Below are 144,179 nucleotides of genomic sequence, written 5' to 3'. Positions count from 1 at the left end.
TCCAATTCTAGAGACTTTAAATTGAAACAAATGAGGTTGTGTTTATTTTTTAGCTTGACTCCCACCATATATAAGCAGCATGCTGAAATTGATTTTTATGAAAAATTAAAGAAAAAATACAGAAAAAGTTTTTGAAAAATGTCTCCTTACTTTTCACTTGCCCCAAAAGTGAGGCAAGTGAAAAGTTTACCGTTTTGAACAATAAATTCAAAACAAACAGTTATATTCACGATTTATATTAGCTTTAACACTTGTTAAGGCTTCCCAATGAACAATAACATAAGTAACATGTAAACAAAGAAAATGTTATTCTTTTCACTTCAATTTTCTTCTGTTCAGTTATGTTAGTTGACATGATTCGACAACATTATAACTGCAACATTTCCAATGTTAGTTCTTACATTATAGGACAGCAATTGCATTTCTGCTCTGTAGAATTTCCACCGGTCGTTATTTGTTTTTGAGAAAGTCGGATATGATGTCGGATAACTCTTCGGGAGAAATCAAATGGAATCCTTCAATAACGTATTTAGGGTCTTTTTTATGTGGATAGACCAATACCCCATTTTTATGTTTTGAACTAGCTTTACATAGACATTCCACGAGATTTCCGTGTGTTCTCTAATATTGAAACTTTTCAGTCAACGTCTTCCTTTTAATTTTCTGCCCGAAGTAGACATATTGATATTGTAATATTAGGCAACATCTTTTAGAGAATTTCCATGATTTCTAATAGCTTTTAACGCTTGAATATAGTGTTTCTTGAATTATCAGCACGTTATGTTTTTCTATGATAATTGCGAACCATGTTTACTTATGGCTACTAAAAGAGAAAACACAAATTCAATCTCTAATGATAAACTTTGCACTTGCCCCACCTGATAAGAAAATTGACGGTGTTTAAATTTAGTTATTTTTAGGTCTACGTCGAATTAATTCTAAAACTATTTTTATTGCAGTTTGAAACCATCACAGAGGACAACTAAGAAGTGGTACAGTAAATTATTTTCCGCAACTTTTTTCCACTGAAAATATTAAAATAAGATTGTACGCCGCCAACTTGTTACGGAGTAACAGTTGACAGGTTAACAAATTTTCACTCTATTATGCAATAATGGCTGAAAAATCTCAGAAATCTCTTACCTATCGTAATGTTCTCAATGACCTCAAAGGTTTACGCATGAGTTTGAAACGTTAATTCACATATTCAGTAAAATATATCAATTGTTTTCACTTACCCCATTTACCCACTTGCCCCGCGGTACCATAATTATAATTTAAAATTATTTTAATTAAATTAGTTGTGTTGTCTACTATTGTACACGGCAACATGTTTCAAAATAAGTGGAGCTGCTTTTAAAACAAACTTTTACATCGATCAACCAAACCATAGAATATCCATTAGCGGAAAAATAATTATAACCGATCATTGCAAATCGAGCCGAACTGGCGTTCTTTCCGTGCGCACGCGCTTTCTGCAGAGCTGTCAAACAGACTTTTGTGCCTTCCTTCTTTCGCTCTCCTTCAACTCAACAACTCAGCACGATCCACCTCGGGGTGGATTGGTGAGCTGTCTGGTTGTTGCAGATGAACATTTCTAGCGTAACATTTGAAAAGGGCCTAACTGCAAAATGTAAACAAACTTGATTATTCATTATTCGTATCATTTTTTACGTAAATTATTCCTACATACTCTTACGGGCATGCAAAATGCATTATTAATGGTAATTTTATTCAAATTTAAAAGGGCCTATCTGAAAATGATAAAACTAAAAGGGCCTAACTGGTCATAAAAGGGCCTAACTGAAAATTTCCATCAAAATCAGATTGGCCCTTCCGTGCATTTTTAATTTTCCTCCATATTTTTCAATATTTAGCCATTGTATAGTGTTTTTGAAATATTTGAAAAGCGTCTATCAGCATAACGTAAAAATTGAGAAATGCTCGATTGAAGATTCTGTAACATATTGATTGTTACTATTTTAAACTCATTGCTATCTAATAGTTTTAAACTTTTGTTCGACACTCATAGTCTATTACTGGGCCACGTAACGTTTTAAATCTAACATAACATAAAAACTAGTAAAAAATGTTGAATTCAAACATCATCGGCAGATAGGCCCTTTTACGAGTCTTCAAACCAGTTAGGCCCTTTCAGTTAGGCCCTTTGATTGAACATGGTTTCAGTTAGGCCCCTCCAGTTAGGCCCTTTTATTAAACTTAGTTCCAGTTAGGCCCTTTTGGAATTTGTTAATTTTATTGATTATTGAATAGATTTTCAAAGTTTTAGATCAAAATCAATCGATTATGTGAGAAAATCAACATCGAATATTGAAACTTCTTTATTGAAGATCCTGTACTATATTGATTATTCATATTTCAAACCCTTTCTCCTATTTACTAGTTTTATACTTGTGTTCAACACTCATAATAGTCTACTAGGTGGCCCATAACGTTTTAAATCTTAAATAACAAAACAACTCGTGAAAATGGTTGAATTCAAACATCATCGGCAGATAGGCCCTTTCACGAGTCTGCAAACCAGTTAGGCCCTTTCAGTTAGGCCCTTTGATTGAACATGGTTTCAGTTAGGCCCCTCCAGTTAGGCCCTTTTATTAAACTTAGTTCCAGTTAGGCCCTTTTGGAATTTGTTAATTTTATTGATTATTGAAGTGATTTTCAAAGTTTTAGATCAAAATCAATCGATTAGGTATGTGAGAAAATCAACATTGATTAATAAAAATTCTTTATTGAAGATTCAGTACTATATTGACTCCTATTTCAAGCCCATTCCCTTTTTTGCTAGTTTTATCATAATCTTAATGCGAAGTTAGTTGAAAAACTGATTTTTTATCCTGAAAAAACAAATCAATTACATTAAAAATTTTGAATAATTTTTATTTGTTAATTTTTATTTATTGCCTCTAGTTGTGGATCGAGTTCCAAAAGTCGCGATTTTCACAAAAACAAATTCGTTTGTTTTTGTAACAGCCCTGCAAGAATTCTTCTTATACTTCTTCTTGGCATTACGTCCTCACTGGGACAGAGCCTGCTTTTAAGCTTTGTATTCAATGAGTACTTCCACAGTTATAAACTGAGAGCTTTCTTTGACAAGTTGCCATTTTCGCATTCGTATATCGTGTGACAAGTACGAAGGTACTCTATATTCAGGAAAGTAAAGGAAATTTCCATTACGAAATAACCTGGACCGACCGGGAATGGAACTCAGATACCTTCAGAATGGCTTTGCTTTGTAGCCGCGGACTTAAACTGCTCGGCTAAGGAAGGCCCTCAAGTATAAAACAAGTAAAAAAGTGAATGGGTTTGAAATAGATAAAATAAATAAGGTACTGAACCTTCAACCGAGAATATCCAATATTTAGCTATTACATTGTTTTTCTCTCGCTTTAATTTATTCAAAAACTATGAAAATTATTTCAATAAGCAATAAAATCAACAAATTCCAAAAGGGCCTAATTGGAACTATGTTTAATAAAAGGGCCTAACTGGAGGGGCCTAACTGAAACCATGTCCAATCGAAGGGCCTAACTGAAAGGGCCTAACTGGTTTCAAGATTCATTGAAGGGCCTAACTGCTGATGATATTTGAATGCAACCATTTTCACTAGTCGTTATGTTATTTGAGATTATTAACGTTCTGGGCCACGTAATAAACCATAATGAGTGTCTAACACAAGTATAAAACTAGTAAAAAAAAAGTGAATGGGTTTGAAATATCAATAATCAATATGTTGCTGATTTTGTATAGAATAGTTTCCAATACTTAGCTTGTATGATATTGTGTTGTTTTCTCACATAATCATTAAATGTTGTCGAAGAATTATGCAAATCACTTCAATAATCAATAAAATTAGCAAATTCAAATAGGGCCTAACTGGTTTGAAAATTCTTAAAAGGGCCTATCTGCGGATGATGTTTGAATTGAACTATTTTTACAAGTTGTTGTGCTATTTCAAATTCAAATCGTTGTGAGCCACGTAATAGACCATTATAAGTGTCGAACACAAGAGGTTATCCGAAAATGACGTCCATCAATTGGGGCCTCCTCCAATGGGGGGATGTACGAAAATGTGACAGTGCATGGATTGGGTATTAGAAAAAGCGTGACAGAGGGGGTAGAAGGGTTCTAGAAATCCCGAAAAACGATGGACGTCATTTTTGGATCTTCCCCAAGTATGAAACTAGTAAAAAGCGAATGGGTTTGAAATAGGAATAATCAATATGGTACTGAATCTTCAACCGAAAATTTCCAATATTTAGCTATTGGATAGTGTTTTTTTCACATAATCGCTAAATTTTGTTCAAGATTTATGCAAACCAATTCAAAAATCAATAAAATTAGCAAATTATAAAAGGGCCTAACTGAAACCTTGTTCAATCAAAGGGCCTAACTGAAAGGGCCTAACTGGTTTGAAGATTCATAAAAGGGCCTATCTGCCGATGATGTTTGAATTCAACAATTTTTACGAGTTGTTGTGTTATTTGAGATTTGAAACATAATGAGCCACGCAACAGACTTTAATGGGTGTCGAACACAGGTATGAAACTAGTAGAAATGCGAATGGGTTTAAAATAGGAATTATAAATATGGTACGGAATCTTCAATTGAGAATTTCTCAATGTTTACGTTTTGCAGATAGGCCCTTTTCAAATGTTACGCTAGATTTATCGTGTAGCGCGACATCATCATTGACACTAAGCTTGCAACTCACCAGACAAACGATAGGTGTAATTAACAACTGCTCTATAGGCCTTTTCATGTGACAGATCCGTCTATGCATTTGTTTACATCGGTGGAGGACCGGTGCATACACGAGGCTGTCATTTTCATAGAAGAACTGTCAAAGAGCTTCCCGATCAGCTGTTTTTGAACGTCATGTGGATAGGCCTATTAGCTGTGATGGTAAATCCACCAAAATCGCTTTGGTGAGTGATTTTGACGGATGGACTTATCCACACGGAGAAATATTTTTACCTAATTTTTGAGTTTACTTTACCCAAAATTAAGTATATCGATTATAGTTTCAACCCAAAATCTCTCGGTTTTCTCTTTCTCCCAAACGAATGTTGTCAAAAATAGAGAGAGCTGCATCTACCCAATGGGGGTACTTTGGCCCAATAAGCCAAATTTGGGTAAATGCAACTTTTCTTATGTTTGGGTCGAAAGAACTCAATTTTGCGTTAAATCAACCCAAAATTGAGTATATTTTTCTAATGGAATTAAAGCCAAACTACCTAGTGGGGATTTTGGTAATTTAGCCAAAATTGAGTTATTGGGCTCAACTACGGAATTGCGTTGAAACAACCCAAAATTGAGTTGAATTCCGTCTCCGTGCACGGTCTTCTTTAATTGTCGACTTTCTTTTTCTTTTTCGCTGTAAATGCGGGCCGTGTTTACATAAAATGACATCCGGACCAACATCCAGTGAATGAATGTTCACCGGATGAACATTGAGTGGATGAATGTGCAGCGAAATTGTTCATTTTTTGTAAACACGGCCCGCAGTAAAGGTTTTCTTCCCGCTGGAAGTTGCGGCGTGACGTCATCGTAGATTAGTTCATAGCGCCGACAATTTTTGTCGCATAGGATTCATCGAATGTAGCGCGGTTGTTGCACCATGGCCAGATTCATTTCCCGAGCGCGTGCACGGAAAGAAATAACAATTGTGATTTAAAAAAACAACTTTAAGAGCAACCGTAACGGTGCGCGACTAAACTAAATTACATAGCGCAGTATCATTACGCCGATCCGTACCGGGCGCTGCTAACCAGGGTAGCAAAATGACAGCGCTGCTTTCGGAAAGCATCGGGTGAGCAAATTTAGCAGCGCGATAGTTGCGCTGCTATTCGATTTGAATTCAAGCATACACTGAAACAAGCGTTGCAGTAATGAGAACCATGAACGTGTTTTTAAATTTACTATTCCAACCACGATTGAGCTATCATGAACGCTTTTTATTTGCGTTTTGTTCCCTCTCAATCCAACCGCATCGATAGCCGAGCGGTAAGCGTTCGCGCTTGGTAATCACCAGATCCGCGGTTCGATTCTGGTCTGCTGCAAGTTTTTAACCATGATATAGTAATTTTTACTATACAAATGGTGCCATGGTAAAATTGAATGCACAAAATATTCTAAATAAATGCGAATTTAGTCTGCACAAATCAAGTGGCGTTGTGTATTTAATTTAACCCTCTGATATAGTATTTTCAACCGCAACGCTGTTCTCAGTGTACGGTGTGGGATATGAAATTTCAAAATTTTGGGAATTCGGGTAAACCTTCAAGATTTTGATAAGAATACTAGGAATCTGATGCAATTATTGGAAATCCGATAGAAGTTTATGAAATATTCGAAAATCCTCGTAAGAATTTTTCGATTCAGGAGAATTATGGGATTTTGGAATTCCGAATCCTTGGGATTCCGCCTAGAATCCTTGGGATTCCGCCTAGAATCCTTGGGATTCCGCCTAGAATCCTTGGGATTCCGCCTAGAATCCTTGGGATTCCGCCTAGAATCCTTGGGATTCCGCCTAGAATCCTTGGGATTCCGCCTAGAATCCTTGGGATTCCGCCTAGAATCCTTGGGATTCCGCCTAGAATCCTTGAGATTCCGACTGGAATCCTTGGGATTCCGACTGGAATCCTTGGGATTCCGACTGGAATCCTTGGGATTCCGACTGGAATCCTTGGGATTCCGACTGGAATCCTTGGGATTCCGACTGGAATCCTTGGGATTCCGACTGGAATCCTTGGGATTCCGACTGGAATCCTTGGGATTCCGACTGGAATCCTTGGGATTCCGACTGGAATCCTTGGGATTCCGACTGGAATCCTTGGGATTCCGACTGCAATCCATGGGATTCCGACTGGAATCCTTGGGATTCCGACTGGAATCCTTGGGATTCCGACTGGAATCCTTGGGATTCCGATTGGAATCCTTGGGAACTGGAATCCAGTCGGAATCCCAAGGATTCCAGTCGGAATCCCAAGGATTCCAGTCGGAATCCCAAGGATTCCAGTCGGAATCCCAAGGATTCCAGTTGGAATCCCAAGGATTCCAGTTGGAATCCCAAGGATTCCAGTTGGAATCCCAAGGATTCCAGTTGGAATCCCAAGGATTCCAGTTGGAACCCCAAGGATTCCAGTTGGAATCCCAAGGATTCCAGTTGGAATCCCAAGGATTCCAGTTGGAATCCCAAGGATTCCAGTTGGAATCCCAAGGATTCCAGTCGGAATCCCAAGGATTCCAGTCGGAATCCCAAGGATTCCAGTCGGAATCCCAAGGATTCCAGTCGGAATCCCAAGGATTCCAGTCGGAATCCCGAGGATTCCAGTCGGAATCCCGAGGATTCCAGTCGGAATCCCGAGGATTCCAGTCGGAATCCCGAGGATTCCAGTCGGAATCCCGAGGATTCCAGTCGGAATCTCGAGGATTCCAGTCGGAATCCCGAGGATTCCAGTCGGAATCCCGAGGATTCCAGTCGGAATCCCGAGGATTCCAGTCGGAATCCCGAGGATTCCAGTCGGAATCCCGAGGATTCCAGTCGGAATCCCGAGGATTCCAGTCGGATTCACCATAATTAGGTCAAATTTGCAATATTTCTTGTAAGATTTACAAGGATTCCGGGAGAATTGGCAAGGGTTCCAATCAAATTAGCATCCAATCGAATTCATAAACAATCTCAAAAATTTTCGATAAAATTCTTATAATTCCGCACCAGAATATAATAGATATTCCAGCAGAGTTACAAAAATTCCGAACCTGAATTGATCACCATTATTTTCACAACTCATATGTTAACCCAAAAAGCAACGACCGGTACGGAAACGAGTTACTAAATATGGTAGTCACCGGTGTGAGAATGAGTGACTAAACTAAAATGACAACTCTGGGGGTGATCATTTTAATCACCCAAATAGTCGCCCCCGTTAAAGATGCTCTAAGGGTACATCCCTATGGGGTTGTACGAACTGGTGACGTAGGACCAAGATGGTTAATTTAACTGAATTTGATGCTCGAAACTTTCGTAAATATTTATGCATATAACGATTTGCAGCCAAGTGTACGTTTAATCATGTCCCAAATATACTTTATCTTTATTCGATGAATTCGTCATATTTATCTATGAAAATATGGTATAAAGGTTGTATAATCATTTTGTAATTATATTAGTAACCTCCTATGAAATATATGGTAGCATTGGAAAGAACAGTAGTGATTGAGGCTTGTTCAGTATGCTGAAGCAAAATATAAGTAATTCTAATTAAAGTATTTAACAGCAATGTGTATAGGATGTTATTCGAGGATTATAATGAAAGCTTCAGTCATCGCTTTGTTGATCTTATGGTTTGAGAGAAATATTATGCATTGCTTGGCAACAGCTATTAGATCACACGGCTGAAGTCTAAATCTGAAAACGTAGCCTAAGTTTGAAATCTTGAGCGATACCACAAGCCGGACGCTCGATTTGTCTAATAAAAGTAGTAATGATGTCTAACGGGCTTGATTCTTGACTGAGTTTATCACGAGCCGAAATCTCATAAACCAGATGCTGATCAACAGCTCAGCAGGCTTCTGGCTACGAGGTGCTCCTCGCTAAGCAGGTTCGGGGAGCTCTTACCAGCTCAAAAGCGAAAATGGAATGAAACCGAATCCGGCGAAGGAAGCATGCTTTAAACCCTTAGATTAGCAGATGATGCTCCTCCCATTCGTGCTCTTCTCTTCTAGTCGACCAATCTGGAAAATGGGTATGTGCCAATAATGTGTTGGGCTTAGAATTACTTTAAAATTGCGAAAAATGGTAATGCGTGAGAAATTGATCAAATATGAATAGTAGGAATGCTTGACATTTACTAAATATTCTCTAGTTAGCTATTGATAATTATTAAATTTCTTTAGTATGAAGGTGAATTTCTGATTAATGCGTGCCAAAATGATGAAAATGGTTCAATCAGAATTTCTCTTGAAAACCATTCTAAGTATGTCGCAATTTTGTTACATGTGATAATCTTCATAATCGAAATGCTCCCATAAAATATGGCAAATCAAAGACACTGTTGGAAATGCCACTCTAGTTTACAATCGTTATGAAATGTAGAGCTTCCACCCCGACGGCACAGCAGCATCGTCCAAGAATAGTCTCAAATTGTCGTGCCATCAATTATTCATGACAAATTAAATGTTGTACGAAACTGTGAGATTGATTGAGGAATAAAAGATGTAATAAGGTCGGAAATATTATTCTTTCAACTCTTTTCCACAAATTTGATGGCCCTGACAAGGGCCGATGGCTTTCTTAGCCTCGATGCGGTCACAGATAAATAGCACTGCGGGATTGATCAGTTGATTGCCATGGTCCGTGGATGGCGCACAACAGCAACGAATAGTGGATCACCGGGCACAAGGCGAAATCTGGAAACGGTGCTCACTCCTGAAATCTTGAGCGATTTCATAAGTCCGACGCTTGATTCGCTGCTCTTTTCTCTTCGGATCAGCTTCTGGAATTTAGCTCCTAACGGGCTTGCTTCTTGACCACCGATCACCAGACGCTGGAACGCTAGCTTGGAGGGCAGCAGGTGCGGACGTCGCTGCACAGGATCGGAGGAGCTCTTGCCAGCTCGGAAGTCGAAACGGAATGAAACCGAATCCGACGAAGGAAGCATGGTATATACCCTTAGATTAGCAGATTATGCTCCTCCCATTCGTGCTCTTCTCTTTCTAGTCGTCCAATCTGGAAAATGGGTATGTGCCAATAATGTGTTGGGCTAAGAATTACTTGAAAATTGCGGAAAATGTTAACGCGTGAGAAATTGATCGAACATGAATAGTTGGAAGAATTGACATTTACTTAATATTCTCTAGTTAGCTATTGATAATCAATAGTTTTCTTTAGTATGAAGGTGAATTTCTAATTAATGGGTGCCAAAATGATGTTTTCTTTAATATGAAGGTAAATTTCTGATCCATGGTGCCAAAATTATGAAAATTGTTCAATGGGAATTTCTTTTCAAAAGCATTCTAAACATGTCACAATTTTGTTACATGTGATCATTTTCGTAATCGAAGTGTTCTCATAAAATATGGCAAATCAGACACTGTCGGAAATTCCACTCTAGTTTACAATCGTTGTGAAATGTTGAGCACTCACCCCGACGGCACTGCAGCAGCATCCACGAATAGTCAATTATTCATAACAAATTAAATTTTGTATGAAGCTGCGAGATTGATTGAGAAATATAAGATCAAACGGGAAATCCTCAACGCAAACAGCAACAGCAACGGGTATTGGATCCCCGGGCACAAGTCGAATTCTGGAAACGATGCTCACTATTGGAATCTCGAGTGATTCCGACGTTCGATTAACAGCAACTCCTCGGATCAGCAACTCTGGGGGCTTCTGGTAATTGGCTCCTAACGGGCTTGCTTCTTGATCGCCGATGCTGAATTTATCACGGGTCGAAATCTGGCAGCGAAATTTGCGGCGGCGACGACGATGGCTTGGACGTTTCTCCGAGCAGCAGTAGTTTGCCGCTCGGAGAAGCGCCGCCGCAAATCAATCTTGCGTCTTCCTCTTCCGACGACACAAATTGGACTGTGACGCGGGTGCAAAAGCAAAGCGAGAATGACTCGCCCGACCGTGTTCACAGTCCGACCGCAAAAAGAAGACTGAGGGAAGAAGCAGGGACCCGTTTGCTTTTATAGTGGCAAGCGACACCGTCGAAAAGTGCTCGAACGTGATTGGTTGGATAAGAAAGGGATCAACATTTATCAAATTTTCAATAGTTTAACAACAAAATTCACTTATCAGATATATAACTAACGATGCGTAGATACATTTCTGATCGAATGATACTAAAATCGTAATAATTGGTTCATAAACAACTGAGTTATTAACGTTCAAAATCTCCCCTAATTTCGTTACATGTCTCATTTTCCGTATTTTTAAAGTGCACCCCAATATAGAAAACAAAGACGTAGTCCTACGTCAAAAAATTCTAAAGAATCACGAAGGAGTTTTCGGAAAAATTCTGGATATACAAAATTATCTCAGGCAGAAACAATAAAATCAATAGCAATAAATCTGTAAGAATATGAGAAGGATTTGTGTAAGAATATAAGGAGGATTTCCAAACAATTACAGGGGAATTTTCGGATGATTTCCATAAATAAAGATTTAAAAAAATCCCAGTCATCTGGAAGCTTCTTAGCAGGATTTTCGGAAGTATTCCACAGGGATTTCTGGGAGAATTCCATTGGGATTTACAAAAGAATTCCAGAGGAATTTCCAAAAGAATCCCAAGAATTTGCACGGAAGAAAGTGAAGTGAAATAATAGATTTGTTTAATTATAGTCTCAGGCGTCTTTCCGAGAGTATTCCAGAATAATAGGTATAATCTAAGACATTTTTCGGAAAGAATCTCAAAGGGATTTTTGGAGAACTTTCAAAGAGTTTCACGGAAGAAATACTGAAGGATTACGAGGAAAATATCAGAATTTAAATAATAATTTCGATTGGATTCCCAGAAGAAATCCCGAGAAATTTTGTGAGAATTACCGAACCCAGATTTTTAAAATAGATTCCATTACACTGGAAAGCAATCATTAAATCATTTTCGGCAGAATTCCAGAATTTTACGGCAGAATTCCAGAATTTTACAGCAGAATCCTGAAAGGATTTCCATAATAACCCAAGATGGGTTTCTGGGATAGTCCAATAGGAAGTTATTGGAAAAATCAGAGCGATCAAAGAAATAACTACATATAATAATTTCAGAAAAGTTTCTGAAAGAAGCTCAGAGGATTTTCAAGATGTCCCCTAGCACCACAACTAATATATACTAATATATACAACTCAATACTTAATTATAATTTGCGTTAAGCTGACAGTACGCCATCCAGTTTGGGGGCGGATTGACGGTATCGAAGTGGATTAAAAACAATTATAGGAGAACGTGTGGAAAATACATATGAACTGCGCAGAATACATCAGACCGATTTACCATTGCTGCGCACTTCTAAAAGCATTTTATTTTTATTAAAACGTTTGATAATAGTAGAACGACAATGATCATCAGTTGATTTTCCGTTACTGTTTTTTTTTTAAATCACAATTGTTATTTCTTTCCGTGCACGCGCTCGGGAAATGAATCTGACCATGGTGCAACAACCGCGCTACATTCGATGAATCCTATGCGACAAAAATTGTCGGCGCTATCCGTCAAAATCACTCACCAAAGCCATTTTGGTGAATTTACCATCACAGCTAATAGTCCAGTTGTTAATTACACCTATCGTTTGTCTGGTGAGTTGCAAGCTTAGTGTCAATGATGATGTCGCGCTACACGATAAGTGTTCATCTGCAACAACCAGACAGCTCACCAATCCACCCCGAGGTGGATCGTGCTGAGTTGTTGAGTTGAAGGAGAGCGAAAGAAGGAAGGCACAAAAGTCTGTTTGACAGCTCTGCAGAAAGCGCGTGCGCACGGAAAGAACGCCAGTTCGGCTCGATTTGCAATGATCGGTTATTATTATTTTTCCGCTATTGGATATTCTATGGTTTGGTTGATCGATGTTAAAGTTTGTTTTAAAAGCAGCTCCACTTATTTTGAAACATGTTGCCGTGTACAATAGTAGACAACACAACTAATTTAATTAAAATAATTTGAAATTATAATTAGTACATATACAAAAGGGGAAGAACGTTTAGGCTGGTTGTGCATTACGATAAAATCTCTTAACATAAGCAATGCTTGTTGTTGGTTCTTGTGGAAGGATCAACATGTTTGGCTTAACGAATCTTATTTTAAATATCGAATAACACCACATGCAATTGAACAAAAAGGATGTGATTACAATAGACTTTTGATATTTTCAATTCTGAACCACCGCAAAAAAAAAAAATATTGGGAATCGAAATTCTCCTGAGAGAGATGATGTGGGGGAGGCTCATTCTAATTAATATTGTCGTTCAATTATGGGGATAAATTAAAATTGTTATTGTTCTATACATACTTATTTATTATAATTACCTGTAAATATTGATACAGCACAATTCAAGTATTTAAATATCAAATAGCAAACATAGATATGGTCGGTGTTCAGACAGACTGAACCAAGTGTTTTTTTCAATCGAGTAAGAAAAACGTACCCCAAACATGTGAAACATCAAAATATTATAGATATTTACTGTAATAATGGAACTTATCTATTTGATGATACATTTGTATCAAAATAACATGGAAGATTTAAAATTGATGGAGTTCTTTACGTATCCTTAGAGCTCCAAAATTCATCTAGTCTGGTCTGTCTAAACACCGACCATATGATTCTCAAAAACTCATGAGAATGGTATTTTACTCTTCGAACTGTTATTTAATTTGGATGTGTTTAAAAGATTTATAAATTTATTTTATTATTGATGTTACGAGCTATGTCTGTAGTTAAACTTAATGCTACACAAGAAATATATTTGAATCAAAGTATTTTTATATATAAATCATATGAAAAAAAAAATGTTCCAGAAAGTACTCTAGAATTCTTTGGGAGCGTCTCCCGGGATTCTTCCTTAAATCATTCATGAATCCTTCAAATCCTCTCTGGGATTGTTCTGAAAATCTTGAGATTATTTCTGAATTTTCTTCCAGATATCGCTTTGGGATTCATCCAAAAAAAAACGTTACCATTCCGGTATTACTTCTGAGATTCTTTTGGATATCCCATTGCGATTATTCTGGACATCTTTTTGGATTTTTTTGCAGAACTCTGTATGTGATTTTGCGTGTATCTCCTTAAGGATTACTTTTGAAATCCAGGAAATTAAATTCTTTGAAATTCTTGAAAATTGTTTTCGAAATACTATGGAAGATTTTACCATAAATCCTGATGCAATCCATTTGGATATTTAAAGAGGATTTTATCAAAAAATGTACGACTCTACTAGAAATTCTTCGAGAATTCCTCCGAAAATAACTCTAGATTTTTATCCGGAAATACTTCTGGTATTCTTATGAGAATGCCTCTGGTATTCTTCCAAAAATGACTTGAGATGCTTTCGGAAATCTTTCTGAAATTCTTCAAGAAATTCCACTGAGATTTTTACGCCAATATCTTTGAAATACTCCTGGGACTCTTACAAAAATCCTGTTGGAGTTTTTTTTTTCGGATATCTTTCTATTCTAAATTTTTCAATAAATTTTGCTGGGATTGTGCTGTAAAACCTGCTAAGATTCATCCAAAAATACGACTGTCATTCTTCCGGATATCATTCAAGAATTCCACCGGAAGTTTTCGTGAGATTCAACCGTAAATCGTTCTGGTTCTTCTTCTTCTTCTTTCTGGCGTTACGTCCCAACTGGGACAAAGCCTGCTTCTCAGATTAGTGTTCTTATGAGCACTTCCACAGTTATTAACTGAGAGCTTTCTATGCCAATTGACCATTTTTGCATGTGTATATCGTGTGGCAGGTACGAAGATACTCTATGCCCTGGGAATCGAGAAAATTTCCTTTACGAAAAGATCCTCGACCGGTGGGATTCGAACCCACGACCCTCAGCTTGGTCTTGCTGAATAGCTGCGCGTTTACTGCTACGGTTATCTGGGCCCCAAATCGTTCTGGTATTTTTCAGAAATTCCATTGAGATTCTTAAAAATATCCTTCTGAAAAATTTTCTGAGAATTGTTTTGGGATTATAGAAGGATTTCCAGAAGAATTCCCAGGCGATTCACAGAAACATCACTTCTGTATGAAGGATTATCGTTAATATCTGAAATAATCCCATGAGAATTCTAAATCCAAATTACAGTGATATTCAAAAGAATCCCAGAAATTATTTCGCCAGAATCCCTGAAAGATTTAAAGATTCCAGACATCCAGAAGATTTCATGAATATTTTCCAGAATAATTCCGATGTCCAGATGAACTGCAGAAAGATTCATGGAATAATTTCAAACGGGATTTTCGGAATCATTTGAAAGTAACTTTTAGAAGATCCTCAGAAAAAGAAATCAGTAATCAAAGTAATCGAAAAAATCTCATTATTTCAAGCAATGCTCGTTGGTTCATGTCGAAGGATCAACATGTTCGGCTTAACGAATCTTATTTTAAATATTGAATGACACCACATACAATTAAACTAGTATGTGATTACAATTCTGAATTACCGCAAAAAAAATATTTAGAATCACAATCCTTCTGAGAGGGATGATGTGGTGGATGCACATTCTAATTAAAATTGTCGTTCAATTATGGCGATAAATTAAAATTGTTATTGTTCCATAAATACTTGTTCATTATAATTACTTGTAAATATTGATACAGCATATAAAAAGACATTGGTCCAGAAATTACTCCAGAATTCTATGGAATTTCCCTCCTGGGATTCTTCCTTAAATCACTTATGAACCTCTCTGGGATTGTTCTGGAAATCTAAAGATTATTTCTGATTTTTCTCTAAGTTCTTCTGGAAATCACAGAATACTTACAGATATCTCATCTAAAAACATCGTTAGCATTCCGGTACTATATCTGAGATTCTTTCGGATATCCTTTGTGATTCTTCTGGACATCTTATTGGAATATTTGCATAAATCTGTATGTGAGTTTGCGTTTATCTCCTTAAGGATTACTTTTGAAATCCTGGAGAGTGCTTCGTGAAGCCCAAGCAGGACAGTTCGGTTTTGCGTCGTCCGATTGATCTTGCTGATGGATTCGCGCGTTTTCGTTGCCGGAGATTTTTTTTTTCCCTGTTTTGGAGCGTCTTGCTGGGTAGTGCTTCGTGAAGCCCAAGCAGGACAGTTCGGTTTTGCGTCGTCCGATTGATCTTGCTGATGGATTCGCGCGTTTTCGTTGCCGGAGAATTTTTTCCCCCCTGTTTGGGAGCGTCTTGCTGGGCAGTGCTTCGTGAAGCCCAAGCAGGACAGTTCGGTTTTGCGTCGTCCGATTGATCTTGCTGATGGATTCGCGCGTTTTCGTTGCCGGAGAATTTTTTTTTCCCCCTCTTTTGGAGCGTCTTGCTGGGTAGTGCTTCGTGAAGCCCAAGCAGGACAGTTCGGTTTTGCGTCGTCCGATTGATTTTGCTGACGGATTCGCGCGTTTTCGTTGCCGGAGAATTTTTTCCCCCCTGTTTGGGAGCGTCTTGCTGGGCAGTGCTTCGTTGAAGCCCAAGCAGGACAGTTCGGTTTTGCGTCGTCCGATTGATCTTGCTGATGGATTCGCGCGTTTTCGTTGCCGGAGATTTTTTTTCCCCCTGTTTTGGAGCGTCTTGCTGGGTAGTGCTTCGTGAAGCCCAAGCAGGACAGTTCGGTTTTGCGTCGTCCGATTGATTTTGCTGACGGATTCGCGCGTTTTCGTTGCCGGAGAATTTTTTCCCCCCTGTTTGGGAGCGTCTTGCTGGGCAGTGCTTCGTGAAGCCCAAGCAGGACAGTTCGGTTTTGCGTCGTCCGATAGATTTTGCTGACGGTTTCGCGCGTGTTTTCGTCGCTAGAACTTTTTTTTTTTTTTTTTTTTTCCTCGTTTTGGAGCGTCTTGCTGGGTACGTATTTGGGAAGGCCCAAGCAAGACGGTTTATTTACGGGACGCCAAGAAGTTTTGCTGTCAGTGTCAGTTTTGTGTTCAGTCGAGAATGGATTACCAACTGGTGAGTTCGTTTCATGCTTATGATAACACATATTTTCTTGAAAGCGTAACTTTTATGTAATATTAAAACAGACTTTGTATGGTTTGTCACTATAGGTGTCGGCATTACGGAGTGCTTCGGAGAGCCCAAACAAGACGATTCGTTTTCGGGACGCCGGGAATGGTGTTTCGTTTCGCTTGTCTGCTGGGCAGTGCTTCAAAAAGCCCAAACAAGACGGTACGTTTTCGGGACGCCGGGAATTGTGTTTCGTTTCGCGTGTCTGCTGGGCAGTGCTTCGGAGAGCCCAAACAAGACGATTCGTTTTCGGGACGCCGGGAATTGTGTTTAGTTTCGCGTGTCTGCTGGGCAGTGCTTCGGAGAGCCCAAACAAGACGATTCGTTTTCGCGACGCCGGGAATTGTGTTTCGTTTCGCTTGTCTGCTGGGCAGTGCATCAGAGAGCCCAAACAAGACGATTCGTTTTTGGGACGCTGAGAAGTTCTACGGTTTGCGTTGTGTGATTGCGAAAAGATATCCGTGTTAATACGAGGATGGATTACCAACTGGTGAGCTCGTTTCATGCTTATAATGACACATTTTCTCATGACAGCGTTAATTTTATGTAATATTCAAACACACTTTGTATGGTTCGTCACTGCAAGTGTCGGCATTATGCCTGTTTTATATAATTCCAATTAACATATATTTTCTCTCTTTAACATTACTAAAAACATCTTTTGAATGGTTCGACATTATGGATGTTGACGTATATGTCAAACTCCTATCAAAAACTTTTCATCTCGAGACAAAAATGTACAGCGTTATTTTTCTGTAATTTTCAAACAAACTATGTATGGTTCGTCATTACAAGTGTCGGCATCATTCCTGTTTCATATTATTTAAAATATATACATATATTTTTCTCTTTTCGCAATTACTAAAAACATTTTTTGAATGGTTCGGCATTATGAATGCTGACGTATTTTTTTTAAATCTTCTACCTAAAACTTCTCGAGACAAAATGCAAAACTAGCTTTAAATTGTATTTTTCCTCCTTATCCATGCATCGCATCACTGACCATTGGTGACTCCCAGATCTTTTCCTCCCTCACTAATAAATACCCTTCCCGTAGTGATTGTGGAGATGCAGAGGTATTCTCGGTCTCTAGAAGCAACAATCATTACACCCTAACATTCCTTCTCCATCCCAACTGACTGTAAGGACTTGGCCGGCGCCGTTATTGATCAATAATATTAGAGCTGCTAAAATTGTACTTCGAGAATAATCGGACACTCCCATCCCTTATTCATTTGGATCGTAGTGCAATTCTTACCAGTTCCGATCAATCACGGAGTAGCAACCATTGACATGTACAGTCAGTCTATGCTATGCTATGCTATGCTATGCTTAAGGATTACTTTTGAAATCCTGGAAATCAAATTCGAATCGAAATTCTCGAAGATTCTTTCGGAAATTCAATGGAAGATTCTAACAAAAATCCTGATGCAATTCTTCTGGATATTTTTAGAGGATTTTGCCAAAAAATGTACTACGACTCTACTACAAATTCGTCGAGAATTCCTCCGAAAATAACTCTGGCCTTTTTCCGGAAATACTTCTGGGATTATTATGAGAATACCTCTGGTATTCTTCCGGAAATCACCTGAGATTCTTTCGGAATCCCTTTAGAATACTTTCGAGGATGCTTCCGAAAATCTTTCTGAAATTATTCTAGAAATGCCACTGAGATTTTTACGTCCATATTCTTAAAATTTTTCTGGGACTCTTCCAAAAATCCTGTAGGAAATCTTCCAGATATCTTTCTAGCATTCTTTCGGGAAGCCTTCTGGGATACTTTCGAAAATCTTTCTGAGGATCCTTCAAATCCTTCTATTAAGGATTCTTGCAGAAATTCTTCCCGAATTACCTCTAGACTCTGGGAGTTTCCTGAATTTTTCAAGAAAACTGTTATTATTTCGACTATCTCTCTAGGATTCTTTCGGAAATTCTTCTACAATACCCCCAGATTTCTTTCTGTTATCCTGCTGGAGGACTTCAAAACATCTTTCAAAGCTTCTTCCAGAAATTTTACTGGAATTTTTCAAGAAATTCTGCTGGGATTCTTCCGTAAAACCTGCCGAAATTCATCCGGAAATACGACTGGAATTCTGCTTGAATGATAAGCATTCAAGAATTCCACCGGAAGTTTTTGTGGGATTCAACCGTAAATTGTCCTGGTATTTTGTTTAAATACATTGAGATTCTTAGGGAAAAATATACAGGATTCTTAAAAATATCCTTCTGAAAATTCTTCTGGAAATTGCTTTGGAATTAAAGGAGGATTTCCGGAAGAATCCCAGGTCGATTTACAGAAGAACCACAGAGAAATCACTAAAATATTATCAGGGAGATTTCTAAAGGAATTGTTTTAAGGATTCTCGTAAATTCCTGAAACAATCTCAGGAGAATTTCGAATGATTGTTGAATGTTTTTTACAGTGATATCCAAAAGAATCCCAGAAGTTTTTTCGCAAGAACCCCTGAAGATTCAATGAAAAGTCACAGACATCCAGACGATTTCATGAATATTTTCCAGAATAATTACGATGTCCAGAAGAGCTCCAGAAAGATTTACGGAATAATTTCAAATGGAATTTCCAGAACCATTTAAAAGTCACTTTCAAAAGATGCTCAGAAAAAGAAATCAGTAATCAAAGAATCTCATAGGTATTTTTTTAAAGTCCCAGTGACTGTCCGGTAGTTTTCTTGGAGGATTTCCATTTGAAGTCAAGAGGGATTTTCAGAAATTTCTGCCAAGGATTTAAGAAAATTTTCAAGGAAAATCAATGATAAATCACGAAAAAAAATCAAAAACACTTCCTTATGAATTTCCAGAAGAATCACAGAGTTTTTTTTTCTCAAAAAATCTTAGAAAAAAATTCTAAAGAATCACGAAGGAATTTTCGGAATAATTCTGGATATACAAAATTATCTCAGGCAGAAACAATAAAATCAATAGCAATAAATCTGTAAGAATATAAGAAGGATTTCTGTAAGAATATAAGGAGGATTTACAAACAGTTACAGAGGAATTTTCGGATGATTTCCATAAATAAAGGTTTAAAAAAATCCCCGTCATCTGGAAAATTCTTAGCAGGATTTTCGGAAGTATTCCACAGGGATTTCTAGGAGAATTCCATTGGGATTTACAAAAGAATTCCAGAGGAATTTCCGAAAGAATCCCAAGAATTTGCACGGAAGAAAGTGAAGTGAAATAATAGATTTTTTTTGATTATAGTCTCAGGCGTCTTTCCGAGAGTATTCTAGAATAATAGGTATAATCTAAGACATTTTTCGGAAAGAATCTCTCCAGAAGAAATCCCGAGAAATTTTGTGAGAATCCCCGAACCCATATTTTTAAAATAGATCCCATTACACTGGAAAGCAATCATTAAATCATTTTCGGCAGAATTCCAGAATTTTACGGCAGAATTCCAGAATTTTACAGTAGAATCCTGAAAAGATTTCCATAATAACCCAAGATGGGTTTCTGGGATAGTCCAATAGGAAGTCCCAAGGAGGTTATTGGAAAAATCAGAGCGATCAAAGAAATAATTACATATAATAATTTCAGAAGGGTTTCTGAAAGAATCTCAGTGAATTTTCAAGATGTCCTCTATTAACACAACTAATATATAAGGTACCGTGGGGTAAGTGGATACAGAAAAATCAAAAGTCAACTTCATTGTTATGTACAGCTAACGTGAATAATGTAATTCAAACTTTTTTCTGTGGATAACGAATGAGGGACTAATATACTTCAAATCATCGATTATTTCGATTTTTCTGATTGTTATGTATTGAGTATGAGGGACTTAAAAATTTACGCCAAATAATCCATTTACTCCACCGTGGTGGGGTAAGTGGATCACCAATAGAAAAAAATCTGTTCTCAAAAGAATTGTGATGTAATTATGTATAGTAAGATTGATATTACTCTCGTTCTTATTATTAGTGCTAGTAATGATACATTTTAATACTTCAAAATTAAAAATTATCTTCATTTAATCAAAATATATTTAGAAATAAGTTTACATTAGTTTACACTAATTCGCACAACAAAAAAAACATTGTAACTAAAATAATTTGGAGAAAATTCATCCATTTATACACAAAAGTTAAATAGAAGCATTGTAGGATTATTCCTAACGATGTTTTCGATAAACACTCGTAGTTTGAAAATATTAGTTACATTTATTTTTGAATAACAAACTGAAATCTTTTTATTCTATTTATTAATATGTTTGTGTCATCTGTCTGGAATAATTTATATGGTCAAATAAGGTACGACAATATGTGTTGGAGAATTATTATATTTTGCTCTTTTGCAACTCAACTTAGATAAATCACGAAAAGTTTCGTATAGGTTTTGAAATTATTATTATTTTATATATATTTTTTTACACCAGAAAGGTTAAAAAAGCTTTTAGGTGGATTAATTCAAATTCTCTATGGTCAATTTGACAAATTTAAGCCGGGAATGAAAAAAATTAAGGAAAACAACATTTGCGAATATTAAAACTTAATACTAATAATACTTGATCCACTTACCCCACCCCATTAAAAAGTAGGGGTAAGTGTACCATGTACAATATATCTGTATTTATTTATAAAAATCTCATGTTTTTCATTGTGATTCATTCAACTAGAACTGAAATGCTCACCATGTGTCGAAAAAACTAATAGAATTCGATTTTAGACAGAGATACAATGGATTTTTGATTGATGGAAAACAATTTTATTTATTTATTTATTTATTTATTTTTTAACTTGAAATTTTGAAAGAGGCCCTTTGAGTGATTTCTAACTGAAATCTTTCTCAAAAAGGCATAAAACCTCTTTATCTTTTCAAAAAACATTACAAAATAAACAATCTTAAAATGAAAGGCTCAAACGGCATTGATCCATAGCAGAGCCAAGGTCTTGAAAGATCGAGAGGTCGTTGAAAATGTCCATATGTATCAGGATACCACACATAGTAAACTACTCTTCAAATCTGAAAAGAAGGAAAACAATTTTGAAATTAATTAATTTTTGCAGCTGATAAGTTTGCTTGTGTTAGTGTATGTGAAGTACCATTTTTGCAATAGTATCAGTGTCGACGTAAGAATATAACCTGAAACGAAGCAATGGCGCGGAAACAATGAACATATTCAAGTATTTATGCTTAATATTGACGAATGATCCACTTACCCCACTGATACACTTCCCCCACTGTACCTTACTAATATTTACAACTCAATACTTAATTATAAATCGCGTTAAGGTGATTATAGAACAAAGCCACACCTCAAATTTTCAAAAGCACAAGACTTGAGAACCAAACAGCTCTCACCGTTGAAAATTTATCCCATTAGTCACCACCAGCAAGCAAGCAGATTGATTGGTTTTCAACGCAAACTGTTGTCAGATTCTCCAGTCTTGTGCCCTTGTTTAGCTTCGTTTTATAATCACCTTAAGCTGAGTGTACGCCATCCAGTTTGGGGGCGGATTGACGGTATCGAAGTGGATTAAAAACAATTATAGGAGAACGTGTGGAAAATACATATGAACTGCGCAGAATACATCAGACCGATTTAGCATTGCTGCGCGATTCTAAAAGCATTTTATTTTTATTAAAATGTTTGATAATAGTAGAACGACAATGATCATCAGTTGATTTTCCGCTACTGTTTTTTTTAAATCACAATTGTTATTTCTTTCCGTGCACGCGATCGGGAAATGAATCTGACCATGGTGCAACAACCGCGCTACATTCGATGAATCCTATGCGACAAAAATTGTCGGCGCTATCCGTCAAATTCTTTCACCAAAGCTATGAACCGATGCACGAGTTCACTATTTGACGTTTGAGCGGTGCCGTGTTATTTACGTGACCATGACAACGAGTGAATACGGCACCGCTCAAACGTCAAATTAGTGAACTCGTGCATCAGTCCATTTTGGTGACTTTAACACAGGCAATGGACATGCCCTATATCAACTGCAGCGATTTGCAGTAGACAGGATGTCCCGGGCCCGATCTATCTGACAAGCCAATCGAGCCCTGTGTCACCATAGAAGATGGTGTCTCCATCATGTCGATAGCCTGCTTTAACATCACAGCTAATAGTCCAGTTGTTTATTACACCTATCGTTTGTCTGGTGAGTTGCAAGCTTACTGTCAATGATGATGTCACGCTACACGATAAGTGTTCATCTGCAACTACCAAACAGCTCACCAATCCACCGCGAGGTGGATCGTGCTGAGTTGTTGAGTTGAAGGAGAGCGAAAGAAGGAAGGCACAAAAGTCTGTTTGACAGCTCTGCAGAAAGCGCGTGCGCACGGAAAAAGCGCGTGCGCATAGAAAGAGCGCCAGTTCAGCTCGATTTGCAATGATCGGTTATTATTGTCGCACCGCCACCAAACCGGATCGCGCCAGTGAGACTCGCGACGCGCCTCAACTCGCGCGATTTTGAAATCAGTTTTTCAGTGTGGCGCTGCATTCTTGCGATTTTTATGAACACAGCGCACTATTCTCATATTAGCTGCGACGCACGGGGCCCGAGAAAACAATAATTATAAATAAATGTTGGTCTTGATTTCTACCGGATACATAATATTATTATTTTTTCGCTATTGGATATTCTATGGTTTGGTTGATCGATGTTAAAGTTTGTTTTAAAAGCAGCTCCACTTATTTTGAAACATATTGCCGTGTACAATAGTAGACAACACAACTAATTTAATTAAAATAATTTGAAATTATAATTAGTACATATACAAAAGGGGAAGAACGTTTAGGCTGGTTGTGCATTACGATAAAATCTCTTAACATAAGCAATGCTTGTTGTTGGTTCTTGTGGAAGGATCAACATGTTCGGCTTAACGAATCTTATTTTAAATATCGAATAACTTCACATGCAATTGAAAAAAAAGGATGTGATTACAATAGACTTTTGATATTTTCAATTCTGAACCACCGCAAAAAAAAAATATTGTGAATCGAAATTCTCCTGAGAGAGATGATGTGGGGGAGGCTCATTCTAATTAATATTGTCGTTCAATTATGGGGATAAATTAAAATTGTTATTGTTCTATACATACTTATTTATTATAATTACCTGTAAATATTGATACAGCACAATTCAAGTATTTAAATATCAAATAGCAAACATAGATATGGTCGGTGTTCAGACAGACTGAACCAAGTGTTTTTTTCAATCGAGTAAGAAAAATGTACCCCAAACATGTGAAACATCAAAATATTATAGATATTTACTGTAATAATGGAACTTATCTATTTGATGATACATTTGTATCAAAATAACATGGAAGATTTAAAATTGATGGAGTTCTTTACGTATCCTTAGAGCTCCAAAATTCATCTAGTCTGGTCTGTCTAAACACCGACCATATGATTCTCAAAAACTCATGAGAATGGTATTTTACTCTTCGAACTGTTATTTAATTTGGATGTGTTTAAAAGATTTATAAATTTATTTTATTATTGATGTTACGAGCTTTGTCTGTAGTTAAACTTAATGCTACACAAGAAATATATTTGAATCAAAGTATTTTTATATATAAATCATATGAAAAAAAAAATGTTCCAGAAAGTACTCTAGAATTCTTTGGGAGCGTCTCCCGGGATTCTTCCTTAAATCATTCATGAATCCTTCAAATCCTCTCTGGGATTGTTCTGAAAATCTTGAGATTATTTCTGAATTTTCTTCCAGATATCGCTTTGGGATTCATCCAAAAAAAACGTTACCATTCCGGTATTACTTCTGAGATTCTTTTGGATATCCCATTGCGATTATTCTGGACATCTTTTTGGATTTGTTTGCAGAACTCTGTATGTGATTTTGCGTGTATCTCCTTAAGGATTACTTTTGAAATCCAGGAAATTAAATTCTTTGAAATTCTTGAAAATTGTTTTCGAAATACTATGGAAGATTTTACCATAAATCCTGATGCAATCCATTTGGATATTTAAAGAGGATTTTATCAAAAAATGTACGACTCTACTAGAAATTCTTCGAGAATTCCTCCGAAAATAACTCTAGATTTTTATCCGGAAATACTTCTGGTATTCTTATGAGAATGCCTCTGGTATTCTTCCAAAAATGACTTGAGATGCTTTCGGAAATCTTTCTGAAATTCTTCAAGAAATTCCACTAAGATTTTTACGCCAATATCTTTGAAATACTCCTGGGACTCTTACAAAAATCCTGTTGGAGTTTTTTTTTCGGATATCTTTCTATTCTAAATTTTTCAATAAATTTTGCTGGGATTGTGCTGTAAAACATGCTAAGATTCATCCAAAAATACGACTGTCATTCTTCCGGATATCATTCAAGAATTCCACCGGAAGTTTTCGTGAGATTCAACCGTAAATCGTTCTGGTATTTTTCAGAAATTCCATTGAGATTCCTAAAAATATCCTTCTGAAAAGTTTTCTGAGAATTGTTTTGGGATTATAGAAGGATTTCCAGAAGAATTCCAAGGCGATTCACAGAAACATCAAAAAAAAATTTAGAATCACAATCCTTCTGAGAGGGATGATGTGGTGGATGCACATTCTAATTAAAATTGTCGTTCAATTATGGCGATAAATTAAAATTGTTATTGTTCCATAAATACTTGTTCATTATAATTACTTGTAAATATTGATACAGCATATAAAAAGACATTGGTCCAGAAATTACTCCAGAATTCTATGGAATTTCCCTCCTGGGATTCTTCCTTAAATCACTTATGAATCCTTCAAAACCTCTCTGGGATTGTTCTGGAAATCTAAAGATTATTTCTGATTTTTCTCTAAGTTCTTCTGGAAATCACAGAATATTTACAGATATCGCTTTTGAACTCATCTAAAAAACATCGTTAGCATTCCGGTACTATATCTGAGATTCTTTCGGATATCCTTTGTGATTCTTCTGGACATCTTATTGGAATATTTGCATAAATCTGTATGTGAGTTTGCGTTTATCTCCTTAAGGATTACTTTTGAAATCCTGGAAATCAAATTCGAATCGAAATTCTCGAAGATTCTTTCGGAAATTCAATGGAAGATTCTAACAAATATCCTGATGCAATTCTTTTGGATATTTTTAGAGGATTTTGCCAAAAAATGTACTACGACTCTACTACAAATTCGTCGAGAATTCCTCCGAAAATAACTCTGGCCTTTTTTCGGAAATACTTCTGTGATTATTATGAGAAAACCTCTGGTGTTCTTCCGAAAATCTTTCTGAAATTATTCTAGAAATGCCACTGAGATTTTTACGTCCATATTCTTGAAATTTGTCTGGGACTCTTCCAAAAATCATGTAGGAAATCTTTCAGATATCTTTCTAGCATTCTTTCGGGAAGCCTTCTGGGATACTTTCGAAAATCTTTCTGAGGATCCTTCAAATCCTTCTGTTAAGGATTCTTGCAGAAATTTTTCCCGAATTACCTCTAGACTCTGGGAGTTTCCTGAATTTTTCAAGAAAACTGTTATTATTTCGACTATCTCTCTAGGATTCTTTCGGGAATTCTTCTACAATACCCCCAGATTTCTTTCTGTTATCCCGCTGGAGGACTTCAAAACATCTTTCAAAGATTCTTCCAGAAATTTTACTGGAATTTTTCAAGAAATTCTGCTGGGATTCTTCCGTAAAACCTGCCGAAATTCATCCGGAAATACGACTGGAATTCTGCTTGAATGATAAGCATCCAAGAATTCCACCGGAAGTTTTTTTGGGATTCAACCGTAAATTGTCCTGGTATTTTGTTTAAATACATTGAGATTCTTAGGGAAAAATATACAGGATTCTTAAAAATATCCTTCTGAAAATTCTTCTGGAAATTGCTTTGGAATTAAAGGAGGATTTCCGGAAGAATCCCAGGTCGATTTACAGAAGAACCACAGAGAAATCACTAAAATATTATCAGGGAGATTTCTAAAGGAATTGTTTTAAGGATTCTCGTAAATTCCTGAAACAATCTCAGGAGAATTTCGAATGATTGTTGAATGTTTTTTACAGTGATATCCAAAAGAATCCCAGAAGTTTTTTCGCAAGAACCCCTGAAGATTCAATGAAAAGTCACAGACATCCAGACGATTTCATGAATATTTTCCAGAATAATTACGATGTCCAGAAGAGCTCCAGAAAGATTTACGGAATAATTTCAAATGGAATTTCCAGAACCATTTAAAAGTCACTTTCAAAAGATGCTCAGAAAAAGAAATCAGTAATCAAAGAATCTCATAGGTATTTTTTTAAAGTCCCAGTGACTGTCCGGTAGTTTTCTTGGAGGATTTCCATTTGAAGTCAAGAGGGATTTTCAGAAAATTCTGCCAAGGATTTAAGAAAATTTTCAAGGGAAATCAATGATAAATCACGAAAAAAAATCAAAAACACTTCCTTATGAATTTCCAGAAGAATCACAGAGTTTTTTTTTTGCTCAAAAAATCTTAGAAAAAATTCTAAAGAATCACGAAGGAATTTTCGGAATAATTCTGGATATACAAAATTATCTCAGGCAGAAACAATAAAATCAATAGCAATAAATCTGTAAGAATATAAGAAGGATTTCTGTAAGAATATAAGGAGGATTTACAAACAATTACAGAGGAATTTTCGGATGATTTCCATAAATAAAGATTTAAAAAAATCCCCGTCATCTGGAAGATTCTTAGCAGGATTTTCGGAAGTATTCCACAGGGATTTCTGGGAGAATTCCATTGGGATTTACAAAAGAATTCCAGAGGAATTTCCGAAAGAATCCCAAGAATTTGCACGGATGAAAGTGAAGTGAAATAATAGATTTTTTGGATTATAGTCTCAGGCGTCTTTCCGAGAGTATTCTAGAATAATAGGTATAATCTAAGACATTTTTCGGAAAGAATCTCAAAGGGATTTTGAAGAACTTTCGAAGAGTTTCACGGAAGAAATACTGAAGAATTACGAGGAAAATATCAGAATTTAAATAATAATTTCGATTGGATTTCCAGAAGAAATCTCGAGAAATTTTGTGAGAATCCCCAAACCCAGATTTTTAAAATAGATTCCATTACACTGGAAAGCAATCATTAAATCATTTTCGGCAGAATTCCAGAATTTTACGGCAGAATTCCAGAATTTTACAGCAGAATCCTGAAAGGATTTCCATAATAACCCAAGATGGGTTTCTGTTCTCAAAAGAATTGTGATGTAATTTTGTATAGTAAGATTGATATTACTCTCGTTCTTATTATTAGTGCTAGTAATGGTACATTTTAATACTTTAAAATTCAAAATTATCTTCATTTAATCAAAATATATTTAGAAATAAGTTTACATTAGTTTACACTAATTCGCACAACAAAAAAAAACATTGTAACTAAAATAATTTGGAGAAAATTCATCCATTTATACACAAAAGTTAAATAGAAGCATTGTAGGATTATTCCTAACGATGTTTTCGATAAACACTCGTAGTTTGAAAATATTAGTTACCGTAATCCAGGGTTACATTGATCAGCGGGGTAAAATTGATCGCAATGACCCTCTTCGTAAAGAGCTCGAATAAACATTTGTTGATGAAATATTTTCAATGCATGAATGGCGATTCTCCTTCTTCTAATCATGAGCTAATAAACAATGAGGTTTTTGCGAAAATAAAGTTGTGTTCATGCGTAAATTTTTCAACTTTTGTAAACAATCATTTTCATGATTATGGATGACACCATGAAAGAATCATGTCTCACATGAGTTCTGTAAACGATATGAGCAAGAGAAATGCGGTTGTTACTAAAAATGACATCGCCGAAAACGACTCCGTTGTCAAAATTTCCATAAATATGTTCAATAAAACATAATTCACTAATTATTATAAAACGTGAAGAATTTCCTTAGGAAATTGCATACATTTAGGCGTATTCCACAATTCAAGGTGTTTTTAATTTTAAAATAACTCAAAGAGTAAATGACTTATAAGAGTTTGACCTTCATATTCGACTTCAGGGACCATGATTTTAGTAAGTAATGATATTTTCAATATTACCGAACGATGTTTTCATGGTGTGATCAATGTTACCCCATATCAGCTAAATCAAAAACTCACTTAAAACATTTTTGACGTAGAAGTACGTCTTTCTTCTCTATACAGGAGTGAAATTGGAATTTCAAAACCAAGAGCGTTACGTTGGCATGAAATATTTTAAACGTTTATAACTTTTCGCTGGCTTAACGAAATTTCTTGATTAGCACCTCAATCGAAAGATAAGACATCAAAGCTTCATGTCGTTTACTTACTGAATCCCACATACCTGTCCAAATAGTTTAATAACTGTTTTAAAATAGAACGTTGATTTCAAGCAAATCTATAAATAGGGGTGGCTAGAGAAAATTTGACGTCATTTGCTTTTCACTCTCCGATTGGCTCGCATCTCAGCAGGCGACAGATCAGCTTACTCTGACCGGGCGTGCTTCTCAGGCACAGACATCGATAGCGAAGTACGCCCCCGTTTGTCTTGCTTCGCTCAAACCAAACTGTCGAGCGAGCGAGAGAAGATGCCGTACGAAGCTAAAGCCATCACCGCTGCCGCCGCCAAGAAGAAGAAGAGGAAGAAGCAGTCCGCAGGTGAATTTGCGATCGAACTGTGAACACGGTCGGGCGAGTCATTCTCGCTTTGTGGTTCACCGCTTGTTTGCGTTCACCCAGCCATCGTCATCGCCGCCGCAAATTTCATCGGCCGACGAGCTGTTGACCCGCGCTTCAAAATTTCGAATCGTGATGAAATCATCATTGGTGGTCAAGAAGCAATCCCGTTAGGAGCAAATACCAGAAGCCCCCTGAGTTTTGCTGGTCCGAGCAGTGTTATTTATCCGTAACAACATCGAAGCTAACAAATCCATCGGTTCTTTTCAGAGCCATCAAATTTGTGGAAAAGAGTTAAAAGATAAATATTTCCGACTTTATATATATAACTTCTAATATTCCTAAATCAATTTCACGGCTTCATACAAAATTTCATTTGTCATGAATAATTTATGACTCAACAATTTGAGATTGTACTCGCGGACGCTGCTGCAGTGCCGTCGGGGTGAGTGCTCAACATTTCACAACGATTGTAAAATAAGTGGCTTTTCCAACAGCACCTTTTATGTTCCATATTTTATGGGAACACTTTGATTAGGAAAATTATCCCATGTAACAAAATTGCGACATATTTAGAATGCTTTTGAAAAGACATTCTCATTGAACAATTGTAATAATTTTGGCACCCATGGATCAGAAATTTACCGTCATAATGAAGAAAACTATTAGTTATCAATAGCTCGTTTGAATATTTAGGGAATGCCAATCATTCCAACAATTAATGTTCGACCAATTTCTCACGTATAAGTATTCTCCGCAATTTTCAAGTAATTCCAAGCCCAACACATTATTGGCACATACCCATTTCCCAGATTGGTCGATCAGAAAGCGAAGAGCACAAAAGGGAGGAGCATCATCTGCTATTCCAAGGTTATAAGACATGCTGCCTTCGTTGGATTCAGTTTCATTCCATTTCCACCTTCGAGCTGGTAAGAGCTCCTCCGAACTTGCTTAGCGAGAAGTACCTCGCTGCTAGAAGCCTGCTGAGCTGTTAATCCAGAATCTGGTTTGTGAAATCGCTCAAGATTTCAAGATTGAGCTACGTTTCCAGATTTCAACTAAATCCCTGTGATCCGCTACCCTGTTGCTGTTGTGCACCCATGAAATATTCAGCTAGTTTGTCTAATAAACAGAGAAATTATTCACATCTTCTTCTTCTTCTTCTTCTTCTTCTTGGCATTAACGTCCTCACTGGGACAGAGCCTGCTTCTCAGCTTAGTGTTGTTATGACACTTCCACAGTTATTAACTGAGAGCTTTCTTTGCCAAAGTTTCCATTTTTGCATTCGTATATCGTGTGGCAGATACGATTATACTCTATGCCCAGGGAAGTCCAGAAAATTTCCATTACGAAAAGATCCTGGACCGACCGGGAATCGAACCCAGACACCTTCAGCATGGCTTTGCTTTGTAGCCGCGGACTCTAACCACTCGGCTAAGAAAGGCCCCAAATTATTCACATGCATTTGCAACTTTTTCGATTTTCCATACAAAATTATAAGTTTATAAGTAATAACGGTTTGACTAAACTGTAACTTTCGACGAAAAATTCAAAACTTTTTATCTCAAAATCTGATACCCTTACACAAAAACTGCCTTCAGCAAACTTATTCATCTCGTCAAAATCTGAAACTTTGCTGAAGATATCATGAAGCTATTCCTTCAATATGTTTAGTTATGTCAATTATAAAAAATCGTCAAAAAATTCACTTCAAACCGTTACTGCTTTTCAACGTGTGATTGGAAAAATCACTCAAAAATATATGTTAAAATTTAAGTTATGTCTGATATTCTGTGAAAATTTCATTCAAATCGGTCCATAAATAACTGAGATATAGTTTATCAAAGTTGGTCATTTTGCATGAAAAATCAAAAGCGAAGAATCACACCATCAACGAAAATAGCGCGAAAGCAATAACCAATCGCGTGCGAGTAGCGAACGGAGTGACGAAACAACCAAGCGAGAGCCCCACCACTCGCCATCGGTGAACGGAGCTCGAGCAAATAAAACCACTGGTTGTTCTGCTCCCAGCTCATTCCAGTCCGAGTAAGCGACACGTGCAGACGTGTTTTGACGTAGGACTACGTCTTTGTTTTCTATATTGGGGTGCACTTTAAAAGTACGGAAAATGAGACATGTAACGAAATTAGGGGAGATTTTGAACGTTAATAACTCAGTTGTTTATGAACCAATTATTACGATTTTAGTATCATTCGATCAGAAATGTATCTACGCATCGTTAGTAATATATCCGATAAGTGAATTCTGTTGTTAAACTATTGAAAATTTGATAAATGTTGACCCCTTTCTTATCCAACCAATCACGTTAGAGCACTTTTCGACGGTGTCGCTTCCCACTATAAAAGCAAATGGTCCCTGCTTCTTCCCTCAGTCTTCTTTTTGCGGTCGGACTGTGAAGACGACCGGGCGAGTCATTCTCGCTTTGCTTTTGCACCCGCGTCACAGTCCAATTTGTGTCGTTGGAAGAGGAAGACGCAAGATTGATTTGCGGCGGCGATGACGATGGCTTGGGCGCTTCTCCGAGCGGCGAACTACTGCCGCTCGGAGAAGCGTCCAAGCCATCGTCATTGCCGCCGCAAATTTATCCGCGCTCCCAGATTTCGACTCGTGATCGGTGGTCCAGAAGCAAGCCCGTTAGGAACCAGAAGCCCCCAGAGTTGCTGATCCGAGAAGATGCTGCTAATCGAGCGTCGGACTGGTGAAATCGCTCAAGCTTTCAAGAGTGAGCATCGTTTCCTGATTTCGACTTGTGCCCGGGAGTCCAATACCCGTTGCTGTTGTGCGCCATCCACGTCACGAACCATTCAGCTGGTTCGTCGTATAAGCAAATTCCCCGTTTGACCATGACAATCAACTGATAACATCCCGTAGTGCTATTTATCTGTGACCGTATCGAGGCTAAGAAAGCCATCGGCCCTTGTCAGGGCCATAATATTTGTAGAAAAGAGTTGAAGGAATAATATTTCCAACCTTATTACATCTTATATAATATCAATCAATCTCGCAGCTTCGTACAAAATTTAATTTGTCATGAATAATTGATGGCACGACAATTTGAGACTATTCGTGGACGCTGCTGCAGTGCCGTCGGGGTGAGTGCTCAACATTTCACAACGAATTTAAACTAGAGTGGCACATCCAACAGTGTCTTTGATTTGCCATATTTTATGGGAGCACTTCGATTATGAAAATTATCACATGTAACAAAATTGCGACATGTTTAGAATGGTTTTGAACAGAAATTTTGATAGAACTATTTTCATCATTTTGGCACGCATTAATCAGAAATTCACCTTCATACTAAAGAAAACTATTGATTATCAATAGCTAACTATAGAATACTTAGTAAATGTCAACCCTTTCAACAATTCATGTTTGATCAATTTCTCACGCATTATCATTTTCCGCAATTTTCAAGTAATTCTTAGCCCAACACATTATTGGCACATACCCATTTTCCAGATTGGTCGATTAGAAAGAGAAGAGCACGAAAGGGAGGAGCATAATCTGCTAATCTAAGGGTATATAGCATGCTTCCTTTGTTGGATTCATCATCATCATTTGTGTTTGTTATTATGTTATTGTTATTTGTGTAATATTCCCTAATTTGTTTACCACATACTTGCTATAATCTCTTGATTCATCTCATAGCATCATACAATAATTGATTTATTACGAATAATTGACAATACGGCAATTTGAGGATGTTTCCGAGGACGCTGCTGCAGTGCCGTCGGGATGCAATAACAGCATAATGTTCATCTTGTACATCCCTTACCCAGACATCAGTTTCATATAGCCTATTTCCCAGATAAGAAAACGAAGAATTTGAAAGGAGGAGCATCACCTGCTATTCTAAGGGTATAAAGCATCCCTCCTTCGCTGAATTCGGTTTCATTCTGTTTCCGCTTTCGAGCTGGTAAGAGCTCCTCTGAACCTGCTCAGCTCCTCGCTACCAGAGGCAAGCTGTTTGTACGAGATGGCTGAAGAAAATCGACCAAAGCCGCTTGTTGAAGCGCACATCGTCATCCGCACCGCAAATCTCATCGGGCGAGGAGGACGCAACCAGTGCGCCGTCAAAATGTGTCCGTGTTACGCAAATTCAACAATTCAATCGGCCCTTTCCAGAGCCAACAAATGTGTTTTAAAGAGTTAATTGTGTAATATTCCCTAATGTGTTTACCACATACTTGCTATAATTTCTTAATTCATCTCATAGCAGCATACAATAATTGATTTATTGCGAATAATTGACAATACGGCAATTAGAGGATGTTTCCGAGGACGCTGCTGCAGTGCCGTCGGGATGCAATAACAGAGTGGCATTTCCAACAGTGTCTTTGATTTGCCGAGCATTTCGATTATGAAAATGATCACATGTTACAAAATTGCGACATATTTAGAATGGTTTTCAAGAGAAATTCTGATTGAACAATTTTCATCATTTTGGCACCCATTTATCAGAAATTCACTTTCATACTAAAGAAAACTATTGATTATCAATAGCTAACTAGAGAATATTTAGTAAATGTCAAGCATTCCAACTATTCATGTTTGATCAATTTCTCACGCATTATCATTTTTCGCAATTTTCAAGTAATTCTAAGCCCAACACTTTATTGGCACATACCTATTTTCCAGATTGGTCGACTAGAAGAGAAGAGCACGAATGGGAGGAGCATCATCTGCTAATTTAAGGGTTTAAAGCATGCTTCCTTCGCCGGATTCGGTTTAATTCCATTTTCGCTTTGGAGCTGGTAAGAGCTCCCGAACCTGCTTAGCGAGCAGCACCTCGTAGCCAGAAGCCTGCTGAGCTGTTGATCAGCATCTGGTTTATGAGATTTCGTCTCGTGATAAACTCATCTGTGGTGCAGTCAAGAATCAAGCCCGTTAGGCATCATTACTACTATTATTAGACAAATCGAGCTTTCGGCTTGTGGTATCGCTCAAGATTTCAAACTTAAGCTACGTTTTCAGATTTCGACTTCAGCCGTGTGATCTAATACCTGTTGCTGATGTGTGCCATCCACACCACGAAACATTCACCTGGTTCGTCTTATAAGCAGAGAACTTATACAAATTTCTACACTTGCACTTCGTTTAACCATGGCAATCAACTGATAACATCCTGTAGTGCGATTCATCTATGACAGCATCCGAGCTAACAAAGCCTTTGGCTCTTTTCAGGGCCACCAAATGTGTGTAAGAGAGTTAACAGAGTAATATTTCAGACTTTATTTATCACATTGCCAAGCGATGAATATTATTTCTAAGGATATAAGGATCAACAAAGCGATGACTGAAGCTTTCATTATAATCCTCGAATAACTTCCTATAGACACATTGCTGTTAAATATTCTTTAATTATAATTACTTTGATTTTGCTTCAGCATGCTGAACAAGCCTCAATCACTACTGTTCTTTCCAATGCTACCTTATATTTCATAGGAGGTTACTAATATGATTTCAAAATGATCATACAACCTGAAGTGAAATTTCACATTTTCATAGATAAATATGACGAATTCATCGGATAAAGATAATGTATATTTGGGACATGATTAAACGTACACTTGGCTGCAAATCGTTATATGCATAAATATTTACGAAAGTTTCGAGCACTGAAAACAGTATGAAGTCAAAACGAGCAACAAGAACGACATCAAATTCAGTTAAATTAACCAACGTGGTCCTACGTCACCAGTTCGTACAACCCCATAGGGATGTACCCTTATAGTTTTTTAGCTATTTTTTAATGGCTGCTTGGGCCCGTCAGGAGTTAATCATCAATATTAACCTCCTTTTCCCGAGCAGCCTAGATAGCCGCGTAGTGTCGGTAGCGGTTGTTTCAACTGGCTAAGAATCAACACTACGGACTGCCTGTTCCGGTGGTAAAAGTCCACCTCACAGGTGACCCCTAATTTATGGTGTGATGCGTACCGTGCCTAAGAATGAATGGTTAGGGGGGTCTAAATAAAACCTAACCGCAAACGGAGCCTGTGGGGTACCAGGGCGCCCTCCACAGTATTGAGTCCTTCCTGTGCTACCCGGAGCAATGGTGCAGGTGACCTTGTGTTTCTCCGAGATAATCGGCTGCCCTTCTTCAGTCTCTATCCTGAGGCTTAATAAGGGTGGGATTATGAATATGTTGACATTTAATTTAAATTATCACCTATATGGATTCGCATTATGCGTTTTACACAGTGTATTCTGTGCTCATTCGCCTTTGGCGACTTTAAATAGATACCGATCTGGTTTTTTCGTTGCTGGTCTTTTTCGTGCTGAGATTGCAAAAAGCTTAATCCTGCCTAGTTTGGGTAGTGGCTACGGTTAGGTTAGCTCAGATCAATCTTCAGCATAAAAGAACAGCAACGATCAATCTTTGCAGACTCATGCAAAATGGTGCAGCCCAAGTGGCGCTAGTTCAAGAACCCTACTTTCGTAGAGGAAACTTCTATCTAGGTAACCTTGTGGACCCAGTTTTTGCTACTTTCAGCAAACTTGAAATGGCAAACTCGTGCTCCATGCCCCGCGCATGCGTGCTCGTAAATAAAGCAATCGTTGCTACACTCATTTCTGAGTTGACGACCAGAGATGTATGTGCTGTCACAATTGATGTTTCTGTTGGTGACCTCAACAGGAAATACGTCTACTGTTCGGTATATTTACCACATGATGAACCATCCCCAACGGATGACTTCAAACGAGTTGTCGTACACTGCGTAACAAAAGGCCTTCCGCTGATTGTGGGCAGTGATGCCAATGCTCATCACATCATCTGGGGCAGCTCGGATATCAATTTGAGAGGCTCCAGTCTGATGGAATACTTAAGTAGTAGAGACCTTGGATTACTTAACATAGGCAATCGCCCAACCTTCATGGTTTCTAATAGAGAAGAAGTGTTAGACATAACGCTCTGCTCGAATAGAATCAGTCACGAGTTGACGAACTGGCATGTATCAGATGAGGAATCATTATCTGATCATCGCTACATCTTCTTTGAACATTCAAATGTAACTGCGCAGACTTTGCGTTTTAGGAATCCCCGGTCAACAAACTGGGAACTCTACATTGAATTGGTTGCGACCAAATTTCATGGATATTCTCCGTCCATTGAAAATCCAAGTGATCTGGATGATGCCGTTGATACTACAACATCCTACATTATGGAGGCTTTTGAAGAAGCATGTCCTCTGCGGTCTGTAAAGACTACAAGAGGGACCCCATGGTGGAATTCTGATCTGACTAGACTCAGGAAACAATGTAGAAGGAGTTGGAACAGACGCCGTTCAGCTGGATCAGAGTCGTTCAAGTCAGCTCGCAAGGCTTACAAGAAGGCTCTTCGTTCTGCTGAACGATCCGGCTGGAAAAACCTTTGTACAAATGTTTCCAGTTTGAGTGAAGTCAGTCGGTTGAACAAAATTCTTGCAAAATCTAAGGATTTCCAAGTGAACGAAATTCGCTTACCTAATGGTGACTTTACTTCTTCCGATGAAGAAGTTTTAGAATGTTTATTCAATACACACTTCCCCGGATGTGTGGACATAGCATCTACGGATGAATTAAATGTCTTTTCATGTAGTTACGAGTCTCTGGCCTCGGCTCGCAGTATCGTAACTACTGAATCGATTCAATGGGCACTTAATAGTTTTGCTCCTTTCAAATCTCCAGGAGCGGATGGGATTTATCCTGTTCTGCTCCAAAAGGGATTTGAGTCTATCAAACATGTTTTGAAAAAGCTACTTGTAAGCAGTTTTGCTACCGGGTACATTCCCAAATCCTGGCGTGATATTACTGTAAAGTTTATCCCAAAAGGAGGACGTGCGTCGTATGAGGAAGCGAAGAGTTTTAGACCAATCAGTCTGACCTCTTTTCTTCTGAAATGTCTGGAACGCATTATCGATCATCACATCCGTGATGTCTATTTGGCAAACATGCCTCTTCATGTCAATCAACATGCTTACCAATCTGGAAAGTCCACTGTGACTCTTTTACACAAAGTTGTATACGATATCGAGAAAGCATTCGCTCAGAAGCAATCGTGCTTGGGTGTTTTCTTGGATATTGAGGGTGCCTTTGATAACGTGTCTTTCGATGCCATATTGGAAGCCGCACGAAACCATGGGCTACCTACAATGATTACCAATTGGATTCATCAAATGCTCAAAAACCGACATCTCTTCTCGACATTGCGTCAAGCAGCGATTCGAAAATTGAGTGTTTGCGGATGCCCCCAAGGGGGAGTCTTGTCACCACTTTTGTGGAATCTCGTAGCAGATACGCTATTGAGGCAACTCAATAATTGCGGTTTTCCAACATTTGGATTTGCCGACGACTATCTAGCTCTGATAGTTGGTATGTGCATAAGCACCCTATTCGACCTGATGCAAAGTGCTCTTCAGGTAGTCGAGAGTTGGTGTCGCCAATATGGCCTTTCGGTAAACCCGAATAAAACATCTATTGTTCTTTTTACGGAAAGACGAAACCGCGATGGAATTCGACCTTTACGTCTTTTTGGCACTGAGATTAATGTGACTGATCAAGTAAAGTATGTCGGAGTCATTCTAGATTCCAAACTTTTATGGACAGCTCACATTGATTTCAGAGTCAAAAAAGCTTGTATGGCCTTCGGTCAATGCCGGCGAACCTTTGGTAAAACTTGGGGCCTCAAACCCAAATATATCAAATGGATTTACACAACAGTTGTTCGACCAATATTAGCATATGGATGTCTTGTGTGGTGGCAAAAGGGCGAAGTGAGAACAATCCAATCAAAATTGGGCCATCTCCAAAGGATGTGCTTGATGGCGATGTCTGGTGCGTTCTCTACAACTCCCACAGCAGCGCTCGAGGCCCTTTTCGACGTTGCGCCACTACACATATATCTTAAACAAGAAGCACTTTCTTGCTCTTACCGTTTATGGGTACTGGATCTACTGGAGAAAAATCCAGTGAATCGTAGATCTACACACACTTCGTTGTTTCCACTTTTGGTGAATTGGGACAAAATTGTCCTTGCTCCAAGTGATCTCACAATTGCTTGTAACTTTCCTTACAGGACATTTACCACACAATTCCCTTCACGGGAAGAGTGGACGTCTGGCTATTTGGAAAGAAGTATATCAAACAATATAGTATGTTACACTGATGGCTCCCTTCTTGAAGGTAGAGCTGGTGCAGGAGTATATTCTCGTGAGCTAAGGCTGAATCAGTTTTACTCACTTGGTAGAAACTGCACCGTTTTTCAGGCGGAAATATTTGCTCTTATGTGTGGAGTGCAATCAGCACTTCAACAGCGCGTAATGGGTAAAGTCATATACTTCTGTTCAGATAGTCAGGCTGCTATAAAAGCTCTCGCTTCGGCCAACTCAAGGTCGAAGCTTGTTATCGCATGTCGAACTCAAATTGAGAAACTGAATTCAGTCAACTCTGTAAACCTTGTATGGGTACCTGGCCATTCTTCCATCGCTGGAAATGAATTGGCTGATGAGCTAGCTCGCGATGGAGCATCGCATGACTTCATTGGCCCTGAGCCGGCTATTCCAATTTCGAAGTGCTGGGTGAAGCTTCAGATAAACTCTTGGGCGGCAACTCAGCACAAGCAATATTGGAATAGTTTGGAGTCGTGTCGTCAAACAAAATTGTATATTACTGAGCCATCTCCAAAGGTGGCGAAGTATTTAACAAATCTGTCAAAGCAGAATTGCAGTCTCTTGGTCAGAGCGTTGACAGGCCACTGCCGACTCAACTATCACATGGCAAATATTCAGCGTGCTGACTCATTTGTGTGTGATAGTTGTGACTCCGATTATGGAACTTCGTATCACCTGATATGTAACTGTCCAGTTTTTGCGCAAATGCGATTCCAATTACTTGGTAAACACTTATTAAGTGAAACTGAATACAGAAGCCTGAATCTTCAGGACATTCTGTTATTCTTAACCCGCTGTGGTAATGAGCTATAGGCTCTCTTTACGCTCATGCGTTTTGCAGGGCCCTTTTTAGGGCGCTGTTCGAACCCATTGTGGTATGGAGCTACATGCTCTCATTTCGCTTATGCGATCTTCCCTCTTCAAGGGACCCCACTCCTATTTCCTCCCATCTTTCCCTTCCCTTTCCTCTCCCATCGGGTAGATGATGAAATAGGCTCAAATATGGCGATGGCACAAATCTCCCAACTGGTGGGGAACGTGCCTTTGGAGCCGGCCTTCTGATACCTGATACCTGATACGTCACCAGTTCGTACAACCCCATAGGGATGTACCCTTATAGTTTTTTAGCTATCCGATTAACTCGAAATACAGTTAATACCGCATCCCGGCGAGTTTATCTCGCGTCCCCAACATGGGAGACAATCCAGCTACCCTGGTTGCGCTCAAGGTGCTGAAAAGGTTGACCGAAAGTGAGAAAAGCAGAACCGATGCATTGGAGAAGCAAACCAATGCCAATATGATGCGACGCAATCCCTCCCCGCGGAGGCACGTTGCAAGGAAACCACCGATTAGTCACCCGATCGGTCCTACACTGTACGAAGCAATTGGAGGCGTGCTGGTGAACGACCGACAGCAAAATCAGGAGAAAAATCTTCTTGAAAGCAACATCTTCAATCGATTGAAGGATGGCGAAACCGGTAGTCCACCGGCCAACCAAAAACCCCTTGGTGCAAAGAGCAAGGAGAGGAAGGAGAAAACCGCACCTCAAAATGCAGTGCCACCACCAGAGCGGAAGGAGAAGTGTCCGCCAATATTCGTCAAAGGAGTCGTCGCTACGAAAGTGCATTGCCCGGGGACTAAGATGCACATTCCGGCTGTGCACAGATGGCGTGAAGATAATCACCGACGAGAAATCCCACTACCAGATGGTGCTCGGCTTTCTTGACGAGAGGAAGTATGAGTACTTTACCCACGATGATCCTACCACCAAACCAATGAAGGTGGTTCTAAGAGGCCTTGACAACATGGATGTTAAGGATCTAACCGCTGAACTTGAAGGCCGTCATCTCAAGATCAGCAACATTTTCAAAATTGTTCGTCACGATCAATCAAGAAAATACCGGGATCAGCTCTACCTGATCCATCTTGAGCGTGGATCCATCTCCGTCAAGGACCTGAAATCCATCCGAACCGTCAACGACACGATGGTCAAGTGGGAGCGGTACAGGCCGGCGCATCGCGATGTTACTCAGTGCATGAATTGCTTCAATTTCGGCCATGGTACAAAGAACTGCCACATGGCGCCTCGGTGCAAGAAGTGCGACGATAAACATCCCTCCGACATGTGCGACGCAATGGAGGAGGCTGACCCCAAGTGCGTGAACTGTGGGGATAAACACTGGGCCACCTCCAAAAACTGCCCGAAACGACATGAATTCATTGCAATCCGGAAGAAGGCTGCAGTGAATAACCAACCAAACAGAACGCGACCTCCAGGGCTCAACGAAGTGAACTTCCCGCAACTGGTGGAGGGCAATCAACCATCAACTGCTGAACTACCCAGAAGTCAGTGGCCTCCCATTCATCCTCCCGGTTTCCGGAAGAAGCAAGGAGAAGCCCTTCCAGCTGAAGATGCCCTTCCTCCCTACACCTCGGAACAGCTAGTTCCAATCTACAAGGAACTTGTAGCTCGACTACGAAGCTGCAAAACACCTATCGATCAGATTTACGCTCTGGGTCTTTTCGTAATCGAAAACGGCTTCTAGAGAGTTTCTGGTCGATATAACTACCGACACAGCATTGTCGGTTATAAGGTTAAGTTAGGTAGGTTATATTTAATAATTCTAAACCCCAACACTGAACGCTAAACAAGGGCGAAAATGTAAAACATGGCTTAGCCACACAAAATCACACCTTTTTATATACACTTAAATACCAGAGCTGAAAAACTTTTAGTTGTACCAATCGACCTGTAAAACATTGTAATGCACAAGAAAAATGTGAATAAAGAGAAATTTACTACTACTGCTCCCAGCTCATTCACAAATCGAACGGCATAACGAACGGATCAAGCAGCGGAGCAGCAAAGAAGAAAGCCACAGCAGTGTGCGAGTAGCGAACGGAACCAGAGAGCAACGAAGCGAAAGCAACAACTGAAAATCATTCAGTGGACGGATTAGTAGTCAGCGCCAACCGGCGACCTGTTGGAAAGTAACGCCAGCAAAATATACACCATCTGCCACTCCTTACCATTCATATTCTTGTACTTAATGAATTCAATGAAATGGTTTGGTTTGGCGATGGAACAGAGTTATTTAGGATGATTTTACTTAACAAAGAGTTGTTGATAAATATTCCAATCAATAAGAGTTGTTTTGAAAAAGATCACTTTTAGCAGAATTTTCTTCGGAAAATTTCTGCTTTACCAAAGAGTTGCTAATGAAATTCATGCAGCAAAGGGTCGAGTTTCTCCCCACGAATATTTCCAGCCAGGACCAGTCATGGAGGACAATCCATCCCGAGCATCACGGCCCCGCTTCCAAAATTCTCGAGTACGGAAATTGGAAAATGTATTAAAATTGTGTGGGGCCCAGATAGCCGTAGCGGTAAACGCGCAGCTATTCAGCATGACCATGCTGAGGGTCGTGGGTTCGAATCCCGCTGGTCGAGGATCTTTTCGTAAAGGAAATTTTCTCGATTCCCAGGGCATAGAGTATCTTCGTACCTGCCACACGATATACGCATGCAAAAATGGTCATTGGCACAGTAAGCTCTCAGTTAATAACTGTGGAAGTGCTCATAAGAACACTAAGCTGAGAAGCAGGCTCTGTCCCAGTTGGGACGTAACGCCAGAAAGAAGAATTAAAATTGCGACAGATTTTAAATACTGTTCAAAAATTTCAGATCAATAGTTGCTCATTACAATTGGTCAGGAAACAGTTTATTGAACAGTATTTAAAATCTGTCGCAATTTTAATACATTTTCCAATTTCCATACTCGAGAATTTAGGAAGTGTTCCTCCATTATATGATAAATCAACAATGCTGTTAGAAATACCATACAATTCTGAGTAATATGATGTTATTACGGTCCGACGGTCAACATAGAAATCTTGAGCGATTTCACATACCAGATGCTGGATTGGCAGCTTGAAGATTAACAGTCTCAAAATGTTTAGTCATAAATTATTCATGACAAATAAAATTTTGTATGAAGCTGTGAAATTGATTTAGGAATGTAAGAAGTCATATATAAAATCGGAAAAATTTTCTCTTACAACTCTTTTCCACTAATTTGATGGCCCTGAAAAGGGCCGATGGCTTTGTTAGCTTTGATGCTCTTACAGATAAATAACACTGCGGGATGTTATCAGTTGATTGCCATGGTCAAACGGCGAATCCTCAACTCAAATGTATAAATTTGAGCAAGTTATTTGCTTATGCGACGAACCGAAAGTTTCGTGGCGTGGATGGCGTACAACAGTAACAGGTAGTGGATCACCGGGCTTAAGTCGACATCTGATGATGGCGGCGATGACGATGGCTGGGTGAACGCAAACAAGCGGTGAAGCACAAAGCGAGAATGACTTGCCCGACCGTGTTCACAGTTCGACAGCAAATTTTCCTGTGGACTGCTTCCTCTTCTTCTTCTTCTTCTTCTTCTTGGCGGCGGCAGCGGTGATGACTTTGGCTTCGGACGGCATCTTCTCTCGCTCGCTCGACAGTTTGATTTGAGCGAAGCAAGACAAACGGGGAGGTCCTTCGCTATCGATGTCTGTGCCTGAGAAGCATGCCCGGTCAGAGCAAGACGATATGTTGCCTGCTGAGATGCGATCCAAGCGGAGAATGGAAAGCAAATGACGTCAAATTTTCTCTAGTCACCCCTATTTATAAATTTGCTTGAAATCAACGTTCTCTTTTGAAACAGTTATTAAACTAATTGGACAGGTATATGGAATTCAGTAAGTAAACGACATGAAGCTTTGATGTCTTGTCTTTCAATTGAGCAAACAGTTATAAGAGTTCAAAATATTTCATGCCAACGTAAGGCTCTTGGTTTTGAAATTCAAATTTCACTCCTGTATAGAGAATTTTTATTTTACTTTCAAACTGTGCGGCATAATCAAATGCAAACGCATTCAGTTCCCGATGGTTAGTGCTTGTACTTTTACTGTTCATAAGTCGCAAGGTGGAACTTTCCCCGAGGTCGTGTACGACTATGACAAAATCCAGGATCAGCAATTAGTATATGTTTGTTTGTCGCGGGTTACTTCACTGCAAGGACTATTTTTGACAAACTCTTCCAATTTTTTTAAGTTCCATCACGCCAAAGGCAGCAATTCTCCCAAGAGGGTTGACTTGAGGAATGAGCTGCAGCGCTTAGGCAATCATCGATTAGTGACGCTTTGAGATGAACTGCGTGAAATACTGGATCATAGCGGCCAAGCCTGCATATTGATGAGTATCAATGTACAGAGTCTAAATTCTCATGCAATGGATCATGCTATCGATTCTCACGATCGAAGCACCCGAGCTATCATACATCTAATCTGCTGGAGGAGTTTGGCGAACTACAGCTGGAGCCAGAAACCGATCACCCAACAAAGCAACACAAGGAAGCAACGACCAAACAAACAAATTCAATCATCTGGAATTATTCCTGGAACACCAAACACTGGTTCTCTGAACCACAGAACGACAAATGGTTCTTTTCAGGACTACCAAAATGAGTCCAAAAAGAGTTAACTTCTGAAAACTTCATCCGATCAATAACAACACAACACTAATACACTTACAAATTCATACACATGACAAATCAAATTATTAATCATCGTAGTTCTACGTCAACCCCGCGGTAATGTAATAGACATTACCCACACCAAATTTTTTAAACATGCTTTAAACTTTCAGAAAACAAAATACAGTACATAAACACGAGCAATGGGTGGCAGTACTTGTTTTAAAAATATAAAATTTGCAACACATGCATTTTCAAATCAAATGTTTAAGAAATATTCAAAAAAATGATCAATGTTACCCCGGATTACGGTACATTTATTTTTGAATAACAAACTGAAATCTTTTTATTCTATTTATTAATATGTTTGTGTCATCTGTCTAGAATAATTTATATGGTCAAATAAGGTTCGACAATATGTGTTGGAGAATTATTATATTTTGCTCTTTTGCAACTCAACTTAGATAAATCACGAAAAGTTTCGTATAGGTTTTGAAATTATTATTATTTTATATATTTTTTTTACACCAGAAATTTTAAAAAAGCTTTTAGGTGGATTAATTCAAATTCTCTATGGTCAATTTGACAAATTTAAGCCGGGAATGAAAAAAATTAAGGAAAACAACATTTGCGAATATTAAAACTTATTAAAATTCTCGTAAGCAGTCAGCCAATAAATGATAATAATACTTGATCCACTTACCCCACCCCATTAAAAAGTAGGGGTAAGTGTACCATGTACAATATATCTGTATTTATTTATAAAAATCTCATATTTTTCATTGTGATTCATTCAACTAGAACTGAAATGCTCACCATGTGTCGAAAAAACTAATAGAATTCGATTTTAGACAGAGATACAATGGATTTTTGATTGATGGAAAACAATTTTATTTATTTATTTATTTATTTATTTATTTTTTAACTTGAAATTTTGAAAGAGGGAAAAGCCCCTTTGAGTGATTTCTAACTGAAATCTTTCTCAAAAAGGCATAAAACCTCTTTATCTTTTCAAAAAACATTACAAAATAAACAATCTTAAAATAAAAGGCTCAAACGGCATTGATCCATAGCAGAACCAAGGTCTTGAAAGATCGAGAGGTCGTTGAAAATGTCCATATGTATCAGGATACCACACATAGTAAACAACTCTTCAAATCTGAAACGAAGGAAAACAATTTTGAAATTAATTAATTTTTGCAGCTGATAAGTTTGCTTGTGTTAGTGTATGTGAAGTACCATTTTTGCAATAGTATCAGTGTCGACGTAAGAATATAACCTGAAACGAAGCAATGGCGCGGAAACAATGAACATATTCAAGTATTTATGCTTAATATTGACGAATGATCCACTTACCCCACTGATACACTTCCCCCACTGTACCTTACTAATATTTACAACTCAATACTTAATTATAAATCGCGTTAAGGTGATTATAGAACAAAGCCACACCTCAAATTTTCAAAAGCACAAGACTTGAGAACCAAACAGCTCTCACCGTTGAAAATTTATCCCATTAGTCACCACCAGCAAGCAAGCAGATTGATTGGTTTTCAACGCAAACTGTTGTCAGATTCTCCAGTCTTGGCCCTTGTTTGGCTTCGTTTTATAATCACCTTAAGCTGAGTGTACGCCATCCAGTTTGGGGGCGGATTGACGGTATCGAAGTGGATTAAAAACAATTATAGGAGAACGTGTGGAAAATACATATGAACTGCGCAGAATACATCAGACCGATTTAGCATTGCTGCGCACTTCTAAAAGCATTTTATTTTTATTAAAATGTTTGATAATAGTAGAACGACAATGATCATCAGTTGATTTTCCGCTACTGTTTTTTTTAAATCACAATTGTTATTTCTTTCCGTGCACGCGCTCGGGAAATGAATCTGGCCATGGTGCAACAACCGCGCTACATTCGATGAATCCTATGCGACAAAAATTGTCGGCGCTATCCGTCAAATTCGCTCACCAAAGCTATGAACCGATGCACGATTTCACTAGTTGACGTTTGAGCGGTGCCGTGTTATTTACGTGACCATGACAACGAGTGAATACGGCACCGCTCAAACGTCAAATTAGTGAACTCGTGCATCAGTCCATTTTGGTGACTTTAACATCACAGCTAATAGCTGTGATGTTAAAGTCACCAAAATAGCTTTGGTGAGCGAATTTGACGGATAGCGCCGACAATTTTTGTCGCATAGGATTCATCGAATGTAGCGCGGTTGTTGCACCATGGCCAGATTCATTTCCCGAGCGCGTGCACGGAAAGAAATAACAATTGTGATTTAAAAAAAACAGTAGCGGAAAATCAACTGATGATCATTGTCGTTCTACTATTATCAAACATTTTAATAAAAATAAAATGCTTTTTGAAGTGCGCAGCAATGCTAAATCGGTCTGATGTATTCTGCGCAGTTCATATGTATTTTCCACACGTTCTCCTATAATTGTTTTTAATCCACTTCGATACCGTCAATCCGCCCCCAAACTGGATGGCGTACACTCAGCTTAAGGTGATTATAAAACGAAGCCAAACAAGGGCACAAGACTGGAGAATCTGACAACAGTTTGCGTTGAAAACCAATCAATCTGCTTGCTTGCTGGTGGTGACTAATGGGATAAATTTTCAACGGTGAGAGCTGTTTGGTTCTCAAGTCTTGTGCTTTTGAAAATTTGAGGTGTGGCTTTGTTCTATAATCACCTTAACGCAATTTATAATTAAGTATTGAGTTGTAAATATTAGTAAATATTAGTTGTGTTGCTAGAGGACATCTTGAAAATTCACTGAGATTCTTTCAGAAACCCTTCTGAAATTATTATATGTAGTTATTTCTTTGATCGCTCTGATTTTTCCAATAACCTCCTTGGGACTTCCTATTGGACTATCCCAGAAACCCTTCTTGGGTTATTATGGACATCCTTTCAGGATTCTGCTGTAAAATTCTGGAATTCTGCCGTAAAATTCTGGAATTCTGCCGAAAATGATTTAATGATTGCTTTCCAGTGTAATGGAATCTATTTTAAAAATCTGGGTTCGGGGATTCTCACAAAATTTCTCGGGATTTCTTCTGGAAATCCAATCGAAATTATTATTTAAATTCTGATATTTTCCTCGTAATTCTTCAGTATTTCTTCCGTGAAACTCTTTGAAAGTTCTTCAAAATCCCTTGGAGATTCTTTCCGAAAAATGTCTTAGATTATACCTATTATTCTAGAATACTCTCGGAAAGACGCCTGAGACTATAATCAAAAAACTCTATTATTTCACTTCACTTTCTTCCGTGCAAATTCTTGGGATTCTTTCGGAAATTCCTCTGGAATTCTTTTGTAAATCCCAATGGAATTCTCCCAGAAATCCCTGTGGAATACTTCCGAAAATCCTGCTAAGAATCTTCCAGATGAAGGGGATTTTTTTAAATCTTTATTTATGGAAATCATCCGAAAATTCCGCTGTAATTGTTTGTAAATCCTCCTTATATTCTTACAGAAATCCTTCTTATATTCTTACAGATTTATTGCTATTGATTTTATTGTTTCTGCCTGAGATAATTTTGTATATCCAGAATTATTCCGAAAATTCCTTCGTGATTCTTTAGATTTTTTTTCTAAGATTTTTTGAGAAAAAAAAACTCTGTGATTCTTCTGGAAATTCATAAGGAAGTGTTTTTGATTTTTTTCGTGATTTATCATTGATTTTCCTTGAAAATTTTCTTAAATCCTTGGCAGAATTTTCTGAAAATCCCTCTTGACTTCAAATGGAAATCCTCCAAGAGAACTACCGGACAGTCACTGGGACTTTAAAAAAATACCTATGAGATTCTTTGATTACTGATTTCTTTTTCTGAGCATCTTTTGAAAGTGACTTTTAAATGGTTCTGGAAATTCCATTTGAAATTATTCCGTAAATCTTTCTGGAGCTCTTCTGGACATCGTAATTATTCTGGAAAATATTCATGAAATCGTCTGGATGTCTGTGACTTTTCATTGAATCTTCAGGGGTTCTTGCGAAATAACTTCTGGGATTCTTTTGGATATCACTGTAAACAACATTCAAAATCCATTCGAAATTCTCCTGAGATTGTTTCAGGAATTTACGAGAATCCTTAAAATAATTCCTTTAGAAATCTCCCTGATAATATTTTAGTGATTTCTCTGTGGTTCTTCTGTAAATCGACCAAGGATTCTTCCGGAAATCCTCCTTTAATTCCAAAGCAATTTCCAGAAGAATTTTCAGAAGGGTATTTTTAAGAATCCTGTATATTTTTCCCTAAGAATCTCAATGTATTTAAACAAAATACCAGGACAATTTACGGTTGAATCCCACAAAAACTTCCGGTGGAATTCTTGAATGCTTATCATTCAAGCAGAATTCCAGTCGTATTTCCGGATGAATTTCGGTAGGTTTTACGGAAGAATCCCAGCAGAATTTCTTGAAAAATTCCAGTAAAATTTCTGGAAGAATCTTTGAAAGATGTTTTGAAGTCCTCCAGCAGGATAACAGAAAGAAATCTGGGGGTATTGTAGAAGAATTTCCGAAAGAATCCTAGAGAGATAGTCGAAATAAAAACAGTTTTCTTGAAAAATTCAGGAAACTCCCAGAGTCTAGAGGTAATTCGGGAAGAATTTCTGCAAGAATCCTTAACAGAAGGATTTGAAGGATCCTCAGAAAGATTTTCGAAAGTATCCCAGAAGGCTTCCCGAAAGAATGCTAGAAAGATATCTGGAAGATTTCCTACAGGATTTTTGGAAGAGTCCCAGACAAATTTCAAGAATATGGACGTAAAAATCTCAGTGGCATTTCTAGAATAATTTCAGAAAGATTTTCGGAAGCATCCTCGAAAGTATTCTAAAGGGATTCCGAAAGCATCTCAGGTGATTTCCGGCAGAATACAGTCAACTTTCGTTCGTTGCACTAAACCCGTGGCCCGATTAGTGAAAGACTTTCACTAATCGGGCTAAGATTTGAGCTGTCAAAACACCGATTACAATAGAAATTCAGGGCTACCAACATTGACAAATTTCGGTTTATGTCAGAAAGTGACGCTTGCCTTCGTTTTAGGTGGGCTATAGCCCACTTAACGGGAGCCCAATTAAAACGAAGTGCAATTAAACGTAGTGCAACGAACGAAATTCGACTGTACCAGAGGTATTCTCATAATAATCCCAGAAGTATTTCCGGAAAAAGGCCAGAGTTATTTTCGGAGGAATTCTCGACGAATTTGTAGTAGAGTCGTAGTACATTTTTTGGCAAAATCCTCTAAAAATATCCAGAAGAATTGCATCAGGATTTTTGTTAGAATCTTCCATTGAATTTCCGAAAGAATCTTCGAGAATTTCGATTCGAATTTGATTTCCAGGATTTCAAAAGTAATCCTTAAGGAAATAAACGCAAACTCACATACAGATTTATGCAAATATTCCAATAAGATGTCCAGAAGAATCACAAAGGATATCCGAAAGAATCTCAGATATAGTACCGGAATGCTAACGATGTTTTTTAGATGAGTTCAAAAGCGATATCTGTAAGTATTCTGTGATTTCCAGAAGAACTTAGAGAAAAATCAGAAATAATCTTTAGATTTCCAGAACAATCCCAGAGAGGTTTTGAAGGATTCATAAGTGATTTAAGGAAGAATCCCAGGAGGGAAATTCCATAGAATTCTGGAGTAATTTCTGGACCAATGTCTTTTTATATGCTGTATCAATATTTACAAGTAATTATAATAAACAAGTATTTATGGAACAATAACAATTTTAAATTATCGCCATAATTGAACGACAATTTTAATTAGAATGTGCATCCACCACATCATCCCTCTCAGAAGGATTATGCTTCTAAATATTTTTTTTGCGGTGATTCAGAATTGTAATCACATACTAGTTTAATTGTATGTGGTGTCATTAAATATTTAAAATAAGATTCGTTAAGCCGAACATGTTGATCCTTCGACATGAACCAATGAGCATTGCTTGAAATAATGAGATTTTTTCGATTACTTTGATTACTGATTTCTTTTTCTGAGGATCTTCTAAAAGTTACTTTCAAATGATTCCGAAAATCCCGTTTGAAATTATTCCATGAATCTTTCTGCAGTTCATCTGGACATCGGAATTATTCTGGAAAATATTCATGAAATCTTCTGGATGTCTGTGAATATCCTTTAAATCTTTCAGGGATTCTGGCGAAATAACTTCTGGGATTCTTTTGAATATCACTGTAATTTGGATTTAGAATTCTCATGGGATTATTTCAGATATTAACGATAATCCTTCATACAGAAGTGATGTTTCTGTGAATCGCCTTGGAATTCTTCTGGAAATCCTTCTATAATCCCAAAACAATTCTCAGAAAATTTTTCAGAAGGATATTTTTAAGAATCTCAATGGAATTTCTGAAAAATACCAGAACGATTTACGGTTGAATCTCACGAAAACTTCCGGTGGAATTCTTGAATGATATCCGGAAGAATGACAGTCGTATCTTTGGATGAATCTTAGCAGGTTTTACAGCACAATCCCAGCAAAATTTAGCTAGCTTAGCTTAGCTTAGACTGACTACACATATCAATGGTTGCTATTCCGTGATTGATCGAAGTCAGTGAAAATGCACAAAGAATCAACTAGAAGTTTGGCTGGGATTGGCCATAATCTTCTTCAATGTGCATAATTCAGTGCCTCTATTTATACAGGGTCAATAACGGCGCCGGCCACGTCCTTGCAGTCAGGTGGGATTGGGGGAAGGAATGTTAGTGTGTAACCTTTGCTATTTGGAGACCGTGTTTGCCTCTGCATCTCCACAAAGGTTACTGGGAGGGATGTTTGTTAATGGGAAGGATCGTTGGGTCACAGGATTCACTTTGATAAGCGATTAGACCATGATAAATAATGATTTGTGAGATACACTCCCGTGCATAAGTTTGGGTTCACCCCCTAAAAAACATGCAAAAGTGTTCTGTCCATATCTCTGTGATTACACGTCCAATTCAAACTCTCTAAGTCGCATTCGAAAGGAAAAGAGTTATTCTTACTTCGTATGTATTTCTCCAAAAACATTTTTTGAACTTTGTATACTAAATTTTTACTTGAAGTTGTGACATTTTTCAAAAAACACACTGAAAAATCATATCTAATTTCCTCAGTATTGGGTCAACCAAAACTTTAAATCAAAGTGTTATTAGAATCGTAATCTTATATTCTTTAAAGAGACCCCACGAAATTTTGGCGGAAAAATCTGGAAAGTATTCAAAAGCAATGAAACAGTCAGTCAAGTCATCGTGCAAAAGTTTGGGTTCACCCCTCAGTATGGTGTATAGTGCAAAAGTTTGGGTTCACCTGAACTTACTTAAATCTGTGAAATCTCAAACCAATCATGTACGCGCCATTATTTGCGCTCAAAAAAGCTTTAAACTATTAAAATCGGTTGAAAAATGGCAGAGATATCGACAAAAATGATGTGCGTGCGGCTCAGGTGAACCCAAACTTTTGCACGATTTGCATCATACTGAGGGGTGAACCCAAACTTTTGCACGATGACTTGACTGACTGTTTCATTGATTTTGAATACTTTCCAGATTTTTCCGCCAAAATTTCGTGGGGTCTCTTCAAAGAATATAAGATTACGATTCTAATGACACTTTGATTTAAAATTTTGGTTGACCCAATACTGAGGAAATTAGATATGATTTTTCAGTGTGTTTTTTGAAAAATGTCACAACTTCAAGTAAAAAATTAGTATACAAAGTGCATTTTTGTAAATATAATATTTTCATTTGATATGAACAATTTCTATGTAGTGGAAAATTATGCCGACACTTGAGGTGACGAACCATTCAAAGTTTGTTGAACAAATACCTAAATGTAACATTCCTACAGCTGTCAGGACGAAAGCATGTGTTATTATATTTTACTTATTTGAAAAGAAACAAAAAACTTCATTGGTTGGAACATCATAGAACACTCTTATTCTTATGCCGACACTTACAGTGGCCAACCATCCAAAGTTTGTTGAATAAAGTGAACTTTTCGCAAGTCTACACTTGTAGTGTCGAACCATTCAAAGTTTTTTTTTTTTTTAATTACAAAAATAAAGGTAAAAAGGGGTGTTCTGAAAATAAAAAAAATGTGAAACATAAATAATTCATGAATCAGAGTTTGTGTCGACACTCACAGTGACGAACAATTCATAGTTTGTTGAAAATTCATATTTACGTCCCACAATTGTAACGATTAAATGTGCAGCCATACATATTTTATAGATTAGAAATAGTAGCATGAAACGAGCTCACCAATTGATCCTTTATCCTTCACTGTGCAGCCACAATCCACTCTCAGCCTCACTCGTTTGCTCGGCTATATAAAAGCACTCAGAAAAAAAGGCGCGCGACCCGAAAAGGAAAAAAAACTTGGCTTTCTTGACGCACTGCCCAGCAGCACGCGTCAAGGTGAAAGGATCAAAAAGAACTAACCGATCACGCCATTTTTTCACTTACTAGACCGACGCGCGACACGTTTGATCCTGCCTTCGTCGCTCGCCCCCGTAGGAGCAAGCGTCAAGGTCGATAGATCAAACAGAACTAACCGATCGCGACACTTTTCACTTACTAGACCGACGCACGACATGTTTGATCCTGCCTTCGTCGCTCGCCCCCGTAAGAGCAAGCGTCAAGGTCGAAAGATCAAATAGAACTCTACAGCACAATCCCAGCAAAATTTATTGAAAAATTTAGAATAGAAAGATATCCGAAAAAAAAAAACTCCAACAGGATTTTTGTAAGAGTCCCAGGAGTATTCCAAAGATATTGGCGTAAAAATCTCAGTGGAATTTCTTGAAGAATTTCAGAAAGATTTCCGAAAGCATCTCAAGTCATTTTTGGAAGAATACCAGAGGCATTCTCATAAGAATACCAGAAGTATTTCCGGATAAAAATCTAGAGTTATTTTCGGAGGAATTCTCGAAGAATTTCTAGTAGACTCGTACATTTTTTGATAAAATCCTCTTTAAATATCCAAATGGATTGCATCAGGATTTATGGTAAAATCTTCCATAGTATTTCGAAAACAATTTTCAAGAATTTCAAAGAATTTAATTTCCTGGATTTCAAAAGTAATCCTTAAGGAGATACACGCAAAATCACATACAGAGTTCTGCAAAAAAATCCAAAAAGATGTCCAGAATAATCGCAATGGGATATCCGAAAGAATCTCAGAAGTAATACCGGAATGGTAACGTTTTTTTTGGATGAATCCCAAAGCGATATCTGGAAGAAAATTCAGAAATAGTCTCAAGATTTTCAGCAGAACAATCCCAGAGAGGATTTGAAGGATTAATTAATGATTTAAGGAAGAATCCCGGGAGACGCTCCCGAAGAATTCTAGAGTACTTTCTGAAACATTTTTTTTTCATATGATTTATATATAAAAATACTTTGATTCAAATATATTTCTTGTGTAGCATTAAGATTAACTACAGACATAGCTCGTAACATCAATAATAAATTAAATTTATAAATATTTTAAACACAGCCAAATTAAATAACAGTTCAAAGAGTAAAATACCATTCTCATGAGTTTTTGAGAATCATATGGTCGGTGTTTAGATACGTAATGTTAAGTGCTTATGTTAAGAGATTTTATCGTAATGCACAACCAGCCTAAACGTTCTTCCCCTTTTGTATATGTACTAATTATAATTTCAAATTATTTTAATTAAATTAGTTGTGTTGTCTACTATTGTACACGGCAATATGTTTCAAAATAAGTGGAGCTGCTTTTAAAACAAACTTTAACATCGATCAACCAAACCATAGAATATCCAATAGCGAAAAAATAATAATAATAACCGATCATTGCAAATCGAGCCGAACTGGCGCTCTTTCCGTGCGCACGCGCTCTGTCCGTGCGCACGCGCTTTCTGCAGAGCTGTCAAACAGACTTTTGTGCCTTCCTTCTTTCGCTCTCCTTCAACTCAACAACTCAGCACGATCCACCTCGCGGTGGATTGGTGAGCTGTCTGGTTGTTGCAGATGAACACTTATCGTGTAGAGTGACATCATCATTGACAGTAAGCGTGCAACTCACCAGACAAACGATAGGTGTAATTAACAACTGGACTAATGTGTCAGCTGACGTGACGTTTCTCGCCTCAACGCCGTTCGGTTGGCAACGCGCCCAGGTTCATCGCCGTCGTCGTGTCAGAAAGAGCCTCCCTCATACAGAAAAGAAGAAAGAGCCGTCGTCGTCCCTCCCGTCGTCATTCATCTCGAACTTCGGTCGTCGTCAATCAAGAGAAGAGAAAAAAAAGATCTCCATTGGAAAGTGCTTTTTTCGCGGAGTTTTCATAGGATTTTCTACGTAGAAATCGCAATCCTTAATTAGTGCGGTGTGTCGCGAAGTGATTTGCGGCGGTGGTTATCCAGATTTCGAGGGAAGAGTCGGTGTGTATTGCGAAGAAAGAACACGGAGCGAATACCATTACAAAGTGGAAGTGCTGTTCGGAAAATTAATCAGCCCAAAAGTCTCCTCTTTTGTGTGTTTGTGGATTATCGGAACAGGAATTCTGCCTGCAATAATCGACGTCGCATCAACCTAGAGGAAGGAAGAAGGAAATGTCCGCATCCGCGATGAGTCCCGAATAGTAAGTGTTCCGAACTGGCGCTAACTTGTCCATTTTTTCCACGTCCGTCCGTTTCTTATCCCCCGCCAACCCGCCGCCGTCCGCCGCGTCACAGTTTCCAATACGCCCTCTTCTGCAGGTGCTCCGCTTTTTTGGTTCTCCTCGCCTGCCTAGCAATAGAGTCAGTGATGATGACGATGACGAGGTTTTGTCTCTGTGTTACGTCGAATCTAATCGCAGCAAAGAAGATAAAGGAGAAATTCTGGGGAACTTCGAATGAGCAATCCGGATGAGTCGGAAGGGCACTACTAGGTGTTCAAATTGCTTTCGATTTCCCTTTGAAGCCACAAATCGATTTTGATTATTCGCATTACACTGTACTATTGAGCTGTTGATAATGATGATGACGACGATGATGGTGTGCCAAAGCGAGACGGCAGAAGAGCGGAGCGCCACCAGGAAGAGGATAGTGATACCCGATCCGTCGCAAAACACCCCCTGGAACTCTTCGCCACGGTGCTCTAGGTGCTAATCTCTAGCCAATCTAGGTGATAAGCCGTGTTCTTCTTCTGGAACTGTGCAGGACGGCAACAAAGGAAATTCCGTAACGTCGTCTCGTCATTTTTGCGACTCTCTTGTTGGCCACGGGGAGACATCATCGTATCGTCATTGTCGATGGCTGGTTGTCGTCATCATCATTTGTTATGTGTGAGTGTGACTGAAATGAGTCATTCCACTACCCTGGGCTCACTGGCTGCCTGTGAGCTTTGTTGTGAATCCATAATAATCGCTGATTATTCCGAAAATCAACAGTGCAGAGAGTTTCAGGGCATGGCCGACGTAACGATAGAGACAGGAGAACTCCTAAATACTACGTCTAGAAATTCTTGCTTCCCAATGCAAAAACGAAGTCGATAATGTTGTTTTTACCAAAATGGTCTCCAAAGTCCTGTTTTTTTTCTTTTCTGCCTTGTAAATAAATCCTGCTGCAAAATACTACAGGCCCCAGAGATATCTTTAGAGATTCTTAAGCGACTAGTCTACAGGTTCTTCAAAAATGTCTTCACGAATTCTTTGAAAAAAAAAATGCTTTTAATAATTTCTGCAGTTTTGTTTTCAATATAGAGGATTATCCCTCTTAGGCCCCAGAGATATCTTTAGAGATTCTTAAGCGACTAGTCTACAGGTTCTTCAAAGATGTCTTCACGAATTCTTTGAAAAAAAAAATGCTTTTAATAATTTCTGCAGTTTTGTTTTCAATATAGAGGATTATCCCTCCTATCATTATCACAGGCACAGGGTTGTTACGACTACACGGATTTGGCGCGATTTTAAAATTGAATTTTGACCTTTTCGCGCGGATTTGTCTATTAAAATCATAGACATTCTCTACATTCTTCAGCCATAGTATCGATATGTTAAAGAGTTTTTTAACCCATTCCATCTGGATGTCATTGTCAGATAAGAATTACAGAATGAAATTTCCAAAAATTGGTTTATCTCTAATTGTATAGAATAAAATTTGTGTACCCTCCATCCAACTTAACGATTTCACTAGGTATGGTTCAATGAATTCTTCCAGAAGCCTTCTGCTGAACAATGCTGACATTATACCTCCAGTAATTTCCACAGTGATTGTTCTGAAAGTTCTTACAGGATTTTTCGAATAATTTTTATTGTAATTTCTCCAGCTTTAAAAGTAGTTGTTACAGGAAATCTTTCAGAGATTCATCAAGTACTTCCACTAGGAGAATCCACAAATCAGAAGGCCGCCTGCAAAGGCAAGTTCCCAGTTTTTAAAGAAAGTTGTTCAGGGATTTTTCTAAAGAATTCCTACAAGAGTTTCTACGCTGACTTTTCTGCATTTTTTCCAACTATCATTGTTTAGTCAAAATCCGGACGGTACCAATATCCGGACCAGGGCCGTACAATTTATTCACTGGACATGGTTGCAACCACTAACAAAAGGAAGGGTGGATTTTAAACTGTCACTAAACGAGACAAAAATGGAGGCAATGACATTTCTCCGGAATGAAAACATTCTTCCAAGGGTGAAATGGATAATGTTGATAATTTTTTTTTTTTTTTTTGGTATTCAGTTGGAGCTGCCTGACAGCTTAACTTGTCAAGGCTGAACCCTTTTACGTTAGATTAGAGTCTTAAATGTCAATTGTCGTCAAGTTTTAACAAAATTAGGCTGTTTAGTAGTAGTTCTAGTTAATTTAATTTGTTGATGTTAAAAGTATTTATTGGTCATTACGTTCATATATCCTTGAAGAAAAAAGTCGCTTTCCTTGTCTGTTCAACAATTTTTCGAAACTAGCAAGTGTACCCTAATGATCGATCTCAGCGTCTTACTTTCCACAGTCATTTTATAGTGAATATTGAAAAGTAAAGTTACCTTAGGCTTCTATTACAGTCTCCTACATGATTCACTTTTCGGTGGCAAATGCAATGCTTCACAACGCCTACTTTCTACTTGTAAATTTTGCGAAAATGAAGCTGGAATTAGATTATTTATACCGCTGTTACAAAAGAGGTATTTCTTATTATGGCTATGTAAAAACCATATTAAAATAAGATTGTCGCCACTTATTTCTACTCAGTGAATCTACTAGTCATTTTCCTAAGAGTTCCTATGTATTCCCTACGTCGTATATGATAACGATGTATCTAGCTAGCTAATAGTAAGAGTGGCTACGGATCATTCTGGTTAGCAAAAGGCAAACTGAACGTCACCAATAGTATTAATGTCCACTTCGAATAGATTAATTATTTGAAATGGGCATCAATTCTATCAATGACGCAGAATGTCCGTTGGATCACATCCGAGATATTATTGCGTCTATGCCATATGAATTATGACGCGGCTTTAAGCAAAAAATGCCAAAATGTGATACCACCACTACAGGTTACGCCTTTGGTTTCCATCATATGGGCTAATGGATTATGCCCTCCCATCGCGGCAAGGTCGCATAACCAAGGGGAGGGAAATGGATAATGTTGATAATTGCATCGAGTTCGACGCTTTAGACAAATTTTTCAAACATCGAAGCAGTCTCTAGCCAAGGCTCTTCGATTCTATTGAGCAAACAAGGATCTTGAACTCCATTAGGGGAATCAAGGTTTCCTTCCAAATCACAAAGAAAGCAGACTGTCGCGTTTTGCCGGAAACTCTTAAAATCGCGAATTCCTTCTAAAATATCTTGCAGAGAAAAAGCACAGTTTTTGACGTTGGATAACGTCTTACGGCAACATACTGGGGTACAATTTCGAAAAACGAAAAATCGCTCGCGTCACGAAAAGTGGTTAGATTTTGACTGTTAATAACTTACAAACGCCCGGATATAATTTCAAGATTCTTGCACCAATCGATTGGAAATCTTTCTACGAATCTACTCTTACAATGAAAACTATTGATTTTTATGACTAAACTATTGAAATATTGGGAAATATCGAGGTATGTCTTATTTCCATAGAAAAGCACATTTCTCTTGTGTATTTCTGACACAGACATCATTGAGCGATATCTTAGCAAGTTTCGTCATTCAAAGGGAAACGCCCCTTTCGGTCTGCTTCTTGCTCCTCTTTATTCTATCGTGTTCAGTCGAAGCCAGCCAAACTCCAATCCAGTGATGCCACATACACAGATTTATCTGTAATTACACAGATTTTTTCCTGCTTCTTCTTCTTCTTTTCTGGCGTTACGTCCCCACTGGGACAGAGCCTGCTTCTCAGCTTAGTGTTCTCATGAGCACTTCCACAGTTATTAACTGAGAGCTTACTATGCCAATGACCATTTTTGCATGCGTATATCGTGTGGCAGGTACGAAGATACTCTATGCCCTGGGAAGTCGAGAAAATTTCCAACCCGAAAAGATCCTCGACCGGTGGGATTCGAACCCACGACCCTCAGCTTGGTCTTGCTGAATAGCTGCGCGTTTACCGCTACGGCTATTTGGCCCCCTAATTTTTCCTGCTCTTGCCTACAGATATCTGTGATCACAGATCACAGAATTTTGGGATAAGAAAGATTTTAAAGATTTTAGGATATTTCACAAGTCTATGACACGGTTTTGGAAGATATAAATCAGAAATGCCATTACTCTGTTTAGTTTTTCTCAAAAACTTAAGAATTTTTATATTTTAGAAGCTATTAGCACTTTTGTACTTCAAATTAAAAATTGTTGACACGCCGAAAACAGTCATAATACGCCTGCAAACATTATTTTTAGACCTAAAAAATAAAAATTTTGGATATTTTTGCGACACAGATTCTAACCAAGATTTTTGGAGGTTGACTTAAGATAAAAAAGATTTTTTCAGCCGAAAACACAGATGAGAGTCGGAAAAAATGTGGCATCACTGCTCCAATCAGCGACGCGCGCATCAGTCAATCGTCGACCAGCAACCGGAGAAGGACTCCTATTGGAATAATTTTTACATATTCGTCACAATCTAGCTAGCCTATCGAATGAGCAAACCATAGACACGAAGGATGGACAAGGAAGCATACAATTACCGACCGCATTTTAATTGAATCGTCTTCGGTAATCTTTTGGTGTGTTTCTGTTTCACAATGGAATGAAAACCCAGTTCGATCTAAGGTGACTACCGTAAAATGGGGTGTTAAGGACTCGTGGGGTTTTAAGGGATTGAACTTCTCAATCAAGTTCGACAAATCACAGAAACCTCAAAAATTGATATATAAGTCATCTGAAATGCTCGATTTGTTCAGAGGATTGTGGACTGCATTCTGTAATATGAACTGTCTATTAATATGAAGTATTGTGGTTTCTACAATTTGAAAACCTTTCAAAACATTTTTGAACGAATTTTATGGGCTAAATACATTTATCTACAAAACCATGAAATATATTTGAGAAAAATTCGCGAGTAAGGTAGAAGATAAGGAAATTTAATTGAGATCATAGTACAGACAAAAACTTCACAAAATTATGTCTGGGTTTCAATTTTCAGAAACTTTTATGAAAAAAGTCTCGTTTTGAAAATAAGTGGGGTGTTAAGGAATCATCTATTCTAACTTTTCTAAGTAACTAAACTCATTATATTTATGCCGTAATATGTTTCAATATAGTTTTGAGTTGTTCCGTCAAGTTGAACTACAATGTTAAGTTAAGGGATCTATTTAGTAAGTCACTAAATATCTCCAAAAATGACTTATTTCAAAATTTGGTAAAATTGGTAGGAAAATCTAAATAAAAACTGATTAATGTGAATATGGTTTTTTATGATAATGTTTTCATAAGTTGTTCCATCACATTGGAGAAAAGTTTGCATATAAGAATGATTATCTTATTTGAAATGGTTTTGGAGCTATTAATTTTTTTAAGTTTTGAGATTTATTGGTGTAATTTCGGTCCACGGGTTACATTAATAAACAATCGTTTTGATTAAAGCCGACTTTTCGAGCATTTATTTGCTCATATTCAGGGCAAACTACAATTTTCAAAAATATATACTATTTGTCTGGTCAAGTCCGAAACATTAATTAATACTACTTACATCATTGGTTTGTTTTTAAGTCAAGTGGGTTTGGACAAACATTGATTGAACGGCTAACAACATTACACTGCAATTACAAATACATTTCGGACATAATAACTTAACTCACATAATTTTGATTTAAACGGAGTACAAACTTACACAGCTTTCACCCGAGCACATCTAAACAGGTTTGACCTAAATTACGCCAATTAATCTCAAAATCAGTCTAGACGGTCGATATTCCATCAAATTCTTTTAAGTATTACCTAGGTCCTAGATAAACAATTATAGTATAAGGTTATTTCCGAGCTATTTTTGGAAAATATGTAGTGTGCGGTATAGTGTGAGCGATTCCACTCTGTATTGGAAACTTTTCGTTAGGATTTTTCCCGATCATGCCACTGGGTGTTACATGCAAATCCGTTATTTGGTGTGGTGCTTTATTTAAAAGGCAAATTTGACACCTACCCTTAAAGCTTGTTGAAATTATCCATCTTTTGACAAGTCATGACAAGATTGCTCTGCACTGTTCTAGAAAACGAATACTGCATAGAAGTATAAACATCTTTACAAGACAATTGTGCGATGCACTGATAGCTTGCTTGAAAATAGAATCAATAGGTATGAGAGATTTAGCAGTTAAAATAAAATGATTAGCGTTTTCAGGAGTTCCAACTTGAATTATATTGAAGTAATATCATCTTTAGATTTAACAAGACCTTTAGAGTTGAAGTCAACGATGTTGACCAAAATAATATTTTTTTGCTGTTGGCAAAATATAGTTTTATATACAAAGCTCAAATTCCTTAACACCCCATTTTGCATTTTCGTCAAAAATCACACATTTTCATGATTATCTCAGAAATCTGCCATAGAATCGTCTTCATTGTAATTGGCTTTTGATATACACGCCGGGAGAATGGTAGGAGTGTATTTCATTCAATTATTGGCATACTAGAAGTTGCTCAAATTTTAAGTGGAATTTTTTTATCATCCCTTAACACCCCATTTTACGGTACCCCTAACCGTCCTTTTCAGGACGACAATTTCATTTTGAAAGAGTTATGAGAATTTTCCATAGTGACGAGCGACATTACTGGTGATTGGTGATCAGGGCCAAATAATGCTTTTCGAGAATCACAGTGCCAAGAAATAAATTCCCCTGTGGGCATGAGTCGGATAAATTGCGGAAGACACTAGAATGTAGAATCCATCCCGGTTTGCCTCGCATTTAGCGATGATTAAATAATTCCGTTATAATTATAACGATTATATTCGTCGATTTTTACATGCATGCTAGAGCGATCAGTATCAACTTTTCGAACAAAGAGCTAAAACTAATCAGCAACAGATTTGTTGATGTTTTGATTTGGTATGAAAGTGTCGATCGAATCGAAATACGCACACAGAGAAGACTACAAAAATGCTACCGCCGCCCGACTCGAGCGACGGGAACCTAGGTAAAACTTTGTTTGCCTTTTCTCTCCATTGAAAACAATTCAACCGAAATTATAATTTATAATTAAATGAAATGTCTCTTGTTGTAACTCTTTTACGTGGAATGCATTGTTGTAGTACTAAAAAGGGTCGTTTTGTTTGAAATCGTGCTGTAATTCAATTTAAGCGCCACGAATACGACGAGCCTGCTGGCTGTCCTTCGGCACGCTTGGCGTGGATTGCGCACAGGTTGGTATCCACAAACAGACCGACCAGATATGCCTCGCTCGCTTCCTGCAGAGCCGTGACGGCCGAGCTCTGGAATCGCAGATCCGTCTTGAAGTCCTGAATTACAAACCAGGCACTTGCGGATCAGCAACTCCGTCGATATCTGGTAACGACGAATCTCACGCAGAGCAACCATTCCCGGCAGATAGCAATGCGGCTTCTCGCCTCCTCCGGTGGTTGTGGTGCTCTTGCGAGCGGCTTTCGTAGTCAGCTGCTTGCGAGGGGCCTTTCCTCCAGTGGACTTATGGGCAGTCTGATTGATACGAGCCATCGTCGTAGTAATGGTTTTGCTTTAGTGGGATCCGAAGTCAGTTTGAGGTTGGGGTACTTTTCCTTTAAGTCCGCGAACTCCATGTTCTCCTCTTTGCTCAAATCGATGATGAAGTTGCCGTCCGTCCCCAAATACCACTACGAAGCAGACGAAGTTCTTCATGGCGCGGAAATTCTTCGAGTATCAAAAGGAGACCATGCCAATAGGCACTGGAGAAGTACCTCAAACTGGCTTCGGAACCCACTAGAGCAACCAATCTAAGTGGGTCATGTGAGGACCTAACGTTCAACCGCTCATGTTTCTTCTTCCATCGATCAGTTCTATCGGTGTTGAACTGTTAAACCAAATAGTATATGACCAAATAGTAACACACAATGTCCATAATAAGTGAGAATTGACATGCAACAAATAGTGTGACAATTGATTAGATTTTTAGCAGTAGAATTCTTTCATAATTTCGTGACGGTCTCAAGCTATGAAATAGAAGAAGCTAACGTTATCCAACGTCAACTTGGCGGTCGTATCTCGGAAACAACCTCTTACTTTTTTTTTCAAATTATTTGTTACAATCTTCCTGGCGATATTCTTATATTGGCGGGATTTAAGAAATTCGAAATTAATCATTTCTCCACTTAAAAAATTGGTTGAATCACGTGCAATATTTGTGGTGAGATTTTCGACAGATATCTGTATTTGTGATTCTTTGGAGAAGATTCTGGACGAATATCTCACAGGGAAATCGAAATTTATAATGGTCGATAGTTTGCTCCTAAGACAACATGCAAGTTTTTCAAAATATGCACAGCTTCCAGTGGCGATTTGAACTTAATTGACTCAGTGCTAATAATATAGACAAATATAGTTTACGAAAATTAATTTTCGTAAACTTCAGTTTCAAGAATATCTGTTTTTGGGGATCCGTGAAATGTTTGTAGAACTGCGAAGATGGTCGTAGGTTCAAAAAGGTTGAGAACCACTGATATAAACCATAAGCTATTTCTCGATAATTTTTTCAAATCAACGTAAGTAACTTCCATACGGGTTTGAGAAAATTAATTCAGAAGAATCACAACCTGTCTTCTAAAACTGTTTTGAAATGAATCACCTTTTTAACATTTTTTCGCCGAGTGCAATGTGCTTAAATTTTGCATACAATAAGCTCGCGTTCAAAAACTATGGAGTTCCGTCATTTTCCACAAAAAAATCTATTACAAAATGATAAGCCGATTTATTCAGTTACTTGCGACGTTTTTGTACCAGTGTAAATTCGACTCAAGTAGTGTTTTGTTTTAATTCGTGGTTAAGTCACTTTGTCTCTCCATACAGCGGAGCGGCAAAGTTGTGGTTAGGTTGCGAATGTTGAAAATCTTACTTTCGTCCTTTTGTAAATCCGGAAATTAAATGTTCTAAAGGTGAAAAATCGAGTTGGTTCTGAGCGAAATGTGTAAAAATTCGTCTGCGAAACACGTAGAATCGATAAAGTAAGTTTGTATACTTTTTTGACTTGTGTCTATTTGAATAAGTTTTCGAGATTTATTTGAAACATTCAAGTAGACAACTTGTCATGTTGAGAGGGGTTTCAATAAATTGATCAGACGGAGTTCTAGATACTTAGGTCCATGCTAGATACAAATTTACATTTCAAAAATCACATTGAGGACATTCAACCTAATAATGTAACAATAAATATGCCACATTTAACAAATATATAAAATGTCTGCATTAACCTATTAACAGAAAATCAAAACTTGGTCTTAAGAACAACAGGGTGTCTACTACCTGGAAAAACCTGGAAAACCTGGAATTATCAGGGAATTTTATTCAACCTGGAAAAAACCTGGGATTCTCATGGAATTTTGATCACGATCAGGGAAATTATTTTGAGGCAGAGATTCATGATGTTCACGACAAAGGATTTATGGGTCATAACCCAGAGCTACCATTATAACTATAATTATGGAAAATTCTCTTCATTCAAAAAAAATTCGGCTGCGCCGCTCTCAACACTATATGAGCTGTTTTGATCCTGAGTAAGGATCCTTTCGAGTATGAAATTGTATCAGCTTACCAACACATGATTGATGTTTTCAATGTCTCTATATTTATTCAGTAAAGAACTAACAAACATATCTAGGTCTGGTAGCAGGTTTCTTTTTAGATACCATTTTTATGCAAGTCTCTAAAAAGTCTCTATTTTTTGAAAAGGTAAAGTTTCTATTTAAACCAAAATAGTCTCTAAAGTCTATTTTTTCCCTTATCTTGCTTGCAGGTAATTGAGATACAAAATTTCTACTCTTATTTCTCGAGAACAGCTTCAGGAATTATGCTTGTGGTTTCTCCAGAGATTTTATCAGAAATTCTGCAAGAAATTCCTCTAAGCTTGCTTCAAGAAATCCTTGACCATTTCAACGTTATCACCTCTAGTTATTTTCTCAGGGAGTACTTTGAACAAAGACTATCCTAGGGCTTCTACTAACATTTCAACCGAATTCTACAGTTGTCAATCTAAGAGATATCCAAAGTTTCCCACAAAATTTCTTACAAGAACCGACAAGAATTTCAAAGCTGTTTTATCTACGATTTTTCCAAAGAATAGCTCCAAAAGTACGTCGAGAGGTTACTTGAGTGAATCTATTAAGAACATTTCAAATAATTCCTGAAATTCGACCTGCGTTTTATTATTAAGTTTCTTTAGATGTTTTTATAGGAATTTGTCCAGCATTTCGTCCAAGGATTACTGGAGCTCATCCAAACATTTTTCAATGAATTTCTCAAAAAATCCCAAGTGGATATTGAAAAGTTCGTTTAAGATTCGACACCAGTTAGCACTACAGCTTTTTTATGAATTCCTTCGATTGTAGGAATAATTATTCCTACACATTTTTTCAATGAATTCCAAGAGTCCCTGTATATGGTATTCATTGACTACGAAAAAGCTTTCGACCGACTCAATCACGAAAATATGTGGGGTGCCCTGAGACGCAAGGGTGTTTCTGAGAAAATTATCGGCCTCATCGAAGCGCAGTACGAGGCCTTTACGTGCAGAGTATTGCACAACGGGGTCTTGTCTGAACCCATCCGGGTTGTAGCTGGAGTGAGGCAAGGATGTATACTATCACCACTACTGTTCCTCATCGTAATTGACGAGATCCTAATAGGCGCCATTGACCGTGAACAAAACCGTGGGCTGCTGTGGCAGCCTATTACTATGGAGCACTTAAATGATCTCGATTTGGCTGATGATATTGCTATACTAGCTCAACGGCGCTCTGATATGCAGAGTAAGCTAGACGATCTTGCCGAACGCTCCTCAGCGGCAGGTCTCAACATCAATGTCAACAAGACCAAATCGTTGGATGTAAACACGGCCGGCCCTTCCAGCTTCACAGTAGCCGGGCAAACAGTGGAGAACGTCGAAAACTTCCAATATCTTGGTAGCCAACTGGCGTCTGACGGCGGTACCAAGATCGACATAGGTGCACGGATCAAGAAGGCGAGGGCTGCTTTTGCGAGCTTAAGAAATATTTGGAAGAACAGTCAGATTAGTCAACGCACCAAAATTCGAATATTCAATTCCAATTTCAAATCTGTGCTGTTATACGCCAGTGAAACGTGGTGTGTATCAGCGGAGAACACTCAACGGCTGCAGGTATTCATCAACAGATGCCTGCGGTATATAATTCGGGCATGGTGGCCACACAACTGGATTTCTAATGTTGACCTCCATCGTCGGTGCCACCAGCAACCGATACAAACCGAAATTCGACAACGAAAGTGGGGGTGGGTCGGCCACACTCTACGTCGGGGCGGAAACGAAATCTGCAAACAAGCGCTGGAATGGAATCAAGCAGGACATCGCAGCAGAGGCAGACTCAGAGGATCATGGCGGCGCAGCCTCAACAAAGAAATAAAAGAAGTCGACGGCAATTTGACCTGGCCGCAGGTCAAGGCGATAGCTGGTAATCACCCAGGATGGAAATTTTTCACGTCGGCCCTATGCACCAGAATGGGTGCCCAGGACCCATAAGTAAGTAAGTAAGTAAAACACATTTTTTCAGGAGTTTCGTCCTGTTTTTCCAGGAATTCCTTCACAATATTCTGCGAGATCTTATGATTTTTTTTTCTCGATTATTTTAGCAATAATCTTGGAAATCTTCTAGAAGTTCTTCAAGAGAGAGTCTTCCTGAAAATCCTCTTTCGTCAAGGGTGCCCTAAGAAATTACATAAGTAACTGTAACAGAAGGTAGCCTAAAATTTGCTTTAGGAATACGTCACGAATTTTTCTCAGCAATTTCTCAGCTTTCTGGAAAATTCCATTTAAATTTCCTTAGAGAAAACTCCTGGAAGAATGCTTGAAAAAATGTTTTGAAAACCCTGGCCACGATCACAGGGTTTGACGGTGCCAAAGTAGAAGGTGCACCATAATAATACCCGTCTGTGAAACATATCACCTTCCCAATACTTTGGCACACCTCTAACGGTTCATGATTTATCATGAAACGGCTGCATTCAGACGGAGGATCTGTTAATATGTTTCGGCATATTATCAGGTCCTTTTCGAACGGAGGGACCGCCAGGGCTCATTAGTTACTTATAAACCAGTGCTGGTTGTTGATGATTCAGTTCGTTTACCACGAGCTGTAGCATCCTTTGTACTAATCAGTAATGGTTGTTATGTTTCGAAGCTAACGTGTGATCAATCGTTTTATAATGCAACATAAGAATGGGTGTTTTGTGGAACTGCGCGTAACACTTATTGTTATGAAATTTAGTGATTGTGTTGGTGCTAATAGTCTAATCTGCTAATCATCTAAATCTAGGGTGATGAAAATTTGAAAATGAAATTGGAAGTGATTCTGATAGTTTTGTTAGAAATATAATAATGATGATGTATAATTATGAACTCTACTAATTTAATAAAGGCCATAAAACATTTTGCAATCATTTCTCTGAATATAAACATTATTGCCTAGTTCTTCAAACATGCATGATAAAAGTGTTAATAATGACAGCGAGTGCAGAAAAATGGATCGAAGTGATTTTGTTTTACTGTAACTTTGTTGATAGTGCTAAATGGTAGTTTGAATAGTAATGACTCTACAGCAACAAAAATAATGAAACATTTAAATTGAATATCTTTTAATTATTTAGTAATGCTAACAGATGGTAAATGCTAATAACAATGAATTTATATGAAAATGATGTGATGTGAAAAATGATATAATGGAAAGTATATCTGAAGTGTATTACGAAAGTTGATGAGTGATAATCGGTGATAAACGTGATAGTGTCGAAAATAAAAGTGACGATAGTGAGTGATGAAATGAAATGGGGAATGAGGACCTTTTAATAAAACTAGAAATCCTTTATAAGAGAGATTCGCAGAAGCTGACATTTCTGTCAAAGTGTGAGCCAAACGAGCAGCGAGAGCTGTCAAAGTGTGAGCCAAACGAACATGCGTTATGTTTGTTTTGAACTTTTCTTGAGGAGTAATGTTATCCACTTGAAATTATTTCGGTAAAAGTAATTTTGCATGAAAAAAAAAAAAAAAAGAAATATTTTTCTTTATTATTTTTTTTTTCAATGCGATTTTTAGTTGTTGATTTTTTGGGCAGTTTATTAGTTTGAATGTGTAGCTCAAAGATCTATAACGAAACAAAATAATATTTTTAGCGATGAGGAAGTCATGTCAGTGTTACAATATTGTTCTCGACGCCGAGCAAAATCAGCACTGCTGGTCTGTTGCCAAATATTTCCATTTTACTTCCGCGTATCTCTCTATATAGGATCACTAAATAAAACTATTTCGTTCTTCACTTTAACCACTCTAGTAGCATTTCAGGCCTTATCATAGTTTGATAGTAGTCTAATGTACTAGACTGCAAAACTACGGTAAGGGCTGATTGCTGCTAGGGTACACAGTGACCATTTGAGCAACATTGCTTAGGAACGTCTGTGTGATGAACGCAATAGAGGCTTATAAAAGCAAATGCTGGGAAGGAGCTTAGGGCAGATTAAGAGTGCCAGTACTACCCCTATCGCTACCGACAAAAAAAAAAAAAGAAAACTGAAAAGAAAGAATGCTTGAAAAAATGTTTTGAAAACATTCTTGAAAAATCTCTTAGAATTAATGGAAGAATTTCTTAAGAAATCTTAGAAGCAATCTCTGGAGTAATTCCTGAAGGTATCCTCAGAAAAAAATGTAGTCAAGATCTTAAAAAATTCCTTGGGGGCATCTGGCGAAGTTTCTGGTTGAATATTACAACATGTTTTAAACGGGAGTCTTGGAAGATGTTCTACAAAAACTGAGTGGAGAATCACCAGATAAAATCCTAGAGGACTATTCTATTCTATTCTATTCTAAGTGCTTGCACAGCCAATATTGAAAAGCTTCCTGGAAATACCTGAGTATTTTTTTGTCAGAATTAATATTTGCAGAATATCAACGATATGATACAAATTTTAAAATGGCCAGGCCTACTATGCAGACTTTGGGGTTGAAGGTAATCGAAAAAAAAAATCACGATCAGGTTATTCACGAATGAATAACATGATAGGCGAAATATTTTCAATTTTTAGAAGGCAGAAGCGGGGACAACCGTACCAACCGTTTCGATTCAGGGATATAGGTAGGTAATCGTTGGGGGTGGCGTAGCTAAGAAAGTTAATGCACACTCCATCGTTGCTAGCTTTAGTTCTCCTGTGATGGGACACAGGCATTTCTTCCTCATGTATTGGCTCTAGAGCCATGGCTTAAGCACCTTTGCTCGCTCTCTGAACAGTCGTAATACATCGATGAATGTTTGTCCTGTACTGAAATATACCAGATTTGCTGATATGTCGTCATAATGTCACAATAAATAAAAAAAAAATCTTAAAAATATTTTCAGAGAAATGCTTGTCTCTTCAAACTATTTCATACTGGTTCCTGTAAGGTTTCGTTTTGTGTTGTGATTACTGTTTTTCCTCTTTTCGGTCTCTTTTTAATTACTTTTTAGTCTCTTTTTTTCTGGAGAGAGGTTTCTTAATTGAACGATTTTCGAAAATCAAGCTGGAGTTCAAATTCAACTTCAAATTCAAAATTTCGTAACAATCATGATTAATTTAGAAGTTTTTCGAATGAAATGCAAAAGTTCATCATTTATTTAAATTACCCTCAGTTAAATGTTATGCGGTCGAACGCGATTACCCAGGGGCTTGATAATCCGTGTTGCTATTATCCGAAAAAAATGGATCCAAAAGTTTTATGGATTATTTGTATTACTTTAGATGGGTATATATCTACTTAAATATGTAGTATTGTGATTTTTTTTTACTACTTAGACTTTGATGATCTGAATTTCGTCTTTCTCAGATTTCGCCTTCGATTTCGCTGCCCCTTTTCGATCACCGCCGCCCATGCAATTATCCTGATGTTCATGACAGTTTACTCCGGCCGGCTCAGTGTTTATCATTTTCTCTTTGTTTTCGACTCACCAGCTGGTCTAGTTTACATAACAAAACCAGCTGATCTTCCAATGTTTACAGTCATCGTCATTGTTCTAACCTCCAGCTGGTGTATCGAAACCAGATGGTAGTGACAGAAATCAAGGATGAATGGTTAATGGTGTTTGAAATTGTACCATCAGGACATTATTGGCAGCTTCTCAATTTCGTCATGAAAGTCTAATCATTCGTGAAAATTACAATAGATAATCACTAACAATTAATTCAATTTGAGATATTTTAAAGAATTTGGCTTTTTTTGCAGGTCAGAACTGTATGATTACTTGGTAATAAATCGGTTACCATAGTCTATATTGCCACAAATCTAAATAAATTTTTACTTTAGCGACCATGAAGCTGTCTTAGTTATTTAAACGACCAATGGAAATGAATGGCAAATAATATGTACTAAAAATACTTTGAAGAAGAAGCATACTGATGTACTTGAAAGTTCACAGAGCTCTTATAAACAAAATAAAAGACATCATCATTGAAAAAATACAATTCATTTGAATAAAACTTAAGCTTTGGTATTGTTAGCATCTTCATATTAAAATATAGGATATTGGAATAGCTTCAGCATGCTTTAAATAATGTTTAGAAGTTTATAAATAGCTATTATATGGAAACCACTTTAAAATTTGTCTTTAGTTGGTTTTAAACGTATAAAATTTGAGTATATCTTGAACCTGGATTTTTTTTTGTAAAACCTGGAGAAACCTGGAAATATCAGGGAATTTCATTACGGTAAACGGGTAGACACCCTGAACAAGTTTTTGATCTTCATACAAATTTTCAGGTCAGCCTTATTGTATACTTTACCAATATGGACTAGCTGTTGTAATACAAGGAAGAAAACTCTGCAGAGGTTTCAAAATAAAACTTTGAAACCTTTTCGTGGTGCGTTAAGGGGTAAGATCTACCAATTTGAACCTTAGTCTAATCTTGTTTGTCAGGCAAGGGTAATATTGCACATTTCTTTCACCACTGGACTATGTTTTAACAAGTGCGGAAATGCTAATAGAAGTGCGCGATTGCTTCAAATCGAGTCGGTGTCTTCAGCGGGGTTATTCCTCGAAGTCCAAACAACAACTCCGCTGAAGACACCGAAATGATTCGATGCAATCCCGCACTTTTATTCGCATTTTCGCACTTATGAAGCCGCACTTCGCAGTCCAGTAGTGAAAGAAACACACAATCTGTTCTAGTAATTCCAGGATCCTTGTTACTACCAACAGTTTCTGAAAATGAATCTATTTTATCTGCTTGGTTAAAGACTAGGAGTTTGTTCGTCCCGAGACTACACTTGAAGCCTGGGCAAAAATTGTGAGTATTAACTCAACAAGCACTGTTAAGTACTAGTAATTCAAGGACTGATTACAAAATACATTTCCTAGTTTGATTCGGTTTTGCTGCTAGTACAAAGCCCCTTTTTGCTAGTATTTTTCTGGGATTAAACTAAAAGCGAAACAAGGATGGGATTAGAGTTCCGTCGCATGGACAAATATGAATAGTACCGATGTGATTCCTGGGGATTTTTTTTTATTACCGTACGGGTTTGGGCCGAAGGGTCTCAGATTTTCATGAAACTTTTTCCACAGGCAGGGCTCATGGATATATGAATAAAAGAAAATTGAGAAAAATTCATTGTCGCCTGTTTTTCCGGAATATTCAGGTGGAAATTTTTTGTTTTTCCTTTACACTACTTACTTTGAAAAATCATAACTCAAGAACAAAGCATCGTAGAAACAAAGTTTTTCCATGAAAATTTTAGCAAATTTTCTCAAAAATCCAAAAAAAAATTGAACTGGAAAAAGTTTTCTACAAAATTTTCCACCGTTGGGAAAATTCGTAAAGAAAAGCCGGAAAAACTATGCCCGAACTCGTGGAAAATTTTCAAAAAAATATTTTCGAGAAGGTAATTTTATAAGCTTTAATCACTGAAATTTTTGGAATGCACTTTTTTTCGTTTTTGAGTTATGGCCAATTTTGTGAAAAATGTCCAGATGTGCCATATAAGACTTTTTTTGAAAAATCATAACTCAAGAACGAAACATTGTAGAAACAAAGTTTTTATATGAAAATTTAAGCAAATTTTCTCAGATATCCAAAAAAAATATGAACTGGAAAAAGTTTTCCACAAACTTTTTCATCGTTGGGGAAATTCATAAAGAAAAGCTGGAAAATCTATGCCCGAACTCGCGGAAATTTTTTAATAAAATATTTTTAAGAAAGAAACTTTATAAACTTCAATTCTGGTAACTTTTAGGATGTACTTTTCTTTAGTTCCTGATCTATGGTCAATTTTGTAAAAAATGCAAAGATTTGCCATACATGCCTTTTCGTTTAAAAATCATGACTCAAGACTCATCATGACTTGTCGAACCGAATTCAAATTATCTCAAAAATATGAAATTTTTGAAATGGAATCAGTTTCCCAGAACATTTTTCACTGTTTATGAAAACAAATAATGAAAACCCGATTAGCTATTCCAGCTTTCAAACAAAGTATATTTGAAAAGAGCGATCAATAAGATCCAATCCTACAATATTTTTCAATACGCTTATTTTTCGTTCCTAAAACATGATCAAATATTGCTAGGATGAGCTGTTTGAACCATATATTTACAAATTTATAAGTTCATAAACAAAATTTCTTAAGAACGAAACTACATAGAAACAAAGTTTTCGTCAATCAGAATGTAGGCAATTTTTTTCCTGTTAGGTAACTACAAAATTGACAGTTAAATAAATGGGTAGACAATATGACAAATAGGTATTTACCAATTCAAGTTTAAAGCGTAGAAATGGCTTGAGAATCATAAGTTTACCAAAAACTAACAAAGAGCAGTGAGAAAGTGCAAGTGTTGTCTATCAGCTGTATATTCCTCGTTATTAATTTTTGGAAAGTGAAAAAAGTTTTCCCGAAGCTGTTGAAATGGACAAAGTTCAATATTACGAATACAATTCTTTATGCTGTAACCCCTTCGGACTGGACGGCCACAAATCAGTAAGGACAAATCTATGATCGATCAGCCAAGGCCTCATCAGTAAGCTTCATTCGAATGGAGTTCGGTGGATTACGGAAAAGATGAAAATTTGCGTGAAGTGCTCCATTACCGGTGACCAGAAGGCTCTCGTAACGGATCTTCTAGAAGCAATGGCGTTTGAGGAACAAGTTTCACCACTATCTTCGTTGGCGTCGCCAAAGGAAACTCCTTCCTCGGGTGAGTCAGTTGGTTCTATAAATAATGTACAAAAAATACAAGAGCTTGCTAAATTCTTGGAAATTTCTTTTCAAGTAAAATCTTCACGTTTGGATGCTTCTAGTAGTAACTATCGCAATGCTTCTATGGACGAAATGTTCAATCAAATTTTGAGTAAAATAAAGACTTGGTTTCCGCCTAATATTGTCGATGTTACAGAGGATTTTAATTCCGTTTTATTAAATTTGAACTCAGCTGTTACAAAAGCCGAACCTGACAAGCAAATTGAACTTCTAAAATTACTTCCTAGGAATTGGTCATATGCCAAAGTTAAAGCTCATTTTGACGTGTCTCAACACGTTATAACTGAATCAAAAAAATACAATTTAGGGATTCAACCACTTTCAAAAGTAGGACGACCCTCGCATGGATCAGATGTCCAAGACATAGTTTCAAATTTTTACCTAAGGGATGATATCAGTCGGCCATTTCCTGGCTTGAAAGATACCATATCTATTAAGTTACCCAATGGAGTGCGCCAAAATGTTCAAAAACGCCTTTTGCTTGACCCTTTGGATACTTTATATAAACAATATTTGGAAACCTGTAAGAGTGAACAGGAATCTGTCTCATTCACATCGTTCTGGAAACTTAACCAAAACAATGTGTTTTTTTTTTCGCTTAGATGAGAACAACGTTGAAGAAGTTAAGTATTGTTATTTCTCCTCGTTATCAACAAAGAGGAAAATGTAAATGATTTTATAGAAACCTTGAAAAATCTCACAGAGAAGTTTCTTGTGCATCAATTCAAAGTAGATAAACAAAATAAATTTATAAGAGCTAAAAAGGAATCACTAGTTGAAAACAAAGAAATAATGTGCCAGATGGATTTCGCGGAAAATTATTCGTGCGTGATACAAGATTCCATTCAAAGCCAGTTTTGCTGCTAGTACAAAGCCCCTTTTTGCTAGTATTTTTCTGAAATTAAACTAAAAGCGAAACAAGGATGGGACTAGAGTTCCGTCGCATGGACAAATATGAATAGTACCGATGTGATTCCTGGGGATTTTTTTTATTACCGTACGGGTTTGGGCCGAAGGGTCTCAGATTTTCATGAAACTTTTTCCACAGCAGAGCTCATGGATATATGAATAAAAAAAATTGAGAAAAATTCAGGGTCGCCTGTTTTTCCGGAATACTCAGGTGGAAATTTTTTGTTTTCCCTTTACACTACTTACTTTGAAAAATCATAACTCAAGAACGAAGCATCGTAGAAACAAAGTTTTTCTATGAAAATTTAAGCAAATTTTCTCAAAAATCCAAAAAAAATATGAACTGGAAAAAGTTTTCTACAAAATTTTCCACCGTTGGGAAAATTCGTAAAGAAAAGCCGGAAAAACTATGCCCGAACTCGTGGAAAATTTTCAAAAAAATATTTTCGAGAAGGTAATTTTATAAGCTTTAATCACTGAAATTTTTGGAATGCACTTTTTTTTTCGTTTCTGAGTTATGGCCAATTTTGTGAAAAATGTCCAGATGTGCCATATAAGACTTTTTTTTGAAAAACGAAACATTGTAGAAACAAAGTTTTTATATGAAAATTTAAGCAAAGGAGATTGGGCAAATCTGGGCCCGGAATGTACACAGATGACTCATATGTCATTTGAAAGATCTGAATGATACAAGAAAAAGTTGGTATGGGGTCAAAAATATCCGTCGTGGGAGAAAAAAGTTATTCCGCATGGTTTGAGATGGATTTTTTATGTATTTTATTATATTTTTGCTATATTTTTTATCAATTAAAAATGAAAACATATATTTTTCTGCACCTATATGATGATTAGATGTTCTATGTTTTAAAGAAGTGAATTAGGACTTTGATTCAAAGATGAAAAACATTACATGTTAGACCGTAATAACATTAAAAATCATTTTAAAATACATATGTTTAATCAGTAAAGTTTTCTGCCAGACCCTGCTATCCACATTATACTAATCACAATTCCTAACTGTTTTTTAACCGACCTATACGATACTTTTTATTAGTAATAAGGTAATATTACAACTTGTATTCTAAAAAAAGTCAGCCTCGTTCGATGAAAAGCAATTGAGAAACAGTGGTGAAAGAAAAGTGTGTGGTGTCTTATAAAAGAACTGACTGTTTTGTTTTTGCTGAAGTAAATATTTCTCCAGGACGAATTTTACGAAGAAATCAATAAAACCATCAGCTCAACCCACTCAACCTCAATGAACAACATCATCAGCATCAAAAAACGTTTAATGTGAGTTGAAATGCTTATTGCTAAATGCTACGCAGTAACATATGCGTAGTTTTAGGATTTCATGTTTAAACACAATGGCAATCTAGCTCACTAGTATAAACCATCTCGCGTTGTATACCTCATACGTGGATGTTTAGTATCACCTGAGCTCCTACATTATTCAACCAGTCTTTAGTTAAAGTGTCAATCATTATCGTTTTACGAATTAGTATACGAATGCCGTGGAGTCCAATGAACTTATTTTTTTTCTAATGAGTGCATATCTTATATTATCTCCTATCTCTCTCCGTCTGTTACCCTCCAGTAACTTGTGTACAAGCCCTTGACAATTTTATGCAAGTTTTACAGATAGAAGAAAAGACAGATAAATAAGCACTACCGTTTTCTGTAGGCAGAGTATTTAACCCCTTGGCTCTACTCTTCTTGCAGATGTTTTAACTGCGAGGTTCTTAAGAATAGTAATTAATATCAGCCGATGCAGACAAGCGGTCAACTTTTTTGGGATAATCTTGATGAGTTCCACTCATATACCATCCTCAACAATTGCTGTGTTATTCTTGAGCTGTTGAACATTATCCTTAACTTCACTCAAAGTGGGATCAGGTTGGCTGCTTTTGTCCAACATTCGAACGTTGAAATGCTCTCCTTTGCCTTGAACCTCCGGTCCTGTGTCATCAACACTAGTCTGCTGCTTCCGCTTCTGTGTATGGTGCTTCACGTTTTTTTCCTCTAGAATAATTCTAAACTCTTCAGCAAACCAATCGTACCATAGACTACGTTCAACGCACAATGACTCCACCTGTGAGTTGATGGCTATTTTTACTGTAGTACAATAGCCAAGAAGGGTTTCAGCAAGCAAAACCTATTCCGGTTACACTTGCTAGAGATGTAGAACGATGCTGTGGCGACATCCGTGTAATTCAGACGCTGAAGGTCATGCTGAGGTGGGCGTCGGTACCGTTAATTGTTAACGACAGGAAGTTTGAAGCGCATTTTTATAATTATCAGGTAGTGGGTAGAATATTAGCATCACGATAGATTTTGACGTTAATTACGTCGGAGATGTGCAATCTATCAAGCAATACCTGACTGATTCAAGATTTCATTTGCTGTGGATAACTAGCGATCACCATTGGTACGGAAGGTTATCTTGGAAGTAGGTGCTACACCATAATGACCATATTCTTAGAGGCGGCAAAACAGTCAAGCATTGGACATTCATGTTTGCCAGTCCGACAGCACTGATCTCCCCAATCGTCCATCTCAATTCCTTATCTTGACGTTTTAATCTCCTACAATGATCTTAACGTGGAAACATGGGTGGCGGTCCTACTTGCGTTCCAGCTGCGTCATTGTCATCCGTTGATCGACCGTTGATCCTCAACATGCACACTCTTTTGTTGATTGACCACCATCCGATCTCATGTTTTTGCATGTCGTTCATCACGATGAAAGCTGTTCCCAGCTCAAGTGTGTCGCGCAGCTCTGAAAGATGGTATGATTACTTCTAAACATTCACATTATTGACATCCTCATGAGTATTTAGCGTTCTTAACGAAGCATTTGTGGAGCCACATGTGCTCAGGCGTCGCCAATGGAGCTGACGTTGATAGCAAACCGAAATGGTTTTGCTCGAATTATTGGCAGTTTGTTCACAGCAAACAGTCAAACACTACAGTTACTACTAGTGCAAATGATCTCCTTCTCTGAGAAACAATAGCATGCTAGTATAATGTTATTGATATCAAAGATATTAGTGAGGTAACTTTGTTGTTGCGCGGATTTCCAGCACGCTGAAGCTGTGTACGAGAAGCGAGGTATTTCTTCCAGTGTAGTACAGAATACAACAACATAACCACTGTAATGATAAAACGGATATAGTCTGGAAAATCCTTCCTTAGTAAACTGCCGTTTTCTACAAACATATTGCTAGAACACTGAAATAGGATAATACGATTTGATATTTGTGTCCAACTGTTACCTAAAGTGACGTGTTTGTGAAACGCTCATACCTATATCTTTATGTATTATTTATCACCGTATGTTTTAAGTATTCACATTTCAGCAACTCAAAACGTTCTGAAATCTGTGTCAAATCACAACATTTTTAAAATATTTACATTAAAGATAAAAACATACCTAAGCACATACATAGGCACGAATTCAAAACATTTGCGCAAGTAAATATTATTCAATAGGAACTGTCCAAAACATACCTCTTCTTACACCATTCCAGCACACATAACTTTTTTTTCCCACGACGAATATTTTTGGCCCCATATCAACTTTTTTTTGTCTCATTTAGATCTTTCAAATGATATATAAGTCATCCGTGTACATTCCGGGACCAAACTCCATACATTTTTGCCCAATCTCCTTTTCTCAGAAATCCAAAAAAAATATGAACTGGAAATAGTTTTCCACAAAATTTTTCATCGTTGGGGAAATTTATAAAGAAAAGCTGGAAAATCTATGCCCGAACTCGCGGAAATTTTTTAATAAAATATTTTTAAGAAAGAAACTTTATAAACTTCAATTCTGGTAACTTTTAGTATGTACTTTTCTTTAGTTCCTGATCTATGGTCAATTTTGTAAAAAATGCAAAGATTTGCCATACATGCCTTTTCGTTCAAAAATCATGACTCAAGACTTATCATGACTTGTCGAACCGGATTCAAATTATCTCAAAAATATGAAATTTTTGAAATGGAATCAGTTTCCCAGGACATTTTTCACTGTTTATGAAAACAAATAATGAAAACCCGATTAGCTATTCCAGCTTTCAAACAAAGTATATTTGAAAAGAGCGATCAATAAGATCCAATCCTACAATATTTTTCAATACGCTCATTTTTCGTTCCTAAAACATGATCAAATATTGCTAGGATGAGCTGTTTGAACCATATATTTACAAATTTATAAGTTCATAAACAAAATTTCTTAAGAACTAAACTACATAGAAACAAAGTTTTCTTCAATCAGAATGTAGGCAATTTTTTTCCTGTTAGGTAACTACAAAATTGACAGTTAAATAAATGGGTAGACAATATGACAAATAGGTATTTACCAATTCAAGTTTAAAGCGTTGAAATAGCTTGAGAATCATAAGTTTACCAAAAACTAACAAAGAGCAGTGAGAAAGTGCAAGTGTTGTCTATCAGCTGTATATTCCTCGTTATTAATTTTTGGAAAGTGAAAAAAGTTTTCCCGAAGCTGTTGAAATGGACAAAGTTCAATATTACGAATACTATTCTTTATGCTGTAACCCAGTGATTCCCAAAGTGGGCGAATTCGTCCCCCTGGGGGCGATTTTCGGGTCCAGGGGGGCGAAAATTTGTAAAACTGAATTTGGGGGGCGAAAATGCATAGAAAGGGGGCGAAAGTACTGAAAAATCATGCAAATTATAGGAGACTTAACTATCTTAACTCTTCTTGTTTGTACTGTTAAATATACTCATGTTTGAATTCTATTACAAAAAACTTTATGAATGTTAAAAGCAAAATGTTTGTATTTTTGAAACTTGAATGAGACATTGAAATTTTATCAAAAGATAACGTAAATTTGAATAGTTTTTAGTCACAGATATCATTGGAAGTATTTTTAAAGTGAGACATTTGTTGGAGCTGTTAGATTTTTTGGAACTTATTTCAACATCAGAACAAATATTTAGTAACTTTTTTGTATGAATACTTAAGATTAGGCAGCTTAAGTTTTTATTGGTAGAATCGGGCTTTTCACCAAAACAATGAACATTATGCATTTTGGAATTGTGGTTACACGTGGTCTTATCAATTTTGATGATACCATTTTTTTTAAAAACTTGTGTCAAATATGACTGACAAAAATCGGGTGCTAGGGATATAATCACTAATTGTCAAAAACAGAAAACTCCAAAATTAGGCAGATAGAAATTTCGATTTTCTTTTATGCTACACACCAACCAACTCCTATTTATGACATTAATCATGAAAATGAGAAAAACAATTCATTATGTTACGCATAACGTTATTTAAAGTTTTTAAGTCACCAAGCCCGGTAAAACAACGATTAAAAATGGTGCAAAAACACTATTTGTTCATGACTTTCTTCCATAGAATTTAAAATAAAATCTCGTTGAATTAGTTTTTCCTTTAATTTTTAGTTCCTTATTTCTTTTTAACACGTTGCGGGAATCTGTAATGTGATTGATATGCGCATACGATTCGTTACGGGACAATTTGATTTAGTGATTTTCCTAATCTTACTGAACAAATATCGTGGTATTGTGAGTGCAGCTGAAAGATCAATGGACAATACGTTGATAAATAACATCAATTTCATTTTGACAAAAATGCATCGGATTGATTTGCGTTTCACGGCCAAATTACTACACTAGTAAACTTAATAAATTGACCAACTTCAAAAATTCAACTCAGGATAGTATTTTATACATATATTCATTTAGGGGGGCGATTTTGAAATTTGTTGGCCTCGATTGGGCGAAAGTCAAAAAAGTTTGGGAAACACTGGTCAAAAACGAAAAAAAAGTGCATTCCAAAAATTTCAGTGATTAAAGTTTATAAAATTACCTTCTCGAAAATATTTTTTTGAAAATTTTCCACGAGTTCGGGCATAGTTTTTCCGGCTTTTCTTTACGAATTTTCCCAACGGTGGAAAATTTTGTGGAAAACTTTTTCCAGTTCATATTTTTTTTTTATTTTTGAGAAAATTTGCTTAAATTTTCATATAAAAACTTTGTTTCTACGATGCTTCGTTCTTGAGTTATGATTTTTCAAAGTAAGTAGTGTCAAGGGAAAACAAAAAATTTCCACCTGAGTTTTCCGAAAAAATAGGCGACCCTGAATTTTTCTCAATTTTTTTTTATTCATCTATCCATGAGCCCTGCCTGTGGAAAAAGTTTCATGAAAATCTGAGACCCTTCGGCCCAATTTGTACGATAATAAAAAAAAATCTCCTCCTCAGAAATGAAATCGATTATGTTTGCTATGGGGCGCGCCTTCGCTGATATGTAAGTCTCTATGAAGGGTATAAATAGCGGGACCTTTTCATCATATTCGGTTTTCATCAATTTCTGAGGAATCAAAACAAGAACTGTACGGAAATCGATGCTTCATTACATATCAATGGAAATGGAGTAATGCGACATGCACTATACACTAACGACATGGGTAATGTCACAATAGATCTAAATAATGGTCGCAGCGGAACATTCGAATAGAAAAAAAAGTATATTCATAAATAAATTTGTTAGTGAAAGCTTAAAGAAACAATTCTCGATTACTTTTTCAAATCGACGTAAATAACTTTCATACGGTTTTGAGAAAGTTAATTAAGAAGAATCACAACCTTTCTTCTAAAACTCAAGCAAACCGCACAATAATCAATAAGTGAACTTCTGAAGAAATCTTCAGAATAATACCAGAAGAAAGCTTTGAGAAAACACTTGAATTAATTTCTGGTTGAATTGGAGAAAGTAATGAAAAATACGAGCAGTAATACTTGTCGTATTGTCATAAGAAATTAAAAAAAAAACTAGGAATATGTCTGGTCAAATTGTCTGTTTGGTCTCATTTTTCAGGCATGAGGTCTTCAAAATTTCTATTTTTAAAACAATTAGTCGCTACCAGTCCTGGAATCCAAATCGCTGATGGTTCCTAAAATCAACAGTGCAAAGAGGGTTTCAGGATATGTTCGGCGAAAAAACTGGAAAAGCCATAATGGCTAGGCTATTGATGATTTGTCCAATACAAAAACGAACTCAATATTGAATCCAGGGCTAGTAACAGGTCACTTTTCAGAAATGGAGTTACTATTTCAATGCACTCTCTAGAAAATCTTCATTTTTTACAGAAAGCCTCATAAGTCCCTTCTTGCTTGCAAATAATCCTAGTGCAAAATTGTGGAGTCTTACGTGACTTTCACACAGGTTCTTGCAGAATTTCTCCATAGTTTCCTCAAAAAAAAGCTTCAGGAATTCTTCTGGAAACACATTCAGGGACTCCTCCAGGCATCCTTCCAGAAATTTATCTGGAAAGTCCTTTACTGACAAGAAATTCCTCCACTAATTTTTGAAGTATAATAAGAGAAATTTCTCCAGAATTCTATTTAGGAAATCTTTAGGCACTCCAACAAATTGCTTTAAAAATGTTCCTAGAGACTAACCCACACATATCCTCTAAAGATTTTTCAACAAATTATTCCCTTATTATATTATTCTACTAGGAGAAATGCCAATGATTCCATGCTTCCAAGAAAATCCATAAATAATGAAAAAAAATTCTTTAGAATGTATGCCTTGTTATTTCCAGGCGTTGTTTCGAACGTTTCCCTAAGCATAATGATAATCTTTCAGGGACTCTTGAATTGTATTGCTTTCTTTTGAAAGGATTTTTTCAAAAAAAAAAAAATCTATGTGTTTTAGAAAGAGGCCCAGAAAGCTGTAGCGGTAAACGCGCAGCTTTTTAGCAAGACCAAGCTGAGGGTTGTGGGTTCGAATACCACCGGTCGAGAGTATCTTTGTTCTAGCTACGCGATATACACATGCAAAAACGTCAATTAGCAAAAAAAGCTCGAAGTTTATAACTGAAAAGTGCTTATAAAAACATTTAACTGAGAAGCACACTGTGTCCCAGTTGGGACGTAACCCCAGACAGAAGAAGCTTTTAGAAAGTCAAGGAATGTCTTCCGCCAAAAGAAACAAACAGTGTAAAATGTTCAAATCAGCATTCAGTAAAGTTCCCATGCGCTCCGTCTTAGAAAGGCTAGTAAACCTCTATCCCGATAGGTATAGCCCACACTGATCCAACTATTCTTGTCATAGTTATATGAGAGACATATACTTTTGCACTATTGGAAAATCCTATGAATCTTATCATAGGGTGGAAATGAAAGTCTTGACCTATATGCAATGCATATGTAACTTGCACTTCAGTCAAACATGGCATTATTATTTGAAATGCATGTTCTGTTTACAAGTGGTGTGCGCATATCTTCTTCATATGCCTGTAAAATAAAAATCAATGGACATAAGTAACTTGTTTTATATGCGATCTAGATGCATTTCATTATTATTTCCATAGTGATTATAATTATTAAAATAAAATGCAGAAAAAAATAAACATTTCATTAAAACTTTTTATTTTCATTTAGGTTTAATATTTATGAAAAACAGATTGCTCTACCGGAAATAGGTGATCATCTTAAGTTGTTGGATTTTTCGGGATGGTCTGCTATGTAACCGGTGGTTCCAAATTCGGGCTTCGGGCCATCACAAGAAATGATTTTGTTTACCTGAATGCGGCCCTGTATATTATGCTCACGGGAAAGGGCTCATCTCTCACTCTCCCACTTCCAATATCTCCCTGCGATATCACACACTCTCGCCTCGAGAGATTTGTTCACAGCGGTTTGAACATCGGCGTGCACTCAGCCCCGAGTTCCTTAGCACTATCCATAGGCAAGGCAAGGAGTGGCGTAACTCATAAGGCACGAATATGAAAAATATCCGACAAACTCGGGTTTGTTTGGATTCTTATGAAAACTGAAAAAAAGGTAGATGCTCGGCATGCTAGCACTACAAAATTTAGTCCGTTCCGAACAAGCTAGAGAGCAGCAAGTGCGCGACGTGTTAATAGCTCAAGGTTCGCAAAAGTGCGATAGTGAACATATAGTGATTTTTTTAACATCTCTGTTTTGTACTTTTTATTAGGTCTAGTGTCCAAAAGTAATCAAAAATCATTATTAGTACTGTTAGTAGTGGTTAAAAAAAACTATGTACAAGTGGTTAGTAATGTTAAATGTGAATACTTCATGCAAAATATCTAAAATGTATTGTCTGCTTAAAACTAGGGTAGTGTGACACATAATCGCCTATACTAAAAGTGTTACTATCAATTTTCGATACGATCACAGAGAAAAAGGTAAATTATCCATGCAAAAATCTTAAAATCTGTGAAAACTATTGTATATTAGTTATGTACATGTAAAATTACGGTTTTTCATGGGAGTTCATATATATTACGTGGCAATATCCTAATATGGTGTGTAGGTCCATATCAGGGCCTTTTTCTTTTGTATTTTGGACAAGCCATTGTCTGCGCCGCCATCTCGCTTGGACAAAGGACGGAACAGGACAATACTGAACAAAAGGATCGAGCTTGAAAAGCGGGCAACAGTGTTGTGAAAAACTCAATTTCTCAAAACTCACGCTTGAGATTTTTCATGCGTGAGTTGTCAATCACGCAACTCCGCAGTCAAAAAATCATGGATGAGTTGGCTCACCTTTTTGACTCATTGTCTCGTATTTCCACCGTTTACTCACACACGGCAATAATTTCTTGTTAGTCTGGTAAAATTATAGGAATCCTTTCTAACGTAAACAACAATATTCGGGTCTCACAAGTTATGGCCAGGTTTTGCGACTGAATCATTTTTTACGGTTTGAGTTGATTGAGTTGATTTTGCATCAAAATCTCAAGCGTGAGATTTGCGAAGCAGATCTCTAATGAGTTTGCTCTGTCGGGAGAGCGTATTGATTGACATTTGAGAGCGAGTCTATCAACACTGGCGGGCAACCAAAACCCCGCTAGGAAGGCGCCATTTTGGATCTTCCAATTGCCGGAATTGTTCAACGGTTCTAAACCATATCCGGCCAAACTCTCATCCTAAAGCCAAGATCTAGCAGTTTTCCGGCTATACTGTGTACGATCAGTGGCTGTTGTTTTACCACCAACCCCGGAGGACGATATTCGCCGATGTTACCCTAGCTGTTCAGCTAGGCACCCAGTACAGCAACCCATTGTCTGGGTATGCAAGGAAAGACCACGCAACAACACCAAGCCAAACATAGACCTAACCGCAAGTAGCAAATGTGACGTCACAATATAGACTTAAGCTTAAATGAAAACGTTGATTATTGTAAAATTAGCTTAATACAATTCTGTGCATGTGAATTTGATCGTTTATGTCATTTCAGTGTGTTTAAAGTCTCACTATTGTTCCATTTTTTCTCTCTGTTCCATTCCGGGTCCACAAAGGGATCTTCATGCCTCCCTCCCTTCTTGTTCTGATTGGAATATTATTTGTAGTAGTGTGTGGCCTTTGAGCTTGCATACAATCATAAGTAGTTGTTAGTGAGTTTACCCAACCCTAGTTACGTCAGTGGATGTGCTCTTAGTTTCAGTTCCCGTTGGAGATGGATTCTTCGAGTGACGTTTGAGTGAGTGTGTACCGATTTCCCTTCTTCCGACCCTGTAGATCCCCTAAAAGCTAAAAAAAGATGATTCTGCTGAAACAGAAAAAAAACAGCTTGAATCACTTAATTATGATACAATACCTCATACTTACGCTGAAAATGTGGTTTAATCGTCCTTCCAATAGTTTTCCAATGAAGTCAAATCATATAGCAAGACTTATATTGATTCTGTGCTAGGCCACTGAAACATATATTAAAAATATAATCATTCCATATTAGTTTTGGCAATATATCATTACTCACCACTTAAAGGATAAGGTTTACTCTGAAGAATAAACATTATTGCTTTAAAAGCTACATTTTCAAATTCCGGGTTCAGCAACGCAACTTTGTTCTCATTTCTAACTCACTCTACTAAATAACAACAGCCGAAATGATACATTCAATATGACACGCATGCATATAAAAGACACAAACAAGCCGGTTCGTGAAATGTATATGCGAAGCTAGTATCGCTCATATTATGGGCATATCACTTAAGCGTGAGCTTACGCCTTTCATATTTATATGCACGCTGTTGATTTCGAACTGGAATATGAATAACAAGTATCGGAATGCATTTGAGATGTATGAGCCAAACGAGGAGTTTGATTTATATGAAATTTCTGATAAAATATCGTCCCATATTTATTTCAGTGCACACTCGCATATACTCAATTGTCGATATGCGCCACCAATTACAACTGTTCGCTTCTTACTCATTCATCGTTTGGTTAACTGTCATCATTCCAAGTCAGCAGCAGCAACAAAATCGGCTCTGATTTGTTTTGCACCATCCCATTTCGCTGGCACCACCTTCCTTTGTCGCTAGAAACCCTGCGATTGAAGATTGATGATTTACTAGAATTTAAATGGATAGGTCGTGCTGCACATCGATTCCAATACGCACTTCGAAGCATCAGAATAACTTGAGGCGATAATGATGGAAACAATGTACGAAAATAGGCACCACTTCAAGGTTGCGATCATCTGATTCGGTTCATCAGGATTTTACTTACACTGCGAAATATGAGGGAGCTGCTTCGGCGACAATCAAATTGCGATGCAGAGTATTTCAGTGGGGACCACATCGATTGGAATTAATCCAGCTATGTGGATTTATTCCTCATTTCGCTGTCTTATGTCACGGGTTGGTTTCATCTTTCTGGCGTTACGTCCCAATTGGGTGCTCAGTGTTCTCATGAGCACTTTCACAGTTATCAACTGAGAGCTTCCTTTGCCGTGGAAAATTCTCGACCGGACGGGTTTCGAATCTGCCACCCTCAGTATAGCTTTGCTGAATAGCTGTGCGCTGCGGATTTGTTTGCAGTTGATGATTGAGCAACGTCACGTTTCTTGAATGAGTAAAAAGCAGGTGATAAAGTCACACTTGTTAATAATTGTTACAATCGCGTCAGTCCAGCTTTCGTTGTGCGACAGGTACTCACTGTTTGCGGTTTGGTCACGCATGTCAGCAAGAGATGATTGACGGATTGGTTGGATTGGAATAAATAGGATGGCTGGTAGATAGAATTGAATGACATCCTGCAATTGCCAAACCGATTCTTGCTATTTCTGGAGATGTCTAAGAGATTTTTTGATATATAGGAATATTGATATAGAGAGATTACAAGTAACAATATGAGTCCTAGATAAGTACCATAAATCGTTCTTAAGCATGTTTGCTGCCTACATCACATCTTCGATTTGCTACAAGCCAAAGTTTTACTCTACAGTTGACTCTATACAACTTGATATTTGAAAGATCACTGGCATAGGACAAAATCGAGACCAAGAATGTTTAACATGTAGAACAATGGGACTGGAAAATGATTAACTAGGGCAAGTGTACCAGTAGCACCTATCAGGTATCAGAAGGCCGGCTCCAAAGGCACGTTCCCCACCAGTTGGGAGATTTGTGCTATCGCTATACTTGAACCTATTTCATCATCTATCCGATGGAAGAGGAAAGGGAAGGGAAAGATGGGAGGAAATCGTGATTTCATAATTAGGAAATTTCTATTTAAAACGGAAATTTCAAGTCGTCTTCTCCTTGAGAACAGTAAAGTTCAGTTAGTATAGTCACTGATATCAAAAATACTGTTTAAGGAAATATTAAAAGCAGTAACATTTTATTTGTAAATCATTTTCATTTTATTTGAAGTTATTTCTCTCGAGGGTCGCTAGTCAATCAAGAGATAGTTCCTCCCTCAATTCCTAATGACACTAATCTAAAATTCTATTCTATTGACGGGCGATCTATAGGTTCATGACTTTAAGATAAACTGGAAATAAAAAAATATACCGTTCAAATCCTGTGAGTTGAAGGACATTCCTCTTCCGTTAAAAATCATAGAAAATGACGCTCAGCAAGACCACTCAGCACATTTGGTTTGGCTTTAAAATATTTGAAATCAGAAATGTGTCAAATTTACTGATCATGAATATAATATGTCAAAATATTGAACCGTGTAAAAATTTGTACGGATAATATTCAGACACTCTGGCTGAGTGTTGGTGCTGCAGTCATAGTTGGTTACCCTATGAAATCTTAGGATCGATAGAAAAGTTTAAAATAATAGATAGCTCCGCAGTCAAATTAGGAGTTTTGTCAGTGAAGAATAAGTATTGTAAATCTAGAAGATACAAATTACTTGAAGTTAATGGAAAGCAGCACTAAAAATTGTATGTTTAATTAATGCCATATTTGACGTAAATATAACTAAATAAAACCTCTCGCAGTGTAAGCTGATCACCATAAAACCATTTCACGATCTGCTTTGAAATTGAGTGCAACGGTTGAATCACCACCACAACACACCGGTTAAAAAGTTAGCACCTGGTGAAATTTGAAGAAAACTGTTGAACACCGATGAGTGAAGAAAAATTTAAAAAAGCATAATGCAGCTGATATCAAAGCTACTATTATTTTGAGCGATTTCACCTGGTGCCTAACTGTTCAATCAAACACTTCAAAAATCTTTGAAATTTACGTCATATGTTCCCGACATATTGAAGCAAGTAAAATGACGTGTATCTATGTCACAAATCACGTAATTTTCCGTCACAATGGACTGAATATTATTCGAATCACAAACATTTTCAATCACATTGGACGTATTTTTACAAGAATGACGTATATTTAAGTTTTGTTGCCATCAAATTTATCAACTTACGTAATATTAGTTTTTATAAGTGTGCAGTACTATGACGAATTTTGTGATAATGAATTTGAAGAGATATTTAGAGTTGTCTGTCAAAATTTCATACGTTTTGCTCATAGCAAAACAAAGTTACAGCATGCCAAAGTTGAGAATTTTGTATGAAAATCGGCTTTCACTACTATTATTCTGAACACAACTGTATCTACATTACATTTTCAATACTTTTGTGTAAAATTGTAAGGTCCGCGTAATTAAACTGAGTAGTTTACAAACCAATTTTTATATATTTTTTGTTAAAATTTGGAATTTCATTTGTTTTAATATTTATAAGGTCTTGTTAAAATTTCATCAAAATTGTTTTATAGGTGACTCAGATCTGCCCTGTAGAGTTGGACATTTTGTGTCAATTGTCGAGAGAGTTTTAAATGTATAGCCAATAACTAATGAATATTACTGAAAAAAATGTAACAATTTTCGTAAACACATAAATTTGTTAAAAATATTAAATTATCACAACAGTCTTGTATTTTTACTTCATATTAATTGAGTATTAAGACTTGAAGTTTTTTAAAAATAAAAACAGTTTTCATACAATGACTGGCATGCATTTAAAACTTATTGTTTAACTATCCTCATCTTATAAAAAAAAAACATTATTTTTAGCAACAATATTTTTTAAAACAATATGATGGTGTTCGCCTATCCATGTAAGTATAGTTGCAAACTAGGCACTACCATTTATTGAATTGCACTATTTTTTATAAAAAATATATTGAAGTATTGATGACAAATAAACTTCGAGTGATATTGTTGAATACGATTTTCTCCAAGAAAAACTCGAATTATTGGATTTTTCCGCTTTTGCCTTTTTGTTCTACCTAGTGGCGCAACTGGAGTAAATTAAATATATTTCATAAGTTAACTCCACCCTTAGTGTTGACAGAAATCCGTATACCTACCGTATTTTTGTCTTGCTCAATTGTAGATACTTTAAGATAAGGCGAAAATAATCACTTAGTACCATTAAAAACCAACCAATACCAATTTTGATCAAGCACGTTTACGCATTTTTAATAATGAGTTGTAAATATGCAAATGAAACAGATTTTTTTAGGCGCGGATTGGAGTTCCTAGGCGCGGATCAAATTTCTGAAGTCGCGATTTTCGCGGATACGATTTTAAGATTCTTGTAACAGCCCTGGAAATGAGAGCATCTAGCTCCATACCATAATGGGTTCGAACAGCGCCCTAAAAAGGGCACTGCAAAACACATGAACGCGTAAAGAGAGCCTATTGCTCATTACCACAGCGGGTTAAGAATATGAGAATTTCCTTCTCAGGCTTCAGGCTTCTGAATTCAGTTTAACTCAATAGGTGTTTACCAAGTAATTGGAATCGCATTTGCGCAAAAACTGGACAGTTATATATCAGGTGATACGAAGTTCCATAATCGGAGTCAGCACGCTGAATATTTGCCATGTGATAGTTGAGTCGGCAGTGGCCTGTCAACGCTCGGACCAAGAGACCGCAATTCTGCTTTGACAGATTTGTTAAATACTTCGCCACTTTTGGAGATGGCTCAATAAGGTACAATTTTGCTTGACGACACGACTCCAAACTATTCCAATATTGTTTGTGCTGAGTTGTCGCCCAAGAATTTATCTGAAACTTCTCCCAGCACTTCGAAATTGGAATAGCTGGCTCAGAGCCAATGAAGTCATGCGATGCTGCATCGCGAGCCAGCTCATCAGCCAATTCATTTCCAGCGATGGAAGAATGGCCAGGTACCCATACAAGGTGTACAGAGTTGACTGAATTCAGTTCCTCAATTTGAGTTCGACATGCGATAACAAGCCTCGACCTTGAGTTGGCCGAAGCAAGAGCTTTTATAGCAGCCTGACTATCTGAACAGAAGTATATGATTTTACCCATTACTCGCTGTTGAAGTCCTGATTGCAATCCACACATAAGAGCAAATATTTCCGCCTGAAAAACAGTGCAGTGTCTACCAAGTGAGTAAAACTGATCCAGCCTTAGCTCACGAGAATATACACCAGCAACAGCTCTGCCTTCAAGAAGGGAGCCATCAGTGTAACATACTATATTGTTTGATATAGTTCTTTCCAAATAGCCAGACGTCCATTCTTCCCGTGAAGGGAATTGTGTGGTAAATGTCCTGTAAGGAAACTGACAAGCAATTGTGAGATCACTTGGAGATAGGACAGTTTTGTCCCAATTCACAAAAAGTGGAAACAACGAAGTGTGTGTAGATCTACGATTCACCGGATTTCTCTCCAGCAGATCCAGTATCCATAAACGGTAAGAGCAAGAAAGTGCTTCTTGTTTAAAATGTATAGACTACACATGAGAGATGGCCCAATTTTGATTTGATTGTTCTCACTTCGACCTTTTGCCACCACACAAGACATCCATATGCCAATATTGGTCGAACAACTGTTGTGTAAATCCATTTGATATACTTGGGTTTGAGGCCCCAAGTTTTACCAATGGTTGGCCCGGCATTAATCGAAGGCCATGCAAGCTTTTTTGACTATGAGGTGTCCAAGAAAGTTTGGAATCTAGAGCGACTCCGCAATACTTTACCTGATCAGTTACATTAATCTCAGTGCCAAAAAGACGTAAAGGTCGAATTCCATCGCGGTTTCGTCTTTCCGTAAAAAGAACAATATATGTTTTATTCGTGTTAACCGAAAGGCCATATTGGCGACACCAACTCTAGACTACCTGAAGAGCACTTTGCAGGTCAAATAGGGTGCTTAGGCACATACCAACTATCAAAGCAAGATGGTCGGCGGCAAATCCATAAGTAGGAATACCGCAATTATTGAGTGGCCTCAATAGCGTATCTGCTACGAGTGGTGACAAGACTCCCCCTTGGGGGCATCCGCAGCAACTCAATTTTCGAATCGCTGCTTGACGTAATGTCGAGAAGAGATGTCGGTTTTTGACCATTTGATGAATCCCATGGTTTCGTGCGGCTTCCAATATGGCATCGAAAGACACGTTATCAAAGGCACCCTCAATATCCAAGAAAACACCCAAGCAGGATTGCTTCTGAGCGAATGCTTTCTCGATATCGTATACAACTTTGTGTAAAAGAGTCACAGTGGACTTTCCAGATTGGTAAGCATGTTGATTCACATGAAGAGGCATGTTTGCCAAATAAACATCACGGATGTGATGATCGATAATGCGTTCCAGACATTTCTGGTTCATCATGTGGTAAATATACCGAACAATAGACGTATTTCCTGTTGAGGTCACCAACAGAAACATCCATTGTGACAGCACATACATCTCTGGTAGTTAACTCAGAAATGAGTGTAGCAACGATTGCTTTATTAACGGGGCATGGAGCGCGAGTTGGCCATTTCAAGTTTGCTGAAAGTAGCAAAAACTGAGTCCACAAGGTTACCTAGATAGAAGTTCCCTCTACGAAAGTAGGGTTCTTGAACTAGCGCCACTTGGGCTGCACCATTTTGCATGAGTCTGCAAAGATTGATCGTTGCTGTTCTTTTATGCTGAAGATTGATTTGAGCTAACCTAACCGTAGCCACTACCCAAACTAGACAGGATTAAGCTTTTTGCAATCTCAACACGAAAAAGACCAGCAACGGAAAAACCAGATCGGTATCTATTTTAAGTCGCCAAAGGCGAAAAAGCACAGAATACACTGTGTAAAACGCATAATGCGAATCCATATAGGTGATAATTTAAAATAAATGGCAACATATTCATAATCCCACCCTTATTAAGCCTCAGGATAGAGACTGAAGAAGGGCAGCCGATTATCTCGAAGAAACACAAGGTCACCTGCACCATTGCTCCGGGTAGCACAGGAAGGACTCAATACTGTGTAGGGCGCCCTGGTACCCCACAGGCTCCGTTAGCGGTTAGGTTTTATTTAGACCCCCCTAACCATTCATTCCTAGGCACGGTACGCATCACACCATAAATTAGGGGTCACCTGTGAGATGGACTTTTACCACCGGAACAGGCAGTCCGTAGTGTTAATTCTTAGCCAGTTGAAACAACTGCTACCGACACTACGCGGCTATCTAGGCAGCTCGGGAAAAGGAGGTTAATATTGATGATTAACTCCTGACGTGCCCAAGCAGCGCCATTGCCCAGTCCGTCTGAGTATTGGCCCTGGTAGAGGGGAAACTTGGCAAACGCCAGACCAAGGGTTCAGCCTTGACAAGTTAAGCTGTCAGGCAGCTCCAACTAAATACCATACAAAAAAAACATCTTTAACATGATTCTAATATAAAATTTAGTTTAGGATTTTCAGCGATTCTTGAACTAAATACTGACATATTCTTCTAACACAACTTCTTCGCGAGATCTTGATAGAATACTAGGTGGAATTCTTACTGAATCCTTAGTATGATGCTCAAAAACAGTCATCTCAATTTTTTCAAATCAAAAATCTGAAAAATTTGGGAACTACTGTCCTACGTTATGAAATCTCTTGAAGAAGCCTGCCCTCTTCGATCTGCTAAGACCGCAAGATAGACTTCATGCTATGGTTCCGATCTGGCTATTCAGCTGGATCAGACTGGATGTATTACATTCCAAAGTAGGGTCGATGTACCAATAGCCGCATAGCTAAGAACAAAAAATCGTATAAAATCGAAAAATCACGCTAGCGTCATTATTTTTACATCATCTGAAAGCTTTTTATCTTGGTTTTGCGGGAAAAACATGAAAACTACGAAAACTCAAATGTATGTATTTATTATCGCGTGTGCCACTATAGGAATACATGTGCCTATAGTAGCACTATTTCTAATTCCTGTTCCTATAGTAGCACTAGCATCACGGCGTTGGCAAAATACTTATCAAAATCGTATTTTTACAAAACTTTTATATTTTTCCTACACAGTGTGGATCAAAAGCTTTCGTTTGATGTAAAAAAAGTTGTTATTTCATCAAGTATTTTTATAATAAAAAATAGTTTCTCTCAGTAGCTAGTATAGCTAAACGGCCGTAAAAAGCCACTAGTGCGACTATAGGGGACTGTCCACTAAGGGAACACCGACCCTATCTAACATTTTAGGATTCATAATGGTCTTGTAACATACTTAATTTTTGTTATGGCTATAGCGGTCATGCGACTCAAAGGTAAAGGGAGTCTATACAAGATTTTTACAAATGATTGAAATTAATAGGTGGATAGGCGTCGCATGGGAGCGACAAGATTGAAATTTTATTAGGTGGTTCATTTTCAATCATTCGTAAAAATCTTCTAAAGACTCCCTTTACCTTTGAGTCGCATGACCGCTATACTGCTCATACTCGCATTACAGTTCCATTTGATTTTTCGCCACTTTTGAGTTAGCTTCATGAATAGTATTCATTTTTAGTGTACATTCTAAAACAAAACTCCAAATTCTATCTTTGTATGGACAAAATGTGAAAAAAATACCAAACCATGTGCGTCCCATATTGAAAGTACCCACAAAACAGTCCCATTCGATGATTATGAAGAAATTCAACTAAATCTATTCCTTATAAAAACAATTAAATAAATCAGGAAAGTACAAATCAACTATAATCAAGAAAAACTCTTATTTTTGTTCAAAAAAGGTTTTACCATAACTACTTCTTCTGTTCTTCGATTAATACTAACACCACATTAGGCTAGCAGCCTGTAAACTGAAATAAAGCAAAATAGTTTTCCTATTCTAGACTATTCTACTGCTCCATTCACACTATTCCTGCGACCAATCATTATCAGAATCTCCGGCAGACTGAAGTCCAACTGCGAGAAGTGAGAATCTTGTTTGGCCGCCGCAAGATTACGCACATCGTCGCTAGTGTTTACTTGGTCAAACTAAGTGTTTGCAGCACCAAATGCCGAGAAACAGGAAAACTCCTGACACACATCAGGATTATCTATATCTTGAGAACCGCAATTTGCCTTTATCAAGTGGACCGAAACATGTTCTATTCACCTTTCTTTGATAGTTTCCAAATCCTTCACCCGTCACGTCCTGCGATTTCAGCAAGCCTTCCATATGGCACGGTTAATTTGAATTCAGGAAATCTTCACCATTTTCTCATTCAGTTTCACCACTGTACAGCTTAAGAACTCCATGGGACATTATTACTACTGAAAGCTGCAAAAAAAAGTACATTGCAATCGATCGTAAACTTGAACAACAATGTGTCAAGGTGCACGATAACAAAGTAAGCGAATTCCAGTAATGGGACTGGTATGCGGGTATTCAAGAGTTTAGTGAGAGAAATACTCGGATAACGAGTCCCATCTGCAATAACCCTAATTTAGATAGGAGAAAACAAACAGTTTTACTAAATTTAGATTATTTACAGTTTTTGCACATTGCAATGATAGTATATTGAGCAATGCCACAGGCATTTACTACTTCCAGCAGCGGAAAAACGAAAATGGACGGTTTTATGTTTAGAAGCGTTTTTCTCGAGATCATGATTTTCCTAATGGGACTATATAGCGAGTATGGGCAGTATAGCCATAACAAAAATAATTTAAAACAACCACGGTCGATACCTTCTCCTTGTAACATACTTCAAATCACAAATTGGTCTATAAAACCGCAATCTATCCAACATTGTTACTAGTGATGTGCTGTAGAGATACGGCTCTTTTCCTCTTAGCTTACAGACGGTACAAAATGACTGAAAGCTTCGAAATTCGATTGGTTACTTCAGTGCACTTCCCGCAGGACATTTTAGCGAATCCATTCTCTCTAATATCGTTTCTGCGTACCTGTCTAGCCATGATTTAAATAAATCTCTGACAATGAAGTTATTGTCCTCGGTCGCCCCGTTTCTTATATCGACTCATTGTGCATCAGGCCCAAGTCAAGCCAAACCCATCATCATTGCCTCTTTGTAAACCAAAAAGTGCATCACCAGAGTGCTCGCCATATCGACGCAGTGGTAGGCGGGGCAAGATGAGCACCATTGGTTTGCCAGGTTCTCATCCATAACTCGATATTGAAAATACCATCGAGTTAGAGATGTATCGAGTTATAGAACACAAAACCAGTGCAAATGTGATCCAAGAAACCATCAAGGTAGGGAGCTCATTTTGCGCGATGACCACCCGGGAGTGAACGCGACTATGCTGAGACAGCGGAAAGGGTCACGTCCGCCACCACAAAGGAGGACTCCATAGGTTAAGTTGGGTTAAGTTGGAGTCTGAATAAATTCATTCTTGGTTCGACTGTCATCACGAGTAGTGTGATCTATGGACATCACAGCACAGGAAATATTACATGGCGACCTGCCAGACTGCGGATCAGGAGATCCCAGAAGCACAGTGCAAGTGAAAAACAAAGTGGCCCAAGTGCAACGATAAGAAAGAAAAAGTAAAAAAAGTGACTGTTAGTGAAAATGAGGTGGTTTTCGGTCGACGAGATCGTCACGCCAGCCCCAGTGAGAGTAATAAATGAACAAAACCACACCGCGCATACGGTAGTTATCTCTGGGATGGCAATTTTGGCGTTTGGCTATGTGCTGGCCCGAGCCATCATGAAAGTGCACAGGAGAAGCACGGAGCGCTTGGCCGAAAGGGCTGCTCGACGTGCCACTGTGAATGTGTAAGAAAAACTAACGATGATGAATCGGATCTGAAATGTGTGAAACTGAAAATTGGTGTTTCGGCAGAAGGGAAGCGATCGTAAGTGAACAACCAATCCCCAACAAGTGGAGTGTAACTGAAGAATGGAAACAGCCGCATTAGAATGCCTTCATAGAGGTAGCAGGTTCTTTTAGTTTTTACATTTTAGCACTCTGTGCAACATTGCAGAATATTACGACCCTCTGTATATCACGCTATCTGATTGAAGTGTTTGAAATTCTATATTACTTACTATATAAACTTTCTAATTGAAGTTAAAAATTCTATATTGAGGTGTAATGTTGTGTTGTAAGAAATTTTTTAATTGAAGTGTATCGAAGAGTTTTAAATTTTACATTGAAGCCCTCGCATTTTCTATGGAAAATGTTAGATGCGAAATTGAGCAATTAATTGGCCAATTTGTAGTCAATATCTTGAATTTCAAAAAAAAAAGTCCTAATAGGCAGTATTAGCGCGAAACTTTAACAAAGAAGCTAAAGTTTTGTGAGGATACTTTCTATGAGGCAATTGATAAAATACACAAATTTGAGAATACATTAGAAGCTTCTGAAGTTGAATCATATATGTAAGCCAAAAAATTTTTTCGGTGCGAGATCAGTTAAGGACATATAGGAAGGAATCCCTGTCATGGCAGTGAAGATGGCTTCCTCATATATACAAACACATTTCTGGAAGTCCACATTATTTTTCAAAATAATTCACATACCTACACTTAATCCACTCCCAAATTGCTAACGAGACATCAGAACACTATTACCTTACAATTTCCGTAGTTTTAACGCTAGTAGCTGGTGGATGGGGCCCAGATAGCCGTAGCGGTAAACGAGCAGCTATTCAGCATGACCATGCTGAGGGTCGTGGGTTCGAATCCCGCTGGTCGAGGATCTTTTCGTGAAGCTAATTTTCTCGATTCCCAGGGCATAGAGTATCTTCGTACCTGCCACACGATATACATATGCAAAAATGGGCAATCGGCAAAGAAAGCTCTCAGTTAATAACTGTGGAAGTGCTCATAAGAACACTAATCTGAGAAGCAGGCTTTGTCCCAGTGGGGACGTAACGTCAGAAAGAAGAAGAAGAAGCTGGTGGAAATTTAATAAACCGTGCTATTTTTTAACACGGACGTTTAACTTTGCTACAATTGTTTACACTTATCTGCCTGCGAACGAAGAACACTTTTCGCCGAATTTTACCACTTTCGCTAAACGTAGAACCTCCAGCACAGTTTACTTTCACTACTTGTTAATTAAAGAACAATTACTAGTTAATTTATGATGAACACAACTTAAAATTTCACCAAACCGTGCTAAAAACAATCACTCGATCACAGCATTTCGCTTTTTTTATTTTTCTAATTTTACGCCGGCTGCTCGCTTGCAGGGCTGTCAGATATGTTGATGGTTACGTACGACATCAAACAATCTTATTTAGTCGAAAGGGAAAAGACTCAAATTGAAGTAGTGATTACTGGCAACAACGTCTTATCAATTATAATTTCACTATTACCAACAAATAGGAGAATATATTTTGTGTACCACTACTTTTCTACAGTTATTAGTGGATTCAAAGGAGTTTCACCTTAAGAAAACTTATTGAAGACAGAGTACGGAAAATGGCACCAAAGCTAGATCTATCGCGCTTAAGGTAGTTAAACCTTTTGATGGATCGGTTACTGAATTAACCAAGTACATCGAAAGCGTAGAGCTCCTTAGGGATTACGCGGACGAAATTCCAGAGGCAGCTATTTTGCGATTCCTCAAAACCACGTTGACGGGAACTACCGTTGCATTAGCCATTGCTGAATTGCGAAAGAAGTTCGCAATAAAAGTAACGTCGAGAGCGGTAGAGAGTGAGATGCAATGCCTGAGGCAAAATCAGAAAAGTATTTCAGATTTTGGCTCAGAAATTGAAAAACTCACTGCAAAACTGGCAGCTGCGCATGTTTCTTCAGGAACATTCGCGAGCGAAGCAGCCGCAGAAAACATTGTCCAACCAATTGCAGTGGAAGCTTTCATTAGTGGTCTGAAAGAGCCATCTACGACATTTTTCTTGCGAGCAAGAAACCCAACAATGCTCAACAAAGCAATCTCCGACGCACTGGAGTGTACTCCAAGTACTTCGAGAAGCACCAACGAAACTGCACTGTGGTGTGGTTTCAACCACCAAGGACAATACAATCAAAGGAGAAACTGAGGTTTCTCCCGAGGACGAGGCTCCTTTGGAAATAGGGGTCATGGTAACTTCCAATCCTCCAGAGGACGGGGAGGTGGTTACCGAAACTCCTATGGAAATAGAGGGAGAGGTTTCCACCAACAAAATCAGCCCAATAATGGAAGAGGCTATAACAGGGGTGGAAACCAATATTACAACAACAGCCAGAGAGGACAATACAATGCTTAAACGGCGAATATGGCGGAGCAATCCCCAGCGCCCCAAGAGCAACAAAGAGCGGTTCCACGCCAAATCGGTAAACGATGAAACTACCTTGGATTCAAATGGAATTTTGCACATAGTTTCGATATAATAGAATAATTTTTTTCCACTGGTGGAGAGACCATTTAAAATCAAGAGTAACTTCTGATAAGAGCGTAAGTATTTTTAGCATCACCATTTAAAAAAAAATGTACCTCGGAAACCGTTTGTTATAGAGAAAAAGTGTCTGAGATGGTAGACAATCAAATAGGCTTTGTAAAAAAATATACACTGAAAAAAAATACTTTTATTTTTATGAAAAAATCGAAATTAAACCTTAAAACACAAATTGCAAAAAATAGGTATCTTCGATTTTTTTCAAATTTTTTCTGCAAAATTTCAATGTAAAACCAGATGTTTTAAGCACAGTTTCAACATGGTGCAGTCTAAAATAAAAAAGTTTTTCAATTTCTGGCCGTAGAAAAGACGTTTTGATGCTGTAATATGATTCTTCACCCAAAAACAATTCAAAATGCTAATAACAATGATCTTCCTAAAACTAGCCGTTTTCAAGATATTTAGAATTCAATTATATTAATATCATAAAACTTAAGAAAATACGCCCGTTTCATAAGTTACTCCAAATGCTCCACCAACAATGTTACGTTTATCTCTAGAAAGATTCGCGAATCAGGCGAAACTGACAAAATGTACACAATTTAAGAAACTATAGCGTTGAAATTGTAGCTCGATTGTCTATTCACTGCACTTGAACTTTTCCCCTATCGATAATTTAACTATTCAAAAAACGCAAATTTGTAGAAGACGAAACTTCACCTCATACCAAACTACACACTTTATTGATTACGCCTGTGTTTTTGTTTATCAAAGTGATGGGCGCATCTGAAATCGAAATCAAAACACGGCGAGAGTAAACGGCGACACTGCAAACAAAAAATAAACAAGGCGTACATGGCGAGCTTAATTGAAACCAGAATGTAAACACGGCGCAAAAGTAATAGGCGACACTGACAATAATATCGATTACAGGCTCATAACATTGGGCGATACTGGCATTCTTGAGTGCGTTTAAGGCGAAACTTTATAATATTTTTTTTATCGCGAAATAGCTAGGGAAATTGTAGGAGATGTGTGTGGTATTGATGAGGATTTTAAAACTAGGTTTATGAAATGTGTATTAAATCTGTGTAATCCCTCTCGATCTCTTTCCACATTAATATCCCATGTGTTAAGGGCAGTTTCAACATGGTGCAATTTAAAATAAAAAAGTTTTTCTAGGGCAACTTTTGGTGTATTTCTGAAAATTTAATTTCTGGTTATAGAAAAGGCGTTTTGATGCTGCAATATGATTCTTTATCCAAAAACAATTCAAAATTCTAATACCAATGATCTTCCTATAAGTAACCGCTTCAAAATATTTGGGATTGAATTATATTAATATCATAAAACTTAAGAAAATACGCCCGTTTCTTGCATTATTCCAGATGCTCCAACAATGGCACGTTAATCTCTTCCCACATTATTGGGTATTTCGTTCACCACTGGACTGCGCAGTCAGTTTTCATAAGTGCGAGAATGTAAATAAAAGTTCGATCCTGCATCAAATTTGGTGTCTTCAGCGCACTTATTCTACGATTTATAATGAATGAGTGCGCTGAAGACATCAACACGATTGGAAGCAGAATCGCACTTTTATTTTCCTTCCCTCACTTATAAAAACTAACTGTGGAGTCCAGTGGTGAATGAAATGCGCAATAATATCCCATCAAATTTATCTTTGACACTTACACAAATAAACGAATAAAAAAGAAGTAACAATAACAATATGTAACAATATTATTAGCCGCCACCAATCCCTCCAAAATGATCCGTCAAACAAACCAAGACAAATACGGAGGCAATGAAAACAATAGTTGATCAAGCGTTCGGCTCGCTCGGGGCACATTCTCTGTTTCGCTCGAAACACTAGCGGGTATATAGCGATACATACATACTTCAACGAATTCTTTGTTCTCTTAGTGCTTGAACTAGATTTTTTATATGCGTTTCCTATCTAGGTGTTGTGACCGTACGTTACATCTCGACCACAACCTACACAAGAATGCCCAGAGCCTGATCGTTCCCTGCCTTTTATAGCGGATTCTATCGAACTTTTCTATCTACCCACTCTCAATTTTCTCTTACTCGAAGTACCTCCCATTTTGCTTACCCGTACAAGCGTATACCTGGCCATGCTGGCAAATCATGACCGTACAAATTTACAAATATTCCCTACACTAGGTACCTAGTTATAGCATATAGAAGCGATTAACAGTTAAACAGATAAACAGTTAACGTTCAATATTAGAGCAAAATAGATCTCACAAAAGTGTACAAGTGCTGTAGACCGTTCCCGAAGAGTAACAAAAAATGTTCATCATCGAAACGTTTTTTAACCGAAGAAATGATTCAAAAACTAGTTGCCATGCAATGTGAAGTTCCTCTTAATACGTCGTTGAAGATTTGCGGCTCATGCCGTGTGTCTGTGTATCGTTTTAATCCGCAAATCAACAATCGTGAGGACCAACCTGCAACGTCGAGTGCGAATCAACCGTTATCATCACAGGATCGTTTTAATCCGCAAGTCAACAATCGTGAGGACCAACCTGCAACGTCGAATGTTAATCAACCGTTACCATCACAGGATGGTTAGAGGAGATACCATCAGCAAGCTCGATAGTGTCAGCATCATCTAAAAACAGTGATGTACCAGACTACTCCAGAATTCATAACATCGAGCTCTTCAACATGGGAATTTCTGGTATCAGCGTGTCACCGGTTTCGTTGAGAAAGCTCGAACAGAGGAGATAATTCAATCCCAAATATCTTGAAGCGGTAACTTATAGGAAGATCATTGATATTAGAATTTTGAATTGTTTTTGGATAAAAAATCATATTGCAGCATCAAAACGCCTTTTCTATAACCAGAAATTGAATTTTCAGAAATACACCAAAAGTTGCCATTAGAAAAAAAAAATATTTTAAATTGCACCATGTTGAAACTGCCCTTAAAACATGGGATATTAATGTGGAAAGAGATAAACGTAACATTGTTGGTGGAGCATCTGGAGTAACTTATGAAACGGGCGTATTTTCTTAAGTTTTATGATATTAATATAATTGAATCCTAAATATCTAGAAAACGACTAGTTTTAGGAAGATCATTGTTATTAGCATTTTGAATTGTTTTTGGATGAAGAATCATATTACAGCATCAAAACGTCTTTTCTACGGCCAGAAATTGAATTTTCAGAAATGCACCAAAAGTTTGAAACTGTGCTTAAAACATCTGGTTTTACATTGGAATTTTACAGAAAAAATTTGAAAAAAATCGAAGATACCTTTTTTTTGCAATTTGCGTTTTAAGGTTTAATTTCGATTTTTTCATGAAAATAAAAGTATTTTTTTTTCAGTGTATATTTTTTTTTACAAAGCCTATTTGATTGTCTGTCCCTCCTCAGACTCTATTTCTCTATAACAAACGGTTTCCGAGGTACATTTTTTTTAAAAAGGTGGTGCCAAGAATACATACGCCCTTATCAGAAATTACTCTCGATTCTAAACGATCCCCAATTATATAAGATAATTTTCGTCTCATATACTTAATACATCTGCGCAGTTTCATCCAAATCGGAATGGTACATGTCAGATTTCAGCATTTTATGGACGATTTCGCGTGGAACCGCTCCAAAGGAGGAATAACCCACCAACCAATGAGAGGTCAGGAGGAAGAAGCAAACTTAATCGATCTCTTTCGCTAATTTTGATGCGGGAAGAGCATTGAGAGCGACATTTTTGTTATTTAATAGAAATCTTAATTTGATTGTGGACAGTGGAGCTTCTTGCTGTCTGATTGACAAGAGATTTTTACCTGCAGATGTTCAAATTGATAATTCACACACGTTTGAAGTGGTTGGTGTGAATGGAATGACCAATACGCTGGGATTTAGAGACACCTTTTTAGGTTACGATTCAGTAGAGTACCCAATCAGATTTCATATAATGGATCAGTTACCATCTCACGTTGTGGGATTAATCGGCACCAATTTTTTGAAAAAAATCGGAGCAAAAATTGATTTTGGCCGAATGAAAATGGAATTTAAAATTCCAACAAATGAACTTTTTACAATACCGGCTAGAACGGAAATAATTAAGTTCATAGATACAAAATTCACTGAAACTTGTGTTGTACTTAACCAAGAAATACAACCACATGTTTTCATTGCAAATGCCATTGTACAGCCCACTAACGGGAAAATTCCTGTACGAATGGTTAATGTTAAAAATAAACCAATCCAAATTTCAAATGTTGAACCAATTATCAAGCCTGCAAGTGATTATTTGGTATTATCAACAGATTTCAAAAATAATAAAGCAGATAGAACTAATCAACTTCTAAAAGAACTTGATTTAGATCATTTGTCCAAGACGGAAAAACAGTATGTAGAACAAATATGTTCCAAATATGCTGACATTTTCTGTCTTGAAAAGGATCAATTGACTGTCACCGATATTGGACGACATTATTGTGTTTGGGAAAACCATCGAAGAGCACAATCGGAATTTGATTGCTGTCTTCGAAAAACTTCGGAAGGTAAATTTAAAATTAAACCCGAAGAAGTGTATTTTTTCAAAACAGAGCTACTGTACTTGGGTCATCTCATATCAGCGGAAGGGATAAAGCCAGATCCTGCAAAAATTGAAGTAGTGAAAAAATGGCCCACCCCTTCCAACGCTGATGAGGTGAAAAGATTTATAGCTTTTGTTAATTATTATCGAAAACACATTCGAAATTTTGCAGAATTATGTGCACCTTTAAATAAATTGACAAGAAAAGGAACACCATTTATCTGGAGCCTTGAATGCGAACAATCGTTCGATATTTTGAAAAAAACAATTTGTGAACCCCCCTGTACTAGATTACCCGGTTTTTGAGAAATCGAATACCTTTCATCTACATACCGACGCGTCTGGATATGCAATAGGAGCAGTCTTATCGAATGATAACGACAAACCTGTTGCATATGCCAGCAAGTCATTAAACCAAGCTGAGACAAACTACCCAACAATAGAGAAAGAGTTGTTGGCCTTAATATGGGCGATCCGACATTTTCGACCATATCTTTATGGTAGGAAATTCATTGTCCATACTGATCATAGGCCGTTAATATATCTATTCTCACTGACAGATCCCTCAAGTCGACTAACGAAATTCAGGTTAGCACTCGAGGAATATGATTTTGAAACAATATATATTCCAGGTAGAGAAAACGTCGTAGCGGACGCGCTATCACGTATCTCTACTGAATTAAAAGCTCTGGCAATGCCAGTAGTTACAAGATCAAATTCGAAAAAATGTCCAACACCAGAGACAACCGACACAAAAGGGTCTGATCAACCTCAAGTGCCAAAAGAATAAAGTTTTGCCTGCAAACAAAACACCAATGATAGTGACAACAACGGCCAATACGGCATTTCAAAAAATATACCTTGATCTGGTTGGTCCATTGATACCACACACCAAATTTTCTATCCATGTTTCAGCAATATCATTTGCTGGAACCGTTTCAGCAATGCATAGTTTTGTGTTTTTTTCAAAATTGTTGTGTTTTCCGATGGATAATCCAACTCTGAGTAATATCCAGTAAGTACAAAACATGTAATTATTGCTTAATTTTAATTTGTGATTGTATTACAGGATGGCGACAAAATTAGAAAGGCGAAAGATTATACGGCTCTACCACCTTCCTTAAAAGCGCACAACATGAGTTTTCTTTTATTTGATTGAAGTGTTAGATTGTTTTATTGAAATAAAAGTGTAGTAAAAATGTAAAAACTTATTGTCTTACAATTTGCGAGGGTCATACAAATCAACTATTTTTACAAACGGGTTAAATTTTCAATTGCTGGAAAGCAGCACAAATTTGCAGATTCCCAATTACTGATCAACCAGCAAAATGAAAAACAATTTGCTGAACGGTCAGCAAAACAACTGTCAGTTTTATGCGAATTCGCTTTGCTGAAAGATCCAGCAAATTTCATTTTGCTGGATCGATTGCTGAATTTACAGCACAAAAAAAAAAATCAGCAAAAATTTGCTGGTTTACAGCAATAAAATTTTGGTGTATAATAATGCAGATAATGACGATATTAAGTACATGATAATGATAATATTAAGTACATCCTCACGACACAATGTGAGTTAACAAAATTTTTAACAACAACTCCGATTAAAGATAAATTGTCTTGACCTATGGAGTTCTAAGCACTATCGCGACTGACAGAGGTACCGAATTTATGACCGCAATTTTTAAAGATGTCTGTGACATGCTAAAAATTGAGAAACTGAATTCGACTGCGTATCATCATCAGTCAATCGGAGCTTAGCTTAGCTTAGCTTAGCTTAGACTGACTACACATATCAATGGTTGCTATTCCGTGATTGACCGAAGTCATTGAAAATGCACAAAGAATCAACTAGAAGTTCGGCTGGGATTGGCCATAATCTTCTTCAGTGTGCATAATTCAGTGCCTCTATTTATACAGGGTCAATAACGGCGCCGGCCACGTCCTTGCAGTCAGGTGGGATTGGGGGAAGGAATGTTAGTGTGTAACCTTTGCTATTTGGAGACCGTGTTTACCTCTGCATCTCCACAAAGGTTACTGGGAGGGATGTTTGTTAATGGGAAGGATCGTTGGGTCACAGGATTCACTTTGATAAGCGATTAGACCATGATAAATAATTTGACGCGAGCAAAGGATCAAACAAAACTAACCCGATTCTCGATCCGCGACACTATTATATCACGCCACGCGAGCGACGCGCGACATGATTGATCCTGCTCACATCACCCGCCCCCGCAAGAGCAAGTGACGCGAGCAAAGGATCAAACACAACTAACCCGATTCTCGATCCGCGACACTATTATATCACGCCACGCGAGCGACGCGCGACATGATTGATCCTGCTCACATCACCCGCCCCCGCAAGAGCAAGTGAGGCGAGCAAAGGATCAAATACAACTAACCCGATTCTCGATCCGCGACACTATCATATCACGCCACGCGAGCGACGCGCGACATGATTGATCCTGCTCACATCACCCGCCCCCGCAAGAGCAAGTGACGCGAGCAAAGGATCAAACACAACTAACCCGATTCTCGATCCGCGACACTATTATATCACGCCACGCGAGCGACGCGCGACATGATTGATCCTGCTCACATCACCCGCCCCCGCAAGAGCAAGTGAGGCGAGCAAAGGATCAAATACAACTAACCCGATTCTCGATCCGCGACACTATCATATCACGCCACGCGAGCGACGCGCGACATGATTGATCCTGCTCACATCACCCGCCCCCGCAAGAGCAAGTGACGCGAGCAAAGGATCAAACACAACTAACCCGATTCTCGATCCGCGACACTATTATATCACGCCACGCGAGCGACGCGCGACATGATTGATCCTGCTCACATCACCCGCCCCCGCAAGAGCAAGTGACGCGAGCAAAGGATCAAACACAACTAACCCGATTCTCGATCCGCGACACTATTATATCACGCCACGCGAGCGACGCGCGACATGATTGATCCTGCTCACATCACCCGCCCCCGCAAGAGCAAGTGAGGCGAGCAAAGGATCAAATACAACTAACCCGATTCTCGATCCGCGACACTATCATATCACGCCACGCGAGCGACGCGCGACATGATTGATCCTGCTCACATCACCCGCCCCCGCAAGAGCAAGTGAGGCGAGCAAAGGATCAAATACAACTAACCCGATTCTCGATCCGCGACACTATCATATCACGCCACGCGAGCGACGCGCGACATGATTGATCCTGCTCACATCACCCGCCCCCGCAAGAGCAAGTGACGCGAGCAAAGGATCAAACACAACTAACCCGATTCTCGATCCGCGACACTATTATATCACGCCACGCGAGCGACGCGCGACATGATTGATCCTGCTCACATCACCCGCCCCCGCAAGAGCAAGTGAGGCGAGCAAAGGATCAAATACAACTAACCCGATTCTCGATCCGCGACACTATCATATCACGCCACGCGAGCGACGCGCGACATGATTGATCCTGCTCACATCACCCGCCCCCGCAAGAGCAAGTGACGCGAGCAAAGGATCAAACACAACTAACCCGATTCTCGATCCGCGACACTATCATATCACGCCACGCGAGCGACGCGCGACATGATTGATCCTGCTCACATCACCCGCCCCCGCAAGAGCAAGTGACGCGAGCAAAGGATCAAACACAACTAACCCGATTCTCGATCCGCGACACTATTATATCACGCCACGCGAGCGACGCGCGACATGATTGATCCTGCTCACATCACCCGCCCCCGCAAGAGCAAGTGAGGCGAGCAAAGGATCAAATACAACTAACCCGATTCTCGATCCGCGACACTATCATATCACGCCACGCGAGCGACGCGCGACATGATTGATCCTGCTCACATCACCCGCCCCCGCAAGAGCAAGTGACGCGAGCAAAGGATCAAATACAACTAACCCGATTCTCGATCCGCGACACTATCATATCACGCCACGCGAGCGACGCGCGACATGATTGATCCTGCTCACATCACCCGCCCCCGCAAGAGCAAGTGACGCGAGCAAAGGATCAAACACAACTAACCCGATTCTCGATCCGCGACACTATTATATCACGCCACGCGAGCGACGCGCGACATGATTGATCCTGCTCACATCACCCGCCCCCGCAAGAGCAAGTGACGCGAGCAAAGGATCAAACACAACTAACCCGATTCTCGATCCGCGACACTATTATATCACGCCACGCGAGCGACGCGCGACATGATTGATCCTGCTCACATCACCCGCCCCCGCAAGAGCAAGTGAGGCGAGCAAAGGATCAAATACAACTAACCCGATTCTCGATCCGCGACACTATCATATCACGCCACGCGAGCGACGCGCGACATGATTGATCCTGCTCACATCACCCGCCCCCGCAAGAGCAAGTGAGGCGAGCAAAGGATCAAATACAACTAACCCGATTCTCGATCCGCGACACTATCATATCACGCCACGCGAGCGACGCGCGACATGATTGATCCTGCTCACATCACCCGCCCCCGCAAGAGCAAGTGACGCGAGCAAAGGATCAAACACAACTAACCCGATTCTCGATCCGCGACACTATTATATCACGCCACGCGAGCGACGCGCGACATGATTGATCCTGCTCACATCACCCGCCCCCGCAAGAGCAAGTGACGCGAGCAAAGGATCAAACACAACTAACCCGATTCTCGATCCGCGACACTATTATATCACGCCACGCGAGCGACGCGCGACATGATTGATCCTGCTCACATCACCCGCCCCCGCAAGAGCAAGTGAGGCGAGCAAAGGATCAAATACAACTAACCCGATTCTCGATCCGCGACACTATCATATCACGCCACGCGAGCGACGCGCGACATGATTGATCCTGCTCACATCACCCGCCCCCGCAAGAGCAAGTGACGCGAGCAAAGGATCAAACACAACTAACCCGATTCTCGATCCGCGACACTATTATATCACGCCACGCGAGCGACGCGCGACATGATTGATCCTGCTCACATCACCCGCCCCCGCAAGAGCAAGTGAGGCGAGCAAAGGATCAAATACAACTAACCCGATTCTCGATCCGCGACACTATCATATCACGCCACGCGAGCGACGCGCGACATGATTGATCCTGCTCACATCACCCGCCCCCGCAAGAGCAAGTGACGCGAGCAAAGGATCAAACACAATTAACCCGATTCTCGATCCGCGACACTATTATATCACGCCACGCGAGCGACGCGCGACATGATTGATCCTGCTCACATCACCCGCCCCCGCAAGAGCAAGTGACGCGAGCAAAGGATCAAACACAACTAACCCGATTCTCGATCCGCGACACTATTATATCACGCCACGCGAGCGACGCGCGACATGATTGATCCTGCTCACATCACCCGCCCCCGCAAGAGCAAGTGACGCGAGCAAAGGATCAAACACAACTAACCCGATTCTCGATTCGCGACACTATCATATCACGCCACGCGAGCGACGCGCGACATGATTGATCCTGCTCACATCACCCGCCCCCGCAGGAGCAAGTGACGCGAGCATAGGATCAAATACAACTAACCCGATTCTCGATCCGCGACACTATCATATCACGCCACGCGAGCGACGCGCAGCATGATTGATCCTGCTCACATCACCCGCCCCCGCAAGAGCAAGTGACGCGAGCAAAGGATCAAACACAATTAACCCGATTCTCGATCCGCGACACTATTATATCACGCCACGCGAGCGACGCGCGACATGATTGATCCTGCTCACATCACCCGCCCCCGCAAGAGCAAGTGACGCGAGCAAAGGATCAAACACAACTAACCCGATTCTCGATTCGCGACACTATCATATCACGCCACGCGAGCGACGCGCGACATGATTGATCCTGCTCACATCACCCGCCCCCGCAAGAGCAAGTGACGCGAGCAAAGGATCAAACACAACTAACCCGATTCTCGATTCGCGACACTATCATATCACGCCACGCGAGCGACGCGCGACATGATTGATCCTGCTCACATCACCCGCCCCCGCAGGAGCAAGTGACGCGAGCATAGGATCAAATACAACTAACCCGATTCTCGATCCGCGACACTATCATATCACGCCACGCGAGCGACGCGCAGCATGATTGATCCTGCTCACATCACCCGCCCCCGCAAGAGCAAGTGAGGCGAGCAAAGGATCAAATACAACTAACCCGATTCTCGATCCGCGACACTATCATATCACGCCACGCGAGCGACGCGCGACATGATTGATCCTGCTCACATCACCCGCCCCCGCAAGAGCAAGTGACGCGAGCAAAGGATCAAACACAACTAACCCGTATCATCATCAGTCAATCGGAGCGCTGGAAAACTCTCATAAAACATTAGGCAACTTCCTCCGAATTTATTCAAACAACAAAATGCTTGAATGGTCATCGTGGATACCATATTTCCAATTTGCTTTCAACACTACATGCCACTCTGAGACAGGCTACACACCTTTCGAACTCGTCTTTGGAAAAATGTGTAATCTGCCATCAAATTTGACAGATATCTCTTAAGTCCAACCAGTTTATAACATTGATGATTATAATAAACTCCTACAATTCAAACTTCAAACACTTCAATTGGAGGTAAGGAACAAACTTTTGGATTTGTGTGTGTGTGATACAATCCACCTCCCACTGGCCGGCAGTGCTTTTATGGAAGAAAATTGTATGCATGTATTTTATGATACCCTTCGATATCTTTATATCTGCAGACAATTTTAGCCCAGGAGATGAAAGGTGATAGCTCTACTGAAATTCCAACGACCCATTTCTAGAATGGCAGTAAATACACACACATTCTGAGGTCATTTTCATTTACAGTAAGCCCCGCATAAAAACACCCATATATCAAATGGATATATGCAATGTTTTTACACTTCCCGAATCGAAAATTATATTTCCGACCCTGGCACGCATTTAGTTTGAATTGGTAATAAGTGAGTAAAGTAAACAATAATAAAGAACGATTTTACCAGGATGTGAAGCAGTTTTTCTCCGTCGCCGCACTGGGGTTTCCGTAAAATACTATCGTAAGGAACAAACTTTTGGATTTGAAACAAAAAAGATGCTCAGGTTACAATATTAACAAAACTCATTCCAAATTCAACGCCAAAGAACTCGTTTTAATATTGTTGTAGCAGGCCTTGGATTATCAAGACGTGTTTTTTTTTTTTCGACGTCTGACTTTTCTTTTCTTTTCAGGAGGAGAAAATTTTCCAAACAAGCTGATTGAGAATTGGATTGATCCAGTTTACGCGCTTTGGAATTGAGGAGAGACATTTCGTCCAGGATTGTTTTCAACATTGGAGGGTGATCGTTTTGTTGCGTGCGTTTGACTGAGGAGGATTTCTTTGCGATTTGGTGCGGACGACGGAGAATTTTTTTGGAGAACAATCTAATTTTTCGAAGCTTCTTCTGTTTTTTTTGGTCTTGTCAAGTGTCCAATATTGAAGTTGCTTCTTTCAAGGAGAAATAGGTCAAGATTTCGATTGGATTTTGTTAAGTATATTTTTTCTAGTTCATTTTTTTTAGTTTTAACTTTGATTAATCACTTAACTTTTTATTATTTATTTATATTCCCCGCAGATTTCTCGATATGGAAACTGACGGGGAATCTTCAAATTCTAAAGATGTTGATCATTCTGATCTTTCTGCTTCAGATACTAAACCATTTAAAGTTAAAATTTCCTTCCACTTTCATTGGTCCTTATCCTGTATATTTTAGAAGGAAGGATAAACCAATTAATGTTCTTTTGATTTCAGCTGAAGTTTACAAAAAATATAAAACTGTTAAAGAAATTAAAAAAATTTCGCTGGATAAATTAAGGGTAGTTTTTGGTTCTCGTGGAGATGCTAATGCACTCCTAGAATCAAATTTATTTGGAAATTCATACCGCATATATGCCCCTTGCGATTCATGCGAGATAAATGGCGTAATTTATGACGAATCATTGAGTTGCGATGACATTCGTAATTATGGTTTAGGAATTTTCAAAAATAAATCTATTGCTCCCGTCAAAATTTTAGACTGTAATCGTTTGTCTAAATTAACTTTCAATGGGAATGAATCAAGTTATATTCATTCTGATTGTATTAAAATAACATTCACAGGTTCTGTTCTTCCGGATTTTGTTTCAATTAATAATGTTTGTTTTAGTGTGAGACTTTACTTTCCCAAACTTATGCATTGCACGCATTGTCTTTTATTTGGACACACTTCTACTTACTGTTCAAATAAACCTAAATGCTCCAAATGTGGAGATTCACATTCTTCATCTGAATGTGATAAACATTCTGATGCTTGCATTTATTGTAAACAGACTCATTTTTCTATTAAGGATTGTTCAGTTTATAAAGCTAACCAACAAAAATTTAATCAACAAATTAAATTCAAAAATCGATGTTCCTATTCAGAGATCTTAAAAGCTTCTGGGGATTTTACTTCTTCTAATATTTATGATGCATTATCTGACTATGATAATGATGATTTAAATAATGAGTCTAATCAATTTATATATAAACCTCCCACAAAAAGAAAAAGAGCTAGCTTATTATCTAACAAAAATAATGAAAATTCTGATCCTCAGCCTTCTACATTTTTTGATAAAAAATTTCCTCCACTTAATACTTCGTCCACTTCACAAACGATTCCTGGGTTTCAAAAAGTTGAAGGTGAAAATACATTTGCTAATGAAAGTTCTAGGGAAAATATTGATAATTCATCTAATAATGAAAATTTTGAAAATTCCATTTTGAAAATTTTTGGAGCAAATTTTAGATTTTTAAGGATTTAGTGATTTTTGGAAAAGTTTGATTAAAAAATGTTTACCCTTTTTTGCGTTTATTTTTGAAAAGTTAAATTCTTTTGGACCCCTCTTTTCTTCATTATTTTCAGTGTAATAACTACTACCAATAAACTACATATATTACAATGGAAGTGTTGTAGATATATTTTGTTTAAACGAAACTTGGTTAGTGGAAAGTAAACACTTACATATTTCGACTTTCAATATTATTAGAAAAGATAGAAATGTTTCAGCAGGAGGAGTTTTGATTGGTGTTCGTGAAAATATACAATTTAAATATTTAAATTTACCTTTCAATTTTTCAATTGAATACATTGCTATTTCTGTTAAACATCTGAATAAGGAATTTTCTGTCATATGTTTTTATATCCCTCCAAATTATCCTTTTTCATTATCAGAAATTACGACTATATTAGATAATGTACCTTCTCCATTTTACATATTAGGAGATTTTAATGCGCATAAATCTGCTTGGGGTAGTAGGAATAGTGATGGTAGAGGTAATTTGATCCTGGATTTGGTTGATGAATTGAATTTGAATATTCTCAACGATGGATCATTTACCAGAATTGCTGTTCCTCCCACTCATCATACATGTATTGATTTATCACTTTGTTCTAATAGTTTAACATTCCTTTCTTCTTGGAAAATAATTAATGATCCTAATGGTAGTGACCATTTACCTATTTTGATCGAAGTTTGTAATAATGACAATAGACAATAATCTAATGAATCCCTTAAGCCTGATTTATGTAAAAATGTTGATTGGATAAAATTTTCGGATCTTATTTCATTTTCTTTAAATATAAAACTACTCCAATTTCTCCAAGGAAAAAATATCCTTCATTTTGGTGGGATAGTGATTGTTCTTTGGCTTTAAAAAATAAATCCGACGCCTTCAAAAAATGTCGTCGTTTTGGATCAAGGGAAAATTATTTTTTATACTGTAAAGCTGAGGTGTTATGTAGGTGTTATTGGAGGTGTTATTGGAGAAATTTTATAGAAAATCTTGATAAAGAATCTTCTCTTTCGTCTGTTGCTAGAAATTTAAGAAATTATAATTCTTCTTCTCCAAATATTCAAGAATATTCTGAAGATTGGATCAATAAATTTGCCTCTAAAATTTGTCCTGATTTTGTTCCTTGTTCCATAAATTTTAAAAATTGTCAAAGATATAATTATTTTCCTGAACTTAGTGCTTCATTTTTATTAGAAGAATTAGATTTAGCATTATCTGTTACAAAAAACACGTCTCCGGGAATTAATAATATTAAATTTATTGTTTTGCAAAATTTACCACATGATGGAAAAATACATTTGTTAGAATTGTACAATTCATTCTTTTTTCAAAATATTTTGCCTTCGGAATGGCATTAAGGTTGTCAGTATTGTAAAATCAAGCAAGGATCCTTCATTAGCTGATAGTCGTAGACCAATAAGTTTATTGTCATGTCTTCGTAAGCTTATGGAAAGAATGTTACTTAATCGTTTAGAATTATGGGCTGAAAGTAATAAAATTTTTTCTTCTTCCCAATTTGGTTTCAGAAAAGCTTGTAGCACTCGTGATTGCACTGCTCTTCTAGCTTCACAAATTAATCTTTCGTTTAATAAGAAGCAGGATATGGTTTCAACTTTTCTTGATGTTTCTGGGGCTTATAATTCTGTGTTATTAGATCTACTTTTTGAAAAATTAAAAAATTTCAATATTCCAAATATAATTTCCAATTTTTTATATAATTTTTTTTTCTTTCAAAATTATGCATTTTTTTCATAATGGCTCTTCCAAATTGATACGATATAGTTATTTTGGTCTTCCTCAAGGGTCTTGTTTGAGTCCATTTCTATATAATTTATTTACCAGTGACATATCATCTGTTATTCCGAATGGATGCTATTTTTATCAATTTGCCGATGATAAAGTTATTTCTATCAGCGGTAATAATAGAGAAATTATTCGTCATTTTATGCAATGTGCATTAAATAATATTGAAATTTGGGCAAACAATAATGGTTTTTCTTTTTCTGTTTCTAAAACTAAATTTATTTTATTTTCTCGTAAACGTTCTATTGTTAATATAAATTTATATCTTAATGGTCACGAAATTGAACAAGTTGATGATTACAAATATCTAGGAATATGGTTTGATTCAAAATTATTGTGGAAAAAACATATTCAATATATCCAGATAATTTGTGCAAAAAGAATAAATTTCCTTAGAACCATAACAGGTACTTGGTGGGCTGATTTAATTACACTTTACAAAACGACCATTAGATCTATTATTGAATATGGATGTTTTACTTTTGTAAATGCAAGTCAATCGCATTTTTGTAAGCTAGAAAAGATTCAATTTCGGTGTTTAAGAATTTGTTTAAAATTAATGAATTCAACTCACACTCAATCTATTGAGGTTTTAGCTGGAGTAATTCCACTTAAAACTCGCTTACATGAATTAAATTGTAAATTCATGTTGAATTGTTTTATGAAAAAACACCCAATAATTGATGTTTTGAAATGTTTAAATGATATAAATCCAACTTGCAAAATTTTAGATTCATACAAATCTTGTTCTTCTTTGAATATTGTTCCTTAAACAATTTCTACATTCAATTATCATAATTTTGATATTAATGTTCACTCGTTTCATCCTATGATCGATTTATCGTTATATGAAGAATTAAAACAAATTCCTAGTAATGAGTATTTTCGCTTCGCTCCTTTATTTTTTCGGCGTAAATTTGTTGGATTAGATTCACATCAATTTTACTTTTCTGATGGATCATTAATCCAAAATGTTGCTGGTTTTGGAGTTTATAATTACTATTCCGCTTATTTTTTTTCAAATTACAATCAGTTGCTCAGTTTTTATAGCTGAGCTAACTGCCTTGTATTTTACTTGTTCTTTGATTAAAAATTGTTCTCCAATTATTTTTATTATATGTTCAGACAGCTTAAGTAGTTTGAAAGCACTCAATTCCATAAATTTCAGTTCTAAAACTCATCACATTATGTTGTTGCTGAAAAAAGAATTATGTTATTTGCATTCTCAGGGATACATCATTAAATTTATTTGGGTTCCTGCTCATTCTAACATTTATGGTAATGAGCAAGCTGATTCTTTAGCAAAATTAGGGATTCGTTGTGGCAGTATGTTCAACAGACAAATTTCTTCGTCTGAATATTTTACAGATTTAAAACAATATTCTTTAAATAATTGGCAGCTTTCATGGGACTTTAGTGATAAAGAACGATGGTGTCATTCAATTTTACCGAAATGTTAGTCGATTTAGTTGGTTCAAAAATTTTGCTGTCGGAAGAAATTTTATTTGTACATTGTCGAGGCTTATATCCAATCATTATATTTGTAATAGTTATTTATATTGTATCAACATCAATGATTCTAATTTGTGTGATTATGGTGTTGCTTATGAGGATATTGACCATATTGTTTTTCATTGTACGCGTTTTGCTATACCTAGAATTACTTTCTTTAAAAATTTGAAAATATATCATCGTTTGCTCCCTCAATCTGTTCGTGATATTCTGGGAAGTAAATTCTTACCCTCGTTGAAAATACTTTATAGATTTTTAAATGATGCTTTGTATTTCGTATGATTCTGCTTCGTTCTTTTTCCTCTTTTCAGGTTTGATGGAAACATTTTCAATAAACTCATTTAAGGATGGCATCAAGTTGTTTTCGAGTCATGACCCTTTTTCAAGATTTTTGGCTCTGCAATGGATAAATGCCGCCTGAGCCTTTAGATTTATATTTTATTATTATTATCATTTTGTAATGTTATTTTGAAAAGACAAAGAGGTTTTGTGCCTTTTTGAGAAGAATTTCATAAAGAAATCAATCAAAGGGGCTTTTCCCTCTTTCAAAATTTTTAGTTAAAAATAAATAATAATAATAATTAAAACTCGTTTTAATCAAACAAGAAACAGGTACCGAGCTAGAACCAAAATACAGTGGACCCTATAAAGTGATTAATGATAAAGAGCCGAATGTAGATATTGATAGATGGAAAAGTTGAAACGGTACATAAAGATAGAGTTAAAAAATTTAATCAATAAAAACAGATAGAATAAAATAGGACGTGTGGCGGATGTCGCCACATTAGAAGTTTAGATTATCTTAGTTTAGAATATCTTAGAATTTCAACACGGATACGGGGTATCCATAATATAAATTCTGATAGGATAATGTGTCGATACGGGGTATCGTACACGAATAAGGGATATAAGGACAGTATTAGGAAACAGGTCTACGTGGTGCTGATATGGGATATCGCACACACGGTAGGAATAGTTATATATATTAATCCAAAACATCAGCCGTTTGCTGGCTATTTACAAAGAAACTCTAGAGTAGTTGAACGTCTGTGGGTGCAAAGTGGAAAACAAAAACGCCAAGCGAAACATCAACAACGAGAACACGACACAGCCAATGATGATGACGATGAGCGGGGTTGAAAAACTCGCTGCTCGCTGCACCAAATGGCAGGGCTGGTGGCAGGTCTCTTTTTTGGAAACTTGGTCTCTATTTCAATGCAAGTCTCTATTTTTTAAAGAGAGGTCTCTGAAGTAACTTTTTTACTTGAATACTGATGCAAAAGATGCTCAAGATATACCTTCAGGGATTCTTAGGCGACTATTTCAAAGGTTCTTCATTCGCGAATTCCTCGAGAAAATGCTTCAAGAATCTTTCTAATAATTTCTCCTGAGTTTTCTTTTAGAATACTTTGATGAACTGGGGAATCTCGCTTTCAATACTACGCAAGTTTTTTTCCCAATAATTCGTCCAGAAATTCCTCCAGCGATTTCTCAAGGAATGTGACATTTTTTTCCAGAATTTTGTGCATAAAAATCTTAAGCAGTCCTCTAGTAATTCTTTTTTTTTTAGGAACTATCCCAGGATTTCCTACAATTATTGTTCTACCAATTCTCCAGTTTCCAGGAATTCTTCCAATAAAATCTGGTACCAGTTTTCTGTACAGTTCCTATATTTAAGACACTCAGCCGCTACCAGCCCTGCAATAGGCGAAAAAAGCCAGCAGCCGGAACGACACCGAGCTATGCAGGAGCTAATAGGACGATAGCACAATTTTCCAATTCCATTTTCCTCTCGAGTTTCGTTTGTTTTGGAGAATGCGCTCGCCAAACTTTCTCAAGAAATCGAATGCATGGATGGACGACGGACAACTGCGTTATCGACAACTGGGCAGTTGATTGCCTCGAAGGTCGTCGGCGGCGGTGGCGATGATAAGCTCCTAACTTAACGATTAAATGCTGTTCCGGGTCATAGTCTAAATGTTCTAAACGCATGTCTCTTTTCCTTTCCTGTCTTATCTCATTTGCAGCGATTACCTGTTCAAACTACTGCTGATTGGCGACTCGGGAGTTGGAAAGTCTTGCCTTCTGTTGAGATTTGCGGACGATACATACACGGAAAGCTATATCAGCACAATCGGTGTAGATTTTGTAAGTGTAAATGAGTGTGGTGAAATAAATGTGAAGCGATGACTAATTGTATGCTTTTTCTATTCGTAGAAAATTAGAACAATTGACTTGGATGGCAAAACAATCAAACTGCAAATTGTGAGTATTCCGAAATTAATCCTAAATATTTAGGTTTCTGAGCTGTTTAAATAGTCACTATAATTAGCGTAAAGTAATGTAATCACTATTGTTAGAGAAACTGATCACCCGGCAACACTGACATCAGTTGACAGTCCGAATTCGACCTGACTTTGCAACGTCACAATCACAGACAACGACACACATAACGAATACTTAGACACACATGTAATCTACACTCAAGACAATTGTTAAACACGATAAACATTGAATTTGTACCACGCTTTAGTTAACAATAAATCTGAAACTAAATTAAACTGAATTTAAACAAGTAGATGAAGTTAGACTTGTAAGTACACGACAATGAAGAACTACATGCAGATGAAATAAATAATAGATATATAACGTTAATACATGACAGACAGGACAGTTGCAAGACCAGTTAGACACGGACAATTGAATAACAAAAAGGACTTAAAATTGTAAGTAAACATGGACTAACTAGGACTGTTAATGACATTTATTAAAACTAATTACAGCTTAAAGCAATACTCCACCAAATCTAAGTTTGCTACATAGAGCGTCCGAAAATCCGTGGCTAGGGCTGGCCGCAACAAACTTTAAGAATTTTAACCTCAATTCGGTGGATATTTCCCCCCTACAAGCGGAGGTTCTAAATTTCACGGTCACGGTGAAATTAATTTCATCCCGAAATGGCTACTTCCATCCGTCGGCAAAGCCTAGTGCGGCAGTTAACGGATGATGAAAACAGCTTCGATTGCCCACTTTGCACACAACCGAACATCGCCGATAAGTGGATGGTCCAGTGCGTCGTTTGTGAATGCTGGATCCACTTTTCTTGTGCCAGAGAGATCTCCTTCTTGAATTCTTCTACTGATATGGTGACTTGTTGTATTTTCGGAATTTTTGTTCTAAAACCTATTTAGCTCAAAATTGCATAAATATTTTTATCTTCTTCTTCTTCTTCTTCTTGGCATTAACGTCCCACTGGGACAGAGCCGGCTACTCAGCTTAGTGTTGTTATGAGCACTTCCTCAGTAATTATTGAGAGCTTTCTTTGCCTAAGTTGCCATTTTTGCATTCGTATATCGTGTGGCAGGTACGATGATACTCTATGCCCAGGGAAGTCAAAGAAATTTCCATTACGAAAAGATCCTGGAACGACCGGGAATCGAACCCAGACACCTTCAGCATGACTTTGCTTTGTAGCCGCGAACTATAACCACTCGGCTAAGAAAGGCCCCAATCTTACTATCGAATTCAGGAAATTTGGCCGACTAAAACTCCTCATGACGAAGAGAACAAAACGGCCGAAAATACGGAAGTTTCCCTATTTCTTAATTCTCCTGGTATTTCTCCCTTTTTTTGGTATTTCTCCCTGAATTCGGCCATGTGTTTCTCCGCAATTTACAGCAGGAAATGCTGTAGAAAATCCTACAGCTCGCGTAAAAATTCTGAACAGCCAACGACCAAAATGTAACAAATTGGTTTTCGATAGCTTGCTATAGTGTCCCCCAAAACTCACAAACTATGCAAACATTGTGAACATAATCACAAAGTTTACTGTTTTACCATCGTTTTCTGAATCTTTCATAGGCCTTCTGTTTGGAACGGCTTCTTTCTTCATCAAGAGTGCCTACAGCCGTAAAAATCTTTCCGCATAAAACTGCATATGACTCTTTATTGTTCATTCGATGTAAATAATTTTCTATTATTCGCTTAACAAGCAATTGATTGCAGATGATTGATTTTAAACATAAGAAGTACGAATTGAGATGTGGCGAAATATTTTCACGTCGAATTTCTTCGAATCCAACTTTCTGGAAAGTAGTACTTTTCTAAGTTGTGGCCCATTTAAAATTGGAAAATACGCAATTTGGCATATTTCGGATATAATTCAACAAAATTGAACTCTGTTTCAACTCAAATGTTGCATTGCATGTATAATTCAAAGGAAAAATATTTAAAAAAATTTAATCATTATTTCGAATATATTTTCTGACTTTTCCCGGAATATGGCTCATTAACCAGTGCACAGTATTTTCATCCTTCGTTTTGGTAATAATATTCCTTTAAGTTTGAAATTCGTCGATGTTTTTGACAAAACTGCTATTGCTCTTTTGTTTCCTATTCATAAGAGCCTAAAATCTTTCAATCGGTATGAATTGGGGTCATTTATGTTTTTTCATCATCCAGCAAGAAAAAACCCTTAATTTTCATCAACACTTGATCGTACAGCTTCCTGATACGAAGTCTGGCGAGAACGGATCATTTGACATAACGCCGTTTTGGCATTATGGACATTCGACATAATTCGGTCTTTTGGTATAACTAGAATCATATCCCTTTTTTCAAAATACAGAACAAAGAACAGATGAAATTTGTTTATGCCAAATGATCATTATGTCAAATGACCGTTATGTCAAAAGTCCTTTATGCCAAACGACCTTATGCGAAATGACCCAGAACCGAGTCTGGCCACATTACTCTTCATTTGTTCCCTTTGGGTCATTGCACAATAATATTCATCTCTCTTTCACTCTTGCATAAAATTTATAAACAACAAGGCCAGTAAACGTCAAAAGTGCAGTGGCCTATTTAGTTGTCCGCAGACATGATATGACCGGAGGCTTCAATATCTGGAAACGAATCTGTTGCACGGTACTGCATGTAGCACCGAACTTATTGGCCAAATCGGAGTCAGAGATGTTTGGATTTAGCTTTAATTCGCAGCTGACGGCGCATAGTAACTTCCCATCGCTTGCATTATGGCCTGCGTTTCGTCTAAATAAAATTTTTGGGCGCAAGTATTTTCCTTACGATCACATAAAAAACGCGACGCGAGACGGAACACAACACTTATTGTTCTTACAAATAAAAAGGATATTAAAAATTACCTTTTTATGTCGACCGGTTTCGGGCTCGATGTTGCCCATCTACGGGACGATGTCTGACTGATTATTCAGATTCACAAACACATATTCATACTGATTGCAGCATACGTCGATTGGGGGGGGGGAGTTTATTGCTAGGTCATCCGTTTCGTCAAGTTGAAGAGGGGTGATGTTATTGGGGGATCGTCCTCATTCATGAGAGGGCGATCAGCGGTAGCTATATACATACCCAAGTAACCACAAGCATTAAGGCATTACCGTCAGTGCGCATCGTACCTTCGTGCTGTGCGTACACGAATTCTCTCTGCTCTTGGAAGTTTTCTTAAAAACTACCTAAAGCAATAAAACAGTACTTTTCAGTGCTACAAAAACAGTACTTTTCAGTGCTAAAATTAAAAACGGTACTTTTCAGTGCTACTAAAACAGTACTTTTCAGTACTATTTTTTCTACTATTGATCCCTTTACGATCCTTGTTTGGACCCGTGCCTTCGATTTTTCGTTGGACCCGTTGGCGAAAGCTAGCGGTGGTAATCCTTCTTGGACACCGTCTTGGGAAAAAACCTTTCGAAGGTCACGTCTTCTTTCGTTTATTAATTAAACATGGTATCAACAACAAACAAAAGGAAGGGTGAATCTCTGAATTCACTACTTCCTTCCAAAAAAGTGGGTTTTAAAACTGTCACTACACGTGGCAAGAATGGAAGAAAGGACGCTTCCCCGGAATGCGAAGTTTCTTCCAAGGGTGAAATGAATAATTGTATCGAAATGAGCAATCAGTTCGATGCTCTAGACAAATTTTCCGAACACCAAATCGAAGCAGCCTCTAGCCCAGGCTCTTTGATTCAAGTGAGGAAGCAAAGAGTGCCGCCTATCGTGGTCAGTTGTTCCGAATTTGGGGGATTTAGGCAGGAGATCTTGAACTCCATTAGGGGAATCAAGGTTTCCTTCCAAATCGCAAAGAAAGGAGACTGTCGCGTTTTGCCGGAAACTCTTAAAGATCGTGAGCTTCTTCTCAAACATCTTGAAGAGAAGAAGCACAAATTTTTTACTTATGACGACAAAACTGAACGTTTGTTCAAAGTTGTCTTGAAAGGTCTCTCAAGTGACTATAAATCACCTGAAGAGATCAAAAATGGAATAAATGATTTACTTGGATTTTCCCCAGTCCAAGTAATCATTATGAAAAAGAGAACCCAATCTGGCATTGTTCGGAAAGGGCTTTCTCAAGAATTTTATTTAGTTCACTTTAACAAAAAAGAACTAAATAATATTAAAGCTTTAGAAAAAGCAAAACTTTTGTTTGATGTCCGTGTGACATGGGAACATTTCCAGAAACCTGGAGGAAATTACCAGAACCCCACTCAGTGCCGTCGGTGCCAAAAGTGGGGTCATGGTACAAAAAATTGTCGCATGGATGCTAAATGCATGATTTGCGGAGGTTCTTCTCACGCCAAAGACGTCTGTCCAGTGAAGGAAGATACCACCAAATTCATATGTTGTAATTGCGGGGCTAACCATAAGTCCAATTTTTGGAATTGTCCTTCACGAAAAAAGGTCATTGAGGCTCGTGCCAGGCAGATGAAAGATAATATCCGTTACGATAACGGTCGTTTCCGGAATTTGCCTGGTAGAGTATCGAACAATGCTCATTTTTCAGTTAACGATCGCTTGATCATGAATCATACCCATCAGGAAGATCATAATCATGCTCAGTTACAAACTAATTTTAATCCGTCGGGTAGCCGTTCGAATCTTTCTATTTCGAATGTATCTACCCACGGTAAATCCTTTGCCGATATCGTAGCAGGAAATTCGAACTCCTCCCCTGTTCGATCCATGGGTACCCATTCTACTTGTTTCAAATCAAATGGAAAAAACCCTACCGCCACAGGTAACTCCGCTTCTTCGTCTACCGAAAATTCCAATGGGAAATCACATGACATGTCTGCCTCTGATTTTAATTTTCTAACTGAACAATTGAATCTAATGATTGATGCAATGTTCAAAGCCACCACTATGACTGAAGCAGTCCAAGTAGGTGTAAAATTTACAAATCAAATTGTTATTGGATTACGTTTTTCTAATGGATCCAAATAATAATTTAAATATTTTAAATTGGAATGCTCGTTCTCTAAATGGTAAAGAGGACGAGCTGTTTAATTTTCTTACGGTTAATAACGTGCATATAGCAGTTATTACCGAAACGTATTTAAAACCTGGATCTAAACTCAAAAGAGATCCTAACTTTTTTGTTTATCGTAATGATCGACTTGATGGGGCATGTGGGGGAGTTGCAATCATCATTCATAGGCGTATAAAACATCAACTGTTTTCATCATTTGAAACTAAAGTTTTTGAAACTTTAGGTGTTTCTGTTGAAACACAGTTTGGTAAATATACTTTCATAGCTGCCTATTTGCCTTTTCAATGCTCTGGGCAGCAAGTTAATTTGCTCCAAACTGACTTGCGTAAATTGACTCGCAATAAGTCAAAATTTTTTGTCATTGGTGACTTTAATGCCAAACATCGGTCATGGAATAATTCTCAAAGTAATTCCAACGGCAGAATTTTATTTGATGAGTGCTCTTCAGGATATTTCTCAATTCAATACCCTGATAGCCCCACATGTTTTTCCTCTTCTAGAAATCCATCTACGATTGATTTGGTCTTAACCGACTCTAGTCATCTTTGTAGCCAACTGATTACTCATGCTGATTTTGATTCTGATCATGTCCCTGTTACATTTCAAATATCCCAAGATGCGATTCTCAATCCTATCAGCTCCACTTTCAATTATTTACGAGCCGACTGGAATATATATAAAACGTATGTTGACTCCAATCTTGATGTTAACATTTCTTTAGAAACTAAACTTAATATTGACAATGCTCTTGAAACTTTAACAAATTCCATTGTTGAAGCCCGGAGCATTGCAATTCCAAAATGTGAAGTAAAATTTGAATCCTTGATTATAGACGATGATCTTAAACTCTTGATCCGTCTTAAAAACGTGAGGAGAAGGCAATTTCAACGCACTCGCGATCCTGCTATGAAAATTATATGGCAGGATTTGCAGAAAGAAATCAAGAAACGTTTTGCTCAATTAAGAAACAAAAATTTTGAAAATAAAATTTCTCAATTGGACCCTGGCTCTAAGCCCTTTTGGAAATTATCGAAAATCTTGAAAAAACCTCAGAAGCCAATACCGGCATTGAAAGAGGAAAACAAATTATTACTAACTAATTGCGAAAAAGCTCAAAAACTTGCTATGCAGTTTGAAAGTGCGCACAATTTTAATTTAGGACTTACTAGTCCAATTGAAAATGAAGTTACTCAGGAGTTCGAAAATATTCTCAATCAAGAGAACGTCTTCGAAAATGCCTGGGAGACTGATTTGGAAGAAGTGAGAACTATTATTAAAAAATTCAAAAACATGAAAGCTCCTGGCGATGATGGAATTTTCTACATCCTCCTCAAGAAACTTCCAGAAAGTAGCTTATCATTTTTAGTTGATATATTTAACAAATGTTTTCAATTAGCATATTTTCCTGACAAATGGAAAAATGCTAAGGTTGTTCCAATTTTAAAACCAGACAAAAATCCTGCAGAAGCTTCTAGCTATCGTCCAATCAGTTTGCTTTCCTCCATCAGTAAACTTTTTGAAAAGGTTATTTTGAACAGAATGATGGCCCACATCAACGAAAATTCAATTTTTGCCAATGAACAGTTCGGATTCCGCCATGGACATTCGACCACTCATCAACTTTTACGTGTAACAAATTTGATCCGTTCCAACAAATCTGAAGGCTATTCTACTGGTCTTGCTCTTCTAGACATAGAAAAAGCATTCGACAGTGTTTGGCATGAAGGTTTGATTGTAAAATTGAAAAACTTTAATTTTCCAACATACATTGTTAGAATAATTCAAAGTTATCTGTCAAATCGTACACTTCAGGTTAATTATCAGATTTCCAGATCTGAAAGACTTCCTGTAAGAGCTGGTGTTCCCCAAGGCAGCATTTTGGGACCAATATTATACAATATTTTCACATCTGACTTACCTGAGTTACCTCAGGGATGTCAAAAATCTTTGTTTGCGGATGACACAGGCCTCTCCGCCAAAGGACGAAGCCTGCGTGTCATCTGTAGTCGATTGCAAAAAAGTTTGGATATTTTTTCTTCATACTTGCAAAAATGGAAGATTTCTCCTAATGCTTCCAAAACTCAACTAATAATATTCCCACATAAACCAAAAGCTCTTTATTTGAAACCTTCAAGTAGACATGTTGTCTCGATGAGAGGGGTTCCAATAAATTGGTCAGATGAAGTTAAGTATCTAGGGCTCATGCTAGATAAGAATTTAACTTTCAAAAATCACATTGAGGGCATTCAAGCCAAATGTAATAAATATGTAAAATGTCTCTATCCCCTTATTAATAGAAAATCAAAACTTTGTCTTAAGAACAAGCTGTTGATATTCAAACAAATTTTCAGGCCAGCCATGTTGTATGCTGTACCAATATGGACTAGCTGTTGTAATACCAGGAAGAAAGCTCTGCAGAGAATTCAAAATAAAATTTTGAAAATGATTCTTAGGCTTCCTCCCTGGTATAGTACCAATGAGTTACATAGAATATCCAATGTTGAAACATTGGAACAAATGTCAAATACAATCATTAATAATTTCAGGCAAAAATCGTTACAATCTTCTATTGCCACGATTAATGCGTTATATGTTTAGGTTAAGTTAGGTTAAGTATATTAAAAACATTTTTTTTTCTCTTATAAGCAGGTGAAATCAACTCACCTGTAAAAAAAAAACTGAACTGCTACGGCAAATGAAATGTAATATGTTGTTAACAAAATGTTAATTAAATCTTAAATTTGTTTTACCAAATTAGGATGATAGTGTTGTCAAATAACACAGAACACCTAGATATAAGAAATGAATGTAATGTTTAGAATGATACTAATAAAGAAATTAAAAAAAAAAAAAAAAAAAAAAAAAAAAAAAAAAAAAAAAAAAAAAAAAAAAAAAAAAGGCATTACCGTATTTTAACTTTAATTCAACGAGTGCAATGCATCATTGCTTTTATTCTGCAATATGCGTGCAGTAATGCTTTAATTCCATTTTATGAATGCAATGTAGCATTGTTCTGTTGTAGCAGTGAAATGTGCATTAATGGGTGATATACGGTCACCATTCAATGCTTCATTGCATCATCTTACTCAATGCTTCATCGCAACAAAAATGGCAAGATTTCATTGCTCTATTTATTGTCAACCTTCCCCTCACTCAGGCAAATAGACTATACAAATAGTTGAATATCCCTTATGAAAATTCATCACAAGAAATCTTGTTGAAATTCGTAGATTTATCTTACGAGAAACCAGAATTTGAAAACAAAAAATAAGCAACAGCCTGCAATTGAACCAAAAACCTTACGATTGATAGGCCCGTGCGCACACCACACGGCTATCGACGATTCCGATGTTCGATGTTCCGAGATTTAGGTTCAAATCCCAGCAACAGGGAGTAAACAAAATACACATATGAATCGGCAAAAAAAAGCAACGCTGACCTGACATCCAACGAACAAAAAAATACAAAAATATTTTGTGTTTCTATTTTTAATCCTTTCCTTCATGCATTAAATACACTTTGGCTAAAGCTTTTATACGGTACAGACAGTAACTATACTTTAGCAATTGCCAGCATAGAGCTAGGAAATGTAGCCGTATTTACACTTTAATAGCGGCCTTTTCCACTTTAATACTGCATTAACGAGACATGTAATGCAGTATGACTTTATATGCCATATTTTATAGAAGCATATAAAGTGATATTAATGCAACTATATACAGCTGTACGGTTACTTGGGTAGACTCCCATGCGTTGAGGTGTGAAGCTTTTCGGACATTTTTTAGCAACTTAGCCTGTTGCCAATCGATGTTATGGTTTTGAGCTATAGTGTGGGCTGCTACACTGGATTCGTTCGGTCGTTCATGGTCCACTGCATTTTTATGTTCACGCAGGCGAACTTTGAACTTACGGCGGGTTTGGCCGATATACACTGCAGGACAATTTTGACATGGGATTTCATATATTCCTGATTTTTCCTCAGCAGGAACCTTGTCCTTCAGATTACATAAATGATCCTTCAGTGTGTTGCCGCTTTTATACACCACATGAATATCATGGTGTTTTAAAGCCGCCTGAATAGGGTTTGTCATTTGGGGGTAAAGCGGAAGACTTATCCTTTTTATTTCTTCTTTGTCAGGGTGAAGACCGTACTCTACCGTAAATTTTATTGTTCTATGTCGGGCATTGAGCATATCGAGTGTTTGCTGCAGGTAACGTTCTTTTACAACAGCAAAAATGTCATCCACGTAGCGCCACCAAACTCTGGGGAAAAGTTTATGCTTCCAAATCGCTCATGAAAGCCTCCGCTAATAGTGGGGACAGTTTGTTGCCCATGCTGAGGCCGAACGTTTGCTTGTAGAACTTACCCCTGAACGAGAAGAAATTCTGGTTCATACAAGCTCCAGCAACTAGAAGGTACGCATTAATTTGGTTGAGAGGTACGCGATTTCGTTCTAGATGACTTTGCAGGCTATTCAATGCATCTTTTACTGGTATGCTTGGGAAAAGAGCAGTAACATCAAAGGATACCAAAATTTCGCCTCGTCGTAGCTCAACGTGTTTCAGTTTTCATACCAACTCTACTGAATTCTTAACGCTCTTACCGTGGGATATTGGATACATCTTCATCTCTTCAACCAATCAAGCAGCCAGTTTTTCGGTTGGGGCACAGATGTTGGACGAGAGTTTGGTGGCGCTACGTGGATGACATTTTTGCTGTTGTAAAAGAACGTTACCTGCAGCAAACACTCGATATGCTCAATGCCCGACATAGAACAATAAAATTTACGGTAGAGAAAGAAAACGAGGGCCAGCTCCCGTTTTTAGATTTGGTAGTCTCCAAAACAACAGACAACCAACTAAAGTTTGCGATTTACCGAAAATCCACGTCAACGGATCGGTACATCACATCGGATTCAAACCATTACGGGGCTCAAAAACAAGCAGCATTCCATTCCAATATACCGATGGAAAAAGAGGATTTTGTGGCAGAACGAAAAAGAATTCACTCTGCAGCCGAAATGAATGGATACGGTAAAGACTTCGTCGACAAAATCCTCCGTAAACATGAACGAAAAAAGCACAGACAGACTGCCACAACTCTTCACCCTGACAAAGAAGAAATAAAAAGGATAAGTCTTCCGCTTTACCCCCAAATGACAAACCCTATTCAGGCGGCTTTAAAACACCATGATATTCATGTGGTGTATAAAAGCGGCAACACACTGAAGGATCATTTATGTAATCTGAAGGACAAGGTTCCTGCTGAGGAAAAATCAGGAATATATGAAATCCCATGTCAAAATTGTCCTGCAGTGTATATCGGCCAAACCCGCCGTAAGTTCAAAGTTCGCCTGCGTGAACATAAAAATGCAGTGGACCATGAACGACCGAACGAATCCAGTGTAGCAGCCCACACTATAGCTCAAAACCATAACATCGATTGGCAACAGGCTAAGTTGCTAAAAAATGTCCGAAAAGCTTCACACCTCAACGCATGGGAGTCTATGTATATAGCTACCGCTGATCGCCCTCTCATGAATGAGGACGATCCCCCAATAACATCACCCCTCTTCAACTTGACGAAACGGATGACCTAGCAATAAACTCCCCCCCCACCCAATCGACGTATGCTGCAATCAGTATGAATATGTGTTTGTGAATCTGAATAATCAGTCGGACATCGTCCCGTAGATGGGCAACATCGAGCCCGAAACCGGTCGACATAAAAAGGTAATTTTTAATATCCTTTTTATTTGTAAGAACAATAAGTGTTGTGTTCCGTCTCGCGTCGCGTTTTTTATGTGATCGTAGTGGAAGTTCTTACGTTAGCACACCCAAAAAAATGGAATGTGAAGTATTTTCCTTCTCTCCTGTTTCTATTGAAATACGCTCGAACCAAGTGATATTATTACTGTTATGGAGTACACATAGACGGTTCAGCTTCTAAATTCGACCACTAGAGTCGCTGAAAGAACCAAACACGATTGTTCCAATTCTAAGTGGGCCACATGTAATGTGACTCAATATAAGGGATTCCTGATGTCTTCTGAAATTCATCCAACAGATTGTTCAGGGATTCTTTCAAGGATTTTTCCATGAACTCCACTCAGAGTTCTATAAGAGTTGTTATTGTCCTACAGGAATTTCTCCGAAATTTTTTATAAGAATCTCTTTGAAGACTTTTCCGGAAATTCCTAGTATCTGTCTAGAAATTCTTTGAAAAAAACCTTCGCCCCAGAGTTCTGTAGAGTTTTCTACAGCAATTGCTCTTGTTCTCAGAGTCCATCCATGGCTTCTCCTAGGAGTCTTTTTTTGTATCCTTCTAGAGATTTTGCAATGCTTATCTGAAGGGATTTCTTCTAAAGTTTCTCCAGAGATTCCTGCAAAAAAATCATTGTTGAACTTCTCCAAGCATTCCTCCAGAGAATCTTCTGAGAAGTTTTGCAGAGATTACTCACGGTATTTCATGGGATACAGGGATTTCTCCAGATATTCAATTCTGTAAGAGTTCTTCCAGGATGCTTTGCGAATATTTATCAGGATTCCATCAGGAATTTATCCATGGATCGAAGGATTTTTCCGTGAATTCTTCCAGGAATTTCTTGAGTAATTTGTGGAAATTAGAACACAGCGCGTATTTGTTTGGTATCCGTTCAACGAGAGAATAAGCAATCCGAGACGTGAAAACCGGAATCGACGGAAGCGTGTATCTATGATCTAAAATCCTCTATATTCAATAAGTATTGAAGCAAGTTCCATGAAAGTACCGATTGAACTCAAGCACTGCTAAAGCAATTCGAAACACACTTTTTTAGAATGTCGAAGCTTTTTTGTCTTCTGCTGCTTAAGATCAACGAGAAAGCCAGACATTACAGATCCTTTAATAAATGTTATAAAGAGCACTCTGGGTATATCTATTCTTAGTCAAATTTTCATGCATTAGGGTTCGTTCGTGCAACCTGCGATGGAAGCTAATTTTTGTTGCGATACGTGATATGTCTAGTGACGCGACTCGTAATTACGATTTAAAACATAACTTTATTAAATAAAAGAGAATAATGACTTAAAACGTGTATGTACGCGAGCCGCCGATCGCAATTGTGATTTTGATGATTGTGACCAACAATGGAACGACGAATGCCGAAACTTCCCATGACATATGTCACAGGGTGTCTACTCATTTACAGAAATGAAATTCCCTGAGTTTTCCAGGTTTCAAAATATAATTACAAGTTTAAGAAATTTTCCAAAACATACGAATAGTTAATTTTAGATGATTTAAAACATTTTTTTTTCAAATGAAAAGTATCTTCGATAATGAATTTATCTAGGAAAAAAAAACAAGAATGTTTATCCAATGATCTGAAAGGGCCTTTCTCATATTCTATCTCTTAAAATGGAGATTCAGATGTATGGACTTCATTGACGTACCCACAATATTTTTCTGGAGAGCGTTTTGCATTTTTTTTCTCTGGGGAAATTAAGACTGGTAGTATGCTGGTATTAGAAATAATTACTTTCGACACTTCTAGTTAAAAAAAAAAAAACAAGACCATCAATATATTATGAATAAAAAATGTGCGTTAAAGATAATCATGGAGTAATTTTGTGTGAGTTCTAAGTACGACTTCCTTGAATTCCTTCGAGGATCTTTAAAAGACCTCCTAAATGTTTGATGAAGTTCTTCCTAAAATACAAACAAATATTATCTCCAAATAATGTTCTACAAGACGTATTGAAGAAAATAATTGAAGTATTTGGTCCGAATTCCTGAACCTTGAATAAAGTTTTAAAAAATCTATGGAGAATGGGAAATTGTACAGAAAAAATATCAAAGCAACAACAATATGTTGATGATATGCTGGAAACATTCTAAGAGAAACTTCTGGAGGAACTTAATGAGGAATCCTAGAAACAAAATTATCGAGGAGTTCTTTGAAAAGTTTATAATAGACATCATCGAATAACGCCTGAAGAATTTCATGAGCAATTCCTGAAAGTAATGGAGGATGAATTGTAGGTTTTTGTGGAAAAGTGTCGAAACGAATAAACTTTTGTGGAAGCGTTAGAGCGCTCTATGATTTTTGGACCAAATCCTGAAGAAATTCCTCTAAGCATCCATTGAAAAATCGCATGTAGCATCCCTGAATAAATTTATGAAAGTATTCAAAAAGAAATCACTGGAGAAATTACTAGAAATCCTGAAGCATTCTGTAGATATAAGAAAAATATAATTAAGAGCTTGTGGAATAGTCGTCTAATAGGTTTTGTAGGTTTCTCTGAAGCGTTTAGAATTTTGCACCAAATGTTGATTTATTTTTTATAATAGGCGAAAAACAATTTTGTATTTTTTTTTAAGTTTTCAACTTATCAACTGCTCATGAACGACACCCAACTGAAACTGTACTTGATTTTACCAATTTGACAACCTTAAGTTCTGAATTCTTGTCTAAACATGTTTTATACTGATTAATTAAAAATCGTTAAAAGGACTGACATGTTCAGCGTTTTGATAGCGGTTGATTTATGGTTTTGATGAGTGTAGCCGAAATTCCCTGAGAATTCCAGGTTTTTCCAGGTTGAATAAAATTCCCTGAGAATTCCAGGTTTTCCAGGTTTTTCCAGGTAGTAGACACCCTGTGTCACAAGCTGACGGCTGTCAGCGTAAGAGCCTTGGTGGTTGTTTCGGTTGCGTCCGTTATTGGGATAGGGTTGTCCTCCCAACACCTCCCCCTGTTAATAAAGGCTGTACGGTTCGTACCTCACAGGCAGCCTTCGGATTCTTGAAGACTTCTTCTTCTTCTTCTTTCTGGCGTTACGTCCCCACTGGGGCAGAGCCTGCTTCTCAGATTAGTGTTCTTATGAGCACTTCCACAGTTATTAACTGAGAGCTTACTATGCCAATGACCATTTTTGCATGTGTATATCGTGTGGCAGGTACGAAGATACTCTATGCCCTGGGAAGTCGAGAAAATTTCCAATCCGAAAAGATCCTCGACCGGTGGGATTCGAACCCACAACCCTCAGCTTGGTATTGCTGAATAGCTGCGCGTTTACCGCTACGGCTATCTGGGCCCCAGTCTTGAAGACTGTCGAGTAGGAATCGGTGGTTGCTGTGTGTTGCTTTGGGGAGTTCGTTGACGACGTTGAATTGGTTGCAAATCATCAAGTAGCGCAACCGGCAGTGATGTAGGCTGACTACTTTCATCTTCGGTGTCCGTTATGGTACTTCGAAGACCCCAACTGTCCAGGAGTATTGATAGCGGGACTTGGGAGTTTGCAGGTGCACTGATGTTTCGCGCGCTGCCTTCAGACTCATAGCGCGACCGCATTTGATTGCAGTGGGATCGTATTAGATTCTGCTTCGATGATAGCCAAGCATTGTACATGACGCTACCAATACGCTCGATTACTCTTCCAGGCTGCCAGGTCCACGTGTTTGCTGAGTAGACTTTAGCCCAGACGAGATCGTGAGGATGGTACTCGCGAGTTTTCGTTCCGTGCTTCCGATTGAACTGCTTCTCTTGTTCATCTGTTGATTCATTGTACGGTGTTGGTGGCCGGAGCATTTCCAAAGATGTTCGTATCGGCCTTCCGTACATTAATTCACCACGAGATTTTCCATCCGGAGCCCTGCGACAAGGAGTTGATCTGTAGCAAAGCAGAAAACTATCGATGGCTTCGTCGAGGGCTTCCCCCCCGGCGATGATTTTTTTGAGGGTCCTTTTAAATGTATCGACAAACCGCTCTGCAAGTCCATTGGACTGCGGATGATATGGAGCGGTTTTGAGGTGGATGATTCCATTTGCTGCGCAGTATGCTTCGAACTTGTCACTGGTTAGCTGAGTTCCATTATCGGTAACTAACGTTTCTGGCTGTCCGTATCTTGCAAATATTCCACGGAGAATTCGCAAGGTTGTTGCTGTAGTGATGTCCTTCGTTCGAACTACTTCCGGCCACTTTGTGAAGGAATCGACCAGAATCAAAAAGTAGCTCCCATCTAAAGGGCCGGCGAAATCCAAATGCAGACGCTGCCACGGCTTTGCTGGTTTGGGCCAGGACTCCAGGTTCGTTTTTCGATCCGTCTTGGCTACGCTTGCGCTCTCGTTGCAGGAACGGACAAACTTGGACACGTCGTCGTCTATATTCGGCCAATAAACATACTGACGAGATACGGACCGCATACGTTCGACACCAGGGTGCCCCTTGTGCAGTTGTTGGAGCACTTTCTTGCGACAGACTGATGGTATGACTAGTCTTTCACCATACACGAGGCATCCAGCAACAATGGAAAGACCTTCACGACGTAAATAAAATTGCTCGATAACTGGATCAGCTATATTTTTTTTATACGATGGCCAACCTTAATTGACGTAACGAATGGTTCGAAGTAAACAGTCGTCTCTTTTGGTTGCCCCTTGAATGACCTTAAACAAGAGTGGGAAAGCTTGCATCGATTCATTGATGGTGGCTCGAACGCTGTGTTCCAACTCTAGAGAGGCAATAACATATTCTTCTTCGGGCCGCACGTGGCTATTGATTAGTCTTGATAGTACGTCCGCGTGACCGAAGCTGTCGGTGGAGATATAGCAAATTTCGAAGTCGTAGAGAAGAAGCGTAAGGGCCCACCGCTGGAGTCTGTTGGCTGTGTAGGTGGGTATGCCCTTTTACGAGCCGAAAATTTGTAATAACGGCTTGTGATCGGTTTCCAGGGTAAATTTTCTACCGAACAACATCCGGTGGAACCGAGTCACGGCGAAAACTAGTGCCAGGCCTTCTTTCTCTACTTGGCTGTAATTTGTTTCAGCAGCAGTCAAGCTACGGGACACATGGTAGATGGCTTTCACAGATCCGTCAGGGAATCTATGCGCAATGCGGGCTCCCAGCCCGACGGATGAAGCATCTGCTGAAACAATGATGTCCACTGATGGGTTGTAATGGGTGAGCAGTAATGGCGATTGAAGTAGCTCTCGGAAACGGTCGAATGACTTCTGGCAGGCGGGCGACCAATCGAATTTGGTGTCCACCTTCAAGAGCTCGTCCATCGGTTGTCGAAGAGTGCGCATCTCCTTAACATACTTCCCATAGTAATTAATTGAACCTAAATACGACCGAAGAGTGGGCACATCATGTGGGGGTGGCATGTTGACTATTGCTGCCACCTTATCTGGATCAGATTTGATGCCGTCTCCATCCAAAACTTGGCCCAGGTACTTCACTTGACGCATACTGAAGGTATATTTTACAATGCGCACCGTGAAGCCAAATTCCTGTAAGCGAGCGAGAACTTTTTGGAGATTTTGTTGATGTTCTGCTTTGGTGCGTCCTCCGACCAGAACGTCATCTAAATAACCAACAGTGAACTTTTGTGGTGAACACGTTTGGAAACTGAGCACGAAGATCGGCAACTTCTTGGGTTTCCTCAATGGTCACTTGGTTGCAGAACGACGTGATTGATTGGTTCCACAATCCAAACATATCCATGAGATCAATTCCCAAAATGTCAAGCTGGACGTTAGGAGCGGCAACGTAACACTTACCCTGTTTCGTGACGTTGTTTAGGGTGATGCCACACTGCAACTCCGAGACAAGATCCAGAGGCTCTCCGGACGCTGTTCTTGCTTGACACGTTGCAGTTTTCGTTTGCGGTCGACCAAGCTTTATCCACGAACGGTGCGAAATGATCGACACATCGGATCCCGTGTCCAGTTGCAGCCGGAGAGGAACACCATTAAGCTTGACGTTGATGAACTTCCGCCCCTGGCTTATGTTTCGGACTGTCACTGTTTTCGTCGACTGCTTCCGCTGATTTTTCTTGTTCTTCGTACTTGGCTTTTTCGAACTAGGTGCGCTGGATGAGTACTTCGATGAGAAACAAGAGCAGTACCCTTCTTTGTGGCCCTGTTTCCCGCAGTCACGACACTTGTGATCGCGGAACCGACAATCCTTGCTGAAATGCATCCCGCCACATGACCAGCAGGGTGTTTTAGGTTGATCTCGAGAAGAGCTGTTGCTGTTAGACCGGTATGGCTTGTTTCGCTTGTTGTGGGCTACAAAATTCACTGTCGACGGATTCTCCACAAGCACGGTGTCCTGTTTGAGGTTCACCAGGCTGTTGCACTGTTCAACCACTTGCTGGAGAGTGAGTTCCTCTGCTTCATTCAGTTTGTTGATAAGCCGCATTCGGATCTCCGCATCTTGCTTCGATTTGAGTCCACAAGCAAACGTCAAACACTTGAATTGTTCTTCGGTCAACTCCGACAACTTGAAATCGACGCATGATTTATTCACCTTGCATGAATAGGAGAGATAATCTTCACTGTCTTCTTTGGTTGTTTGTAGACAGTTATAGCGCCGGCGAAAGATGGAAATGGTGGCACCGAAGAGCGCCTTTAGCTTTTCAACAGTCTCGGCGAAAGTGAATTCCAGAGTAGTTTTCGGCAAGATAAAACTGTTATAACGCTCGTGATCCGGTAGGCTGAGCTTGCGTAGGAGTAAACGCACTTTCGCGGCGTCATCCAACTTGGACGCGTCTCGATCAAAAAGATCACTATAGCGAGAGAACCAGGCGTCGAATGTGTTACCGCTTTCCTTGTTGTACACGAATTCCACCATATTGCTTGAGAGGGAATCGAGCACAACTTCATCGCGGGACAAACTCTTGATGGCGGATTGGGTTGCTGCCAGCTGTTGTGACATTTGCCCCATAAGCGCTTGTTGGTTACGGAGGATCTGAACAATGGTGTCCGTGATGTTGCCCGACTGTTGTTGGCCTCCAGAACCTGCTGCACTATTGGCGTTGTTAGTCGCCATCGCACAATTTTGTCTCCCACTACCGATCCACGAAGAACGCCTTTTCTCGGGATGAACGCGTGAATTTAGCACGAATTTACTACCACCTCGTCGCCACTGTTGCGATACGTGATATGTCTAGTGACGCGACTCGTTATTACGATTTAAAACATAACTTTATTAAATAAAAGAGAACAATGACTTAAAACGTGTATGTCCGCGAGCCGCCGATCGCAATTGTGATTTTGATGATGGTGACCAACAATGGAACGACGAATGCCGAAACTTCCCATGACATCTGTCACAAGCTGACGGCTGTCAGCGTAAGAGCCTTGGTGGTTGTTTCGGTTGCGTCCGTTATTGGGATAGGGTTGTCCTCCCAACAATTTTGTAAAAACTTTAGAGTTTGAATTAGAACCTGAACCAGTCGGTTTCGCATGAACTGGGGAAGTTGTGCACAGATGTTAGGTTGTTCGAGATGATGTTAACATGATGTTAGAGTGCTCCAAAGAAACTGTGATCTTCTTAACTATTAACAAGGTGTTGTCAAATTTGTGGAACTTTTATAACTGAATGGAATTATTTGTAGAGCTCTATGAAACCCTTACTTTCTGCTTTTTCTGTCTGGCCATCTGCTGCGTATCTTAACGTCTAGAAGAATTTCTAAAATTATCAACGAAAAAGTTACATTTTTCTCAGAACAATTAGAAGAACTGTTCAACCATATTTACATTATAAAGTAATTTCATTTAAGGTTGTCAACTCCACGTGACAATCTGGGGCGCTAACAAGTCTACCTAAAGTGCAGGATATATTAACAAATGTAAACCTCTCTGTTTTCCTCAACAGTGGGACACCGCCGGCCAGGAGCGCTTCCGTACGATAACGTCGTCGTACTACCGGGGCGCGCACGGTATCATCGTGGTGTACGACTGCACCGACCAGGAGTCGTTCAACAACGTCAAAACGTGGCTGGAGGAAATCGAACGCTATGCCTGCGAGAACGTCAACAAGCTGCTGGTCGGCAACAAGTGCGATCTGCAGACGAAGAAGGTCGTCGACACGACCACGGCTATGGTGAGTGGGCTCTCTCTAGTTTAGATACATGTATAATATTCGACAATACATTTGCAAGTGTTTCAATTATCCATAACATATTTGGTAGGCTACATCTCAGTGATTCATGGCCCAATTTGAATGAAATGTTCACATCATATTAGATCACTTTTGTTAAAGTAAACTAAATAATATTCTTGAGAAAACCCTTTCCGACGAATGCCAGATTGGGATCTCTTTTTCATAATGATTACTTGGACTGGGGGAAAATCCCTGTCAATCATTTATTCCATTTCTATCTCTTCAGGTGACTTATAGTCACTTGAGAGACCCTTCATGACGACTTTGAACAAACGTTCAGTTTTGTAAAAAATTGTGCTTCTTCTCTTCAAGATGTTTGAGAAGACGTAAGCGATCTTTAAGAGTTCCCGGCAAAACGCGACAGTCTACTTTCTTTGCGATTTGGAAGGAAAACTTGATTCCCCTAATGAAGCTCAAGATCTCCTGCCTAAAACCCTCAAATTGGGAACAACTGACCGTGATAGGCGCTTCCTCACTTGAATCAAAGAGCCTTGTCTAGGGGCTGCTTCGATTTGATGTTCGAAAAATGTATCTAAAGCATCGAACTGATTGCTCATTTCGATGCTATTATGAACATTAACCACATCACCCTTGGAATGAAGCGCGCAATCCGGAGAAACGGACGCCAGATGATGGATAAAAACATTAGTTAGAATCCGAAAAAGTAATCAGAAAATAAAAATGATCTTTTTGTATGGAAATTCGAAACATTTGCAAATATCTTATCCAATACTGTAGGATTTCTGAACAAAACGAGTCTAAAACGATTGTTCTATCTATCCCGCGAATAGGAATATGCGAACCAGCTCGGCATTCCATTCCTGGAGACGTCCGCCAAGAACGCCACCAACGTAGAGCAGGCATTCATGACGATGGCAGCGGAGATCAAGAATCGCGTCGGGCCGCCGTCGAGCGCCGCGGAAGCACCCAGTGCCGTCAAGATCGACAAAAGCCGCAGCGTCGAGTCCAAGTCCGGCTGTTGCTGAACAGCTTTACCTTTGTTGTTCTCAGTTTCTCTTGTATATTTCCCCCCAACAAAAAATGAGATGGCGTTTTGCAGTAAAGATAACAACAACAACAAGAACAATAGGCTTGTCTGCTTCTTCTGATGAACTAAAAAAAATCTATTGTGCACTACAATTACTACTACAATTACCTAGTAATCTTATATTGAAATACTACCAACTTATTACACAACACTACCGATATCCGATTCTTCATTCGAAATCAAATCAGAAAGCGAAGCCCCTTCCTTCCTCCGGTAGCCATTAGAAGAGACACGCGTAGTTTATGCACTCTGGGCGGACGGACAAACGGAGGACCATTTCAATCATGTTGAGAACACAAACACACACAGAGAGACAGCGGACAGTAAGCAAAGAGGGATAACCAGTTTAGTGTATGATTTAACCCAAGATCTATTTAGCAGCGATAGAGAAAGCAAGTTATAGCAAAGCGAGAAAATGGGAAAAGAAAGGTGAAGTAACGTGCTAGTATAAGGAAAATAATTATTCATTAGAGGAAATACTTTTACTAGAAAGAACCAACCAAGAAGAGGAGGGATATGAAATAATGATTAGAAGATTCCAAAAAAAAAAAAACAAGAATTAAAAGAGAAGCAAATATTTGTAACGAATGCAATCGCTTGAAATGAGCGATCGAATAAAAGGGCAACACACACACATGATGCAGACAAAGAAGATGCAGAAGCAGACACTCACACAAGGCGGTAAAGGTTAAATAAATTCGCAATTTCGATTAATTTCTGGCCAAACGGACCTATCAGCAGTTGAAGTCCCCCATGGGGTCGTTATTTTCCGCTGAAAGAATGCTTGAGCTCGATTTTTCTTCACGTTGCATCAAGTCGTTCACCACAAAGGCAAAGGCTTCTGGCAAACAAAATTTGCATTATTCCACACTTAGATAGTAGGTAATAGTGAATCATCCGTTTCGTCCTCTTGATCAAGTTTTCTACAGCTAACGAAAAAAAAAACTTTATTATGATTGGCTTTTTGTCTGTGAACAGTTGTAACTCTAACGAAGTCCGTGTGTACGGAAGGGTACGGTTCTAGTGCACGTATTGGTAACTAAAAAGATGTGCAAACAGGTTTTAGAAGCCTTATCAATTAGATTATTTCCGTATTATTATCACACAAGTGAAAAGTACCCGTAGCCCTCTTCCTACTTCTTTTCTTTGTGTCTTATATTTTTAGTTAGGCGAACGCTAATTGGAGAAAGAAAATATATTGGATTGGATGTATTTATTCGTTTAATAGCTCTTCATTCAAATAGGAAAAACATATGATTAATCCCCGCCTTCTCCACCCACAGAAGCAATACCCGTTTCATCAAATCAAAACTCCAAATCAAATTTCACTGATAGCCTGTCAAAAAAGAAGAAAACTTTTGTACTAATTCCAAGGATGAGGCAAGATTTGATTTGATCTGCACCTTTCAACCAAAACAGAAGCAGGCATTGTTCACACCAGCGTCAGTGAATTTTATAGTTTCGAAATCCATATGATCTGTAAAAGAGGAAAAACCAACAACAACAGCAACTACAACAACCAATAGACGGAACCCGTAAAGTTAAAGCAGAAAAATCGTGAATAAAAAAAACTTTAAAATTGAATTGAGTATCTGTGGTGGTTTTGTATGTCTAAAGAGCATATCTGAAATCTTTTATGATCTGTGGATTCTTCGAATCAGTACATAGGGGTGATCGGGCCGCTTAAGGAAAACGTCATAGAATACATAGAAAAACAGCAAAAAATATGGTTTAAATACAAGAGACTTGTACTATAAAATGTTATCTTCCATGTTACGTCGATAATTAATGTTAACATCAACTTGCAAATTATTTCAGGAACTTTTTGGAAAACCATGTTTTTCTACGTGGTTATCCAGCATATGGGGCATTATGAGCCACCCTACGGGGCAGTATGAGCCACCTCATTCAATCGAATAATTTTTATTCAAAACAGTATAGAGAAGAATTAGTGGTGAAGAGTACATTATTGGAAAAAGAATTGTATTAGCTTTGCTTGAAATTATTGATTATAGCGGCTTATTTTTTAAAGATACATAATACATAGTAAACAGACCATGTTATACTAGTACTAAATTGCGATACCTGGTTCAACGTATTTTCTAGCAAAGTGTTCCACTTGTAATGCTGCATAAAGATGACTATGCAGTAAAAAAATAATCTGGTATATTTAGGCAATGCATTTTTATGTTCAAAACATTGTTTGTTTTGTTTAAATCTAGGTGGCTCATTTTGCCCCTTCATCTTGAAAATAATATATTCGGGTTTATTCTACGACTGGCGTGAGGTGACAATTGTCGGTCTCGTATAGCGAGGTGACAATTGTCGACTCGAGTGAAGTGACTCTCCATTTGATTTACACGGCGAGTCACTTCACTCGAGTCGACAATTGTCACCTCGTTATACGACACCGACAATTGTCACCTCACGCCAGTCGTAGAATAAACCGAATTGTTTTTCAATAATTTTGTTTACGAACAAATCTAATTTCGCTCACGAACTGTTCATTATGATCAGAAGTTTCAATGGATTGGTAAAATTTACCAGAATTAAAAATATAATTGTCTTATAGGCTTAATTAAAAACTGCCAAAATTATAAGCTTTTCATGACGAATGACAAATTCGTACATTTTTGTAAATATCTTGAGTGTTCAAACGAATATTCCTACGGTTTTTATTTTGGTGGCTATTCGAGGCATCCTTTAGCAGATCATAATGACACTAGACATTAAAACACTGTTTTTGAGGTCAAAACCGGGGTGGCTCATATTGCCCCGTATGTTCATATTGCCCCCATTGCCCCTATCAAAGAAATCGAATGATGATGAGAACAAGCATTGTTCACACCAGCGTCAGTGAATTTTATAGTTTCGAAATCCATATGATCTGTAAAAGAGGAAAAACCAACAACAACAGCAACTACAACAACCAATAGACGGAACCCGTAAAGTTAAAGCAGAAAAATCGTGAATAAAAAAAACTTTAAAATTGAATTGAGTATCTGTGGTGGTTTTGTATGTCTAAAGAGCATATCTGAAATCTTTTATGATCTGTGGATTCTTCGAATCAGTACATAGGGGTGATCGGGCCGCTTAAGGAAAACGTCATAGAATACATAGAAAAACAGCAAAAAATATGGTTTAAATACAAGAGACTTGTACTATAAAATGTTATCTTCCATGTTACGTCGATAATTAATGTTAACATCAACTTGCAAATTATTTCAGGAACTTTTTGGAAAACCATGTTTTTCTACGTGGTTATCCAGCATATGGGGCATTATGAGCCACCCTACGGGGCAGTATGAGCCACCTCATTCAATCGAATAATTTTTATTCAAAACAGTATAGAGAAGAATTAGTGGTGAAGAGTACATTATTGGAAAAAGAATTGTATTAGCTTTGCTTGAAATTATTGATTATAGCGGCTTATTTTTTAAAGATACATAATACATAGTAAACAGACCATGTTATACTAGTACTAAATTGCGATACCTGGTTCAACGTATTTTCTAGCAAAGTGTTCCACTTGTAATGCTGCATAAAGATGACTATGCAGTAAAAAAATAATCTGGTATATTTAGGCAATGCATTTTTATGTTCAAAACATTGTTTGTTTTGTTTAAATCTAGGTGGCTCATTTTGCCCCTTCATCTTGAAAATAATATATTCGGGTTTATTCTACGACTGGCGTGAGGTGACAATTGTCGGTCTCGTATAGCGAGGTGACAATTGTCGACTCGAGTGAAGTGACTCTCCATTTGATTTACACGGCGAGTCACTTCACTCGAGTCGACAATTGTCACCTCGTTATACGACACCGACAATTGTCACCTCACGCCAGTCGTAGAATAAACCGAATTGTTTTTCAATAATTTTGTTTACGAACAAATCTAATTTCGCTCACGAACTGTTCATTATGATCAGAAGTTTCAATGGATTGGTAAAATTTACCAGAATTAAAAATATAATTGTCTTATAGGCTTAATTAAAAACTGCCAAAATTATAAGCTTTTCATGACGAATGACAAATTCGTACATTTTTGTAAATATCTTGAGTGTTCAAACGAATATTCCTACGGTTTTTATTTTGGTGGCTATTCGAGGCATCCTTTAGCAGATCATAATGACACTAGACATTAAAACACTGTTTTTGAGGTCAAAACCGGGGTGGCTCATATTGCCCCGTATGTTCATATTGCCCCCATTGCCCCTATCAAAGAAATCGAATGATGATGAGAACAAGCACATGCTTGACGGCCCTAATATCCTAGACATGACAAACGTTTTACCTTTCTGATTGTTAGAATTACTGTCGCGCATCCTATTCAACAAATTGAGTAATTTTAAGAGAATATTTGGTATTTGAGTGCCCAAAGAGTAATGTTGGATCCGCTGAATCTGTTGCATGCTCCTTGTGGGCGAGCGACGGAATCCGGATCCATTGTGTCCAGTTTGCGCATTTTTTTTTTTTTTTGGCATCCCGTGCTTGTGGCCACTACTGTGCCGGAATCAGTTGATATGTAGCTTCTTAACCGATACAGATCTATTTTTAACTTATCTATATTTACATCTACACTCTCTCCTACTCTTTTTACTCTCACACCGAGCAGGTAGAAGAGAGCTCTGCTGTTAGTGAGGCTAGCTGCCTGCGAAGAGGGTCAGTTTGTCTCAGTCACCATCTGATACTGACGGAGGATGGATGTGCTCCCCAAAGCACGGTCCTCCGTGAGGCGTCTTCTGGTGGCTGGACGGGTTTTTTGTGGAGGGGCTGGGAATCGAACCCATGACCTTCCTCTTATGAAGTGAAAGCGTAACCTCAAGGCTACAGCCCCCCCTTACCAGTTTGCGCTGCGCGGAAGAAAAAACGAAGTGTTGTATGATCTTGTGGGCGAGCGACGGAATCCGAATCCATTGTGTCCGGTTCGCGTTGCCGCCGGAAGAAAAAACGAAATGCGCCAGTGACAAACAAAAAAAACGTGTCAGTAGAGTTTGATACGTTGACCCTTTTGTGTGCTCCTGTCGAGCAAGCAACGAAATCAGTATCGTGTCTGGTTTGGATAGTGCGGTCATTCGTGTATATGCTCACGTATTCATTTCGAATTATATATTTATCGTTTACCATATTTACACATTGAGGATGATACTGATCCCGAGTAGCGTCTGTTGGTTCCCTATGTAAGTACAGCTGTTCTTGCAATAACGGAGTAGCAACTGCGGGCGGTCAATCATGCTCATGCTCAATATTTGGTATTTGAGTGCCCAAAATAAGATGTCAAGATAGTCATCGGCGACGCAAATGCGCACATCGGGAAAGATGATTTCTTCCGACCCGTCATTACGACGGAAAGCCTCCATTCCGTTACCAATGATAATGGCTACTGCTAGAGGGATGACAATCAGCAGTACCTACACACTTAATCTCAGAATTTCATTTCGGTAAAGTGAAATGACGAATCCACTCGATAAGGCTGCTTTATACTGAAATCTCATTGAATTTTGACAGATAAATAAAACTTCAACCTTCAAATTAACGAACTTCGGCAATTCATATATTGAACCGAAATTCGGTAATTTAATTTGCCATAATGGACTAATGCACGTGTTCACTAATTTGACGTTTGAGCGGTGCCGAATTTACTGGTTGCTATGGTCACGTAAATAACACGGCACCGCTCAAAAGTCAAATAATGAACTCGTGCCATAATCAGCAAATGATTGATTTCTCCGAATTTCGGCAAAACACATCTGTCAAAATGGAAAACAACGCTGAAACACGTGCTTCTCAAAGTTTAGTGTGAAAATGAAAAGCTCCTGAGTTTAGATGACGCCAACAAGTAAGTATTTTTTTAATGATAAGCATAATTATTGGTGCGTGTGAATGATGTATTCGTTCCTTATTTTCAGGTAATGTTTTGGAATATATCTTCGCCTTAGGGAAGAACGACAACCATTATGACATGGAAATTTGATTGATTGTTTCCCTAAAACATGCTTCCCCCTGCATCGTGCAATATAGAAGTGTTGCTGGCATTATACGTGTACTCGGAATCATGGCTATATTGTGACTTCCTGCTTGAAATTGCATATTTATCTAGTTCTTTTATTTGTGGCTCAATCGCGTTTAACGCTTTACGGAGCCGAAATTCATCTTTTGTATTATTTACAATGTATTGACTTTTTGAGTGCCAAAAATTAGTACGGGATGGAGCCAGAATACTCGTGGCAACTCGAGGTTAGTGGTCACAATTGTTGAAGGAAGGACATGGTAAGGATTGGGTTTAGGGTTCTCTGCAGCTCATCCGGGAGGTATATCGTAATTTTCGTCTCATGGCGTTGGTACCAATTTCGTGTCGGTATTCGTCTGCCGGATGGCCAGGATCCTCAATCCAACACAAAGGGGACAACACAGAGAAAAAAAAACTGGGGAAGAAAACACAAGAGAATTAAACTTTTATACCACACAAGCGAAGGAAATCGTAAATTGCGACCATATACATGAAATCACGGGTTCCCAACACATCTCTAACTGAAACATAGGGTTGTCTACCTCGGGCCACAAGGGTATCCAAAAGTTGCGCTCTGGAGGCGTCCATATCCGGGCACTGCCAAACTACGTGATCGATGTCATCATAACCGGAACCACACCTATTACAAATATTGCTCACCGCGAGGTTAATCCTGTGCAAATGTGCATCTAGCGAGTAATGGTTGGACATAAGTCTTGACATCAATTCGTCTATCATAAATCTCACCTTCCTCAGCGCCCACCTTTGCGAGAGAGTCCGCCTTCTCATTGCCATAAATCTTAAATGATCTTTCGACCAGTGCACACATCTGCTCTCTTATTTTTGTAAGAAAGTAAGATGCATGTTTAACAGGTTTCATCGATCGGAGTGCCTCAATAGAACTGAGACTATCCGAGAAGATGAAGAAGTGGCCTGCGGGCATGTTTGAGATCATCCCCAAAGCGAAGTTGATTGCTGCCAGCTCAGCAACATAAACCGTGCAAGGTTCCTGAAGTTTTCGGAAGGCGGAATAGTTTTCATTGAAGACACCGAAGCCAGTGGATCCATTTATACGGGACCCGTCAGTGAAATATCTCCTATAGGAATCGACATTCTGGTACTTTGCGTTAAAAATACGTGGGATAGTTATATATCGAAGTTGATCTGGAATTCCATGAATAGCTTGTTTCATGGACAGATCATATTCAACATAGGAACTGTCATTGGTGAAGCGTACACGTGGAGGGTTATAACATTGGAGGCTAATGTCAGATGACATGTAGTAGAGATAAACTCTCATGAATTTCGACTGAGTATTCAGTTTGAGCATTTCTTCGAAGTTTTCGATAACGAGTGTGTTGCTCACTCCACACTTAATAAGTATTCTTAGCGAGAGCTCCCAGAATCGGTTCTGTAGCGGTAAAACCCCTGCCAGAACCTCTAGGCTCGCATTATGTGTTGAGTGCATACACCCTAAGGCGATACGCAAACA

General features: G+C 38.1%; 1 protein-coding gene and 1 long non-coding RNA gene across 2 annotated transcripts; one reads left to right on the top strand and one right to left on the bottom strand.

Moving 5' to 3' along the window:
* Positions 1-54,174: 54,174 nt before the first annotated feature.
* LOC5565927 (ras-related protein Rab-1A) lies at positions 54,175-138,263 on the top strand. Its single transcript, XM_001650253.2, has 5 exons — positions 54,175-54,636; positions 116,424-116,544; positions 116,614-116,661; positions 135,344-135,571; positions 136,423-138,263. The coding sequence occupies exons 1-5, from the start codon at positions 54,608-54,610 to the stop codon at positions 136,615-136,617; spliced, it is 621 nt and encodes a 206-aa protein (XP_001650303.1). The 5' UTR covers positions 54,175-54,607; the 3' UTR covers positions 136,618-138,263.
* On the bottom strand, positions 83,680-85,483 carry LOC110674194. The gene is made up of 4 exons (XR_002498723.1): positions 85,345-85,483; positions 84,590-85,162; positions 84,439-84,527; positions 83,680-84,376 (listed from the first exon to the last, which is right to left on the bottom strand). It is a non-coding gene; the product is annotated as an uncharacterized LOC110674194 (long non-coding RNA).
* Positions 138,264-144,179: the final 5,916 nt, after the last annotated feature.

Source organism: Aedes aegypti, chromosome 1, assembly GCF_002204515.2.
Source record: "Aedes aegypti strain LVP_AGWG chromosome 1, AaegL5.0 Primary Assembly, whole genome shotgun sequence".
NCBI lineage: Eukaryota > Metazoa > Arthropoda > Insecta > Diptera > Culicidae > Aedes > Aedes aegypti.
The sequence above is the reverse complement of the archived record's forward strand: the minus strand, read 5'-3'. Positions and strand labels throughout refer to the sequence as shown.

What these genes read in the sequence shown, in the direction of transcription:
- LOC5565927 (XM_001650253.2), top strand. Translation starts at nt 54,608, where the DNA reads ATGTCCGCATCCGCGATGAGTCCCGAATA. An exon ending in TCCGCGATGAGTCCCGAATA is followed by an intron (nt 54,637 to 116,423) that starts GTAAGTGTTCCG and finishes TCTCATTTGCAG; the next exon opens with CGATTACCTGTTCAAACTAC. An exon ending in AAACAATCAAACTGCAAATT is followed by an intron (nt 116,662 to 135,343) that starts GTGAGTATTCCG and finishes TTTCCTCAACAG; the next exon opens with TGGGACACCGCCGGCCAGGA.